The sequence below is a fragment of the Terrapene carolina genome, unplaced genomic scaffold, assembly GCF_002925995.2.
Source record: "Terrapene carolina triunguis isolate 2854851 unplaced genomic scaffold, T_m_triunguis-2.0 Scaffold69, whole genome shotgun sequence".
NCBI classification, from domain to species: domain Eukaryota; kingdom Metazoa; phylum Chordata; order Testudines; family Emydidae; genus Terrapene; species Terrapene triunguis.
This window is the reverse complement of record NW_020664420.1, coordinates 34,354,827-34,499,005: the sequence shown is the minus strand read 5'-3', so window position 1 is coordinate 34,499,005 and position 144,179 is coordinate 34,354,827. Positions and strand designations below refer to the sequence as shown.

The following is a 144,179-nucleotide window of genomic DNA, read 5'->3' as shown; positions in this document are numbered from 1 at the left end:
AGCAGAGGGCTTTACTTGGAAAGATTAACTTTTTATGTTTGCAGATTTAGTGAAAAGCAGAGACATTCATGCCATTGAAATGGTTGACATATAACAACTGAGCATTACTATTGTATGGATACAACCAATCCATGCAAACATGCAGCTACTCCAGGCCATGGAGTCTGTCATCCTAGCTGGCCCTACTGCTATAATGTCAAACACTGAAGATTTTAGAATATTTGACAGAGAAAGACAGTTCTTCTGCATCTACTGACAAGTGATTGATATCTCATATCACAGTGCTCAAAACAGTCTAATTTAGATAAACTATTTTCAACACAGTTGTTGAAGCAACTGACATGCTGCTGTTATTAATGTTACTGTCACATCTCTAAGCCTCCATAATGGACCAGGACCCTATTGTGCTAGACACTGTACAAACACAGAACAAAAAGATTGTCCCTTTCCCAAAATGCTTTTGCTGTAGGTAGAAGATGAGACAACAGATGGGGAGTGCAAGGAATCAACATGAAAGGCAGTTGTCTCAGCACCTCAGCAGCTTAACCATTGCCCATTTATTTTTGGTAGGCATTGTAGCGAAGGAGAATTTTGAGGAGGATAATGTGGTAGCTGTAGGCATGTTTACAGGGAGCTCTACCCAGCCACAAGAAGCATTATGGGAGAAAGCACAAAAGGGCTTGTTTGAAAATAAGTGACCAATGGAGACTGACATCAAGGGTCAATCTGAGGCAGGAGTCAACACCTTGATAGTGAATGACACATAATAGGTAGGGTGGGCATTGACTGTGAAGGGCCTTGAAAATTAAGACAATTAGCTTATGTTTGGTTCCCCCTTCTCTGTTGCCTCAATGGAGAGATGTGACATGGTCAAAACGCCAAGCTAGGAAAATGATCTTTGCAGCAGAATTCTGAATGGGTGTGAATGGGGGTAAAATTATATTTGTCAGGGCCAGAGAGAAGGATGTTGCAGTAATCGAGGTGCAATATGATGATGCAATAGGGAAGGGGGAGCCAGTGGATGAAAGTTTTAGCTGTGTGGATAGATAGGAATATCATAGAGATGTTATGCAAGATTTCGATGTAGCCTGGATGCAAGGCCCTAGAGAGAGGTCCAAGTTGAAGAGGACACCCAGGTTACAGGCCTGAGTGACCACCAGGATTGTGGAGTTGTCCACAGTGATTGAGAAAGGAAGTAGCAGAGAGGGTTTTGGGGCGGGAGATTAAAAGCTCTGCTGAAGCCATGTTGAGCTTGAACTGACTGCTAGACAGCCATATGGAGTTGTCTGAGACACAGACCAAGATTTTAGTTTGGACAGAAGGAGACAGAACTGGAGTAGAGAGGTAGTTTAGTGAGCTGTCTGCATAGCATTGGCAGTTGAATTTGGATTTGTGGATGAGATTACCCACAGATAAGATGTAGAGTGAGAGGAGAAGGGGGATGAGGGACCGAGCCCTGTTGAACCCCCACAGACTGGGTCTGAGCTTTGCTAGGAAGGGGTCACTGAAGACTTTGGCAAGAGAGGTTTCAGTGAACTGCAAGGGATGGAAGCCAAATTGGAGAGAGTCTAGGTTGGAACTATGAAAACATTGCTGAAATATCTTGCTGACTAATAAAAAGAGTTGTCAAAGTGAAAAAAACTAGGCCATTTCCCCCTTTGTCTTTTCAAAAGAGATTAGATTTCTGGTGGGAGGAGATACAGTGGAGTGAAAGTAGAAGTCATTGGATGAAACTGTGCAAAGGAAAATTTAAGCTCAATAAGGAAACACTTGATAATGGGGAGCTTTATTTGACTGTAGAATGAAGTGGTGGGAACATCGTTGTTTGAATAACTGAAAACTGGCCTAATCAAGGTACTGGAGAATGTAATGTACAAACAGACCTGCATTAGCGGGGAGAGGGATCAGCTGAGCTAATAGCCCTTGTCCATCTCTAATTCCTATGATTCCAAGTTGCTCATTATAGTGTAATCACCTGCAAACTGAAGGCATTTTTGTAAAGCCACCAGTACTAAGACTCAGATGATCTCCTCCACAAGCATAGGGAGCTCTTCAACACTATGGCCACCTCTTCCCTGACCCCACAAAAGCCCCATATGCATCCAGGGAATTTTGACTGGTGGGGTAAGGAGAAAGAGTTACTCTCTGCCCTTGCAAAGGTAACAGGTATCTGCACTTAAATTAATGCAGCATTAATTTAGACTCCACAGAAGCCCTTCTTTTGGGTAGGAGTGCAGGGGCATTTATGCAGGTGCAGTGTGCTTGACCATTGGCAGAGGAACAGATGCCAGCAAATAGCATGGAGGGGCTGGCTGTAGGACTGAAGCTTCCTTTACCTGTGAAGCTTTAGGGCCACAGGAATTAAAGGCTGCACTCCGTCTCCACTTTGTGGCCCTAAAACTCCTTCTAACTGAAGGAACAGATTCCTGGGAACATCAGAAAGTCAAATTCTTGGAGTTTTCTGGCTCCCTGCTCCTTCCCATATCTTCTGCAGTGAAGACCATGCAAAGAATTCATTTAGCTTCTCCACAAAGGCCTTGTCTTCATTCAGTGCTCATTTATCAGCTCCATTGTCCAGTGGCCCCACTGATTATTTGGCAGGCTTTCTGCTTCTGATATACTTAAACTTTTTGCTGTTAGTTTTTGTGTATTTAGCTAGTTCTTTACATTCTTTCTTGTTCTACCTTACTATACTTTTACACTTGCCAGAGCGTATGCTCCTTTCTCTCTTCCTCAATGGAATTGATTTCCAATTTTTAAAAGATGCTTTTTTTGCTTCTAACCACCTCTTTTACTCTGCTGTTTATCCATGATGGTATTTTTGGTCCTCTTACTGCTTTTTTAATTTGGGATATTCATTTAGTTTGAGCCTCTTATGGTGTTTTTAAATAGTCTCCATGCAGTTTGTAGACATTTTGCCCTCATAACTAGTTCTTTTAATTTCTATTTAACTAGCTTCCTTTGTAAACTTCCCTTTTTTAAGTTCAATGCTACTATGATGGGTGTCTTTGGCATTTTTCCCCCCACAAGGATGTTAAATATAATTACATTATGGTTGCTATTACCAAGCAGTTCAGCTAGATTCACTTCTTGGACCAGATCCTGGTTTTCACTTAGGACTAAATCAAGAATTGTCTCTCCCCTGGTGGGTTCCAGGACTAATTGCTCCAAGAAGCAGTCATTTAATGGGTCTAGAAACTTTATCTCTGCATCCCAATCAATGAGGATAATTGAAATCTCCCATTATCATTGCCTTGTCTGCCTTTGTAGTAGGGCAGTCAAATGATAAAAAAATTATCAGAATTAATCATGAGATTAAAAAAATAGTCACAATTAATCACAGTTTTAATCACACTATTGACTATAAATATTTTTGGATTTTTTTCTACATTTTAAAATATATTGATTTCAATTACAACACAGAATTCAAACTGTACAGTGCTCACTTTATATTATTATTGGTTAAATATTTGCACTGTAAAAAAGTAAAAGAAAGCATTTTTCAATTCATCTCAAGCAAGTCCACTCAGTCCTGCTTCTTGTTCAGCCAATCACTAAAACAAACAAGTTTGTTTACATTTACGGGAGATAATGCTGCCCGCTTATTTACAATGTCACCTGGAAGTGAGAACAGGCATTCACATGGCACTGTTGTATCCAGCATTGCAAGGTATTTACATACCAGATATGCTAAACATTCATATGCCCCTTCATGTTTTGACTTGTAAGTTCTAAAGTTTTACATTGTTTTGTTTTTTGAGTACAGTTATGTTAAAAAAGTCTACATTTGTAAATCTTTCATGATATGGATTGCACTACAGTACTTGTATTAGGTGAATTGAAAAATACTATTTATTTTGTTTATCTTTTTTACAGTACAAATATGTGTAATAAAAATATAAAGTGAGCACTGTACACTTTGTACTGTGTTTTAATTGAAATCAATATATTTGAAAAAGTAGAAAAAACATCCAAAAATATTTATAGTAAATTTAAATTGGTATTCTATTATTGTTTAACAGTGCGATTAAAACTGCAATTAATCATGACTATTTTTTTAATCTAGTTAATTTGTTTTGCTTTAATTGCATGCATTGACTGTGATTAATTGACAGCCCTAGTTTGTAGCATCTCTAATTTCCCTGTTCATTTCAGTCACCCTCACCATTCTGGTCAGGTGGTTGGCAGTATATTCCCACTGCTATACTCTTATTGTTCAAGACTTGTTTCTATCCATAGAGATTCTGTGGTACATGGTTTGATTCATTTAAGATTTTTACTTTGACTCAATGCTTCCTTTCACATTTAGTGCCACGCCCCCACCAGCACAACCTATTTTGTCATCCCTATATATTTTGTACCCTGGTATTACTGCGTCCCATTGATTATCCTTATTACGCCAAGTTTCTGTGATACCTATTATATCAATATCGTCATTTAATGCCAGGCTCTCTAGTTCACCCATCTTACTATTTAGTCTTCTAGCATGTGTGTATAATATATAACACCAACAGATCCCGGTCGTCAGCGGGTGGGATCGAACCTGGGACCTCTAGTGCATGAGCCTCTACTATATGAGCTAAAAAGCCATCTGGCTCTTAGATAAGGCTGTAGAACAGACTCATTAATCTCTCTCTCAGAGGTCTCTCGGTCCACTAGATGGGACAGAAAACCATGCCCAGGAGGTCAGTAGCGTAGCTGGGGGAGGGCGGGGGGGAGGGGCCGCTCCCACACCGAGCACAAGTGGCGCCTTTTTAATTTTACTCACCTGGGAGCGAAAAAAAAAAAAAGGCGTCCCCCACGGCAGTGCTTTTACTGACGGGGCAGCGCTCTGGGTCTTCGGCGGCACTTCGGCAGCGGGACCTTCACTCGCTTTGGGTGTCTTCGGCGGCACTGAAGCTTCATCACTGAAATGCCGCCGAAGACCTGCAGAGCGAGTGAAGTTGCCTCTGCCGAGGTGCCGCCGAAGACCTGCAGAGCGAGTGAAGGTCCCTCTGCCGAGGCGCCGCCGAAGACCTGCAGAGCGAGTGAAGGTCCCTCTGCCGAGGTGCCGCCGAAGACCTGCAAAGCGAGTGAAGGTCCCTCTGCCGAGGCGCCGCCGAAGACCCGGAGCGCTGCCCGGTCAGTAAAAGCGCCGCAGCAGGTGGCGCCTTTTTTTCCCCGCTCCTCCTCTTCCCTCCACCTGGCTACGCCTCTCCAGGAGGTGTGTGGGTTACATACTTCTCCTAACTGAGGAAGCGCGTCCCAAGCTTCAGAGACTTCCCAGTTGAAATCCCAGATGAGCCCGCACTTGTAACACTGACACACCCTGGTCATTGGTGGGATTGAACCTGGGACCTCTGAAGCTTAGTGCATGAGCTAAAAGCCATATGGCTCTTAGCTAAAGCTGTAGAACAGACTCATTTTCTCTCTCTCTAAGTGATCTCGGTGCCACTAGATGGGACAGAACAGCTCACCCAGAAGGTGTGTGGGTTACATATATAAGCACTTGTACATTGTCAGTATTCAGTTGCTTACCTTCATGTGTTCTATTTAAGTAGGACTTTTACATTTCACTGTTCCTCAGTAGCTCCTACCTGTACTTTACCAACTTCTCTCCTATCCTCTTTACTAGGATATAGAGTTCCCCTTTTAATAAAAATTCATCCCTAAGGGATGTCTCTGCCTGAACCATGTTCTCATCTGTACCTGTTGGCTTTCTCCCACCCCTTAGTTTAAAAAATCCTGTATAACCTTTTAAATTTTACATGCCAGCAATCTGGTTCTGTTTTGGTTTAGGAAGAGCCCATCCTTCCTATAGGCTCCTCTTTTCTCCAAAGCCTCCCCAGTTTCTAATAAACCTAAATCCCTTCTCCCTACGCCATCATCTCATCCATGCATTGAGACCCTGCAGTTCTGCTGGTCTTCCTGGCCCTGTGCTTGGAACTGGAAGCATTTCAGAGAATGCTACCATGGGAGTCCTGGACTTTACTCTTACCTAGCAGCTTAAATTTGGCCTCCAGGCCCTCTCTCCTACCTTTCCCTATGTCATTGGTAAATATGACCGTGGGCTCCTCCCCAGCATGACACAAAAGTCTATCTCATGAGATCCACAACCTTCACACCCGGCAGGCAAGTCACCATGCAGTTCTCCCAGTCATCACAAACCCAGCTATCTATATTTCTATTAAGTAAATCCCCCACTCTGCTACCTGGCTCTTCCTAGTAACTGGGTCCTGTCCTTCAGTGGGTAGCCTCAGTATGAGGGGATATCATGACATCATCTAGAAGGTGGTCCCAGCTATGGAATCATTTCCCTCTGCTCCAGCTTTGTTTCCTTCCCTGAGACCTTCATCCTCCTCAGCAGTACAGACACTGTCAGACTGGGGGTGGGACCGTTCTATTGTGTGTCTGAAAGTCTCATCTACGTACCAGTCTGTCTCCCTTAGCTCTTCCAGTTCAGCCACTCTGGTCTCAAGAGCCCGTACTCAGTCTCTGAGGGCCATGAGTTGCTTGCACTGAAAATACACATGTCACCTGCCCACAAGGCAGGTAATTGTACATGCTGCATTCAGTGCAATAAACTGGTTAGTTCTGACTTCTGCCGGTATTATTTTTGCTCTTGCAGGGTTTGTTTGTGACCTAAGTTTAGAGAATGTTAGGTGTAGAAGATTGTTTTTGTTTGGTTTTTCTCCTCCTTTCTGTGTTTCTTTTCTCAAGGGTTTTCTGGAGTAGTTAGGTTAAAACCCCTCAGCCTCCTCTTCCTGCCACTGAACTGTCTCTGCTGCCAAACTCTCCTTGGTAGCTCACTCTGTCCCAGGGCCCTCTCTGCTTGAGAGCTGGACCTAGAAGGAATGCCTCTCTGAACTCCCTCACATAACTCCCCTGTTTGCTGCTGGTGGTCACTTAGGAGCTGGCTTTTTAAACCCCTGTTCTCATTGAGATACGATACCTTGACAAGGGCATGGGGCCAGGGCCGTAGCAACAAAGAATGTGGCACCCTCCTAACGTGGCCCCCTCCGAACATATGTCCGGGCGGGGCCCCTTACAATGCAGAAACTGGAATGCGGTATTTATTTTGCCACTTTTAGGGGCCGCCTTCCTTGTGGGGCCCCCTCCGGTCGGAGGGCGCTCGCTACGCCTCTGCATGGGGCTAACGGGCTTAGGGATCAAAGAATAGCACACTAGAGCCTCATTAGTAAGCTCTCAGCCTAGCCTAGCTGGCCGCTTGGCTCAGCACACAGCCCCCACAACAGATCACACCATGCTCTAAAATGTACCTAGTTTGTGTTGATGTAGTTAATTTCAAACAAGTTTATATTAACCTGAACTAGGTACATTTTAGTATATACCAGCAGGGTCTAGATGGGCAGTTAGAGCACAGCACACTTGTGTGCTTTACAAATCACACCCCTCTGCTGCTCTTTGTATAGACAAGCCCTGAAGTGGTTGGGTTTTAAGTAATTCCTGATTGTAGTCCTAATTGCATAGATGTCTGTTTTGCCCAAACACTATCATTTTGACAGGAAATCCCACTGGTTAATTAAGAAGTTGTATCCCAGTTCAGACTTGTTGCCTTTTTATTTTAAGAGTTGCCTTCCTCTTGTTAATGGGGTATTATAAATAGATGTCCAAGATAGGCCTTCACTATATAGTGTGATTGCTTATTTAGTTTGCTTTCATTTTGCAGATTGGCCTGGCGAACTGACTTGCTACACAGAGAGAAAAATAAGTCTATTTTGCTCCTGGTTGCCTGTCCCCTGTGCTCCAAAAACTACTACTTATACAATAATTTTAAAGTGGTAAGTTTGAAAGACATTTCAGAAAGTCTGTCGTTGCTTGGTGTGATTCTTTCTGGCCTGACTTAAGTTCTCTCTCCTATATTAGACAAGCAATCAGATTCAGGACAGTTAAACACTGAAGGTCAAAGTCTTCCCTCAGATTTTGTACTCACATGTAATACCCACTGATTTCACGGGGAACTGCATTTTAGAAACAGATGGGAGAAATTGGTGTGGAGGATGAAAAAGATTCAAGGCAGGTGGGCTAGTAAGCAGTGCAGAAACATACAGGACCTCTGCATAGATGGCTCTGGCCTCCACCAGTTTATGTATCTCAACATTTCCTATAGAGTCCACCACACTAGTATCTAATTTCAGTAAGTAAAGGGATTAACTGCTCTGCTAGTTCCATAGGGGAAGGTGCGGGTGACAATCTCTTCCTTGTTGGGGACAAATCAATGGAAATGCCATGAATATGATCTCACAGGTTTCCCGTCCCTTGCAAAGGTTCTTCCTCCTTTGGGGACAACCTGCCCATGTATTTTTTTTAAAGTAGTAGTAGAAAGCAGCAGTACAAGTTGGTAGTTGTACTGGGGAGGAGGGGGAAGTAGTGGTCTGAACGGTGATGTGATTTTTCACCATACCAGGGGGGTGACACGTACACCATTTGCTTATTTACATTTACAAGAGCCTTGGTTAGGAGCACATCCTAATGCTGTGTAAATGGCTGTGCATTGAGGAATTCCCCTGGTCCCACTCGGGCCAGCGAGCAAGAGAATAATCTCTTATAGGCCGGTCTGGCAGTGGAGGTGCTTGGCAGCTGCAGTGCTCCCCACTGACTCCTGCACTCTCCCATTCTGTGAAGAATGGCTGGTGGATCCACCCTGTGGAGGATGCACTAACTCCACTCCAACTCCTTCCCTGCCCGGCTCAGTCTCCAAAGCGCCTCTATTCCCTGGAGTGCTGGGAACCCTTTTGGAGCACAGACTTGTGTTGAGAACCCATTGCACTTGCCTTGACCCAGCAGAAGCACCAAATCTGTTGCACTCTGTAGCCATGCAGAGCAGGCAAGTCTTGCCTATCATTTGCCTCACTCCTTGCTGAATGTGTGTTTCTATATGTAGTGGATGTGAGTATTCCAATGGCTCCAGAAGACCCCAGCCATCATCAGGCCCCATTATGCTAGGTGCTGTATATACACATAGCAAGAGAGAGATCCTGCCCTGAAGAACTCACATTCAGAACAGAGAAAGGAGATGAAGGGTAGGAAGAAGAGATACAGCATACAAGCAGAAGACTGAGAACCAAGACACAAAGAGATTGTGACTTTTCCAAAGTCACACAGAGAGACTGTGGCAGAGATAGGATTTGATCCAAGGTCTCCCAAATTCTAGTCCAGAGCTCTTAACAAGAAAATATTCTTCCTTTTTATTGGGTTTTAAAAAAGCATTTGCTTAAGCCAAGCTGAGGACATTATTGCTTTCTGCAATTAACATCAGTTGGAAATTGGAAGAGTACTGTATTTGATTTAGCTGTCATGAAGGAAGAGATTAAAGAAAAACCTCACACAGATGCTCTAGCTGTGCACTCAAAAAATCATGCTTTGAAACATTAACCACTGATCTACAGCTAAGCTGACTTAGAAGATGCAGGAGAAAACCTTTAAACGTTGTTCATGTATTAAATATTGCATTGTGATCACATATTGAATTCTAAAAAATCTGGTAGGTAAGTAATATCACTAGCCATAAAATAAATATTCCATTTTAAAAACAGTGTTGAGACTGCACACCTTAGCTGTACAAAGTCTCCTGTCCTCAGTGTGCAGGAAAGGATGTATAACCTTTTAGGGGATATGAGATAGGATGTTCCCACAGTGTCTATCTTTTTATCTCCCATTTTTGCTTACATGCCAGGAAATTCTATTAAAAGCTGTGTTTAAGTATCATTAAGGCTCCATGGTTAAATCACTCAGAGGTCAGGAAATGCCAAAGTAAAGGTTTGTCCATAAAGTTAATCTGCCCCCTTGTGAATATGCATTATAATGCAATTTTTAGTTACATCACATACTATTTCCCAAATAATGCCCTGTACTATTGTGACAGTGCTGCCCGTGGGAGCCTGCTGAGGTCACTCAATTAGGGTGAACTGCAAACAAAACGGGGCAGACAAACCCCAAAAGCTGGTGGATATTCCAATACTTAGATTTCCCAAGCCAGCACAAAACAGTTTGTATAGTACCTCACTGCTTACTCAGAAATCCAAACAACGCAATTCCCTTAAAGTACCCAGCCTCAGGCCTCCGTCCAGACACACCTGTTAGATATGATGATGATTACTGAAAATCTTATCTCATCATATAAAAGAAAAGGTTCTTCCAACCCCAAAGGGTTAGCCACATACCCAGGTTCAATTATAACTTAGATCTTACCCAAAATACACGTTTAAAGCCAATTCTTATTACCTAAGCTAAAATTTATTAAAAAAAGAAGAGAGAGAGAGTGTTGGTTAAAAGATCAATATACATACAGACTTGAATTCAATTCTTGAGGTTCAGATACATAGCAGAGGTGAGCTTGTGGTTGCCAAGAGTCCTTTTAGAAATAGTCCATAGGTTATAGTCCAATGTTCATATTCACGGTGGCTCAAGTCAGTGACTGGGGATCTCAATCCTTATGGCTTAAGGTTTCCCCCTCTTGAAACTCAAAGCAGATCTGAGATGAAGCAGGATTGTGTCCCAGGGTTCTTATACATTTCCAGCAGCCTTTTGGCCTGAGAAAACAATAGGCTTAACTCTCCTTCTCCCAAACATCCTGGCAATTAGCACAGGGTAATTTATCTATCAAACAGTTCAGATACAGGTTACCACAACCTTCAAAGAGACATATAGACAATAATACTATTTCACTCAAGTACCATCATAAATGTTAATATTCCTTTTTTGATCTTTGAATTAAAGCTATAGCAATAGACAAGACTTGTTTGCTTACATCACAAGACCTGAGCAAACACCTACCCTTCTATCTCTAACAATGCAGACTTGCATTTCAAAGCTCTATTCATTTACATATCTTCCTAACCAGTCTCTAAAGTTCAGCCATGGGTCAGGTCAGTCTGCGAGGTAATTAACTCTTTTCTGCCCAGTCACCTTTCAATGAGATATTATATTACACTCATAACGTCACAACTATAATATACAATTATTTTCTACAGCCATTGATACACATGTAACATTTGCAGAACTTTGTCCTACACTGCGACTGTCAGACAAAAAGGGCCAAATCCTCAACTGTGCTGGGGCCACTCCACCTGCTTTCATTTCCCCAGCATAGGAGAAATATTGGATTGTTTAGAGACACCACAATGGCTCCTGCACCAATCTCCCTTCCTGGTCCCACCAATGGAGTCATGGCTACAGTAACAGGATTTGGTGGAGGCAGTTCCTGGGTGCCTCAATGGCCCATAGGAGCTACTGACAGCAAGCACAGTTTAGGGCAGTCTTCAGGCTGTTTTAATTTATGCCAGGGAACTAGCCTGACACTTAGCTGGCACATGATACCTTTCCATTCCTCCTCCTGAAAAGCATTGAGACCATAATGTATTAAAATCATTCCTATACCAGGTATGTGAAAGAGTTTGACCCTGAGGACAGTGGCAGTTGAGAACCCTCTGGATCTTGCAGGTTTGATCTGTAACTAAATAAAGGTTCCTGTGAAGCCCTGCCTCTGCACCTGACAAGATTCACCTTACAAGGTTGTGGGAAAAGTGATATATCTGAGAAACCATGTGATTCAGATATGTGTGGGGGCAGAGTTAACCTTTGACTGTAAAGCCTCAAGTGTTTGTAAAGTTCATGTAGGGAATCTCAAAGTAAGGCTAGCATTATTTTATTTGCATTCATATTCAACAAAAATTACATGTCAAATTTGTAAAGACACTTAAATCTGGACATAAATAGAATTGCTTGGTTACCAGTGTTACATTCATTGGTCTGGTTCAACTGGATTGGACTGTAGTGATAACTGGGGCCTTCTGAGCCTAACTGAGGGAAAGTGGATAAAAGTTTATAAAGTATCACAATAAATTAACAATAAATGTGGATGGAAAAAGGTTCAAAAGGGAATCAGATTAAATTAATCTAAACAAAAAGGCCTACTGATATAATTCAAGAACTATGTTAAGATCATATCTGGTAATCAAGAAAAGTGTGGGACCAGAAATTAATGAACCAAAATTGGTGTGTTGGAAGTGAGGCCTAACAGAATAATGAGGGGGTGGACTATTCTGCCCATTACTACTTTTGGGATTCCTCAAAAAGATTTTTTTGGGAAAGCTAGAAATGAGTGAAAGATGAAAAACATAGGAAGAAGCAAGCTTCTCCATCATTTCTGACCACCCATGGTCTCCTGGGACTATGAGATCCACTGTGGCATAATTGGGTCTTTTTCATCCTAATCTTGAGAGATGTCCTGACCAGAGAGAGAGACCCAGATGACACTCCCACCAGTTCTGGCTAAATTCCAAACAGCATCTGGGGTGTGAAACTTTGTCACTTCCTCCCATATATCCTTTTTCCTTCCCTACTATATTTTTGACTCTTTCCTAGCCTTCTTCCTTTGCATTCTGTTTAATAAGAGTTAGGGTTGCCAACTTTTTAATCACACAAAACCAAACACCCTGGCTCCGCCCCTTCCTTGAGGCCATGCCCCGGCCCCACCCCTACTCCGAGGCCCTGCCCCCCCCCAGGCACTACATTCCCCCTCCCTCGGTGGCTCGCTTTCCCCCACCCTCACTCACTGTCATTGGCTGTGGTGTGGGAAGGGGTGAGAGCTCTGTCTGGGGGTGCAGACTCTAGGGTGGGGCTAGGGATGAGGGGTTCAGGGTGCGGGGGGGCTGTGGGTTGAGGCAGGGGTTTGGGGTGCAGGAGGGGGCTCCTGGCTGGGGGGTGAGGCAGAGGGGTTCAGGGTCTGTGAGGGGGCTCTGGTCTGGGGCAAGGGGTTGGGGTGCAGGGGAGGTGAGGGTTCTATCTGGGGGTGCAGGCTCTGGGGATGAGGGGGTTGGGATGCAGGAGGAGGCTCTGGGTTGGGGGGGGCTCAGGGCTGGGGTAGGAGCTCGGTGTTGGGGCTTGGGCTTACCTCAGGCAGCTTCCAGTTAGCTGCACAGTGGGGTGGCTAAGGCAGGCTTCGTGCCTGTCCTGACTCCACACTGCACTCCGGAAGCGGCCAGCAGGTCCAACTCCTAGGCAGAGGCATGGCAGGCGGCTCTGCGCAATGCTCTCACCCACAGGCACCGCCCCCATAGCTCCCATTGGCCATGGTTCCCAGCCAGCGGGAGTGCGGAGCTGGTGCTTGGGGCGGAGGCAGTGCATGGAGCCCCGTGGCCTCCCACCTAGGAGCCGGACCTGCTGGCCGCTTCTGGGGTGCAGCACAGAGCCAGGCCAGGTAGGGACTAGCCTGCCTTAACTCCTCAGCACTGCCAACCGGACTTTTAACAGCCCAGTCAGCAGTGCTGACCAGAGTCACAAGGGTCCCTTTTCGACCGGGTGTTCCAAAAACCAGACACCTGGTCACCCTAATAAGAGGCTGGGTTAGCCAGCCTAAACTGCAACAAACCCAAAGAGACAGTTAAAAGCAATGTCCTAAACAGCCCAGCACTGGTACAAGTTTGCCAGGTCTTGGAGTGGGCAAAGTGTGCCTTGCCTGAATTTTTTCCAGCAGTGAGATTACAAGGAAAAGTGAGCACCAAAGACAGAAGCTGCATTTTCTGTCTGCTGTTTTCTTCTTTCCCCGTTTGTATGCGGTTGTCTTGTTTTGTTTTCTAGGAAATGGGATTGGACGTTAACAGCGACAACAGCTGCTCCAGCCCATCTCAACTAAATTTCTCTTTCCCAAAAAAGGACAATTATCACCATCTTTAATACCATCTAAAAGACTGTCAGACAAGCAGTTTTTCTTTATGAAAATGTTCTACAGTTAAAGGGCAAGGGAACAAAGGATATTATTAAAATATAAGCTTTATTACTTTGTTACAAATTCAAATGCTTTAACTTCTTTTTGTATCTTTGGTAACAGGTTTAAAAGATTTTTAAAAATCTCTTTGCCATGGTACTAAGCAGGTTGAGGTGACTGAATTCCAAGCCTGAACTTTGTTTAATATTGGACAATAACAGGGTCATGTTAACACCACTAAGTCTTTGGGCCCATATATTCCACCAAAATTAATACAAGTCTACACCTTTGAGATTGCCTTTTAAAGTTGCTGTGTGTGTTCTAACTGCCCCCCAAATTCACCAGTTGTCATATTGCGGCTTTAATAAGTTATAGTTCAATAATGTTTATTTTAATGCTCTTTGCTTCAAGGGATAAAATCTCAAAACCTTTTGCAAGAACTACAGCATCAACGTCCATCACAATAGAACGAAAATTCCTTTACATGAATCGTGCTGTAATTATTTGGGTATCAGCAAATTACTCCCATGAGAGCTGTGTGAAAACAAAGAACATCTCCATTATACCCAGCAAGGCAGGTACAGTGCCTCTAATATGGTTCATTATTTGTATTACCATAACATCTCAGATGCAATAGTTTGGCTAAAACTACAGTATAATTTTATTAAAGTATGGATTTATTTGCTAAATTGTAACTTAGTATAAACTTCTTACCACCAAATCAAATAGTTAAACCATAATTTGGACCTCTGGGGTGAAATCCCCACTCTAATGATGTTAATGTGGGAAGGATTTCACACCTGGAGTGTTTGCAAGACTGTAAAGGAGCAATATCCAGAAACATATACATCAATACACACACACTACGTAGGCTCTTATTTTGTTTGCTGGCTTTCTGAAAGGGGGGCTGGTTCAGCAGCCTGTGTTTAAGGAAATCTATATAGTTAGAATCTCTGTGTGTTTTCAGTCCTTTTCCAGGTTTTGGTCTGTTTCTTGGGCCACTAAGGGTATGTCTACACTTAAAAAAAAAAAAAAAGGGCCTGGGGCGGAGCGGGGCGGAGGGTGCAAGCCATGGCAGTGAGTCTGAGGTCAGATCTACAGACTCTGGCTCACAGCGCTCACACTACAGTGCTTAAAAATAACAGTGTAGACATTCTCACTCAGGCTTAGAGACCCCCCCTGCTTGCTGGGATTCAGACCCTCAGTGGGAACGTCTATACTGCTATTTGTAATGTAGTGCCTGCATAAGTCTGTAGACCCAAGTTCTGAGTCTCGCTACAGTGGCTTATTTTTTGGGGAGGGGGCAGTGTAGATCTACCCATTGGGTAAGACCAAGTCTGATTCAGGTTTGAGCTCAAGTCCCCCTTCCATCCACACACAAATCAGTCTGACTTGGATCAGCAAACACCCAGGACCTGGGTCCTACGACCCTGCTATAGGGCTCGGTCAGAGTCAGAGTCCTACTGTGACTGTAGTCCAAGCCCTGCCATTTTGCAATGTGGACACAGCTCAAGCCATAGACCCAAGTCAGTCAGTCTGTGTAGTGCAGTATGGCCACATTAGCACAGCTGAGACCTGGGCCCAGCAATTGTAAGCCCAGGTTTACAGTGCAGTGTGCATGCTCGGGTGCAGCCTTGGAAACCAAGCCTGGGTCCCACAGACCTGGGTTTACAATGCAGTGTAGACATACTTAAGTTAGTTACACAATAATTTTATATAAAAGGATACCACCTGGTTACAAATGAGATATCAAGTCCTGTTCTTCTGATTAGGTATTTATAGTGAATTCACCATGGTATTCAAGTATTGCTCTAATCCTCAAGTGCTGCCCAAAGACTGACAGTAACTTTGGTCACGGGCTCTTCTAGGAGACATGGGATTGGAGTTGGAAGGGAGAACAGAGTCCTCACTACTGCAGCACCCTACCAGAACCACTCCACAGCTGCTACTCTAGCCTCTGTTGGGGGCCTTTGGCCACCTTACATGTGTTAGGTTATGTCTACACTGAGCTGGAGGTGTGATTCTCAGCTTGAGGAGACACCCATGCTAGCTCTCAATGAGCTAGCACACTAAAAATAGACTGTAGCCCTGACAGTGAGAGTGGTGGGAGGTGCTGCCTGTCAGAGATGCTAGATATGTAGTCTGGGCAGCTAACCCTTCCCATCACTTGCACTACTGCAACTACATTCTATTTTTAGTGTGCTAGCTAGCTCAGGTACTTCTCCTGGAGCTGGAATCACACCCCCAGCTCCAAGTGTAGCCATAACCTTAGAGAAAAAGAAATTGTACTTGAAATTACACCTCTGACATACCCATAAAATACAGAAGCAATTAGAGTTCAGGATAGTCTTTTTAAACAGCATTATTGCTGGTGCTGTAGATGTTCTGATTTGAGGATTGTGCCACTCATGCTGACTTTGAATGGTGTCTGATACCACAAATTCTCATTGAAATCAACAGGACTACCTGCAGAGAAAGATCTTACTCTCACTGAGTAAATGTGCCAGAACTGGGCCTTTGTCTCATACTGCAAAATTTTACTAATGAATTCTTTCTGGATTTTGAAGATTTAAAATCAACATATTTAGTACTGAACAAACAGAAGGGAGAAAAAACTTGTATTTATCATTGGTTTCCTGCTGTGTGTGTGTGTGTGTTTACGGCTTCTGCATTGTTCATTTTAGAGAAGTGTGCTATACACTCCATAAGTGCTCACCAGTTATCAAACAAATTAATAATTAAGTGGGACGCACCAAAAAAGTCTATGCAATATGAACTGCAATATAAAGAAGCACGTCCAACATCCTCACAGTGGATATTGGTGAGTATATGAAGATAGATATCAATTTAAAAGATTCAGCTGAATATTATTGGTTCTACGATACACAGCACTGTTCTGACAAGACCAAAAAAATACTCCCTGTTAACCACCATTTAAATTCTGTTAAGATGTCCCAGGCTGTGGGACAGATCCTGAGCTACTGTCAATCAGAATAGCTCTGTTGACATTAATGAAGCCATGGTAAATTACATCAGCTGATGCTCTGACTCTACATTGTTAATAGCTAATTTCAGCTTGACAAAAAAGTGCCAAATGTTGCACCCTCTGCTCATGCTTAAACCCCACCTCTTAGACACACATTACATTTTTAAACTGGTGCTCAAGAAATCAGATACACAAGGCATTTTCAGTGCCAGAGCAAAAGCTAGCTTAGCATTTTGAGCATTCACAACTCTTATTAAAAATCAGTCTCAAAAGTTGCACATGTGGCTTGAGGGCTTTGAATGTATTACCTCACCTCTTCCATGTGCCTCAGCTTCAACCCCAAAGAAAGTGGAAAGTCTCTAAATCTTTCCATGATTCTGTATTTTCCCCCAAATCAACTTTATTAATAGAAATATGTTACAAAACAAAATATTGTCTCCTAAAAATGCTTCTGCTCACTGTCGTAGCACTAGAGCAAGAGCTAGCCACCTAATTGCTTTTATTCATAATTATCGCAAATATTTTCATGGCAATAAAAACTATAATGGAGAGTAGTAAGGAGACTTTTAGGCCCAAATTTTCAAAAGTCCATCTCTGCCAACTATGTACATTGCCTATGTGATCACTGTAATTGTACTACTACTAACTGCATACACAAATTAGCATTGAGGCACTAAGTATGTGCATGCAGTTTTGAAAATTTTTGAGCCCAATGTGCATTTCTAATACTTCATTTTACCTCATTTTCTAGCTCTTTTGAACTCCTAAATGAGGCCCCAACTCAGTAAAGCTCCTAAGCTTGTGCTTAAATCCATCCTTGGTCACAAAAGTACTTAAGCTTATGCTTCACTTTCAGTACGTGCTTGAGTCCCACTGAAGTCAATGGGACATAAGCACGAGCTTTACTTTAAACATGTGCTTAAGTACCCTTCTTGAATGAGGATACTTTCCTGAAATGGGACCATAGTACATGCCTTGAGTGTCTAATGGTTCTCAAAGTGCTTAGGTGCGTAAGTCCCAGACTTAAGCGCCACTGCAATCCCCAAAACCCCCACCAAACCCCCTAGGTGTCTACACTCACTCAAGTACCCTAGGTGCCTATGTCTCTGACTCTGAGCATACACAATGCTACCTCACTCGAGGTGTCTGAATGCCTATCTCCTGCCTATGCCCCAGACCGATCCGCAAAGCGGGGGAAGATAGATGCTCCTCCTTAGTCATGCGCAGGGCCCAATCCATTAGGCATGCTCAGATGCTGCCTACTGGATCAGATCCCATTCAATATCTGGCATTCTGTTGGAGCTGGGAAACTGGATCCTGGGACCTCCCAGGTGGATGATCTCACCACTGAACTATACAGTCATTCACTCTCTCTCTCTCTTGCCCAATGATTGTTCCACTGTGAATAAATACTTAAGTAGTCATTGGGCCAGAAAGAGAGAGAATGAATGTTTCTATAATTTAGGGTCCAGTCCCCCTGTTCCAATCACTAGTTAGTTATACACAGTAGAACACTTTCACCAGAAGAAAGTAAGAAACACTATGTCAGAATATCCCATAGCTCAGTGAGTAGAGCATTTTCCTGAAAGGTGGGAGAACCCTGTTCAAATCCTCTGCCCCACTCAGGTAGAGGGAAAAATGGAACCTGAAATGCTCACATCCCAGCTGAGTGATCTAACCATTGGACGCTACCGCCTCCAGCCATTTTGTAAGGAACAAGTCAGGCTTCTAACTCTGTCCCAGAACAAATGACTTAGACACCTAAGCCACCTGATTCCAGGAGAGGCGTTCCCGTTCATGGATTACTGGCAGAGATAGGTGTCCCCCTGCAGCCTCTGAGAGAGAGATGGAGCTTAGGACACTGCCCTCTTAATGGCATCTCCCATTGGCTAGCTTAAGCAGCTCCCTGCCTTGTGTGCTGGCTTTTGTGGCTTGCATTCTAAGGCACTTCTCTTCCCCGTTTGTTATACAGGGAGCCCAGGTGCCTAACTCAGGCTTTTGAGGATCACAGTGTTGTTCTTGTGATTTTCTAAGTGCCTAAAAGTTAGGTGCCATGATGTTTAGCATTGCAATACCTACATCTCTTTGTGCATCTGGGCCTTAGTGACTCCTGTATGTTGGTGAGTACCCTTAACTTCCATGGAAATTAAAGAATTGGGCCCTTAGAAAGGAGAGCAATGATAACAGAGTATAAAATTATTAAAAGGGAACTTTAGTTTAATGATGCCAAATATTGTTTAAAATTTGTTTGTTTGCAGGTGCCCACAGCAAATGATGCTGTCAATGTGACTGTCTCCGATTTAAACAGTACATCTTCATATGTTATTCAACTCAGATGCTTACCCAGTGAGGATCACCACTGCGTTTGTGTTTGGAGTAAAGAGATTTTAGTCCCTCATAGTACGTGGCATTTCATTTGGTTGTTCTGGTGATTGGTATAAATCAGTTGTTGTTGCATTAAGTTATGTAGTATTTATAGATTGGAAAATATTAAAATCAAATTATGAGACTGGGTTTCCCCATCCTTCTCTTCTCTAGAGCTGATTGACAAGCCAACAATTTCAGCAAATGAAACCATAGAAATCTCTCCAGGAAGAATAAATGTTTTTCTTCAGTGGCAGGTAATGTATTTGTTATTATTATGGATATAGCAAAAAAGTTAATCATTTTGGGTGACACAGGGGATTTAGTTCATTATATTGAAATGTCAGCAAATATTCTTATGCAAGCAAAACTATATTTGAGTATTGCGATCTTGTGCACCTTTGCATCAGCAATTCCTAGCACTATATATATAAATTTGTACAGTCATGGTCTTAGAGAAGAGTGAGCAAAACCCCTTTGTAAACTTACAAAATGATTGACGCAGCAACATCTGAACTCTGGACATTGGCTTAAATGAAGCATCTTTCCATTCTACACTAAGTACTTGTAGGAGCTGGATTCTCAAGTCTCTCTCTCACAATCACCCTCACACTTCACCTGAAAGATTCCCTTAGGCAGAGACACCTGAGGCCGTAGAGCTAAAAGACTCTCTTTGTCTCACATATTCATAAGGTGTCATCTTATTCTCAAATGGAACTACAGCTTTTGAAGGAGCCCCACTCTAGGAATTCTGAAAACAACTTCCAAGTTTATTTATTCAAAAATCTAGATACAGCATAGGTTATGAGGCTCTTGCTGACAAAAGAGCGTCTATTCACCGCGCAGAGTGCTGCATATTCACCATAATGCCATTAAAACTTCAGAAGCTGAAATCTGGAAGTGTCCCTTCTTCCATAATGGACATTATGATCATCAATTGACTGACTACTGTACATCAGCCATTTTTGCTGAATTAATGATGTGAAGGTTTCCTGACAAAGTGAGCACATAAAAAGTGTGAGGGAAGTAAATCCGACAACCTTGAGTTCACTGCCAGGGGGCTAGCAGGACATTTTGATGACCAAGGAGCTATTATAGACTTCAAGGCCTGTGGTCTTCATGTAAAGACTCTCTATCTAAAACCCGAGGGAAAAAGAGGGCTTCCAATTCTAAATCAAAGAGGGCTGTCATGAGTGAAGCCAAGAGTCCAAGTCAGAATCAACAAAGACAACCATATCTGTATGTGAAGTGATCTATCAAAAGGGACATTTTGCAGCAATCTGCTGAAAAAAAAGAAACTTCTTAGGATGAAGCTAAACTAGAAATAAAATTATTCCTTTTACAGTAATGTTGTAAATCGTACATACTAATTCCAATATCAAACTGAAGGAAGAAATCATCTTTAGACTGAGAGCTTGAGTTAGAGCTTATGTAATTGTTTCATCTGATCCCATCTTCTATAAAATTGAAGGCCTTTTGTGCACTTTAGTCCCATTCAACTCAACTGGGATGCACTTAAGTGCATGCTTAAGTGCTTTCCTGACTTGGAGCCTAATGACTTTAAAGATGCACAATAGTGTAAGAGTAGCTGGGATGTGCTTCTGAGTCTTTAATAATTATAAAATGTTAAGAAAAAAAATGCAGACTCTCCTGCCACGGCTATTTACACAGCATTGGAGCAGAGACCAGTTTGTAACACAAGACTATAGTATCTAGTACTAGTATCTGGATGCTTAAGATGCATTTGCCTTGGTCAGTGCTCACCTTGTTCTTTTGGAGGATTGCTCTGCTATGTTACCATACTAAACAAACTTAATATCAGTAGGCAAGGACACCTTTCTGCTGTATCAGTTTAATTACCAGTCCCCTCCTCCTCACAAGATAGTTCAAAATGCCCTATCGAATCTAAGGGATTAAGATTTTCAAAGGCATACATGTCAGTTAAGCACCTAACTCTCACTGACTTTCAGGCTTCTAATAATTAGGGGCACATTCTGAGTGCAGCGTACAAAGTGTTTTAGTGGCTTCATCCTCATTAGCGTTTATTGGATTTGCACAGGTAAGAACCCAATTCATCATCATCAGCACCACCACCATCAACACCACCACTCCCATAACCGCATTGGTCACTGGGGCACCATCATTGATGATCAATCAACCTATTATCTCCACCCCTGATGATTGTGTGTCAGTGCTTGAGTCTCTGCGACGTCCATTCCTATCTACTCTTTTATGTTGTCAATCCATCTCTTCTTCTGTCTACCTCTTCTTCGCTTCCCCTCTACTGTCCCTTGGAGGATGATCTTGGCTATAGGCCAGATGATCTTGTTACATGGTTGTACTACTTCAGCTTGCGCTTCTTCATGGTCGTCAGGAGGTCTTCATATGACCCAGCGCATTGGGTGATGATATTGCAGACCTCTTCATTAGTGATGTGGTCAAAGTACAAGATGCCCAGGATTTTATGGAAGTCTCTCATCTCGACTACCTGTATTTTCCATTCAAGTTCTGCTGTAAGGGTCCATGTCTCACACGTATACAGAAAAATGGAGATGACCAGTGCATACAGCAGTTTCAGTTTGGATTCCAGGGAGATGTTCTTATTTTTCCCAAATTGGCTTTAGCTTTCCCACTGCTGCTGCTGCTTGCGCAGTTCTTGTCAGAATTTCTGCCTTTGATCCTTCATCAGTGATGACTGCCCCCAAATACTTGAACTGTTTCACTATCTCCAGCTCTTGTCCACTGACAGTGATATGTGATCCTGTCACATTTGTTTGTCATCAGCTTGGTTTTCTCTGCACTGATTTCCATGATGTATTTTGCGGAACCCAATTAAGCAAAGCATTTAAGCACATGATTATGTGCTATATATTTAAATAATTTTAGTCCCAAGAACATGCTTAAGTGCTTTGTTGAATCATTTCCTAAATCCCCAATCACAGCGCTAAATTTATCTCCTTTTGACAATCAATGTGCAAAGACAGGGAAGATTTGTTTATACATAATTTCATGTGTGTTTTGTGGCTTGCAATTTTTTGTAACTGTTCTAATTTTATTAAGAAGGGGATTGATATCTGATTGTTCAGTACTAATCTTTTTCTATTAGATAACACAAAGCAGGAATGCCATTGGATACTATGTTAATATTGAAAGAATACCCAACAGTTGCAATGATCGACCCGAACGCATCAACGTAACCGAGAGAAGAGTGCATCTGAATCTCTCCATGGCTTATTATCGGTTTAATATTTCTGCCTATAATGAAGCAGGAGAATCTCCACAGATCACTTATGTTGTCCCAGATTTCACCGCAACAGGTACTTTATCACTTATTCCAGATAGGTGAAGAAACATTCTTTTGTGGGCAATGTTGCCTTGTGATAGCAACAGTTTGGGAATGATTGTTCCTCTTTATTTTTTTCTTTAAACCTGCACCAGATTAAGGACTCATATGAAAACTGGCCAAAAAGAGCAGTTTTATGGAGCTCTATCAGAACACGTTATGTCACGTGGTACTATCTATTATGAAGATTAAAGTTACTCGTATCAAATTAATGCCTGTAGGAGGAATTCAAACTGAATTCTGTGTGAGCTGATCCAAACCAAGAAATCTGAAAAATAATCTTGAAACCTGAGAGAACAGCTACATTTATTTCAGCTAGGCCATTGAATTAACTACTAGCAGACTAATTTTATTGTGCATTACAAACACTGTAGTATGAGGTGGTTATAGCTGTATATGACCTGTCAGGTGCATATTTACAATTAAAGGTCATCATGATCTACTGCTACTCCATTCAGTCTTTATCTTATGTCATCTTCTGGCAAGTTGCATGTGCGCACAAATTTCCAACATGAAACTAATACGATGGTAAGAACAAAATTGAGAGGATGGGGAGGTCCTTCCAAAAATTAGAAGGCTTCTAAGAAATCCAGGAAATATAACTGCCACAGTACAATTTCCATGCTTTGCTAGACACTTGCTTGTATATCTCCATTCATAGTTAAAATCAATGTTCCCATGGACTGGCACCTATAGTACATTGTATTATAAATGTAATGGGTATTGTAAAGATCAATGTTTGTCAAGTGCTTTATAGATTAAATATGTCACAAATGCTAATTGTAATTATATATTATCTCATATCATGATGACTGTGACCTCTTTCCCTCTGGCCTCCTCCCATATTGCCACTCTCCAATCCATACAAAATGCAGCTGCCAAGAATCTCTTCCTGCCCTGTTACTCTGACCATGACATCCTTTCTCATTGTCCACCAGATCATATTCAAGATTTTTGTCCTTACCTTCAAGACACTGCACAACTCTACTTCTCCCTGTCTGTATGGGTTGTCTCTTAATCCCCTCCCCACCTTCTCTTCTCCATCAACAATGCAAGATTTGAGCACCCAGTTGCTCATTTCTCCCACAAATATCTCTGCACTGTCTTCTATGCGACCCAAACTCATAGAAGGAACACTCAAAACTTAACCTCAAGACCACTCCTCTCCCCTTCTCTCTCCTAAACATTCTCTCTTTTCTGATGTCTATTAAAAAAACAAAACAACCAGTGGTGATTAGGTTTAGTGACATCTGGTTTATTAAAACTTTCAAATGGTCTAGAACCTTATGTTGTGCAATAATTACCTTATGTAGCCACACCTTTGTTTTCTATTACCCTTCTTGTCCTTTCCTACCCATTCCTCCTTTTGTTTGCCATACTCAATCATTGAATCTTATTCCAAACAAGATTTTAAGCACCTCAGGGAAAGGCCATGTCTTCCTATATTTTGGGGCAATGCTAAGTGTACAGGACCTGCTACAGTGGGACTAGCATTTTTGGACTGATCATATCAAAGTTATAATTAGTATTGTGACAAAGTCAGTCCTGAGAGGTATACCAGAGTGGAGGAGGGCAGATATATCAGCCCTAGAATGGTAGAGGTCTGTTCCCTATGAGCTTAACAAGGGTTACCTCAGGTTACCTAGACACACTTGAGGCCAGTTAAGGGCTCACAGTGACATTTAAAAAAAACCCTCCTGGTGAGAGAGGGGAGGGGAGATAAGATGCTGCTTGGAAAAAGGCTTCTCCTGAGTGGAAGGCTGCGCTCCTTCCTATAGCAACCTTGCTAATGGACTGTTAGGGGAAGGACTGCACCCAGAGGCCAGCATAACAATGGAACACCCCAGAGAGAGGGCATGAAAAGATATTCCCCTTTTTGTGTTATGAACTTGTTTCTTTTAAAACAAACAGAATGAAGTATTTCTTCACATAATGCACAGACAACTTTATCAGAGGATGTTGTGAAGACCAAGACTATAACAGGGTTCAATTCTGAGTAGTTTGCTGTAAGACTTTCTAATTTGAGTGTAGTTATTGTAATATTATTATTGAAATATTAGGACAATGTATTGTTGTAAGGTAGAATTTCCTATAGCCTGATACTGTGTGTGAGTAACAATCAGCATCTGGGTACCTCTATCACTCTCCAGCTGATGTGTCTGCAGTTAATGTTTCATACCTTCTCCTTTCCACCCACCACCAGAATTTTCCAATTAGTCCTGAACACAATTCTTCCCCTTCCTCAAACGTCATTGTCACCTTAGCAAATCTCTCTTCTGGTTTCTCTTATTCTTGACTTATTTAGTTCTCACCGTAATTTTCCTCTACCTTTCCCTGCCACTGAGGAATATAGTATCCACCACTTCAATCTTTTCTGACTAATCCTACTGATAGTCAATGGTTTACCAAGTCTGCCCACTTAAGCGTCATGATTTTCCTCAGACATTTATTTTCAACTCTAGCTGTAGTTTCATCCTTTGTTTTCCCTAATGTGCCTAAGGTCTTGCACATCAATAAAAGCATTACTGTGATGATATAGGCATTCAGTTTGTTTCCTGTGAAGTTTTCTTAGACCTGGTCTACACTATGGGGTTAGGTCAAATTTAGCCACAGTAGGTCGATTTAAAAATGAATGCATCCACACAACCAACCCCGTTCCGTCGACCTAAAGAGCTCTTAAAATCGACTTCTGTACTCCTCCCCGGTGAGGGGAGTAGTGCTAAAATTGACTTTGCTGGGTCGAATTTGGGGTAATGCGGATGCAAATTGACGGTATTGGCCTCCAGGAGCTATCGCAGAGTGCGCCATTGTGACGGCTTTGGACATCACTTTGAACTCTGATGCACTAGCCAGGTACACAGGAAAAGCCCCGGGAACTTTTGAATTTCATTTCCTGCTTGGTCAGCATGGCGAACTCAGCAGCACAAGTGACCATGCAGTCCCCCCAGAATCATAGAGCATAGAATGTTTCTCCCCCTATCATCTCCGTCTGTGAGGTTATCGCAGATTAGAAGGCGGAAAAAAACCGCACTTGCAATGACATGTTTTCCGAGCTCATGCAGTCCTCCTGCACTGATAGGGCACAGCTTAATGCATGGAGGCATTCAGTGGCAGAGGCCAGGAAAGAATTAAGTGAGCGCGAAGAATGGAGGCAGGACGCGATGCTGAGGGTAAGGGGGGAGCAAATGGGCATGATGAAGCATCAGTTGAGGGAGCAAATGGACATGATGAAGCATCTGTTGGAGCTGCAGGAAAGCCAACAAGAGCACAGACCCCTGCTGCATCCACTGTATAACCGCCTGCCCTCCTCCCCATGTTCCATAGCCTCCTCACTCAGACGCCCAAGAATGCGGTGGGGGAGGCTCCGGGCACCCAGCTACTCCACTCCAGAGGATGGCCCAAGCAACAGAAGGCTGTCATTCAAACAGTTTGATTTTTAGTGTGGCTCCAATAAGCAATGTGGCCTTCTTCTTCCCTCCTCCCCTACCCCACCCAAGCTACCTTGTCCATTCTCTCTTTTTTAAAAAAAAATAAATAAATAAAGAATGCATGGTTTCAAAACAATAGTTACTTTATTTCGAAGGGGGGAGGGTGGTTGGCTTACAGGGAATTTAAATCAACAAAGGAGGCAGGTTTGCATCAAGGAGAAACACACACAACTGTCACACCGAAGCCTGGCCAGTCATGAAACTGGTTTTCAAAGCCTCTCTGATGCGCAGTGCGCCTTGCTGTGCTCTTCTAATCACCCTGGTGTCTGGCGTGAAACAATTGTCTGCTGTTGCTTTCACGGAGGGAGGGGCGACTGACGACATGTACCCAAAACTACCCGCAACAATGTTTTTGCCCCATCAGGCAATGGGAGCTCAACCCAGAATTCCAATGGGCGGTGGAGACTGAAGGAATTGTGGGATAGCTACCCACAGTGCACTGCTCCGTAAGTCGATGCTAGCCATGGTAGTGAGGACTCACTCTGCCGACTTAATGCGCTTAGTGTGGACATACGCAATTGACTGTATAAAATCGATTTCTAAAAATCGACTTCTATAAAATTGACCTAATTTCGTAGTGTAGACATACCCTTAGATCAAGTTCTCCTCAGCTAGTTTTGTCACTCTTTAATTCTTCCTTATAGCCACTCTCCTATTGTTTTTCAGATAGAAGATGAAATGGAGTTCTCTATCAACCACAACATTCCCTGATGTATAAGTTGCCCATCTTCCTTCTTAGTGTCAGTCAGTTACTCTTGCCAATTTTGATTATCAATGACTACACTATCTAGTGTTCGTTGGGAATTTTTAGATTAAATGTTTTTTTCAGTCAGAAAATGCTGATTTGTCAAAACCAAGACTTTTAGCAGAAGTGTATCAATTCAAATGAAGCTTTTGTTGGGAAAGTTTCTCAGGCCCTGGATGGAATTTCTAGGAAAAACCAGGGAAAGAGAGACAGACACTCAGGTTCAGATCCCTGCTCTGCCTAATTTGGATCCTTGAACCTGAGGATCCCACATCCCAGGTGAGAGTGTCCTAACCACCAGAACTTTGGGTATTCTGAGGTGGAGGAGCCCAAGTCTTTCCTGTTGGAGTGATTCCAATTTGTATAGATAATTAAATATTAATTGGATATGAGTGAGTGAGAGAGAGAGAGAGAGAGACTGACTCTAGCCTGGTGTTTAGAACACTCATTTGGAATGAGAAGGACTTGGGTTCCAGTCCCTGCCCCTTCTAACTTGGTGCCCTAACAACCAGGCTACAAGTATCAGAGGGGTAGCCGTGTTAGTCTGAATCTGTAAAAAGCAACAGAGGGTCCTGTGGCACCTTTAAGACTAACAGAAGTATTGGGAGCATAAGCTTTCGTGGGTAAGAACCTCACTTCTTCAGATGCAAGTAATGGAAATCTTCAGAGGCAGGTATAAATCAGTATGGAGATAACGAGGTTAGTTCAATCAGGGAGGGTAAGGTGCTCTGCTAGCAGTTGAGGTGAGAACACCAAGGGAGGAGAAACTGCTTCTGTAGTTGGATAGCCATTCACAGTCTTTGTTTAATCCTGATCTGATGGTGTCAAATTTGCAAATGAACTGGAGCGCAGCAGTTTCTCTTTGGAGTCTGGTCAGGCTACAGTCAGTCTCTCTCTGGTTTTTCCACAGAGTTTCAAAACTTTGTCTCTGTTCACACAGACACAAAACTAAATGCTGAAACCCCAGCTTTTCTTCTGAAATGGAATTCTCATTTTCTAGCTAGCCCTACTATTGTCAGACTTTACATAAAGAAGAATACCACAAAAACATCTTATTTTCCTCAGTCTGAAGCCTAACATGACTGTCTCCCCCAGTCAGAAATGTCTCACATAGCAGCACTCCATTCAGTCCTACGTATGACTTTCCTGGGGGGAGGATTCCTGTTAAGTAAGGTGCTCCCCTTCCCAAGGTTTGAATGTTCTCTTCCCCCTTTGTAGGAAAGGCCATGTCCAGAAATCAAATGTGGATCTTCGCTAAGGCAGTGCAAAGCACTAGACTGGCTTGAAACTATTTTATAAACTATATTGTTACTAGTGATTAGAGTTCATTAAGCCTTACTACTTACAGAGTCTCCATGACTTGCCACAGGATGCTGACTTCACAGTGAATTTTTTTTTAAATATTTGCTTTCCTATTTATTGATCTATACAATATTTTGCTTTTCCCTCAGTTTTGCCTGAACAAATCACTGCCATACCACAGGGAAACAACACTGTTGTCACCTGGACTCCAGAATACATTCCAAAGTGTTTTGTGGTTGATTGGGGCACTGGTAAAGAAGATATGCACATGGAAATAATAACTAAGCCCATGGGAAATTTCACACTAGGTAACAATTCAACTTTCTTTCATGGATTGTCCAGTTATTTTGTGGGAAACATGCCTCTTTCTTTCACTTGCAGTTTTAAAAACCACAAGACAGACGAAGATCCTTCCTCACATTTCTACTCTTCTTTGTTCTGTGTATATAGGGGGGGGGGGGAATATTGAAGTACATGGGAGTTTCAGTCCTCCCTGGGAAGCCTACTGGTCATGGTCAGTGAAGAAATGCAGCTATACAAACACAGACTGTTTGTGCTATTCTCCTCCCCCAAATCCAGGATAGAGACTTATATGCTGCAGGCTAACAGCATAACAATGGTGACAACATTTTGCCCTCCTAGGTAAACTTCACTTACATGACAGACAGCTGTGTCACAGGCTGCCCAGTAGATGACATTCCATCCCTTTCCCCATAACTTGTCCTTGTAAAGTCGCAATAACAAAACAAAGCTTGTTATGCAGCATATCTGAGTTATGTGCAAAGTGCTTCTGTTCAGGAACATTTTACAGGACTTGCATTCTGCATATTGACTGAGATCATACAAGTGACTCTGGCAAAGATCAATCAGGATTAATGTCAATGTACATTGGAGACATTTGATCTGAGGGTCACAATTGAAATGTTATCAATAATTCATCCACTGTTTTATGGATCCTCTTAATACATGTGCACCCCAGTTTAAGTTCCCAGACAGAAAAAAAAAATCCATGCTTGAGCCAAGAGGCCTCGAGCTATTTTACTTTCCTGCTTTACACCCTGTAGCTCCATCTGTGCAACAGAAGCAGACTAGAAACCAATTTGGCACACTTTACAAACAAGGTTGTATATTAATATTTGTCATTTTAATTATGAAAAAAATCCAATATACAGGTTGTATGAGGGTGGTCTAGGAAGCCACCTGGAGAATGTGTACATTTGGACTCTTAACATGAAGACCTGGAATTTGTTAGACTATATTTGGGGGGCTATACAGAAAATCTGAAAGTTCTCTCCCCTTATCTGTTCAGCAAATACTGATTCTAACTTGATTGTTTTCCAGACCATTTACAACCATATAAATTGTACAAAATAATGGTGCATGCATCTGACATGTGTGAATGTGAAAGTTTCATGAGACATGAGAGGACATTTGGAGTGACCCACTTCTACTCAGTTCAAGGAGGTATTTCATAGAAAATCTTCATTCCCCCCCTCGCCCCGTTTGTTCCCCTCCACTTTTTCTCCTATTTCTCCACCATCAGTAATAAGGGAGCTCCACCATAACATCTTTGCTGGGATGACCTAACATAACACTACTATCCACTCAGTCATGCCCCTAACTCCAAGCTATGATGTGCTGGCTTTGTGTGTGAGTGAACGTGATATTGTTAAGGCAACAGAGCAGGGGGTTTGTCCCTTCTTGCAGTGTGTGATTTGTGGCCAGATTCTGATACCCTTACCCACATTGACTAGCACCTTCCTAGGTGAGTAGCCATTCATGCCAATGTGACTATGGTGAGTAAGGGTATCCTTAGAAATTGTATCTGTAGCAGATGGATGATATGTCTCCACCTTCTTTGGTATTGTTTTAAGCAGGACTCAGCCTCCCACTGTATGTAATTGTTCTCTTTCCCTTCTCTGCCATTAGTTATCTGTGTGTCAGTCTGCAAATTGGGGAGATGCTTCCCATTCAGCGGTCAATGTCTATGTATGGATTAGCATGCTGCACATTGGATTACAGACAATAATTATCTGTATGATTTGAGTTATTTATTTTTAAATGACCTGATGCTTAAGTTCCTAGGACAGGTCCAGCTATTGTGAAAATTTCAAATATCATGAAGCATTCCGCTATTGTGAAATGGACTGAAGTACCTGCAGAAGACTGTTTGGGCTTCCTCCAGGGATACAGAATCAACTACACAGACACAATGAAGAATCTCTCTCTGGGTAGGTCACTATGTCACATCATCATAAGACAAGACCAACATTTCCCACATAGAGCAGTAGCATCAGACATAACTGTTGCCTACAAATTACAAGTGTTGAGCTACTTAATACCTTTAATCCATACATAGAACTTTATTCACCTTTGATTTCAGTGGCAGTTGAGTCTATCAGCAGATCAACTGCAAGTGAACATTTTAATATTCTAACTGGTTTAGACTATCCAAAGACTTCTAATGATTACAGGGTATGTTCTCAGTTTATTATGAAATGTATCTTTAAAGATTAAGCATCAGCATCACCACAGGAAGCCAAAATTCAGATCAATTTAGGCCATGAAAGAAACACTCAACATATTTTGAATTCAGAAAAGTGTTCAAAGGTTCACAGAATTACCCTCCAGTTCAATACAATTTGTTTTAGTTTACAAGTGATCAAGTTGCTGTTAAAGCTTCAGCCATTTTCATGACACTAGGTTTTAGTGTCATGGCTAAATAAAAGCTTCAAAGATGCTTAAAACTTCTGCTGCTAAAAATATAGTAGCAATTTCTGTTAAATACTGAAAGGAAAGATATGCTATCAGCAGGTTTACCACTTAGCTTAAGTTATTGTGACAATTCACACAATTTCTGTGTTGCATTATGACTCAGCCCATCTTGTTTCTGAAGATCTCTACTGGGGGGTCAAAGATAATGCGTGATTCTTATTTGCTGCTTATTAGACAAAAATTAAATATAGTCTGAACAGTTTCCTGCTCGTATTGAAAGACAGATTAGATAAGTGATCAGTTATTACCAGCTCCAAAGAATATAGTTTTCAGTTGGTTCCTAGAGGCACTATATTAATTACAAAGAAAGATTCATTGAATAGTTGGAAGCTAATGAATGGTGGGCTGATTCCATTTTACATGAGCTCATATCAGAGAAAATTTACAACAGATTCTCTTTTGATTGATATCCTCGCTCTTGTCTGCAGGGGAAAGATTCCAAGCTGCAAGTTACAACACATTGAGGTTTAGAACTTTAACTTTCATAGCTAGTGCAGTCTACATATCAAGAGAGATGACAAATATTTCCTGAAAACAATAGAAGAGCAAAATAGAAGAGCCACTGGTTTCTAGAACTCAAAAATATCAGCCGATGGACGTAATGGATGATCAAAAAATAATCTAAACTTGGTGGATGAAATCCTGGCTTCATTGAAGTCAATGGCAAGAGTTCCATTGACTCAAAGGCAGATTTCACCCCAGGTGCCTGCTTAGAAAGTTTAGTATTTTGAAAAAACAAATCCCAGGGTTGCTTGAACTTTGTGGGCAGAAAGAGTTGAAAAACTGCTGAAGTGTAGTGACAATTCAAGTTGCTGCAACGTGAATTAACCTGACAGATGATTACTGGGTTTTCCAGAAAGGAAGGATGATAAGCTTCATTTCGCAGACTCTTTGCCTCACTCAGCTCTACGGTCACACTTTTTGCTTTCAGGAAATAGGCTATTTTCTTTAACATTAAAACTTCCATATCAAGCGTATCTAAATGCTTGGCAGCATTCTACAACATAAAAGGCATTGTTGTATTGCAAGTGAAGTTATTCTGGTGACAGCAAAATCATCCACTGCACCTTCAGAAAGGAAATAGTTTTGAACTAAACCAAAGCAATACAGCTGTGGATCTGAACATACAGTCCTTTCTCACACAAATACCTACCTGAGTAGTACATCACTGAAGTCAAGTAAGGTGAGTGTTGCTTGATGAATGAGGATTGTTCATGTTAGTAAAAGTTGCGAGATTAGGCCCCATGGTATGTTCCTACTATCACCTGCTTTGACAGTTACCAGGCATCTACAAGCTCTTTTGAGTCATGCATTCTACATTAGGGGTCAAATTCAGGGCCTAGACACTTAATGCAGATGTATAAGCACACTGATTAAGCAATAACATTCAGATAAGTCCTTATTCTGACTGTCACAACAGTAGATACACAGGAAACTCACTTTCAATGTGTTTCCCCCCCTCCCCCGCCTGCACCCGGTCTACAGAGTATACGAGCCTACCACGGCTACCCTTTAAGGATAGCTCAAGTGGTAGAGGCTTATGCTTATGCTTTTAGCTCTTGAGATCTTGGGTAATTACCCAGGCAATTACCTATGCTGGAAGTTTATGGCACACCATCTTCAAATAGCCATACACTGAGATTACTTGTTCCAGGACCCTGATTAATTTCAAGAAGAGAGGATACATAGTGAGTCCTAATCCCAGCATCCGCCATAGAATGCTTTCTCCTTTGGCACCAAGCATCGAAGGTCTGCAGAGTATGGTTTCCTACAGGTTTGGGATGAGGGCATGAAGTTAGGCCTCTTCTCAGCTACAGCTTTATAGGCTTGTTCCTATGTACAGCTTGAATTTGGCTCTAGTGTTCTACTTTTACTGATCCCTCACCCTCTTGTGTTGCAGCTGTTGCTGTCAATTCTTCTACCACCTGCTACCTGTTAACAGGACTTAAAGAAAAAACTACCTATAAAGTACAAATTTCAGGAGTCACCACTGCAGGAGAAGGAGCCCAAAGTCGTTCACAGTTTTTCACTACTCTGAAATATGGTACCGTGAAGTTCTTTGTGTGACTGTGCTGTGCAGCATTGATCCATACCATAAAAATGGGTTGTGGTATTTTATTCCAAAATCTCAGTCCTGGGCAATATTAGCCATGAATAGAACAACCTGTAAAACTGAGAGACAGAGCTAGGGAAAGGGTGACATCCCCCTACAGCTTTTTGCCTCTTTGACCTGAAGGAGGGGTAAACATGATAGACTCCCATGAACTCTCTTCAGCAGACAAGCAATGAGGGAGGCCTATAATTTCATTCCGGTCAGTTTTTGTACAGCGCAAAAAACAAACAAACAAATAAACCCACACACCTAGGGCTTGGAGCAGACAGAAATGGGAAAGGAACTAAAATTCCCCTGCAAACATGAAATGGTTCATCATCAACTTAAACCAACTTTCATATGAGAACACTTGGATATAAATTGGCCATGAATAAATTTTAGGCTGGAAGTTAGAAGAAGGTTTCTATAAACCCTCAGAAGAGTGAGGTTTCAGAACAGCCTCCCGACAGGAATAGTGGGGGGCAAACAACCTAACTAGTTTTAAGAATGAACTAGATACATTTTAGTGGGATTTAATGACTGGGTTGCTTGGGAGGAGGGGTAGGCTGGGCTTGGTGGCCCAAAGGGTTCCTTTCAGGTTAGTTTTGTTCCTAAATCTCATGCAGGACTTTAGCTAGTCAGCTGTAGATGTCAGGAAGGAATTCCTTTCTTCCCACCCATCCCTGGCATAGTCAGAGTTTTTTCCCCTCCCTCTTCTGATGCTTCAGAGATGACTATGCCCAGATGGGACTCTGGAAAAGGAGGGCTAGTGCGCTGAGGCTGTGTAGAGAATTTTCTTTACTGTTCACTTGGCTGGTGGGTCTTCCTCACATGTCACTGATTGCCAGATTTGGGGTCAGGAAGGAATTTCTCCCCCAGGTCATGTTAGCAGGGAACCTGGGGTAGGGGGTTGGTTTGATTTGGGTTTTCGCCTTCCTCTGAAGCATGGGGCACAGGTTCCTTGCTAGAATCGTCTGGATATATCTCACCAAATCTGGATATATCTCACCAAATCAATTCCCTGCCACTGCAGGGGCTTCGGACATTGGTTTGCCTCAGTCCCTTGTACTCTCTACCTGTGGCACATAATAGTTTAGTCTCCTGAGGGCTGTATTACATTAGTTTAATCGCTAGGTTATTAGGTTCAATGTAAGGATAACTGGGTGGGTTTCTGTAGCTTGTAATGTTCAGGAGATCAGAGTACATGATCTGCCGGTCGCTTCTAGCCTTAAAAAACTGTGACATGCTGCTGCTAAGGAATCAAGCTTGGTACAATCAGTGAGTAAAGCAAGGACACACTGTTTGTATCAGATTCTATTTGCACTAACTTTCAAATGAATGTGACCGGTTACTGACATGGCTGGTTAAAAAAAAAAAAAAAAAAAAAATTTTGTAAAGAGAAAAACTCAGCGTTTTTATTTTGAAGTGTTCATTTTTTCAAAGTTGCACAGTTTACTCATTTAAAAATATGAAAAATTATCAAAATGGATGATGTATTGTTTACCAAAATCCTTTTTTTGGAACTGAAAAAATTTACAATACCTATTTAAAAAAAAAGAATTCAGCCAGCTTTATTGCAAGTGTTGTTTGTGTCCACACAAAACTTAGTTAATACTCAGTTCTAATCATGCATTGACCACGTCAACAGCATAGGCTAGCATATGATTATCTTCCAGTAGCTAGGCTAAAATGCTGTTGGTTTTGCTGAGTATACAGGACTCTCTACCTGCCATCTAGGTAACCAAGATGGCATGTACTTCTTTACAGCTCTGTGCTGATGGTGGTCTTTGTGCATCTCCTCTGGGCACTCAGAAAGGGAGACAGAAAGGGGTCTCTAGCAATACTTTCCCAGAAATTGCTGATGCAAATAATGGTAGGCCATGTAGTAGGTGTAGTTGCACAGCCACAGTTGACATGGTTGTGTTGTGAATAAAGCTGCCTTTTTGTTGTAGCCAGGTCAAATTAGCAGGTCATCAGCTGATTACAGAATCAAAGTTATAGTTATAGGGGACAAAAGTTATAGTTATAGGGGATCCTTGGACCAAAATGGCTCCTGGTTTAATTTAGGGCTACTTTAAATTATGCTGGTTGAAGCAATCTCATAATCTGGGGCTACAGATCTGGCCCATAGTTTAGATGGGGCCTTAGAAGACAGAATACTCCCTACCCCATCCACTTTTTGTATAGCTCCTTTCTATGGTCAGTGTGTGGATTTAAAGATTTATCATTCAGTCATGTGTGGAACTTGAAATTAGTTTTATATTGATTTGATTGTAACTAAGCTCACAGGGATCCCATGCTATAACTGTGAGGTTTATGCTTTGTGCAAAGATAATTCCATTTCCTTCCAGTCTCTCAAAACCTGGTCCCATAAGTGATTTTCTTCTCTATTTATCTCCCATCAGATAAAGGGGAATTTGAAGGTATTGTTGCTGCCCTTTGTCTTGGCATCATATCCACCATGTTTTTTCTACCCATCATTTGTTCTTTGATGCTTAGAAGGTAAGAGAGTAATATTAATTGGGCTATTGCACAGCATAAGTACATTTTACTGACCTTGCACATTCTGTAGTGTTGAGTCATGTCTTATTTTTGCACAATTGGTCTTTCTAATTTGAAATTAGAAATGACAAATCCTTATGAGACAGGATGCAAAAAAGCAAGTTATACTGATAATTTACACAATTCTTGTGGTTTTGAAACAGCATTAACAAACCAAGAATGTGCGAGGCTTCTTTACCACAAACTCAGAATGTTTTAGTCTTTGATACAGCTGCCAGTCCAGTTACAATCTCAGACATCAATGGGATAAGTATGTAATACTTCCTACTATCCCAAAAATAGATAAAAGTTCTTATGCAAGGAATAATTGTCAAATTGATTATTATGGCCCATTTTTCCTGATGGACTGGGATCATCCATTTCCTATTACAGTAGGACTGTGGATTGATTGTTCAGTGCCACATACAGATGGATATAATTTAGAAAGCCCAGCTAGCCTAGTAGTGCATCAACTCCCACTAGTGCACATCTGGGACATGATCTCGTACCACCCCCAACATTATGTTAAATGTGTGAAGAGGGTGGAGGTCTAAGAAAATGAAATCACTCAGTCACATGAGCTACGCTGATTTCATAAAAAGTGCATCTAAAGGGAGAGCAGACAGACAGCTTGAACTCCTTCAGTGACTCCAGGAAGCCTCTCAGCTCACGAGAGTAGAGTCAGAAAATGTTTATACAGCCAACAAAATACAATCTAGCTTTGACTTATTGCACTGATAATATTAAAGTGAATAATTTAAAAAAAAAAAAAAACACATACAGAGTGCTATTCTACCAATTTCATATGCAGAGAGAATTGAGGCCAGGAGATTCCCAATAGTGGACAAGTTAAATTAATTCTACTCACACTGACTTCAATAGGAGCAGAGTTAGGCCAACATTAATTGCTTTTGAAATTCCTTCCCTGCTTCCACATTTTGCTCTCCGCCATTTCCACTGGAAAATAATTGCCAGGAGCTCCGTTATTGTTATGGCAGTGCCAAACTAATCAAGATGGAGCCTTGTGTTGCTCAGAGGTAGTCTCAGTCCCTGTTCTGAGAAGCTTACAGTCTAGGATGACCCATATGAAGGTTGGGATGGGAGGGGTGATGACACTCTAGGATGTAATTTTTATATACATATTGTAATAGAGACTTACCCAAACTGGCTCTGGGCTGGTCTCCTGCCTCAGTTTCCCCTTGCCTGGAAATGGCTCTTTCTGCCTTCGCCTTCTGGTCAAGTCAAAAGTCCACCCCTTCCGGAGTATAAGCCAAGTCCAAACACACACAAGTCTTCTATGCCAGACTCGCCTGACACAGTCCTTCTATCAAGGGTTCATCTTCTCTTCCACACCACACGCATTCAGCATTACCCTTCTCCTGGGCTCAGCTGTTGCCTTCCTGGGCTCTAGTCTGTCCTTTCATCCATCCTTCATTCACAGAGTTCACTGCATCACCTCAACAGGTGGCAGTTTAAAAAAAAAAGTCACTCCTGGCTTCCCTTAATAGCAGGGGTCTCTGCAACCCCCTCACAGAGTGACACCATAGGCACACCCAGCCTCCACTACAGATGCCCAGCCTTGGGAACCCAGAACACCTGGGCTGTCTGCCCTGTTATCCCAGGCTACCTGCATTCTTTCCAGAGCCTCTTCCCACATGCTTCCAGCCTCCTATAGCTCCTTCCCAGTTTTTATAGCTCACAGACAGAGGCATAGCGAGTGCCCTCCGTACCCTCCGACCGGAGGGGGCCCCGCAAGGAAGGGGGCCCCTAAAAGTGGCAAAATAAATTCCTGTTTCTGCATTGTAAGGGGCCCCGCCCGGACATATGTTCGGAGGGGGCCACCGTTCGGAGGGGGCCACGTTCTTTGTTGCTACGGCCCTGCTCACAGACCTACTTCCATGGAATCTTCCTGTTCACTTTTCACAGAGCATCCACTTCCAGCCCCTTACTAGTGAAGTCACCCTCATCCACTCTTGACAGGATGCTCTTATACCCACAGCAGGCTTGCTATTGTCACCTAACTTCAGCACGCATTTCCACCACCTGTGAGAGGTGAATATGGTTGCCAATTTTCTAATCACACAAAACCAAACACCCCTGCCCCTCCCCTGAGGCCCCGCCCCTTCTCCAAGTCCCTGTCCCCACTCATTCCATCCCCTCTCCCACCCTCACTTACTTTCACCAGGCTGGGGCAGAGGGTTGTGGTGTGGGGGGGTGAGGGCTCTGGTTGGGGGGTGTGGGCTCTGGGGATGAGGGGTTTGGGATGCAGGAGAGGGCTTCAGGTTGGGGGTTTAGAGTGCGGGGGGATAGGCTCTGGGCTGGGATGAGGGGTTTAGGGGGCAGGAGGGGGCTCTGGGCTGGGGCCGAGGGGTTCGGAGTGTGGGAGGGGGTGCGGGCTCTGGGATGGGGCCAGGGATGAGGGGTTTGGGGTGAAGGAAGGGGCTCCAGACTGGGGCAGGAGTTCAGGGGGGAGTGAGGCCTCCGGCTGGGGGTGTGGGCTCTGGGGTGGGGCTGGGATGAGGGGTTTGGCGTGCAGGAGGGGGCTGGGGTAGAGGTTTGGGGGTGTGCGGGCTCTGGGAGGGAGTTTGGGTGCGGGAGGGGACTCCAGGCTGGGGCAGGGGGTTGGGGTATGGGAGGGTGTTTGGGGTCTTGGCAGCGCTTACCGTGGCTCCTGGAAGCGGCCGCCAGGTCCCTGCAGCCCCCAGATGCATGGGCAGCCAGGGAGGCTCCACGTGCTGCCCACGCACCCGCAGGCGCCATCCCCACAGTTCCTATTGGTTGTGGTTCCTGGCCAATGGAAGCTGTGGAACCTCCCTAGCCACCCATGGATCTAGGGGCTGCAGGGACCTGGCAGCCGCTTCCAGGAGCCACACAGAGCTAGGGCAGGCAGGGAGCCTGCCTTAGCTCTGGGCCCCCGCTGCACCGCCGACTGGACTTTTAATGGCCTAGTCGGTAGTTCTGACCGGAGTCGCCAGGCATTCCAGTTGAAAACCGGATGCCTGGGAACCCTAGTGAGCCAAGAATGCCACAGGTGCATCTGAGCCCCAACCCTCTTAAAGGCCCAGCTCACTCTGTGGCATGTATACTTATTTCCATTTTAGAGTAGTTTTGTATTTATATAAAATAGTATCACTTTTCTGCATCTGCCCCTCGGTTTAACCATCAAATACTGTCTGATTTCTTGTAGGTCTGGAGGCTTAGTTTGAACACATACATGGTAAAGTTAGCCAGAGTTAGAGGTGGATAGCTTAGTAGGGCTTTTGAAAGCTTGTTATTTCTCGGGTCCCACGTTCAGTAAGAGATTATAAACCACTTAGAGATGATATTCATGAAGGCCCTCAGCTGAAACTAATTTGAACAAGGCTCATTAATTTGGTTTTACCTTGGAAAAGCACCACAGTTTTTCTCCCACCACTAATCCTAGTAGGATTTAAGCACAGAGGCAGACATACTATCTGAGCCCTGAAAATGCAGCTAGAATTTGGATTTTATATCAAGTCTGCATGAGGAAGTACCTATTGCTCTACAGCTAGTTCACTGAATACCATGTCTGATCCTTCAGTCAAGATAGGTGGAGCTCCCATTGTGTCTGAGTCCTAAGCAAGGGGTGACATGGGCTAATATGCCAAGATAGCTCTGCTGCACTCTGCCTTCTAGTCCCTAGGCCTCCACAGGTTTGTAGCATCATGGGGGAGGAGCAGATGCTTGCTCTTGGGGGATGGGCAGATTTCTAAATGGAAACCTATCTCTAAGTTGCTACTGGTAAAACAAACCTAACCTGCAAGGGAGGAATGGGGGTTGGAGGAGCCATGAAACAGTGGTGGATTAAAGAAAGAGAAAGCTGATATGTAGTATAGATGGGAAGAAAGTCACATGCTGGTGGCCTTCATAGCTCTTGTTAATTACACTAAATAATTGTGCATCAGAAACTCACTAACTTACTGTGAAAATATGGACTATAGTTTTGGATCTCCAATTTTTGTGTGTCTTGTTAATAGCTGCTATAAGACATCCTGGTCTGATGTGCATGAAAACACTGATAAACTATGTACATGACTTGTGATGAAAACAGAAGTATATGAAGGCTCAGTTATTTAATTGGATCCTCAGTTTAATAAGCATGTCTTTCCAGGTCAAGAAAATTGTGCTGGCCGACTTTACCAAGTCCAAGAGACAGCAGCGCTATCCAAGATGTGGCAAGAATCATTCCACGGGTATGAAAAGTGTTTATGAATGGGCCCTTTCAGTGAATTACAGCAGCACTGATTACTAGGCATCTTCTCTTTTTAATTGTGCCTGGTAAATGTACAGCATTAAAGATCTAGCTGAAGCTCTGATAGTATTAGGAATGTAGTGTCAGGCTTTTACAGGGGATTTTCCTACTCCTTTTTAAAAAGGTTTTATTGATTTTTCCCCCCAAGCATTATGCAATATGCACTAAGGCAAATGTGTGAAAAACAAAGACAAAACCATGAAGTAACTCAAAAGGGGGGGGGGGGGGAGTTACATTTTTTTGACTTAAACAAAGTCCATTATGTAAGAGTCAATAATCACCAGGATTGATGGTTACTTGAGAAATCCAGAGTGTGAAAGTTCATGTGAATCTGGAATTGTTCAAATCCACAATTAATAGAATCCCCAAATATATGAAAGTTGGATCAAAATATTTTGATCCAAATTCACAATTGCATCACAAAGGAGCTGGTTTCTGCTATCTGATTCTGGGACCAGTTCTTCACTGACCTCAGCTTCAGCACACTTTTGAGGGCTTTGGGGTTGCTCTAACTAGTCAGAGAGTAATTGCAGCAAGAGATTGTCTACCAACCAAGTATTGCCAGAACTCAGTAGGGTGCTCAAGTCATGCCCTTTCTCTATCTACACATGCCTGCCATATGCCATCTGCTGGGGCAGGGGCCAGAGGAGCTGGCTACATCGGCTCTGTGTCAGCAAATTGCTAGCTAGAAAGATCCATTCTTCAGGGTTTAAGAAATCTCTAGCTTGTATGCTGTCAGGTTTCTTGCACCTTCCTGTGAAGCATCCAGTGCTGGCCAATGTCTAAGCTAGGATACTGGACTAGAAGCACCATAGGTCTGATCTAGTATGGCAGTGTTTATGATCATATCCTACTGTGTTCCATAGCAGAGTGGATCTGATCCTTTCTTGTTTTGTTTTTTTATTGTTTTTAACACTTCCAGATTTTTACAAAGTATAGGTCGGTAAAGTAGCATGTTCACGGTCAGTTAGAATCATAGAAGATTAGGTTTGGAAGAGACCTCAGGAGGACATCTAGTCCAACCCCCTGCTTAAAGCAGGACCAACCCCAACTAAATCATCCCAGCCAGGGCTTTGTCAAGATGGGCCTTAAAATCCTCTAAGAATGGAGATTGCACCACCTTCCTAGGTAACCCATTCCAGTGCTTCACCACCCTCCTAGTGAAATAGTTTTCCTAATATCCAACCTAGACCTCCCCCACTGCAACTTGAGACCATTGCTTCTTGTTCTGTCATCTGCCACCACTGAGAACACCCTAGCTCCATCCTCTTTGGAGCCCCCCCTTCAGGTAGTTGAAGGCTGCTATCAAATCCCCCGTCACTCTTCTCTTCTGCAGACTAAATAAGACCAGCTCCCTCAGCCTCTCCTTGTAAGTCATGTGCCCAGCCCCCTAATCATTTTTGTTGCCCTCCGCTGTACTCTCTCCAAATTTGTCCACATCCTTTCTGTAGTGGGGGGCCCAAAATTGGAAGCAATACTCCAGATGTGGCCTCACCAGTGCCAAATAAAGGGGAATAATCACTTCCCTCAATCTGCTGGCAGTGCTCCCACTAATGCAGCCCAATATACTGTTAGGCTTCTTGGCAACAAGGACACTCTGGTGACTCATATCCAGCTTCTCATCCACTGTAATCCCCAGGTCCTTTTCTGTAGAACTGCTGCTTAGCCAGTCGGTCCCCAGCCTGTAGCAGCGCATGGGATTTTTCCATCCTAAGTGCAGGACTCTGCACTTGTCCTTGTTGAACCTCATCAGATTTCTTTTGGCCCAATCCTCCAATTTATTTAGGTCCCTCTGTATCCTATCCCTACCCTCCAGTGTATCTACCTCTCCCCCCAGCTTAGTGTCATCCACAAACTTGCTGAGGGTGCAATCCATCCCATCATCCAGATCATTAATGAAGATGTTGAACAAAACCGGCCCCAGGACCGACCCATGGGGCACTCCGCTTGATACCGGCTGCTAACTGGACATCGAGCTGTTGATCACTACCCACTGAGCCCGACAATCTAGCCAGCTTTCTATCCACCTTATAGTCCATTCATCCAATCCATACTTTTTTACCTTGCTGGCAAGAATACTGTGGGAGACCATATCAAAAGCTTTGCTAAAGTCAAGATATATCACGTCCACCACTTTCCCCATATCCACAGAGCCAGTTATCTCATCATAGAAGGCAATCAGGTTGGTCAGGCATAACTTGCCCTTGGTGAATCCATGTTGATTTTTCCTGATCAACTTCCTCTCCTCCAAGTGCTTCAAAATGGATTCCTTGAGGACCCGCTCCATGGTTTTTCCATGGACTGAGGTGAGGCTGGCCACTCTGTAGTTCCCCGGATTCTCCTTCTTCCCTTTTTTAAAGATGGGCACTATATTTGCCTTTTTCCAATTGTCTGGGACCTCCCCTGATCGCCACACGTTTTCAAAGATAATGGCCAATGGCTCTGCAATCACATCAGCCAACTCCCTCTGCACCCTCGGATGCATTAGATCCGGACCCATGGACTTGTGCATGTTCAGCTTTTCTAAATAGTCCTTAACCTGTTCTTTTACCACTGAGGGCTGTTCACCTCCTCCCCATACTGTGATGACCAGTGAAGCAGTCTGAGGGCTGACCTTATCTGTGAAGACTGAGGCAAAAAAAGCATTGAGTACTTCAGCTTTTTCCACATCTGTCACTAGGTTGCCTCCCCCATTCATTAAAGGGTCCCACACTTTCCCTGATAGCTAGTGACATTTAGCAAAAATAAATTAAAATATTTGGATTGTTGAATTTAGAAAGAATGGTTACTTACGCTGAAGAACACCAGGTTCAGTAAGACGTTTTAGCCACATGGACCCACTGTAGGTGCACATAGGCCCCATGAGCACAATATCAGATTATTTTGGCCGCAAGATCTGCTGGGAGCCACACATTCACCCTGGATACCCTTGTGCCCCCCCCCCCCAGGGCATAAAGGGAAGAGAGGGCACAACCATCCCTCAGGATTATGTATTAGTGAAGGCACTTGGGGTATATCTGCACGGCAAAGGAAAACCCATGGCATTGAATCTCAGAGTCCAGGTCACTTGACTTGGGCTTGCAGGACTCGGTCTGAGGGGCTAAAAATAGCAGTATAGATGTTACCACTCGGGCTGGAGCCTGGGCTCCAAAACTCACCCTACCCTTCCTCCTCCCACACTGCCAGGTTTCAAAGCCTTGGATCCAGCCCAAGCAGGAATGTCTATACTGCTATTTTTAGCCCTGCAGCCCAAGCCCCACAAGTCCAAGTCAATTGACCCGGGATTTGAGACTTGATACCACAGGTTTTTCTTTCCAGTGTAGACACAGTTTAAGACTACAGGACTCCACAGTAGCAAAACAGGAGGACCGGTCATGGCAGCCATGTGGACACAACATTTAAGAACCACAGTTACTGTAAGGTAAATAACCGTTCTCGCTTCAAGTATTTGTTCCTGCAGATTCTGCCCTTGGTGACTGGCTAGCAGTTATTCCCCTAGGGAGGTGGGTGCCAGTAGTTCTATCTACATAAAGGCTGTAGGACCACACTGCCAAATTGGGCATCAGATCTAGAACCTGCCACTAAGGAATAAGTAAAAATATGTACTGAGTTCCAAGTTTATGCCATGAAAATCTGATATAGGGACACTCCTAAAACATATGAGGGAAGTTCCTTGAGGTCTAGTAAAGTGTGCTTTAATTTGAGAAGCAGCAGCTAAAGTATGTAATTCATAGGAGACCTTAATGCAATCGGATACCCATTGTGAGAAGCTCTAGGTCAAAATAGCCTGCTCTCAAAATCTGTCCCCAAACTCTATAAATAGCCACTGTGACTCAAAAAGATTTTGCTCTACTGAGGTAGGAGAAAGCTCTCAGAACAAATGTATGGAGCGTTGCTTCCCAGGCAGATGAATAAGGTTTTAGGAAAGAATACTGGTAAGTGTTTGTATTGATTTAGATGAAAGTTTGAGACCACTTTGGATAAGAGTTTTGGGAGAGGTCCAAGAATCACCTGGGTTTTGTATATAAGGTGGTCCTGCCATTAAACACGTGATTGAATTTGGCTCACCCTTTGAGCAGAGATACTAACCACCCAAAATGCTGTCATAATAGAAAGATGACATGATGCCATAGGCTTAAAAAGGGATGTTCCATTATGGCCGGGATACTACATTTAGTTCCCAGGGAGGGAAAATTCTTTAACGGGTAGAAACACATGGATCGGGCCCTTCAGAAACACTCAGGTGAAAAAATACTGTGTGAACCTGAATGATGGGGCAACAGGCCGATATTGTCGAATGACTCCTAAATCGAGTTGGTTGAAAGTCCTGAATGTTTCAAGGACAATAAAATGATCCAGAACATTGACTCTGAGCAACCCAAAGCAAAAAACATTTCCACCTGGCTTTATATGTTAACCTTTCTGCTCTGCTCCAAAATGCCTCGCACCTACGCGAACAACTTCTGGCTGTGGAACTTAACCAGCTAGCCTCTATGCTGTCAGGTAGAGAGATGGTGAACGAGGTTTAGGAGCAGACAGCGATTCTGTGAAATAAGCATCCTGAAGATTTGAAAGAGTGAAGGGCAGTTTAATCAATAGGTGCATCTTCCAGAATACCAAAACTGACACACCCATGATCATACAGGGCACATGTGTGGCTCCGACAGACACATCTGTCCAAAAGAATCAGATCATGTCTGCAAGGCGCATGCATGTGCCTACAGTGGGATCCAGGTGGACAAAAACTCAGTGTAATAATATTTGCCCATATGTAAGAAACCCAAAGTATCCAGCACACAGGTGCAAGATGTTATGATTTCCGTCTGCAAGATGGAAGACTTGTATAGAGAAGTTCAACATCCTAGAATGTCACTCCAAAATAGGTACTTGGAGGGAAAAATACATAGTTGTATGTGGTCATCATGTTACTGTACACACCACAGAGAGAGCTGTGGAAAGAAATCAAGTCAATTACACTGATACTGCAAGAAATATTGCGGTGCTGATAACATGGCAGAAATAGAAATAATGGTTAACAGATGAAGCATAAAAGCTTTTGGGTGAAAACAGGTCTCAGAGTGCCTAGTGGTAACCTGACATTAGCAAAGGCTCATGAAATATGATAGATGCACCCACATACTCCATTGAGCATTGTGAAGTTGTTGAATAGGAGCTGATTCCCTCAGAGAATTTCACTATAGTCAGAGCGCTCACAAAATTGCTTTAAGTCACGATCGAACACTGTCAAGTAAATCAGTAGTAAATTCCTAGAAGAAATAAAGGAGATCAAGCATAGGATTAAAAGTACCTACCGTATATACTTGTTCATAAGCTGAATTTTTTTTAGTAAAAAAGGGAAGCATCAGAGAAGGGGGTCGGCTTATGAATGGGTATAGAGAGGGGGAGAGGTGGGACACAGCTCCCCCTCCCCAACATAGGGGGCAAGGAGTGGCAGCACAGCCAGCAGAGACAGAAGGGAAGAGGCGGGGCCAGAGTCTCTCCACTTCTAGCCACGCTGTTCTCCCCCCAGCCTCCGAAGCAGCTGCAGCTCTGTGGCTGGCAGGCTGCGGCCGTGCCACCCGGCCTGCCGGAGCAGCTCCAGCCAAGCCAGGGACATCCTCCCCTGGCCCTCCTCTGCTAAGGTGGGAAGGGATGGGATAGGGAGAGTGTGGGGGTCCCGGGCTAGGGGTGGGGCAGGGAGAGGTTACACGGGGAGGGGTCATGTGGGGGGTGGTCACAGGGGTTACTCCCTTGACCCCCAGCTTCTCCCCCCAAAAAAATTTCCCCACCAGAATCACTTTAAGGGACAATTATGGAGTAACTTAACCATAGGAAAGTTTTTGTTCCTAACCTCAGACTGCTAGAGGATGCCTTATGCCAGGAAGCAGGCAGATTTAATACCACTTATATTTGTAAGGTTACAAAAATGATATTATATGGGATCAATATAATATATATATTTTTTTATCTTGGAAGACTAACTCAATGTTATCTTGTAGCCATGAGTTCCACAGATAACTATGCATGGTGTAAAAAGAAATAAATTTCCTTTTATCACTTTTAAGTTCGCCTTTCTATTTCACTGGATGTACCTTTGTTCTTGCATAATGAGGGAAGTCTGAAGTCTGTTTTTACTGCTTTTCAGATTCAGTTAAACAGTCTTCATTTTCTCTTCATCTCACTCATATGTGTATTGCCATTGAAGTCAGTAGGTCTATACACTTAAGCAAGATGATCAGGATTTTGCCCTAGTTCATCAACCTGCAAGCGATTATTTATTTTTATTTATATATATATATATATATATTATATATATATATGCGCATGCTACTCCTGCGTGACTGCACACCTGTAGAAAATCCCCCCCCCCCCGCAGAATTTATGTGCTTCCCTGAAGAAAACGGCAGGGAATTAAAAGAAAGCCATGGGGCGGGGGGGAAATGACCATGGGTGCAGTTTGGGGGGGGGATTGTCCCCCCCCCGAGGCAAGGCATGGAGGGGAACATGGGATTAAGTGCCACTGCGCCGCCTCATTTCTGTCCAGCTGAAGGAGGCTACCTCTCAGCTTTGCTGACTCTGCAGCTGAAAGCTGCCTCCTGAGTCCTAGTGCCAGTCATGCTCCATTCCTCTTCTGTGTGCTGGTAGTCTTCCTGTTTTCTCTGCAACAGTGAGTGCCCGCAATAGGGCTGGGTAAGGGAGGGTTGGGGGAAGAGGCAGTGGGGAAGGAAGTGGGGTGGGAATAGGGCAGGGAGAGGGGGCAGAAAAGGGGAATCATGGGGGGAAGCAGGAGCCCGGCATGCGGCATCCCCTCGGCAGCAGCTGGGACTCTCCCATTAAGCAGGCCCATCAAACCCTCACCCTGATAAGCCCTATCCCCCTACACCTGGACCCCGCTGATGAGCCTCCCACCCCACTGATCCCCAACCAGCTGCACCTGGATTTCCACCCCCATCAAGCCCCATTTCCCCAGCACCCAGACCCCCCACTGAGTCCCCCCACACCCAGACCCCCCTTGTTAAGCCCATCTCCCCACAACCCCTTGCTAAGCCCCAACTACCTTCACCTGGATCCCTGAAGAGTCCCATTGCCCCTGCACCTGGAACCTCCCAATGAGCCCCTGTGAATCCAGATCTCCTACTGAGCTGTCCGCACACAGATTGCCCCATACAGAAACCTCCCACCCCACACCTGGATCCCTCCACACTAGGATCCTGCTAGGCTGAGCCAGCCACCCATACCTGGTGCATCTGGCGCAGAGGGGCAGGGCCCCGGGGTGTTTCTGGGACAGACGTGACCCTTGCACTGTGTCAGGGTTGGGTGCAGCCTCACTTGTGAGTCCCTATACCGAGGTAGGTGGGAGCTTCAGGGTGATCTCCCACCTCAATGCAGCCAGTGGTCTGTGCTCCTCACTGCCATGTTGGAGCCACATTTATTTATTGATAAATAAAATTTGCAGAATTTTTAAATATTGTGTGCATAATTTTGAATATTTTGGCACAGAGTAGAGTAAGAATATGCAGCTCATGCTTCTTCCTCATATGTTAATGCATCTTCCAGTTAGGAATTTGTGGAAAGCTTATTCTGGACTCATAAGGTATAGTGGTACAGCTGTTATCCAGTTGTCACCACCGGTGTATGTCAGACTATTCCATAAACCATGGAATATCATCAGTGCCTGAATATGCAATCTCAGTTTTCAGAGATGCAGAAATCTTGTAGATTAGCAGGGTCCAACAAAAATACATACACAATATGCAGGTCTTTATGCAAAATAGGACAGATTCTGAATGTGCTGAGGTACCTGCTGAACCCACTACCAATGCTGGTAAGAAAAACCTTGACATTTTATGTAGGACTGGTGAGATTTCATAGAAAGCTAAGCCCTGGCTGGGTGAATGGCCCAAAGTAGCAGTCATTCTTCCGCTCTTGAATGGGAGTCAGAAAGAATGAATGAAATACAATAAAATCTTGATAATTTCTCAGGTCATCAATGCTGTAATTCACCTGCTCCATTTAAAATAAGTGAAGAGGGAAGCAGTTACTGGTGGGTCAGAGAACATGACATCCAGTCTATAATTTAAGATAGATAATGGAAAAACCAAGGCAGTGTCACCAGAAAGGAAGGATGCTATTTATGGACTCTAAAAAGCCTTTCCATTCTATGTGTTTTGTGATAGTTTCTATGGCTCTAACAGGACACACACATTTCTAAGCAGGTAGTACTTGGCTTTACATCACACACTGCTCTGCAGTTTAGCCAGCCAAAATATACACAATCTTTACCTAGACCAAAGTGATAGTGAAGTGAATAGAAGGCACTACAGATGGACGTTGATATCAAAGGGTAGTTAGGCAGAATTGCACTGTTCAATTCAACCTGTTAAATGTTGATATCAGCATGCGAATCACACATATCGATAGTTATAGGGCCTGCAAGAACATCCTGCAGTATACATTTTATTAGTTATGTGTTACCTACTTCACCTCACGTTAACAATGAAGGGATGGAGAATATGGTCCTCTTGGGCAGAAATATTTATTTCCTTAATTAAGTTCCTCATACTGATGCACATTGTAAATGGAATTTAAAGATTAAATAAAATAGCTTGGCCAGCTTGATTAAACAAGAAAGTAATAGCTGCGGCCATGCTGCCCATTAACTGACTTTGTTTTTCTGTTGCTTAGTATTAGTAAATTATTTATTTCAATATTGTAAGTTTACACTATATGCAGAAACATGCAATTATTTTTTTCTTTCCATTTCATCTTGTTTGTAGGCTAACCAGGGACCCACTTCCAGGCTGTTGCTTCAAACACAAACAGACAATGATACTACGAGCCTTCATGTGATAGAAGAGGATTCAAAGGCTTCTTTGAAGCTGCAGCCCTTTATTGAGGACACAGAAGACAACAGCGAGTGTGATGCAGGCCAGTCTGAAAGTGCTGGTGGTAGCCCAGACATCTGTCCAAGTCTTTTGAAAATCCCTGAAAAAGCAACTGCAACCGAAAAAGAAAGAGTCAGCTCTAGCATGAGGGCACCTCTCCTGAGTGATTACACCAGCATGGAATTCAGTCAGAAAGCCATGCTAAGTCTGGCGCTGAATCTCCCTCCATGGGCTGCCCATCCTCATATGGAGGGGAAACTGAACAACAGGCCAGGAAAAGTGGAGCAACACACACTGTTTATGCCTCAAGACTATGTGAAACAGAGCCAGGTGGTGTTTACGCCAACTGGACCAACACTGATGGAAGAAACCAGTTTGAGCTGAGGTCTCTCAATGCATCCCTGTGACATAGGATCAAGCCCCAAAACCTTTGATGCTTGATCGGAACGGTAACAATATTGTAGGACGGTGATTCCGTGAATGTTGACGCTTCTTTGCTTTAATAAGTTCCACAGCTAAAGTAGTTTGTGTGTATAGTTACATTAGCCATTTCAGGCCCTTGCTCTTACCACAAATCATACTCAACTAACTCTTGGTGTCATGACATGGACAAAGCTCCAGTTTGGGTCCTCAAAAGATTTTCCAGCTGGATATGGCTCCTTGCTACTTTGAGTCTGATTATTTGTCAGTGTTAATGTAGTAAATGCAATGTGGTCTCGTGACTCAACTGCAGCACTGGTAGACAAGAACCCTTGATTCTAGTCCCAGCCTTGTTTTTGGTTTGCTGTAAGCAAGTCAAAATCTCCAAAAGTGGCATCTAATTTTGGGTGAGCCATTTGAGACAACTAAGATCTGCTTTTCAGAGCTGGTTAACAAACCCCATCAATCTGTTGGAAAGGAATCCAACCAACTTGTCTGTCTTTTGCATTTTCGGGCATTGTGGCAACTTTCTCAACGAGGTTCCTGTTCATTCCTTCCAAAAGATGTTCCTGATCATTGTGTGTTGGTCATTGTGAAGGGTACAGAAAATCCTCAATAGCGGGAGAGCAAGCTTTCAGCCATATCACACTAGGCTCTGATAGTCTTGGCTCTCACAAGCCAGGCACGGAATTTGCTCAGTATATGGATGAGACATCTTCAATGAAAACCTAAGTGGTTACTGTAAGTGATGTTAGCGAGTCAGACTCTTTGAGTCAATGATATATCAACCCCCCAGGCAGATGTTTCGCTGGTAGGGGTGGCATCTTTAGGATGAGAAGGAAAAAAAAAAAAAAAAAAAAAAAAGCCCTCATGGCCATTGGAGACCCCATGACACTTTCTGCAAGAGTGGGAGTATTTGCTAGATGACCTAGCCAAACTCAGGAGGAGGAGGAGATGATTCCCCTGAGTTCAGCACTTCACATTGATAAAGCACCTTACATCCTGAAGTAGTGATGCTATTATGGGTGTGTTCCCCCTTTTGACTCAAGCAGCAAATCAAAGTTCAAGGCCCCGTGGGTTGTTTCTACTAGGAAGAGAAAATAATAGAGGCAGGTATTTCTTTGATGCAATCCTGTTTATGTATACAGAATGTACAAAGTCCAGTTTCCATGAACAAAGGAGGAAGCAACAACAGAAGACAGCGTCCTTTCTTTCAGCCCATAGCCCCAACCCAAAACCTCTCTCTAGCTTCTTCCAGGGCCACATCATGCTATGTCTCTCTCTGTCCTGAGTTTGTTCACACACACACCACAGTCCTTCCACCTAGATTGTAAGTTCCTGAGCTGACCTGCCTGTTCCTTTGTTTTGAGATTGTTTAACTGTCTTTTACAGTTCTCTTAAGTGAAGGGTGGCAGTTAAATCTGCAACCAGCGTTATGAATTCCAGCTTTATATAAAATAGTTACTCACCTTCTTGTAACAGTTGTTCTTAGAGATGTGTTGTTCATATCCATTCCAATCAGGTATGCACATGTCGTGTGCACGACAGCTGGAAGATTTTTCCCCTAGCAGTATCCGTAGGGTCAGCCTGGGCACCCTCTGGAGTCGCACCTTCATGGCGCCCAATATAGGGTCCTGCTGACCCGACCCCCCCTCAGTTCCTTCTTGCCGGGTACCCTGACAGAGGGGTAGGAGGATGAATATTGGAATGGACATGAACAACACATCTCAAAGAACAACAGTTATGAGAAGGTGAGTAACCGTTTTTTCTTTTTCAAGTGCTTGTTCATGTCAATTCCAATCAGGTGAATCATAAGCCCAAATTCAGGAGGCGGGGTAGGAGTTGTCCACCAACTGGAGTACCGCTCTACCAAAGGCTGTGTCGTCTCTGGCCTGCTGGGTAATTGCATAAAGTGTATATGGAGAATCATGTCATTGCCCAGCATATTTCCTGGGTAGAAACCTGAGCCAGGAAAGCCACTGAACAGGCCTGCGCCCTGGTGGAGTGCGCAGTGATCAGCCCTCCTGCCAGGCTGTAGCACTCACAGATGCAGGACATGATCCACAACAAAATTCATTGAGAAGAGACTGGAAGACCCTTCATTCTGTCTACCACAGCCACAAATAGTTGAATGGACTTCCGGAATGGTTTTGTTCTTTCGATGTAAAAGGCTAGTGCTCTGCAGACATCCAAAGAGCGAAGCTTGCTCCCTGCCACTTGAGTGCAGCATAGGATAGAACGGGGTTGGCAACCTTTCAGAAGTGGTGTACCGAGTCTTCATTTATTTACTCTAATTTAAGGTTTCGCGTGCCAGTAATACATTTTAACGTTTTTAGAAGGTCTCTCTCTATAAGTCTATAATATATAACTAAACTATTGTATGTAAAGTAAACAAGGTTTTTAAAATGTTTAAGAAGCTTCATTTAAAATTAAATTAAAATGCAGATCTTATCAGTTTAGTCCAGTGATTCTTAACCTGGGGTGCACACACCCCCTGGGGGTGCAGGATGCCCTTTCTGGGGGTGCAAGACATGCGAGATTTTTTTTAGAAGGTAAATCATTGAAAACACAAATTAAGCACAGGCACATAAGTACAACTACTTTGTTTCATCAAACTTATGTATTTATTAACATTATACATGTTTTAACGATTACTGTAATATACAAAAAGTTTAAGTTTTCAAGTTTTTAAGCTAATTGTAATGTAATTTTTGATAAGGGCTGCAGAGTGCTGGGACCAGGCCAGAAGCAGAGCTTTGGGCTGGCTGCCAGTACCCCAGGCCGGCAGGAGGGCTGAGCAGGGCCAGAGGCCCGGACCACAGCTAGCAGGGGGCTGGGCGGCTGGAACCCCAGACCAGCAGCGAGGTGAACGGGGCCAGTGGCTGGTATCCCAGGCTGGCAGCAGGCTGAGCGGGGCCGATGGCCGGGACCCCAGCTGGCAAGGGGCCAGCGGCCGGAACCCCAGACCAGCAGCAGGCTGAGCAGGGCAGGGGGCCGGCAGCCGGAACCCCAGACCAGCAGCGAGGTGAACGGGGCCAGTGGCTGGTATCCCAGGCCGGCAGCAGCTGAGCGGGGCCGATGGCCGGACCCCAGCTGGCAAGGGGCCAGCGGCCAGAACCCCAGACCAGCAGCAGGCTGAGCAGGGCAGGGGGCCGGCAGCCGGAACCCCAGACCATCAGCGGGCTGAGCGGGGCCGGCAGACAGAACCCCAGACGGCGCCGCCGGTTGCCGACCCCGGGATAGAACACTGGGAGGAAGATGTCCTGGTTGATGTGAAACAACCTTTGGTAGGAAAGCTGGATGTGGCCTGAGCTGAACCTTGTCCTTGTAGAACACCATGTAAAGGGGCTCTGATGTTAGGGCCTTGAGCTCAGACACCCTCCTGGCTGAGGTTATTGTCACCAGAAACGCCACCTTGTACGAGAGGTAGGGCAGGGAGCACGTTGCTAGTGGTTCAAAAGGCGGCACCATCAGTGTGGAAAGGACCAGGTTGAGGTCCCAGGCCAGGACCGGCTGCCTGACTTGTAGGTATAGTCTGTCGAGACCTTTGAGGAAACGGCTGACCATAGGGTTAGCAAAGACTGACCGGCCCTTTGAGTCTTGATGGAATGCAGAGATGGCAGCCAAGTGAACCCTTATTGACGACATGGACAACCCCTGCTGCTTGAGATGGAGGAGCTAGTCTAACGTAAGTGGCACAGAGGCAAAGATCTGCCTTAGCCAGCCAAGACTGCATCTTTTGTAATATTACTGTGAACCCTGTGACCAGAAAGCCAGCCAAAAGCCTTAACCTGACATACCAGTGTCAGGTTTGCCAAGTCTCAGAGTGCAAAAGGATGTGCTGACCCATGTGTCTTTAGCAGCAAGGTTGCAAGTAAAAATCAGCACCAGAGATAGAAACTATACTTTTTCTGTATCTTTAATAAAAGGTTAAAAAAAATAATGGTGTGTTTGCAATACAACTAAGCAGGCCAAAGCCTTTGTACTCAAACCCCCAAACCATGTTTAACTGTTTAGTGTTGTACAGTGACAGGGTCATGTTAACACCTTTGACTCTATTGTCCCACTTATTCCATTTAAATTAACACAACAGCATGCTCTGGGAAGAACAGTTGCCAAACTCTCACTCTCTGAAAGGGAGAAGCAAAATATATATGAAGCCAGAAAAGTTAACTGTAATAGTTTCATGGACTAAAATATTATCACTATGCTGATTACTCATCTCTATATCAGGTTTGAATAGGACTGTGTTTTCTCGCTTAACAAGCTGCTTGTAGGGGATAGTGTCCTAGATGGACTCTAGCTAGTGGAGGTGATCTAGAGGCTAACATTTAGAGGAATTGGCAATTAGTGATCACATGCACTTTCAAGTGAGGGCATTTGGCTGCAGATTGTCAAAGTGATTTACAGTCTCAGGTCATTTATGGACTAATCTTTGTCACAAAAACACGTTTTTTTCATCTTAGAGATTGCACACCTTTCCTTCATGCGCAGACCTAGCTACATTTATCCATGCTTTCATTTTACTTTAAGGCCAGTCTACAACAGCTCTCTATCTGGGCTCCCTCAAAGGCCATGTGGCATTCAGTGAGTGAGAAACATGGCTGCTCAGCTTTGGTATATGGTAGATTGGCAAGATGTTAACACACCAAGTTTTTGTACTCTGTGCTGGCTACCAGTTCACATATGGGTCTAATTCAAGATATTAGTTACAGTCTATAAATCCCGGAATGGTCTAGTGTGGGGTCCCATGCGGAGCGGATAAAGCACACGACCAATGTGGTTGCAAGCTGAATCGAATCCTGTTTATTACAAGCTTTCTTTTATAGTCTTTCTCAACATTACATAACACAATTAGGCTATAATCACACATCTATGGATTGGACAAGAAGGAGAATCATGTGTTTATCACATGTATAGCCCCACACCGATTGGTTCAACCGTTCCTTACATAAGGCCATGATTTATTACCTTGTTTACCTCATCTTATATAATCCCTAGACCACCAGGGGGCCTTACATAAGGCCATGATTTATTACCTTGTTTACCTCATCTTATATAATCCCTAGACCACCAGGGGGCGCCTTTGTCTTACAAGGCCATAAGCCATTGCCAGGCAAGTGTCCCATCATGACCCTTACCTTCTCATGGAACTTTCCATTAGGTTGGCGTAAGGATGATACATCCCCACAGTCTAGGCTTTGTTTATCTCAAAGACCACCTCTCGCTCAGCTCTACCATGGCATCTGTACTTGAAAAAACACTTCAGCTGTCTTCATAAAGGAGGCATGGGGACTGGAAGAAAGGTGCACTCTGTATTGGTCCCTCAGCTCTGGTACATGGGCCTATTGGACGTCATTCTGAACCCAAACCAAGTCATAGCTAGAAAGCTCTTTGAAATGCACTTCCTTGTTTAAGCCTTCTACAAGTGGCAGGCATTGATTTCCAAGCTTGTGTTACCCTATTTTATGCAGTTGGTTTGCCTAGCTTGGGCTTAGTGGCATTGACATTGGCATCGGCATCCTACTTTGGGGAACTACATTTCTTTTGTCTAAATTATGTTAACTGTGCTCTAGTACTGTGGTGAATCACAAAACTAAGTGATTTCTCACAAAACTAAGTGATTGGGCAACAAAATGGCAAATGAAATTTAATGTGGATAAATGTAAAGTAATGCACATTGGAAAAAATAACCCCAACTATACATACAATATTATGGGGGTTAATTTAGCTACAACAAGTCAGGAAAAAGAACTTGGAGTCACCGTGGATTAGTTCTCTGAAGGTGTCCATGCAGTGTGCAGAGGCGGTCAAAAAAGCAAACAGGGTGTTAGGAATCATTAAAAAGGGGATAGAGAATAAGACTGAGAATATATTATTGCCCTTATATAAATCGGTGGTATGCCTACATCTCGAATACTGCGTACAGATGTGGTCTCCTCATCTCAAAAAAGATATACTGGCACTAGAAAAGGTTCAGAAAAGGGCAACTAAAATGATTAGGGGTTTGGAACGGGTCCCATATGAGGAGAGATTAAAGAGGCTAGGACTCTTCAGCTTGGAAAAGAGGCATCTAAGGGGGGATATGATAGAGGTATATAAAATCATGAGTGATGTGGAGAAAGTGGATAAGGAAAAGTTATTTACTTATTCCCATAATACAAGAACTAGGGGTCACCAAATGAAGTTAATAGGCAGCAGGTTTAAAACAAATACAAGGAAGTTCTTCTTCACGCAGCGCACAGTCAACTTGTGGAACTCCTTACCTGAGGAGGTTGTGAAGGCTAGGACTATAACAGTGTTTAAAAGAGAACTGGATAAATTCATGGTGGTTAAGTCCATTAATGGCTATTAGCCAGGATGGGTAAGGAATGGTGTGCCTAGCCTCTGTTTGTCAGAGGATGGAGATAGATGGCAGGAGAGAGATCACTTGATCATTGCCTGTTAGGTCCACTCCCTCTGGGGCACCTGGCATTGGCCACTGTCGGTAGACAGGATACTGGGCTAGATGGACCTTTGGTCTGACCCGGTACAGACGTTCTTATGTTCTTATTAGGAAGGCATGTAACAACTATATGTTCATGTTCATGGCATGGTTTCAGAATACAGTTCGTTTTAGGAAGCCTTCCCCTGAAGCAAGTCATATTATTCATACCAAGAGACCAGTCTTGTATCTGGGGAGCTATATCAATCATACCCATCCCCATTTCTATAACCAAGTGCAGGTCTAAGGAATAATATATGTTGGGGGTGCGAGACAGGGAAGGGGGAAACTCTGGGTTCATTAAATGGAGCCCAAGTCACATACATGAAAGACCCCTGCTTGCCCCCAACTATGCGTGAACTCCTGGTTCCCTACAATATCTTTGGGGAGGCAGGAATTAAACCCAGAAATAAATATTGCACTCAGCTATAAAACACTTTTAGCAGGGCAGAAACAATGACTCAATTAGACACCTCCCCCCAAGCACTAACACAACGTACTGCGTCCCCACTGCCTCAATATACTGACGAATGTTCTCTAAGCCAATTAAAGTCCAAACAATCCCCCAACACCAGTCTTCTTGTTCCCAACAGTTTGAACCAGTCTATACAAGCCTCCTGAGGAGATGGTATCTCCCTGTGGGGTTTAAGACCTGAGTGATTCACCTTAATCACCCTGCACTGCTCTTAGTCCCCCCACCCCGCAACTGGAGTTGTATACAGTCCCTGGCTCAGTAATGCATAAACCATGTATAAACTTGGTTACAATATGGTTCCCAAAGACATTGCATGCAGTTGCAATAGTTGTGACAGATATAGGTAACTCTAATTTAGTATTATTTGCTAAACAACAACATGCTTAACTCTGCATAAGACACAAAAATCCAGCCAATTATCCCAATGAACTGAAAAAAATGAACAAGATCGTTTAAGTTAGCATAGAGAAATATAGGTTGAAAAGTTGAACAGATTGCGTTTTCATAGCGGTCAGTTCCCACACAACCTGGACAAGTGCATTGTGCGGTTGTTCACTTAATTCATTTGCCAGTGCAGTTCCCTGCCATAATTTTGTGGTACATTTGCCTAGTTTTTATTTTAAATGGTGGTTCCTGCTGCCTCAAAATGGAGGCTTTTCATTGAGTAGCTTTTAATGAAAGCACCCCTTTTTGGCAGGTCTACCGAATCTTATACTACATACCTTTCCACCTGCACTAATGACCCAAACTTCTGCAAAAGACCTGGTATTGGATGTACACGTGCAGATACTGACAAGAAAGGAAAGTTTTCCGAAGTGCCAGTCGAGCTGTATGAAATGCAGCTGCCAGCAACTACAATATTAACCAAAGATATGAGCATCCCAAACTTGCCCTTTGGGAAAGTTTGGAGCTGAATTTTGCAGCTCGGGCCCTGCTTTATTATGAATATAATTCCATAATTAAGAGGACAAGTTTAAATGATCAAGGTTGAAAATGTGAGCTCAGGCAAAATTCCTCTGTGAACTTTAACCAACATTCCTCTATGAGCAAAAGTTTTTAAAATAGCTACAGCAGCTGTAACTAAAGGGAAACTGAACATTCTGAGTAATCATCATTAGGAATATAAAATCATCTTGTGGAAAATTACCTGCAGGCTATAAAGGTTATGGGCAAAGTTGTTATTGCCATTATGTTGTAATGTATTTAACTTTCAGCTCCCTTTCAGAGCATTTCAATTTCATGTGTTTAATCCAGTCTTTAGTTAGAATTTATTCTGCTATAAAGTCCCCAAAGTAATCGCTATTCCTATGAAGCTTCCACACTTGTTTGAGCCTTGTAAATTTCCTCTTAATTCAAACACTACGAAACACTTATTAGATGTTAAATAAACCTCTGAAGGCTTCACAGCCTTAATTTATATCAGCTTGATAATTACTTCACTTTTTGGCCCTGCCATGCGTCTAAATTTGCATAGCTGTAATAGCGAGACAACGGCATAATGTTTTGTTGAAAATGGCAAATGCAAAACTAATTTTGAAAGCTTCCCCCCCCCCACGCTCTTTTGTTGCGTTATGTTGAAAATGCTTGGAAAGATCACTTCTTAAGATTAGTGCCAACTTGGCCCTAGTATTCCACAATAAGAATACTACCTAACTCTTATACAGTGCTTTTCATATATAAATTTTCAATAAAGAATTGTAAGTCTTCTTCATGCTAGGTTAGAAAGTGTAAAACTGACATTGATGTAGGGCTTTGGGTGTTCAGCATGGAAAAGAAAATGCCTTAGTTTAAAATGTGTATGAAGTTCAACTTGCCAGAGATGCGGCCTAGACTAGACAATCTGCTCCACTCTGGCAGTTGCTATGTTACTAACTGTGTGTGGTGGTCTTTTTAACAAGGTCATGCATCTTTAGTAGAGGTAACTAAAGCTACACAAGTGATATCGATGAACAAAAATCATTCTGCCAGGGGACAGGCAAGGGAATAAAAGTGAACAATCTAGATACTGAGGGCTTATAATCAGCCCCCAGTACCTCTGAACACATTTTACAAATACTTTGTTACAGAAGGTGGCTCTTCAAAGCCAGAGGGTGGTTTCCATTTAATGTTTAACTTCTGTTAGTGCAAAATGGCAATTCTAAGGAATGGACTGCATATTGCTGGTGTGATGTGAGGAAGATAGCAGTGTTAGTGGTTCTCCTCTTCCTGTTCTGAGTAACTAAAGGACTGTGGTTTCCACAGCTGTCATTCCTGTGAATTTCACACTCATCTGACATATATGAAAATGAGTAAATTCCAGCATTAAATTATCCCGATTCTCTCCACCAAAACCAGATTTGAAATAAAACATTTGTAAAGTTCATGTAACTCCAGTCGTCAACTTCACATCCCCTCATAATAGGCCAAAATAACCCTTTCTATATAACCTCTTCTCTCTCTCTTTTTGGCTTTTTCTTCCTCCACTCTCTTTTTGGCCACATTGTTGTCTTGAGCCAGTTACTACCATGCCCACATATTCACAACACAGAGCCTCACTCACCTCAAAATAGAGCCTGACATCAATTGTAAATACCACACAGTCTAAAACAGAACCTGGTTGAGAGTGAAACTGACAGTTTTATTAGCCTGTCAGATGTGCTCCTTCTTAACTGGAAAATGGAAATCCTGCCTTGCTCTTTTGAGAAACTTGGAGCAGCAAAGAGGAAAGGAATTTAACAGTTTTTCAAACATAGGTTGGAAACCTTAGGAAAAAACCAAAACAAATGCTAAGTCTGACTTATTGTTGGCCAGGCTGTTCTGTGGTCATGGATGAGTAGACACTGTTGGGGGATTCAAGACAATTACACACATACAGCAGTCAGGTTTTTCTTTTTGACTCAGCAAACCATCTAATTACTTTTTCCCCCTCTCATGAAAACTTGGTTCCAAGCCATTTGCAATTGAGGCCATTGGTGCTGGAACTAGGGGTGCTGCTGCACCTCTGGCTTGAAGTGGTTTCCATCATATACAAGGTTTGCAGTTTGGTCCAATGGCTTTAAGCACCCCCACTATACAGATTGTTCCAGCAACCCTGACTGAGGTGGAGAGTAGGCTGAAAAGAAATGTTAGAGGGATTTTTTTTTTAATTATTAAATAAAATTAATAATAATAGGTACCTTACCAGGACACACAGGACACACAGAAATGGATATGCAAAATGAAAAGGCTAAAAGGATCACCCTGCCACCAACTGGCAGTACTGAAGCTACTGCAAACAAACAATCAAGCAACATATTCCTAGTATTCTAAGCTTGCCATTTTCTATAATCATATATCGTAGAAACATATTAAAATGACAGCAAACTACAGCAGATAATTTCAATAGCCCCTTACTACATTTAGCCTGGTGTGTAAACAGTCTATTGCAATGTTAGCAAAACCATAGCAACAGGCCACCAGGTCAGTGATATATATGTAAATTATAGTGTGTTATTAACATACTGTTCCAAACCTCCGTTTTTGCTATGAGGTGTTGAACAAAGTGTGCCTGGCAGTACCCATAAAACATACAGAGTTGAATTATTTACCCTTGCACAGTATTCACTGTAGTCATAAAAGTGTGTGTAACGAAGTACCTTGTTGCTAAATGCAGAAGCAGGTATTTAATTACAAGGTCCATCTTGTCAGGTCCAGTTGCACTGGGTCTCACACACTCTCCAATTGTAACATTGAGATTGCCTCAAGATTATGTTGAAATTGATGTGACACATGATGCGTGTATTGGATGAAAACTAATAAGATTTAGCAACAAGTCCATTGTTTGTAGAAAAATAACTATTTTCACCAATCATGCATAAACTGTTTAGATGCTGAGAAGAAGAGTGAGGTCAGGAAATAGCTCAAAATCTGAGTTGGCTATTTGTGCTTCTATCAGTCTAATTTTTTTAAAATTGTGCTTATAGCCATATTAACTGAGCACCTTTTGGTCATTTTACATTTGGTTGCTTTCCCCGCACCCGCCCCATATTCTTTTTTATGTCTCCTCAAAGGCCTAGTGTTGTTGTGACCTTCGCTCTGACCATAGCGCGCTCTATAGTCCACCAGAAGTTTTACTAGCCACTACCATTGTTTATTTTGTATGTAGCAGTATAGGGGACACGTTGTGACTAGTTTAATTTGGACCAAAATATGAACTGGAATCCTGGTATATAGGGATGGGGGTGAGTGGGGGAAAAAAAAACCATGCAAAAGGTAGGGAATGTTGCTTTGGTGGGGTAGCATTTATTTCTATAGAAAGTGAATTGTATAGGCCTCAGATCGTGATAATTAAAGTTTTATTTTTTATTTTTTTTAATATTGGTAGGTATCATTAGAAGGTTTCAAAGAACAAGTGTATCTGAAGGCAGGATTTGAAAGACGAGAAAGCATTGACTGGCGCACAGGCAGTGGAAGGCTGCTCCAACCACTCCAATCATAAGGAGAAGCATGGAAGACAAACACAAAGCTCTCTTTTCCATCTGTCCTCTGGCTTAAGTATGCTGCCTTTGCAATGCACCCAACATCTGGCAGCTTTGGAACTAGTTCTGATGCCTGCGTGCCAGAGCATTGCTTATTATCACAGAGTACACAGTATGGCACAATGTCTAGTGTTGCTCAGGTGGAATAAAATCCTACAGTCCTTATTTAATCCTTGCTCAGGAAAAACTCCCATTGCACTCAAGGACTGAGTAAGGCCTACACGATTTACATGAGTACATACTTTATTATTATTATTTTTAATGTAGAACAACAAAAAGCATCTACCTATACCCAGGTTCTGAGTGTACTAGCAGCCAGTTAAAAACAAAGCCGCAGTTCAATCAATCAACCATGTGTTCTATCAAGCAGCAGCTCATAATCAAATATTAATCCTTGTGTGACTGGGTGCTCCACTCACCACTAGTTTGATGCCTCCTCCTACCTGCTCTGCAGATTAGCTCATCAGGTCGACACCCCATCTTGCGGTTACATGCCATGACTCCATCTCTCTCTCCTTGTTCCGCAGTCCCTCTCTCACTCCAGAAACCACATCATCCTCTTCATGACTCAGCCCAGGTCACTCAACGTTCCCTCTTTCCAAGGTATATCAGTCTTTCCTTCAGCAGCCCTAGGCAGTCTTCCCATTCACCCCCTCAGGTGCCATTCCTTCAGTGGCTGGTAGGGAAACTTGGGCCCACCTGCTACACAGGTTCCAGCCCAGGGACCCCTACCAACACACAGCCAAGGTCTGTTCAGTCCCCAACCTTGCTGCTTACTCCCTGGCCTGCTTCCTATTCTTCTGGTTCCTCCTCCTCCCCCACTTTCTCTGGCTGTACCAGCGCCAAATCCTCTTCCCTCTCCTCAGGGGGTAACTACAGGCTACGTCCCCGAAGCCTCCTTCCTCTCTCAGTTCCCTGGCTTTATAGAAGCCCTGCCTGTCCCTGCACAGGTGAGCTTCCCCTAATTAGGGCTTTTCTCTCAGCCTTCAGTCTAATAGGCCTATCTAGCCTCCATTAACCCCTTCAGGACAAGTGTGTGGTGGACACCATATCATACTCTGCCACAGCCAATGCCTCAATCCCCTACCAATCCTAAAGGCCCAGTGAAACAAACGGACCTTACAGAATGTCCTGAAAATCAAAAGGCTATTTCAGATCAACCTGGGAGGGCACTGTAGAGACCTATAGCCCTTGTGGAAAATGCCTCCTGTTTTATAGTGGGGGGGGGGGGGATCTACCATCAGTGCCTTTACTGGGCACAGCTGTGATAGTCTATAAAGGGGAGAGAGGCAGTCTTTCTAGAAGGCTAGTCACAGGCTATTTAGAGCTTTATCAGTTTAAATATTAAAGTGTTTCTAATGCTACTTTCATAATTACCTAAGTGTAAGATTTCACACTATCACAAGCCAGCAATATGTTGGCCACTAACCCTGTCCATCTTAGATTGGTGCATGCACCTGGGAGTCAGAAAAATCTGAATTCTAATTGCATCACTGACACTGGCTCGCTGTATGGCCTTGGGCAAGTCAATTACAGACCCCTCTGTACCTCACTTTCTCCACCTGTAAAACAGATCTAATGATACTTACCCACCTTTGTAAGCACTGAGATCTACAGCTGAAAATTGCTATTTAAGTGCAAAATTATTTAAAAAAACATAGTGAATGCAGTAACCAGCAAATAAACTAGTTGAAGAACAGTGTGCTAGTCTTGCCAGGATGCTGCTGGGAGCATGCTGTTGCAATTCTTTGCAGAGAGCTACACTATTTGAGGAAGATGGACAAGAAAGGTCCTGAAACAAACAAGTAGGATTTCCAACATTTATCCATGAACCACTCAGTTTAATTAATTCCCTAGCTACAATTAAAATGTATACCATATAAGAACAATCAAGGGGGAATCTTGAGTCAGCACGAATTTGAACCTCTGCAACATTTGACTGCAATATTTTATTCCAAGCGTAATAGGTAGGCACAGGTGTCTGCTTCTAATATTTTATATGCATTTCACAGACTTGCTATAGCACCTTCCATCTAAACATCTCAAAGCAATTTTCAAACATTAATAAATTAAGCCTTGCATCACCCCTATGTAAAAAGGTAAGTATTGTATCCCTGTTATGCAGATGAGAAAAATGAGGCACTGAGCATTTAAATGACTTACTGAAGGTCACACAGCAAGTCTGTGAGAAATGAAAGTACACCCAGTCTCCTGCAACCCTTAAGTATATGGCCATCCTATGATTCCTGAGCATGTTTAAGTTATTGTCTTAAGCAGTCAAATGACCACAGCGTATCTTCAGGAGTGGGGTCACTTTCTGATCATAAGAGCCTCAAGGCTGAGGTGAAATGAAATTTGGCTAAACGGAATAGTAGTCTAATACATATCAAGCCCTTAGGCTTTTAGTGGGGTTAACCAAAAGGAAGGGATACTCCATCTTCCTTGTCACCCTAACAGACCAGTTTAAAAAAAAAAAAACTTTCCCAAGACAAACTTAATCAATGGGATCTAGACTGAGCAGCTTAAAACACTAACAACGAAAGTGGCTCTGGGCTTCACATCTGTTCCTGCTCATACAAAGCACATCTTACCTAACCTCTCTTCTCAATGTTATTCCTTGTGATGAGTTCTAGTGATATACAAGGCAGCTAATTTAATCTCAGACCTCGCAGTTCAGCTGGATGTATTTTAACAGCGTGATTTATGGAGATGCTTATTGCTGAACTGCTTTAGCTGTGGGAGTATGATGCTCCATAGCTAAACACAACTAGGAAAAAAAATGTTAACATAGCAGAAAGGCAAGTTTCCTGGATTTTACAAGAGCAAAAAACTTTTAAAGGCATCTTGGTAAAATAATGAATGTTCCCCTTTAAAAAAAAAATCTATGAAAAATTGCTAGTCTAGACAGCTAGTGCAGTAAAATAGAAGTGTAATGAAAGTATAAGATTAAACACTTCAGTGGGCATGTTCTACATGGAATACTAGATTCAATCTGAATTTCTGACCATGACGCTAATAAAAACAGCAGGAAAGTGCAAGTATCAAGGAGTCTGGACCAACCCTTTAAAATATTGATCCAATTTGATTTAAACCTAAAATCTTTTCTTCCAGACTCTCTCTCAAACAATGAAATACTTCTATCATTTATACTTGACTGGTCTTATAAACTCAAAGTTAACTACAAGAGGCATATCTTATTCTTAAAACACTCCCTGTCCACTTGCCATTCCCCTACTTGAATATAAATATTTGTCCTTGATTTAAAAATATCTTTGCTTAAATTAACCTATTTAATGAAGCCACAAGGCACATTGTTCAAACAAGCAGGACATGATCTGGGCCCAATGCTGAGGCATCACTTTATTTCTCACATGAAGAAGATTTTTTCCCCCTTCACAGGAGAGCAATGCAGTCTCCTCACAATGAAGCACAAGCACCCAGAGTAGAAGACTGTGGTCAGCTGGAACGGGAAGAGTTGGAGTCAAACCAGCCAGAAAATGTACCATAAATAGGGTAACTTTCAAAACCAATATGGCAAGATTCTTACTGACACAGGGCAGGATTTTCAAGAGTGCCTAAGTGACATAGGAAAACAAATTGGATTTGTGCTCCAAAGCCACTCAGAGCCAGATTTCCAAAGATATTTAGCCCCTGGAAGATGCAGATAGGTGCCTGATAGGATTTACAAAGTGCCTACACAAGTGAAGTGCCTAACTCCCATAGACTCTTGATACTTTTGAAAAAAATCACACTCTCAATGAATTGATATTATTTATTGTTAGCACTAAAGAACTTGGGTGAAATTCTGACCCTATTTAAGTAAATGTGAGTACTGCCATTGACTTTAATGGAACCAAGTTTTCACCTCTTTTGTTTAAAAGGAAACGCATCCTTGGTGGAACTGGGCTTAGAGACAAGTAACCTCCCAACCAGCCTCTCGGGATCGCTTAGCACTCTGAGGCCTTGTCTACACTAGAGAAAGTTGGTGTGCTAAACACTGTTTAAGCCTCCCACCCCCATTCCTGTACACTCTCCGGTTCTAGCCCTCAAGTTCAGTTACCAGCCATTCAATTCTCTGGTGTAGATGCAGCCTGAAGGCACAAAAAGGAGAGCTTCAGAAAGCTGAGCAATCTGTCATGCTAGCCAGCCAGCAAGAAGGTAACATTTTTTTCACTAAAATCAGACTGGGTTAGGCGAGAGAGTTTCCAAGACACACATAAATCAAAAAAACCTTAGGACTTATTTATTTACAAAAATAGCAACATAATAGTAGCAGCATTTGACAGTTCTTTACTCATACTATTTAATAATTACTTTATTAACACACAAGTATACATAACCCACACAGAACAATTTTACTTTTTTATCAGAAACATCTAGTATTAGGGGAAGGGAAATTATTAGTAACAATTTTTATTACAGTAGTGCCGAGTCCCCAGTCAGATCAGGGAGCTTTTTGTGCTAGATATTGTGCAAAAAGTAAAACATGGGCTCTGCACCTTAGAGATCTAGAGAAGTGGCAAAGGATCCGCTAATGATTAATGAAATGAACTGTGCATAACTACCTAGCTACCTACCTATCTCCAGTGCTCCACCACCAGGTTGTTTTGTTTAAATAATAGTGGAGTTATGAATTTATTAACTGGCAATTTTTCAGCAGTTCATGAAAAATAGTTGTTTGGATTACAGAATTGATGTAGATGTATGAACCTTTTACCTTAACTCACCAGTTCAAAGCCAAATTCATTAGTCACTGACTGAAAGCCCAGTGACCTGAGAGTTATGTCCCAAATCTAGTTTGTAGTGGACAGTTCTCCATATCCTGGAAACCACTCTCAATTGGCACCATTGAGCTGGAAGTCTCATTAGTGACTCTAAGGGCTGAATGGATGGTAAGACTAAGCTACGCTCTTACTGCTGCCAATGGCAGTCCTTTCAGGTCAGATGTGAGGCACATCAACCAATCTGTGTGAGAAAGCTTGTACTACTACTGCCAGAGTGACAAGGGCGGCTCTATGTTTTTTGCCGCCCCAAGCACGGCAGTCAGGTGGCTTTCGGCGGCACGCCTGCGGGTGGTCCGCTGGTCATGCTGATTCGGCGGCATGCCTGCGGGAGGTCCGCCAGAGCTGCGCCTTCAGCGTCCCTGCTGCCGAATTTGCTGGACCGGCGGACCTCCCGCAGGCATGCCGCCGAAGGCAGCCTAACTGCCACCCCCACGGCGACTGGCAGGCCGCCCTCCATGGCTTGCCGCCCCATTCACGCGCTTGCTGCGCTGGTGCCTGGAGCCGCCCCTGCAGGGTGATACTTATTTTGTGATCAAAAGACTTCAGTATCCATGTCTGTCAAAACGTGGCACTAAACTGACTCTTTAAAACAATATACAATCAAAACAGGCCAAATATTCTCAAAAATAATCATAGGATAAAGATTTCTAAAGCAGAAAACAAGCAAACAGCTAGAGTCCATTTTTACAAGGCACTATCATCCTGCAGTAGGCCCAATAGTCACAAAATAGTCAAACTTTACTGGGACAAAGCTCTTTTTCATCTTCTTAGATTGCAGAATTGATCATTTCAAAACAGTCTGTGAGAAATAGTTTTTAACATTTCTGAATTGTAGAATACCATTACAAATACAACTGATAAAGTATAAAGGGGTAAAATGGTTTCCCTCTCAGACCAGACCAGGCCAGTGTCTTACTGGGTCGTGCTTTATACCGAATGTAAAAGATACACTGGGGGAAAGGTAGCCGACACATCTCAAGACCAGCTTATTCAATTGTTGAATATGGAATGCAGTAAAGGGAAAAAACATACATTGATGTGCTCAGATACTTAGATGGCTCTCATCTGCAGGGTATGATAGATAGATGCCTAGAGCAGCACGAGCTATGCAGAAAACGTGATGACAAGCCTCCTTGTTGTTGGATTTGAAATAGGATATAAATACTGTATGCAAAGGAGCTCTTGATAAGTTTGGAATGAAATGTTTGTGGCTGAGGCGATGCCTATCTCACACAAAACTACATTTAAATGCTTTACTTTTCATTTTCAATATATAATAAACATTAGATGGAGGTTGACTCAGCTTTTTTCATGATTACACAATAATCAAATAATCGCCATCTGAAGATAAGTTGACTGTAAGACTAAGGCCTGGTCTACACTAGATATTAAGTTGGCATAACTAAATTGCTCAGGGGTGTGAAAAACCATACCGCTGAATGGCATAGGTAAGCTGACCTAAGTCTCCATCTCACAGTGCTAAGTCTACGGAAGATTTCTTCCATCAACCTAGCTACTGCCTCTCAGGGAGGTGGATGCCGATGGGAGAATTCCTCCCATCAGTGTAAGTAGTTTCTACACTGAAGAGTTAAGTGTAGACAAGCCTTTAATGTAAAACAAACGACATACATCTATGAATTTCACCTATCCATTCTCCATATTTTGGGGAGGAACACTACATCTTTCTCAAATAAGCACCTGCTGATTTTAATGGGAGTTTTACCGGAGTGAAGATTGGAGGATCAGACCCACTAGGTCCAATTCATCACTGTTACTTTTGTGTCACTCCCATTTTAACCTGGTTGAAAACGCAATGAAATCAATAGTCACACTAAAGTAAAGCTGGAGGAGCAACATGTGGTGAATCAGGTCCATCATATCCCCAGACTTGCTTGTAATAGTGCAGATATTTAAAAATGGTTCATAGTTTATACTGCTGAAACCCAATTTTCAGGCTAACAGCTACAAGAGACACATACGATTTCATCATCTTTTTTAAAGAAAGTCTAGCAAAATAAGAATGGGTTAGCTATAATCCTATTTCATTATAAGATGAACAAACAAAAACAAACCAGATATTTCAGTTCTAAAACCCAAGTAGAAGATAGCTTCTTGAAGAGGCAACAACTACTTGCGTTTAATTATTATTTAGATGAATGGAAAAAATGAAGGCATTCTGAAGAGAACATATATGTGAGCAATTTTTTTTACCATCCAAAATTGCCTTTGCTTATTATTTTCTGCTTAGGTAAAAAGTACTGAAATTCAAACCTTTAAGTTCTACAATGGATAAACACAACACATTTTTGCACAAAGGATGAAATTTTGAATTTATGAGTTCTACCCTGAAAAGTGACTATAACCATGGAATTGTGGGATCTAGGATCTTCTTTCCCCTTCCCCAATAAAGGTTTTGCAGGGAAAATTATTTCCTTTGTAACATCTGCGTAATCCTATTTACCTCAATTGATTTACACAGAGTTAAATGCGTAGCCCTGTAATTGGAACTTGAAAAAAACAACAACAAAAAAACAACAACCTTGAAACAGAATCCAGCTCACTTTTTCTTAGCTGTGTCATCCCTACAAGAATAAGTTGCAAAAATAATGTTAGTCACTACTATTCGCAGATAATTCTGAACAAACATTCAGATTTGTTGGATAAAAGATGCCATTTTTACAGTCTCTTTTCAGAGTGGAAAAATCCCAAAAGTTAAACTATGATTTGCCAACACTTTCAGCTACGGCAAATGTTGATTCAGATGAAACCATATTTAAAATAATTTATCTATTATTAAATACGTTGTTCTTGAAAATATATACTTCACTCACTTTCAGCTAGTTTACCTAGACTGATGATAAAAAATGCAATGTGACATGGCAGCACAGCATGCAACCCTGCTATGAAGGAGACACTGGTTATCTAGTGGAGGCTGTGCATTTTGAATAGTTGATGCACACGATCCTTGGGGAGCAGGGTATGAACTGTATTACTAGGCAGCAGCCTTATAAATACAATCTACCTACTGCAGAGGCACTATTCTTGGATGAGGATAATTCCCTGGTGGTGGGCTTTTGGGGAAGGGAAAATGGAGTAATAAAATAAAAATTATTTTAAAGAAAAACTGAAAATAGAAATGAAAAATATTTACAAAGCAAACGGAAAACTAGGGCTTGTAAGAAAACAGCAATTTCTATTTTTTTTCAGAGAAAGAAAACTATCATGCTTTCTAGGAAAAATCCCGCAGTACAAGAGAATATGCTAAATTATGGAACACATACTCCAACTAGCTAGTAAAACTGCTAGTCTGCTGTTGCAAATTTTCAATTTTTCAAAGATATTGTTCTTAGACAACCATAGGTAATCTTTTATGAATTTCTACCATATTATAGAGCTGTGCAATTTCAGAATACTAGAAAGAAAAACAACCAATAGGAATCAAAATAAATGTTGACATCTGAAATATGAAGCCATGTGTGAAAGACATTTGACTTCTCACAAGGAAAGATATCATATAAAAGCTAATTTTTTAAATGCTATGTATATTACTGGCATGCACTTTCCAAATCAAAGCAACCCCCTGAGAAAAAGTAGATGAATAATAAACTAAGAATGTTCCTTTCAAATATATATATATATATATATATATATATATATAAATAAAAGCAAAAACTTCCCTCTAAAATACTTAATTTTATTAGTGAAATGGTACCAAAGATAACAAGTATACAAACAATCTTTGCTCTATGCTACTTACACATAAATAAGACAGCTGTTGTTGCAAGACCTGATCCTTCACAGTCTTTCTATAAGCATACAGATTTGTCATTCTTTTATTGGAATAAGCTGTTCACCAGCCAACTGCATGTGGCTTAAACATCACAAAAATGACCATTTATACTTTACACGGTAAAGCATTTTCTATAGTTTTAATGGTACACAATGGCGAGATACTTCAAATCCTAACAAAAATAAAGAGTGATTAAGCAGCTGCACAAACTGGGTTTCATTACCTTATAAAGTGGGCAACTTTTCATTCCCCATAAAACACTTAGGCTTCTGTAAGTATTAACTTTAAAAAGGAAAATCAAATTGAAAGTAACTAACTAATATGCTACTTAGCTTTTAAAATTGATAGAAATAACTCTTCCCATGAGGTAAGGCAATTAAGTCTTTTGATTGTATTACACTGTATTAAAAATAAGTCTACTTGATTTTAGTATTAAACAAGTTTTAAAGGTCTGACTTTTAAGAAATCTTACAATGATGAGATTACTTCAGAGCACAAGTCACATTTTTACTTGACAAAATATTTGCAGTGTGTCATTCTCTCAAGTTACATGCTTTCTCCCCAAAGAATGGATCCAAGAAGGACATAGAATCTCTATCATATAACTCTAATGTAAATTCAACTACTATTCTTTTCAAACAAACTTTGCACACAATTCCTTTCACATCACACAACCAACATTAGAGAAGATGATTGAGAGGTAATGATTAAGGCCATTCAATGTACAGAAAAGGTTTAAAGAGCTCCCTTTGATTTTGATGAAATTAGAGCATGCTCTGTATTCAGTTACCATACTTCATAGTACGATGGTCTCCAAACTGCACTTTTGCATTCATTTATAAATCTCTTCTTAAAAATGGAGCTTCAATCTTGTACCAAGTGAACCCAGCACAGCTTTTCTGACAAACCACTCACATTCTTGTCTACTGGTGTGGTGTTGGTAGAACAGCCATCGAGATTATGTAAGATGTAATTGAAAATTAATAGCATATATAAAGTTCCAGAAAATATACCATATTTTAAGAAGGCACTAAAGCTTTAGCTTGTGCTCCCATATACTATTTTGAAAACAGGGGTATTGATTTTCATGACACCTGAACCATATGCAGCTGAACAGACCCACTGCAATATGGCTCAAAACAAAACCAGAAGTTCTGATACCACTATACAGATGTGCTCACTTTTGAGGGTAGGAGAGGGGGAAGAAACCCAGTAAGCTAAACTATTATATACAATATGGTGGTTGTTCCTTCTATAAATAGGACAGTAGCATGCCTTGTTCAACTACTATTAAAAGAAATATTCATTTTAGGGATAGTAATAAGAAAATGACTTTAAATAAGAAAAAATGAATCCAAGCAGTGAGCAAATGAAAACTTAATAGTCAGTGGGCGTTTAACGCAATAACAGCAAAACTATGTACTAAAGTAAAAACCCTTTTTTCCATAGCTGTCATGTAGAAGGGAAAGTGTGTATTTTTGCACCATTTCCAAGCACATTATCAGAACAGTACACATTGAAATTAAAAAAAAAAAAACACAAGGAAAAACAATACAAAATTCATTAACTAGCAATATTTTAACAACTTCCAATGCATACCGCCAGCTTATACAGGTCTACATCTTTCAACTTCCACTTATTTGAAACAGTTCTTGGCAAAAGTTAACATAAATCATTTTACAAATAAGTACAGCCATCATGGAAATGCATGGATTCTCACAGATGAATAGTTCTGATGGCATTTGCCTTTATCATGGCATATATTACTGGTCCATGGTCTTTCTTGCTTTCCAGCAAGAAGACAACAAAGCTATCACAAGGATTGGAAGAGCTACTAGTACATATCAACCTGCTCAGTAGATTGCTTTGATGTTTTCTTCCTCTTTCAGGGAAATAAAAAGCTTTGGATTCACCCCACAGTTGAGTCAGAGGTCCATTCATTACTTTATACCTCTTCCATTTTAACTGAGAGGTTTTCTTCATTTGGTTGACAGTTCCCATTCTGTTGTAGTTTGACTTCCTCTGTCCTTTGTGTATCATTGTTGTCTACTGCCTTGTTAATTTCTGAATTTGGATCCTCTTTAGTGTGATCTTTGTCCTACCAAGAATGTTAAAAAGTTATATTTTCATAACAACAATATTCCTTATTATGCCAAGATTTCCAGAAGTAACTGGTGATTTTGAATGTTTACATTTCTGGATACCCAACGTGAGACAGCTTAAAGAGGTCCAGTTTTAAGAGTGTGGGTGCTCAACAGCCTCTGAAAATCTGTCCCATTTAAGGGTGTCTGAAGTTGGGCACCCAAAAAACACCAATTACTTCTGGAAATATTTGCCTTAAAGAATTATATTTTGCTATATACCATTATTCAAAAGTGAAATAAAACAGAACAACAATACTAGGGAGATATCACTAACAACTCCATAGTTAAGACTTTGCGGAGTTTCCATTTAAACGAGGACTAGATCTCTCTATTTCTAGTTTTAATGGTTAAATATTTTACCAAAATTTCTGTTCAGATGTCCACTACATTTTTATGATAGCTCTTGGATAAAATAATTATTGAAGTCTGTAGAGAAAGCAATTAAAAGTCAGTCACTTTTTAAATTGGACACTTGCAGTCTCACTTTTTCACTTCTATAGTTAAATAGCCACAATTACAATTCTCTCAAGGATAGGCTACTTTTGAAATGTTAAAATCAAAAGATCACAAGGTAATCAGTCTGAACACTTGATTTTTGCTAATAATATCCGTATACCTCTATTCCCTGACCCACCTACTGAGCCTGCTCCTCCAGCTTTGCTCCTTGTAGAGTTCTCTAGCCAGCCTTTAACCCTGGGGAACCAGGAGGCAGCACTGTGGAAGGGAAGTACAAGGTAGACACATAGTTCTGAAACTGAACTGCCTTTTTTGGATGGCTACAGGCAGCCAACCCACTCCTTACCCTATGCTTCTTTATTCCATCCCACTCATTTCTCCCTACCTACCCACTCAAGCACCTGAAGAGCTGGGAAGGTTCAAGTAGGGAGACCTAATCTAATGGATCTGTCAAAGTCACTTTCTTTTGGAGCACCTGTCTCTTGCTCGTAGGAACTATACTTAACTGTCCAAACTAGCAAAGAATGAAGACGAAAATGACAGATTTTGCCAAGAATCAATCAAACTCTACTGCTTAGTCACTTTCCTGTTCAACACTTGTTCACAAGTGCTTACCTTCAGTGTAGTAGTGGTTTTGTCAGACTTCTCCTTCCCATCTTTTTCTTTGCTACTTTTTTTCTTGGATGTGGATTGCTCTCTCTCTTTTCTTTCATTATTTGAATCCTTTTCTTTCTCTCTCTTTTTGTCCTTCTTATTTCTGCTTAAGAAAGTTTTTAGACATTCAGTAATCGAGTAAACCAACTGAATACTAAGAAGTTATCTTTAGAAAGCTGTAATCCTTAGAATCAACCCTTCATTTTCAGTGCTGAACTGTAACACTAATGTGTTTCAACCGGAGGCTCCTATGTAAGAGACTGTATAATTCCGCAGCTTATTTTTAAAAATATATTTTCTGAATCATCCAGGTAGCATACTTCTAAGAGACCCTGAAGATGTACAGGTGGCAGAATTTACTGAAAGGACAAATCTCTTCATGCCAAATAATAGTGATCAGAAGTATTTCTAACTGAATACATATATGACTTAGCTAACAATGCTAAAAAAAATCCGAAGTCCATATGTGCAAACACGCAAAACTTATTAAGTACAGTAACTCCTCGCTTAACGTTGTAGTTATATTCCTGAAAAATGCTACTTTAAGCGAAACAATGTTAAGCGAATCCAATTTCCCCATAAGAATTAATGTAAATGGGGGTGAGGGGGTTCAGTTCCAGGAAATTTTTTTTCGCCAGACAAAAGACTATACACACACACACAGTATAAGTTTTAAACAATGTAATACTGTACACAGCAATGATGCTTGTGAAGCTTGGTTGAGGTGGTGGAGTCAAGAGGGTGGAACGCCTTACTGCTAAATGATGAACTAGCACTCGGCTGAGCCCTCAAGGGTTAACACAATTGATATCCTGCTCGGCAGCTGCTGCACAGAGAACTTAGGGGAGCTGATAGCGGGGCTGCCGGTCCATCCTGGTTCCAAGCCCTCACCAGCTAGCTCCAACGGCTGCTTTTCCTGCAAGCAGTAGACAAAGCGGGTGGCTGCCAAACAACGTTATAAGGGAGAATTGTGCAACTTTAAACGAGCATGTTCTCTAATTGATCAGCAACAAAACAACGTTAACCAGGACGTTAAATGAGAAGTTACTGTGCTGTATTGTATACTTATATCCATTAAAAAAAAAAAGAAAAAAAAAAGGGTAATTTATCTTACACTCCCAAGTCACTCACATTGATCTAGAAATAACTGCTCACACATATAAGGTTTTTCATCATTTGCTCTTTTGTTTAATAGCTATCAGACTTTGGGACAGTAAATTCACAATCTTTTTCTTATGAACAACTGACTGAAGCAGTTCAATGGTTTGCAGATCAGTAACTGCAGTTTGATTCCTTTAATCTCCAATTAGATTTAGAATTACTATCAAAACATTAAATTGCAAACCAGACCCGCATCTGTGAGACTTTCCAAAACAATGGGTAAAAGAGAGAAGAAATTAAATATTTGTAAAAATGCAAAACACTGTCAATTTTCTTACTCAAAAGAGCTAAAGAATTTAATTTTCAAAAATATACAAAGAGGGGAGCAAATTGATAAAGGACAGCTGTACAGAGCAATAAGGATCTTTGATTGGTTTGTAGGTAAAGAATATAAAGGGCTCCAAAATAATAAATCAATGCAAGATTGAACTGAGACTTGAATCACTTTGACCAATTGAAATTATCTGCAGTGACGGAAGTGTAATAAAAGAGACTCAGGCAGGGGTGATAAACTGATGAGAACAGTGTTTCCAAACAAGTTTTTTTCATATTCCCAGATTCTCCATCTAAGATTCTGTTTTGGAGAAAGAGGGCTGATCTTGTCATTGTCATTTACATACAAGACAGGTAGAAAACTTCTTACATGTACTGAAAAACAAAACAAAACCCAAAAAACAAAAACTGCCCAGAAGAAATCCAAATCTCCTCAACAATTTTTTTTGCATGATATTGGTACTGATACTGGGAAGCTGATGAAATTTCAGTATGGGAGAAAGATCATTAAAGATTTTCCTTTTTAGCTGTCCATTTTAGTTCTAATATGTATATAAATCCCACCTCCTTGGTGATGGAGACCGAGAGGACTTTCTCTTTGATGTTCTGGATGTTTTTGGAGACTTGGAAGGACTTCTACTCTTCCTCTTACGCCTTTCTCTGTTAAGACCAAGAAGTTCAAAATTAGGCAATGAAGATGCACAATAAATTAGACAATGGCATAAGAAAACAGATGGTTCTTAACATTATTCTTTGGCATGACAACTGGTTGACACTGTTAATGTCCTGCAACATGTTGGCCACTGCTAAGTGTATGCCTCACTGACTGTACATACATTACACAAGTCAAGAAATTTAAAGCTTTGTGTAAGTGAGTTTTGTGGGAGGAGGAATGGCAGAGGGAAGTAGCAGAGGGAGATTATGCTTCTTCAGATTTCTGCTATATCACATTTTGGAAGGGAATAAATTTACCTTCTCAGCCCAAACACCTCTATCAGGTGATAATGGGAACCTGATAAGAGTTAAATTTATTATTACCTATTGTCATTACAGTAAAGCCAAGGATGAGGACCTCATTGTACTAGAAGCTATTGACCTCAGCGAGGCCAGGGTCACCTATGGTCCCTACTCTGAAGAGTTTGCAATATAAGAAATGTTCCTCCTTCAACATAAGAGCCAAGAATTATCATTATTAAACATGAATCTTTAAATTATCAGCTGAGTTGATGAGTAATGAAAGATAAACTATTACTAGAACACATACCTTAAGAATTACAAATACATAAATTTCCTCTACAGGAGCTGATGAAACCACTACAATTTACCTTGTATGGAGCTGCATGCCTTACAGTGATCTGAAGCTCAATTGTAAAATATGATTCCTGTGGCCCTGATCAAAGAAAGCACTTAGGTATGTGCACAGATTTTAAGCATGTGAGTAGTCCCGCTTCAATAGACTAATGTATTTAAACTTGAGTACGAGCTGAAATGCTTTGTGGGATCAGAACCAGAGGACCCAGTTCCACACAGTATCAGTCCCAGAGGTGTTTGTTGTAAATCATGACAGGGAACATTTTAATATGGATTAAAACATTTCTATTATTATTATTTCTCAAAGGATGACATGCTATCGTTAACAAACAATGCTGTGTAAAAAAAAAATAGGACACAATAGTTGTATGGGAAGGTTGAAGCCCAACAAAATCCAACAAACACAGGAAATTCAGATTAAGTCAGATTCTTAACATTTTATTTAAATAGGAGTTTGGTAGGGTTTTTTTTACTAGTTAGCAAAATTTGCTATTCTAGGATCTAATCCAGAGTGTTGCTGAGTTCTCTAACTCCCTCTGACTGCACGTACAATGAACCAGGCATAAAACAAAAATAAGTTAACTAGATCTAAAGACAGTTTAATATTAAACTAGAGTAGAAGTGATATCAAAATGGATGCCCCCTTCCTGTTGGCATTTTTCAGAACAGAAAATTGTGTCATGGTTTATTTCAGAAATTTGACCAAGCAGGACAAAAAGAGTTCAGGAGAGCTGGGAGTTTCTCAAAGAAACAATATTAAAAGCACAACAGAAAACTATCCTTATACAAAGGAAAGATTGAAAGAATAGTAAGAAGCCAATATAGCTCCATCAGGCGCTCTTTAATGACCTGAAAATCAAAAAGGAAGCCTACAAAAAGAGGAAACAAGGACAAACTGCTAAGAAAGAGTACAAAAGAATACCACAAGACTGTAGGACAAAATCAATAAGGCTAAGGCTTTGTCTACACTGCCAATTGAACGACAAAACTTTTGTCATTCACAGGTGCTTAAAAAAGCCCCCAAAAGACAAAAGTTTTGCCACGGCAAGTGGCAGTGTAAATGGCTCATTGTCAGCAGGAGCGCTCTCGTTTCGACAACGCGAACTCCGCGTGTACGGGGTGCAAGTATTTTGTCAGCAGAAGTGCTGACAAAACAGGTTTACACTGCCCGACTTTTAGCGACACGGCTGAAGGGTTAAAATCCATGTGCATTTTATATAACAACCTGGTATATGGATTGTGCCAGCTCTTTTCCAGACCCAAAGTCCAGAGTTTGGTCTGGAGACCAGAGGCCTTGCAAATAGTGATTAGCTAAGAGAAAGGCAGAATAAACAAGACAACATTGCCTTTGCTAAGATATGCTTGATCAGTAGAAATGCCAGATGTTGAAGCATAACTGAATAATTACACTGGTCTACAAGTTTTGAGAAGTCGTCTGCTTCAGAGATAAAATGTGCTATTTATTATGTATTTTGATGTGCTGAATTCAAATATGACAATTAAAACAACTGATTGGCTACTGTTTCTAAGATATTTAAGTTTTTACATTTTATGTCTATGTATATTGTGTAGATAGTAGAGTTTTAATCATAAATTGTAAACCTAGGTCTTTTCATGTGTTTATGGTTGCTTTACATGATAATATTTCACCTGTCCTGTTTATGTAACACTTTAAAAATCAGCAAAAGGGTTATATAAATAAAATTTATTATGAAACAAAAGGCAAAAAACTATTATGTACGTAGTTTAGTCCTATTCAGTGTCTACTCGGCGCTTCTTGGCTTGTCTCTTGTATTCATTAAATGGAGCATCTCTTGTCACTGTCCAGCAATAGTCTGCAAGCATTGATGGGCTCCATTTGCCCTGATAGCGTTTCTCCATTGTTGCAATGTCCTGGTGAAATTGCTCACCGTGCTCGTCGCTCACTGCTCCGCAGTTCGGTGGAAAAAAATCTAGATGAGAGTGCAAAAAATGTATCTTTAGTGACATGTTGCAACCAAGGCTTTTGTATGCCTTGAGGAGGTTTTCCACCAACAACCTGTATTTGTCTGCCTTGTTGTTTCCGAGAAAATTTATTGCCACTAACTGGAAGGCTTTCCATGCCGTCTTTTCCTTGCCACGCAGTGCATGGTCAAATGCATCATCTTGAAGAAGTTCACGAATCTGAGGACCAACAAAGACACCTTCCTTTATCTTAGCTTCACTTAACCTTGGAAATTTTTCACAGAGGTACTTGAAAGCTGCTTGTGTTTTGTCAATGGCCTTGACAAAGTTCTTCATCAGACCCAGCTTGATGTGTAAGGGTGGTAACAAAATCTTCCGTGATTCAACAAGTGGTGGATGCTGAACACTTTTCCTCCCCAGGCTCCAATGACTGTCGGAGTGGCCAATCTTTCTTGATGTAGTGGGAATCTCTTGCACCACTATCCCATTCACAGAGAAAACAGCAGTACTTTGTGTATCCAGTCTGCAGACCAAGCAAGAGAGCAACAACCTTCAAATCGCCACAAAGCTGCCACTGATGTTGGTCATAGTTTATGCACCTCAAAAGTTGTTTCATGTTGTCCTAGGTTTCCTTCATATGGACTGCATGACCAACTGGAATTGATGGCAAAACATGGCCATTATGCAGTAAAACAGCTTTAAGACTCGTCTTCGATGAATCAATGAACAGTCTCCACTCATCTGGATCGTGAACAATGTTGAGGGCTGCCATCACACCATCGATGTTGTTGCAGGCTACAAGATCACCTTCCATGAAGAAGAATGGGACAAGATCCTTTTGACGGTCACGGAACATGGAAACTGTAACATCACCTGCCAGGAGATTCCACTGCTGTAGTCTGGAGCCCAACAGCTCTGCCTTACTCTTGGGTAGTTCCAAATCCCTGACAAGGTCATTCAGTTCACCTTGTGTTATGAGGTGTGGTTCAGAGGAGGAGGATGAGAGAAAATGTGGGTCCTGTGACATTGATGGTTCAGGACCAGAAGTTTCATCCTCTTCCTCTTCCTCGTCTGACTCAAGTGAGAATGATTCTGGTGCATCAGGAACCGGCAGTCCTTCTCCGTGGGGTACTGGGTGTATAGCTGATGGAATGTTTGGATAATGCACAGTCCACTTTTTCTTCTTTGACACACCTTTCCCAACTGGAGGCACCATGCAGAAGTAACAATTGCTGGTATGATCTGTTGGCTCTCTCCAAATCATTGGCACTGCAAAAGGCATAGATTTCCTTTTCCTGTTCAACCACTGGCGAAGATTTGTTGCACAAGTGTTGCAGCATATGTGTGTGGGCCACCTCTTGTCCTGATCTCCAATTTTGCAGCCAAAATAAAGGTGATAGGCTTTCTTAACCATAGTGGTTATACTGCGCTTTTCTGATGCAAAAGTCACTTCACCACAAACATAGCAGAAGTTATCTGCACTGTTCACACAAGTACGAGGCATCTCTGCTCACTTTGGCTAAACAGAAATGTGTCTCTTTGCAAAATCAAACACTGACAAATAAGAGAGCACGACACTGTATGATTTCCAGAGCTGATATACGGCAATTTGTTCAGCAGAGTGATGTAAGCTTCCTTATGATTGCATCATCCATGACTTCGAGGAATAACATGATGCAATTCATATCATGTATGACGCAATACCAGCTTCAGATTGCATCATTCATTGTTTTGCCTAAAAAGCAAATACTGTCCAAACCCAGTCATAGATTTATTCATAGATCCAGTCAAAGATGTATTTTAGTCATTTCTGGTTTAAATTGAGATCCCTTCCCTTTATAACTCACTTATCCTCTGCCATTCACAAGTCAAGGGTCGTATATACTGACCCAATAGCATATCTTGAAAACTAGAGCCAATCAACAATTTTAAGCATCATTTTCGTTCTCAGTGACCCAGAATTAGTAAAGTTTGACTACATTTATTTCAGAAGCATTTTGGCTGTAGAGCAGTGTTATGTTTCATCCAATGTTTCAAATTGAACAAAGGATCCCTGTTCCTATTGTGTTTCTCCTGAAGGGCAAACAGTCTTCCCACAGATCCAACCTTGAGTTTATGAAAAATTGGCACATGTCACTATAATGATATGACATCCTTCCACCTCCCTTCCCAGGGACCAATGCCCTGCCTTAAGACATAAAGGAGACAATCTCTATTGCCATATGCTTTCACTGTTTCTTTGCTTTAACCCCTAGGAATGTACCTGTTGGACAATCAAAGGAGTTGCTCCATTCCTATGGACCGCAAATCAGAATTCAACATATATATTTTATACTAATAACATTTTATCAAAGTATTAATTAAATGTTAACTTGCTAACTTGAGACCATGGGCGGAGACATTATGTAACCTTTTTAACCATTGGCTACTGTGCTAACTTGTCTTGCTGCAAAACCTATCCCGGGGTGTGGAACTGCCTACCCCGTCACTTTCCCCCGCCCATGGAAAATCTATATATTCCATTGTAATCAATTGATTGACAGTGTCTCTGAGCCTAATAAGCCAGGTGACACTCCGCCAGCGCTGTGTGTAATAAACTCCTATGCTTGACCTCTACATGGTGTGGATTTATGTTCTTCAACGGCCGTGTTGCTAAAAGCTGTGTAGTGTAGACAAACCCTAAGATACAAAATGCATTACACCTAGCAAGGGACATAAGAGGTTCTATAAATACATTAGGCACAATAGCAAGACAAAGGAAAGTGTAGGTCTACTACTTAGGGAAAGAGAGCACATGGATGACATCAAGAAGGCTGATGTGTTAAATGCCTATTTTGCTTTAGTCTTCACTAAAAAAGTTAACTGTAATAAAATACTTAACACAATTAATGTTAACAACAAAGGGGAAGGAACCCACAGCAAAATACAGAAAGAATAGATTAAATAATATTTAGATAATTAGATGTATTAAAATTGGCAGGGTATGATGAAATTCACTCTATGGTACTTTTAAGGAACTAGCACTCTCAAAACCATTAGCAACTATTTTTGAGACTCATGGAAATGAGGTCCCAGAGGGCAGGAAAAGGGCAAACATAGTACCTATTTTTTAAAAGAGGAACAAAGAGGACCTGGGGAATTATAGACCAGTCAGCCTAACTTCCATAGCTAGAAAGATACAGGAACAAATTATTAAACAATCAATTGGTAAGCACCTAGGGCTGGGGTGGGCAAACTTTTTGGCCCGAGGGCCACATCTGGGAATAGAATTGTATGGCGGGGCCATGAATGGTCACAAAATTGGGGCTGGGATGCAGGAGGGGGTGAGGGCTTTTGTTGGGGGTGCGGGCTCCAGGGTGGAGGGCTGGGGATGAGAAGTTTGGGGTGCAGGAGGGTGCTCCAGGCTGGGACTGAGGGGTTCGGAGGGTGGGAGGGGGATCAGGGCTGGGGCAGGGGTGCAGGCTCTGGGGTGGGGCTGAGGATGAGGGGTTTGGGGTGCAGGAGGGTGCTCTGGGCTGGGATCCAGGGGTTTGGAGGGGGTTGGGGCGTGGGGAGAGGCTCAGGGGTGCATGCTTACCTCAAGTGGCTCCCGGAAGCAGCGTCATGTCCCTTCTCCGGCTTCTATGTGGAGGTGTGGCCAGGAGGCTCTGAACACTGCGCCGTCCACAGGCACAGCCCCTGCAGCGCCCACTGGCTGCAGTTCCTGGCCAATGGGAGCTGCGGGGGCGGCACTTGGGCGGGAGCAGCATGCAGAGCGGAGCCCCCTGGCTGCGCCTATGCATAGGAGCCAGAGGGGGGCCATGCTGCTGCTTCCAGGAGCCGCGTGGAGTGGCCCCCGACCCTGCTCCCCGGCTGGAGCATCGGAGCAGGGCAAGCCCCAGACCCCCCTCCCTAGTGGGAGCTCGAGGGCCGGATTAAAATGGCTGGTGGGCCGGATCTGGCCTGCAGGCCATAGTTTGCCCACCCCTGACCTAGGGGATAATACAGCGATAAGGAAGAGCCAACATAGATTTGTCAAGAAAAAATCATGCCAAACCAATATAATTAATTACATTCTTTAGGGTTACTGACTTACTGGATAGAGGGGAAGCTGTATACATGATAAATCTTGATTTTAGTAAGGCTTTTGGCACAGTCCTGCATGGCATTGTCATAGGCCAACTACAGAATGCAGTCTAGATGAAATTACTATAAGGTGCATGCATAATTGGTTGAAAGCCCATACTCATGAAAGTTATCAATGACATGCTGTCAAAGTGGGAATATGTATCTAGTGGGGTCTCACAGGGGTCTGTCCTAGATCCAGTGCTACTCAATATTTTCATTAGTGACTTAGATAATGGAATAAACAGTATACATGTAAAATATGTGGATGACATCAAGCTGGAAAGGCTTGCAAACACTTTGGAGGACAGGGTTAGAATTCAAAATGATGATTTTAGATCAGTTCTCCAATTTAACAAGATGAAACTCAATAAAGACAAGTATTACACTTAGGAAGGAAAAAATCAAGTGTACAAATACAACATTGGAATAACTGGCTAAGCAGTAGCACTACAGAAAAGGATTGGGGGGGTATCATGGATCACAAACTGAACATGAGCCAAAAATGTGATGCAACTGCAAAAGAGGCTAATATCATTCTGGGGAGTATTGACAGGATGATACATAACACACGAGAGGTAATTTTCCTGCTTTATTCAGCACTGGTGAGGGCTCAGCTAGAATGGCGTGTCCAGGTTTGGGCACCAAACTTCAAGGAAGATGCAGAAAATATGAGAGATCCAGAAGTCAGCAACAAAAATGATAAAAGGTTTAGAAAACATGACCTATGAAGAAAGATTAAAAACATGGAAATGTTTATCTTGGGGAAGAAAAATGACTGAGGGGAGGACCTGATAATCTTCAAGTACATTAAGGGCTGTTATAAAAAGGACGGTGTTTGATTACATCTTGCCCTACCCTCAGTGGACATAAAGAACAATTGGCTTTAATCGCCAGCAAGGGAGATTTAGGTTAGATATTAGGAAAAACTTTCTAACTATAATGCTAGTTAAGCCCTGAAATAGGCTTCCAAGCAAGTTTGTAGAATCCCCATCATTGAAAGTTTTAAAGAACAGATTAGACAAACAACTGTCAGGGATAGTCGAGGCGTATGTATTCATGCCACAGCACAGTTACTGGATAAAATAATCTCTCAAGGTCCCTTCCAGCCCTACATTTCTATGATTCTACACAAAGGCTTGGTCGGTCTACACTTGAAAGTTATAGAATCATAACTACATCGGTAAGGGGGATCAAAGTAGATATGCCAACATAACCCTCAGTGCAGATGCAGCTAGGCTGACAGAATAACACTTCAGTTGACGTAGCTAATGCCATTCCTCTGCTGACAGAAAAACTCCTTATGTTGGGGTAGGCTGCATCTTCACTACAGAGCTATGCCAACACTACGGAAACTAACACTATATTCCCTCTTTCTGAAAACGGAAGGGTGATAAAACCTTTATCCAAACTTTTCATTAAGCACCACAAAACACAAATAAATAGACCTATAAAAGATAGGGTAGCCTGCCTAAACCTTCAGTCTTGTATCAGGGATTTATTCTGACTTTTTAGGACTAATTCTTTGACATTCTTGGATTCTAAGGATTTGTTGGGTCTTTATTTGATCTCATTTCTGATACCCTGAATACAAAACTGTCTTTATTTCCTGTTTACACAGGCTCTTATCTCCTTACTCTCAGCTCCTTAGTGGCCATCCTGAATAGTAGGTCTTAACACGACAGTGCAAAGAACAAGAAGATTAGGTGATAGTCTGAAACGGATCCTTCACTGAGTGAAAAGGGTCAAGTGAAGCCCAGTCTGGATCCTGATGCAGTAGTCTACACCATTATTCCCACAGCCAAATTTGACAGAAACAAGGGAGCAAGTGGGACATCCTCATGGAAATGAGAACTCCCACAATGATCCTCAGTCTCCCTCTGAGATGGCAGTCCACAGAACTATTCTAAAGAGGAATTTCTGCACATTCATAATTGGTTCCCTGCTTATTTGAATAGGAGTATGGGGAAGGCTCTGAGATTTGCCTCAAACCAGCAGCATCCTCAGCATCACCAGAACCTTTCAAGTACTGAGACAGAGGAGGATGCGTTTCGGTTTTTTTTCCGCACACAGAAATATCTCAATACTGATGGCTTCTTTCAGTGCGTCCAATTTACAGAATTCAGAAGAAGAGTGACATTTCTTTCCCTTTTTGACTCTTCTTAGTCCCTGAACTGACTGGTCTCTTTTTGCACTTTGGAATCCATATTCAACTTGGCCTTCCATCAAAAAAAGAAGGGCCTGCTTCTGATGTGGATGGAGAGTCCTTCTGAGCTAGCCTATCAGAAATTACCAGAAATGGGACTATCAATCCCTCTGAGCTCTTCAGGTGAAAGTGGCACTAGAGAGAACCTCACAGATAGGCAAGTTTCACTAAAGTATAGGAGGCAGTGTGTCAGTGAGTCTGCCATGTACACCTTGACTTTACGCAAAGGGCACCATTGAAGCCAGATGTATCGGTCCTCAGTTCCAAAAGAAGATCCCCTTGGCACAAATACAAAAAAACCAAACCAGGATTAAACTGCACAATGCAAATTCACACTAACTTTACTAAACTACAATAAAAGCTAAGTAGAACAAGATAAATAGCTAATATTCCTCTGCCGTCTCTTGGCTGTTTTTAGCATGTAGGGAACAATGCAATGAGGCTCTAGTGGCTAGAAGTAACTGAGGAACTATATAACCTGCAGCCCAAATGGTTGGTGAGACAAGGGAGCGTGCACGCTGCCTCACAGACAAAGCTTTCTAAAGTAACCCAGTGTACAATATAGGTGCATCTCAAGAGTGTGTCTCGAAGCAGGCAACCACCTCAAAAAAGAGCTAACTATCACGCTGAGAGAGGATACTGCACAATTATCTGAAGGACCAGAGTTGGAGGCGAAATCTGAAACCAACTTTTGTCAGTCCTGTTCTATGTTAATCTCATATGTGACATAAAAAAACCAAACTTCCTGCTGATTATTTATGTCATAAAGCTAAATGCAATAAATGTTGCTTTCCCTGGAGTTGAAATAAAACATGTAATAATTTCTGAACAGAAACAAAGCTTCAAGGTTTCCTCCCCAGAATCAATTTAGAGAGAACAATATCACAGAAAATTAAATTCTATCTTATTAATAAATGACATTGCAATACTGATGCATAATATTCAGGTTTTGTGTTATCTCATTGTACTGACAGGTTAAGAAATAGCATAGCAAAATTATCAAACAGAATCAAACCTGCTGGAACTACGAGATCTTCTTAGAGAACTGTAGCTTCTAGGAGGTGTTCTGGATCTCTTCTCTTTCTTCTTTTTATCATCGCTCTCTTTGGACCGCTCTTTTTCTCTTTCCCGTTCCTTCTCTTTGTCCCCTTCCTTGTCTTTGTCCTTCTCCTTGTCACCCTCCTTCTTCTCTCTGTCTTTCTCCCTGTCCTTCTCCTTAACCTTCTCCCTTTCCCCCTCTTTCTCCCGATCCTTTTCCTTGTCCCTGTCCCCCCCTTTCTCCAGGTCCGTTTCCTTCTTGTCCCGGACTACCTCCTTCTCCTTGTCCCTGTCCTTCTCCCTATCCTTCTCTTTGTCCCTGTCCTTCTCCCTATCCTTGACCCTCTCCCGGTCTTTGTTCCTCTCCTTTTCTTTGTCTCTGTCCCTCTCTCGGTCCTTGTCCCGATCTTTTTCTTTATCTCTCTCCCTATCCTTGTCCCTGTTTCTCTCTTTGTCTCTGTCCCGCTCCCTCTCTTTTTCTTTATCTCGGTCTCTCTCCTTCTCCCTGTCTCGGTCCTTGTCCTTCCCTTTGACCTTTTCTTTTTCCTTGACCTTTTCTTTGTTTTCTTTGTCTTTTTTCTTGTCCCTATGAAAAAGAAACATTCATTCATCATTGAAAGGACCCTAATAAAAAGCTGAATTCACTCCTTTACCCTACTAATAAACGCTCAACAAAACTCATAATTCTCACCTTCAAAAATAATCACAACTATGCAAAATGTAAATTTCCCACCCACCTCATTCCTAACAATCTAGCTTTTTTCCCCCCCTGCAGCAGCTGAAGGCAGAGGTATAAAAAAGAAAGAAAAAACAATTAATCTTTAGACTGATGACATTATAGCATAGGAACAGACTATGAATAAGTGCAGTATACAGCCATTTGTAGGAACCTGATTGCTGAAGTAGACTTTCCAGCATTTTGTGGGAAATCAGATTTTTTTAAACTTGGCTTTTAAATATTTCTTCTCATAACAATGAGGAGTCCAGTGGCATCTTAAAGACTAGCAGATTTATTTGGGCATAAGCCATGCATCTGAAGAAGTGGGGTTTTTTACCCATGAAAGCTTATGCCCAAATAAATCTGTTAGTCTTTAAGGTGCCACCGGACTCCTCGCTGTTTTTGTGGATACAGACTAACATGGCTACCCCTCCGATACTTCTCATAACAGGGAATCCATCACCCTAAAATGGACTATAGGACAGTGTTTCTATTTGTGGTTAGGTCCAGTAAAGAATAGAGACAACTGTACATTATTTTTATTGAGTCTGCAAAAAAGAAACCCTACACAAATAAAGTACAATGATTTGGATGTATATATGTGCATATTTAATTTTTTCCCCTCAAGTTAATTAAGTATTTAGAAAAAATTGTAAGGGCTACCAGCAGCAAGAGTTGGTGGCTACACTCTGAGGTCACCAAAAATTTTGTTGTGAGAACCTCTGCTATAGGATAATCACAGCCTCAGGAACTCACAAAAGAAGCTCAAATTATAAGTTTTAGTCCTAAACTGCTCCACCACACATACATACATATATACATATACATACATATATATCCTGAACTGTGCCACAAATCCAGGATAATTGTTATTGGACTTTAAACAAGGGAAGTTAACGTACATATTAACAAAGGAGGGAAAAAATATACAGACCGATGGATTCCCTGTTATAAAAAGGCAAATTTACAGGCAAAGGCAACATTGTCTTATTCTCATATAGAGGCAATTCATCAGTCTGGATTAAGCTATTAGGAGTTGGCAAGCTACCCAAAACACAGAAAGGGAGGAAGAAAACAGAAACATATGGCTCACGGAAGGATGGCAGACTGTAGAACCTGATGACTAAATGCTGTACCTGAGGAAAATGGGATATCCACATTGCAATATTTTGTGAGAGAGTGGTCAGATGCCCAGGGTGCTGCTTTGCACATTTCTTTGTAACAAACAATTTCAATATGCATGAGAAGTGGATACAGATTTTGTGGAATTGCATCTTATAATAGATGGAAGGATTTTACCATCTTTTGTATAAGACATCTATTACTTGTAGCCACCAGCAGATGGTTTCTTTTGCAGCTGGAGATGGTTACTTTTGGAGCTATGAGGCCTTTGGTTTTGCCAAAACGATCTTTTTCCTGAACAAGTTTGTTCTGTCCAACTAATATTTAATGGATTGACAGACATTTAACTTCCCTAGAAGAAGAAGAAGAAGAATTGGGACAGAACCAAGATAGAAAGAAAAGAAAATGAGGAAGCACCCACTGGTTCCAAGGGCAGCTCTTTTAGTTCAACCAAAAAAAATTCAGCTTCCAGCTGGCCACAAAAGCTTTGATTGGAGAATGAAATTTTGCTACTGCCTTGGTGAACCTAAAATATGAAAGTCTGAACACAAACTCTCCTTTCCCAGCTGAGAGGGCTCATAATGCAGCCATATGGATATATAAGGGGCTGAGGTTCAGACCTTTACTTAATCTATCAAAGAAGAAGACTCATTTTGACAGTTATTGAATAAGAGCCAAGGCTGTTGAAGACAAGTCAGACACATTAGTAGGCCTGACACATACAATTCTTCCTGGATTGGAGGAATACATCCAGTATTTGCTTGGAGTACCCACGTTCCCACAGATTCATCCTCTCAAGTTCTTCTACAAGCTAGAACTTGTCGATGTCTTGACAACAAAATGATCTCTGAATCAGAAGGTCTCTGGTGAGGAGTAGTCATCTGAGAGCAGAGGTTGCTGAAGAGGCATCAGAATCACTTTTCAGAAAATGTTCCAATCTTTTAGCCACTGAGCTTTTGGAAGCAATTGTTCCATCTTGCAGGATTGGTTGGTTTTGTTTTGGTGATTTTTGTTTACGAGTCAGATGAAATCTGAAGGTTTCTCTTGGCTGTGGGGCTCATTTGGGATGATCCCTCCAAAAAGAGACCCAGTGAAAAGCTTATGTGATTGCATAAATATCTCAAAACAAATACACTGAAATTTCGGGAGAAGTAAGAACTCTGTGACGATAAATGCCAGAAGAGATCACAATAAGAGGAGCCAGTAATAGGTTTGCAAAGCCCAGGATAGCTAGACTGGTTGAGAAAGATTAAGCTGCTTTGGCCACCAGTATGGGACTTACTCTAGGAGGCTCATAAGTGTAGCTAGGGCTCCCTTCAGACAAAGTCCAGCCATGTCCCCACGATCTCTACCTTTCTCCACTAGAACCAGTGTTTGGTCAAAGTTCTTTCCACATAGGCCTTCAGATGATCAAGATCCAGTGGCCAAAGGCTCTTGTGGGGACACCTTTTAAGAGGAGCCTGTGAAGACCACTGCTCCCACCAATGGGACATACCATCCAGAAAGGCTGAACAGGTCAGGAGCAGGGGAGTGCTAATACCCAGTGGCCAGAAGGAGCTAGTCATTGATGGATCAGGCCCAACCAATTCCACCATTGAAGTGCGTTGCTCTCTGACATGCTGGAGGAGGAGTGTGTGTCATGGGGAGAGAAGAGGCCAAATTACCTACAAAAGCAAGTCTGAAGCCCCCCTAAGGTAGAGCAGTGGTTCTCAAACTTCATTGCATCGTGACCCTCCTTCTGACGACAAAAATTACTACACAACCCCAGGGGGGGGACCGAAGACTGAGCCCACCCAAGCCCCACCGCCCCAGGTGGGGGGGGAGGGGGTAAGGGGGGAAGCTGAAGCCCAAGGGCTTCTGCCCTGGGCGGGGGGGGGGCGGGTAACCTTAGCCCCCGGGGCTGGGACTTGGGTCCTGGGCATTGGGGCTTGGGCTTCAGACTTGCTGGGGCCCAAGGCCAACACCAGCCTTGGCGACCCCATTAAAATGGGGTCTTGACCCACTTTGGGGTCCCAACCCACAGTTTGGGAACCCCTGAGATAGAGTATATAGAGATGCTTCTGCCAGATGGAGGCAGGACACTAAAGACCATTTTGGCGCCAAAACTTCTATCCAGTAAGCTGCATTAATGAGTACCTGTTGATGTGGATATTCAATAGTCCATCCCAGAGTGATGGATTGCCTGTGTATGAGAATTATGCTATTGTTCAATAAGATGAAGAATTAGCTTAATGGAATCCTGTAGTTGGCCAAGCCTGATAGTCAAGGGGACTGATCATGAATAACTGGATTTGGATTAGGCTGGTAACAAGTAAATATTTCATAACACAAAGATGAATAGTTTTATTTATAGGAGGGAAAAAAACCACCCCGAAATAACTAGAAAATTGGCAGAGCTAACACACACACACACACACACGGTGGATGTCTGTTTTGTGAATACTTGCTGATTTGCGCCCAAATTCAACCCTAGTCTAAGCCAGTGCAACAACTTTGGAGTGATAGTTTGTGCCCACTTACATCACAGTTGAATTTGTCATGTAGAGTAAAATTTCCAAACTTGGTTGCCTAAGGTCTGGCATTTAACTAAAAACTATCTTTTTTTTCCAATGATGCTGGACAACTGTAGTGACCACTGACTTCAGTGGAAGTTGAGGAAGCTCAGTACCTAAAGTTTAGGGACCCCAGTTTGAAAATTTTAACCATAGTATTTATTTTGCATAGTTTTCTTCTTGGGGAAATAAACATTATTTCAAACACCATGGAAATCTTCACATTTCTACAGCCATGAAACTGATATCACAAAGGTAGGTATAAAATAGAAATAATTTGAAAATTCAAGACAGAATAGCTTAGAAATGAACTTAGAGATTTCATTTTTCACCTGCAGTCTAAATTTTTTAAGGTTTTTCCAGAAGCTATGAACTAGAGAATAACACCAACTGTTAGCAAAGAAAGCTCACCGGGAACGAGAACGACTTCTTGACTTCCGCCTTTCCTTAGACTTGGAACGTTTTTTGGGAGGACTTTTGGATCTACGCCTATCCTTCTGACTAGAGAGTGATCTATTGTGTGATCTACTCCTGCAGCAAACAACATCAGAGAATAAATACTACATTTAACCTTGAGACTTCAGAAAAGAAACAACTGAAAAAATACATAAACCATGGAAATTAAATACATGGTATTTCATCTAATTATTATGCCTAGCCCACAGTGAACTTTTTCACAGTTCTCCAAATTTAAAATTTGATCAGGCTGTCCCACCTCTTTCAAAACAATATACCATTTAAAAAACTCTGTTACTGCAATGTCATAGCAAAGAATTAACACAGAGAAATGTCAGGAAAAGCAGAGTTATGAATCATACAGCAATCGAACCTCCTTGAATATACTGTACAATATTAATGCTTCATATTATCATCCCAACGAGGGTGTGAAGTTTAATACAAAATTAAATTTGCACTAATCAGTCCATGTTGCTGGCATGCAATATAGAAACTACGCCTGCTCAGTTAACATATTTTTACCACAGGAGTAATTACGTATGATTGTGCTATTTGAATTTTACTGTAAGATAAACAATTTAATTTTACAATATACTGCTGTTAAATCTATACCTTTGTATGTATACACAATATGGCTTAGTTACAATATTTTGGATCACCCTATTCCTGTGTGTTTAAATTATTAAATGTAACATTGTATTAATGTTTTCTCTTGCATTTCTTCAATCATTCAATGTGTGGACAGGCAATCTTAATTTTTGCATTTTCTACACCCAGAAAGAATCAACCTCCTATGTAACACAGGCCACAAAATTTCATCTAGCAATTCTTGCATCAAAGTTCCTAACTTCTGGTTCAGTTAGGGCATATCTTTTAGAAAAAATATCCAATCTTGATTTAAAACACATCAAGCAATCGAGAATCCACTATATCCTTAAGTAAGTAGTTCCAATTAAAGGTACCATGATCAATCACCTTGTAACCTTCTCTTGAATAAGCGAACTAGATTGAGCTTTTAAAGTCTCCCAACGTAATGCAGGTTTTCCAGACCTCAAACCATTTTTCTAGCTCTTTTCCAAAGCCTTTCCAATTTGTCAATTTTTTTTTTTAAATAGAGAGATCAGAACATAGTTTTCCAGTACTGGTCTCAGTCTGCATAGGTATAATCATAGAAAAAAAATGGGGTGCAGAAATACAATAGGAAGAATGTTATTCAACATAAAGATCAGTAGAGAGAAGAGACAACCAGGTAGGATTGATTCTAGGTGAATTTCTATCCCCACCCATTTCACACTCCCATCCCTTTTAACACAACTGTATCATTTTGCATGAACAGTATCTATTAGGTAGAATTTTTTCTCCCTTGCATTTGTTCTTTTCTTTTTTAACTTCCTTAACTTTATTTTTCCCTTTCTACCACCATGATTCTTATCTTTTGTCTTTTTCAATATGACTTTTCTATGTTGGGTAAATATTTATCTTTTTTCCGCTCCATTCTCTGTCTTTCTTTTCCTATGTTATTTTGTCTTCTTCCTTCCCTCCTCTTCTTCTATCATTCTTTTCTTCTCTTGTGTTCAACGTTCCCAACCTTTGTATACTTTCTCCACCTTCACCATATTCTGGGACTACTGAACACTTCAAATCTCAGAGTGGGTTCCCCCTCTCCCTTTTTCTTTTTTAAATCTGCACCCTTTCCTTTCCCTCCAAAGTTATCCCAGTATGAGATACAGGATAGGCAATATTCACTCTGGACCAATAACAAATTCAAGGTTCTACATCTGGCACCATCAGGGCTAGAAAAAAGTGCAGTATACACATCCTGATGGACATAGCACTTAATTTTTACAATCCTCTAAAAATTAATTACATTTTCCCCTCCCTCCAAGTCCTGTTCAGTTGGCTCATGGTAATTAAAGCAATTTGGCTTTACAGGTTTAATCTAGCTTGGCTTTCCAGCCTTAGTACTAACATACTTTTAAAAACTCTCTGAAACCTCTCAAGTGGTTTTTCTGTAAAAGATGGCAGATCCAAAACATATGATGGTGTGATATAAAGTTTTAATAGTCCTCATTTTGGATTATCTGCCCAATCTATCTGTGGCTTTGCACTTGGGTATAACATGGCCATCTCAAATCCATGCTAATAAATCCTTTATACCATATCATCATATATTCTCTCTTAGTCTGTATATATGACATTCCAATATAGTGTATGCATTTATTGAATGCCAAATCATAGAAATAAATGCAAATAGATTTATTCCAAAGTGCAGACATTTAAGTAGAAACATGCTTGACTTATTTCTGTATAAACATACTCAGTATTCACTCAGATTGGTGTAGAAAATGACATGCTGTGATATTCTCCACATTATTTTCAATAAATTATAATTTACTGATTTGAACCTTTTTTCTTTTAACTCTGAAAAAAAGTACACCCCGCTCAGAAAACTTTGTACTAGAGCTGGGCAGGAAATGTTTGTTTGTTTTTGTCCCACAAGAATTTTCAAGATTTTGAAAGTTTCCTGTCCCAAATCAGGATGAAAATCTTGAAAATGTTCACAAACCAAAAATCTGGGAGGTTACGGGAGAAGGATTGGTTCAGACAAATTCATTTAATGAATTTTAAAATGCTTTGTTTCAATTTCAAACTTTCGCTTTTCCTTTTTTTTAAACCTATAAATTAACTTCAATTTAAAAATTAAATGTTGTGTCAACCCCAAAAAAGGAACTTTTGTTTAGAAAATGTCAAAATTTCAAGCCTTTCTTTCAAAAAAATTTCAAAACAAAAAATTCATCAACACCTTTCCCATGAACAGTTTAGGATTTGACAAATCAGCATTATCTGACAAAAAAGAAGTTTCATCAAAAAATTCCAGATCAGTTCTACTGAGTTTGATATTTTAGGGACCAATTTTAAGTTGCCTTGCCCCATCTAAACTTACCAAGGAAAGTGGAGGTTGACAGGAAGCACTCATGTTTATTACTGTCTAAATCCTGAGGAACAAAAAGATGCACAAAATGCCAGCACTCCCTGTGTTCTGCAATTCAAGATGCATACTCAAAAGAGGGTATACCGGGGAAAGGTTAGGGTTGTTTTGCCTACAGCTGTGCTTCACATATTAATGTGGAATAGACTGTCAACTAATTCCAGCTCACTTAGAATAAGGCCTCTGTGATTGATGAATTTGAGATGAAAGTAACTCGGGGATGACAAGCCACCAGGAAACAGGGTATGACTGAGGGAGGTTTATTCTGAAAATGCTGTTGACTCTCTGCCAGGATCAGAATGATCTTTTGTTCAATAAGTCCCCAGAACTGACGTCAAAATAAATCCATCATGCTACTATGCAAAGCATTGGATTCAGACATTTATTTACCTGTATCTAATTTTGAAATAGGCAAGTGAGAATTTGGCTCTTAAAGCATAGTCAGTTCTGAGTTATCCATAGACAAAAGAATCTGAAAATTGTAGTGTGTGACATGTAAAGCTTTCCTAAAGAGAAAAAGCTGTCTAGTTATGTGCTGACTGTCCCAAATAGGCATTCAGCAAGTAACTGATTGTAAAAAAATAATTCTTCCATCTTCTAATATCATAGAACACAATCTCTGGTTACACCTACTGGAACAAGCCATAAAACTAAAGCCAACCCTTCAGCGGTTGACAAATCGCTTCTCTTTGGTAGTATATGGATGTGGTGAGTCCCTATGGGTCACCTCATTGCCCACCATGGAGTTCTGGTAGTTGCCACGTGACAGGACAATGCATTAAGGGGCATAACACAACTGCAGATGCAATACTGAGGAAACAACTTAAAAAAAAAAAAAAGTTACTTTACATTCACTTCTATGCTAAATTTCTCTCACTCTTTTGCTATCTGAGGTAGTGGGTACGTAACTTTGATTATCCAAATGGCTATGGGGATATTTCTAAGTTTCAGAGAACAGGAATTCTGATTTCAGGAGACATTTCCAAAATTGAGATAACAAGAGTTTACCCTTGTCTCATTTATGGGTAAAAAAAAGTTTGCAGGTAATTTTTTAAGATTATACAGACAAGTTTTCTTCCACTTTTAGATAACTTGGAATTTAGAACCTAGCCAAATTTTAAACATTGAAAATCAAAACAAATTCTCAGACCAAAATAGTGGGGATTAAGTATGAAAAAATTTAGCCAGAATTGGTGCGGGGGTTTTGTGTCAGAAGCATTTTCAGACTGAGTCCGTTAAGTAACATTTATAATTTTGGGATGCTACGAGTATCATATCAGTAAAAGCTACCAAACCATCGAACAATCCAGGCCATCAACAGGAAAAAAAAAAAAAATCTGACTACATTGTCCACCAGCAAAGCAATTAATTGTATCACATTCTGAAATCCAGACCTTTCAAAATTTAACAAAAAAATCAAAGTACTAAAATGTGAGCATTTTATCTTCGTCTGCTCTAAATCAGTCCTGTATCTTTTCAACACTGTCCAAAAATAGCTTTTCCATGATGATTATCTGGTTTTGGGGAATGAAAATCTGCCCAAACACAGAACGATCTTTTTTTGGTTCAGTCAACAGTATCAGGTAGTTCAATAAATCTCTCCCAGCAGAATTCAAAGACAATCTCAAAAGCTACTGCCATCAAGAAACACAGTGTAATCTCTTAGTGTAAAATGGAAAGTATTCTCACCTGCGTTTTGAGTGTGATCTTTTCCTTCTAGATCGGGATTTTGAACTAGATCTGGACTCTGAACGAGAATGGGAACGAGATCGACCGCCTTTTCTTTCACTGCTCTTTCCAGACTCTGAGAGGAAAAAACCACTTTGCAGTGTAAGCTCAGAACATTTAAAGATCCCAGTTAACAATCTGGCACAAGTGGAATGTACCACATATAGTGCAATGGGCCTACTCTCTGCACATCTTCCTTCTTTGCAAAAATCCTTCAGAAACATCCAAGAAAGTCATTGCATATACTCGTTGAGTGCAGCCATCCTGCAGCAGTACACATAAACCAGATAATTATAAACAGCTAGCTGAGTAAGGAATGGGATTTATGTTGCTGCCACAATGCACAAGATTACAACATGTTCTCTTCTTGGCTTATTCAATTATATAAATTACTTTTTCTGAAAAAAATTAACTTCTGAGAATAGACAAAACTCAGAGAGTAGTAATTTTGAAAACGTGCACAAAAAGTTAAATGACACTCAGCACTTAAAGCACTGTATAAATATTAACTACTTAATCCTCACAACCCTCTGGAGAAGTAAGTAACGGTATGATCCAAAAACCCTGTAGTAAATGGAAAGTTTTCCATTGACTTTGATGGGCAGTGAATCAGGTCCCATCTGATGATACTATGAGTAGTATTAAAGCATTAAAGAAATAACTAGGAAATTTTAGAGTGTTGTGTCTTCCAGTTTTGTACAAGGCAGATAATTATGCAGCATCTAGGTTTGTTAATGATAATGAAACATCTCAAAGGTCTATGAAAAATCTTCATTGTTATCTTAATTACAAGTTTTTTTAAAAAGATAAACCAATTCATATTCTTTAATGACAAGCAGAGGACAACAAAGAATTGATAGAGTGAAAAATGTAATGTCTGTAAAGCACTTTGAATATAAAAAAGCACTAGCATTAAGCATTATTAGGTATTATAATAGTATTGACTTCACAGTTTTAAGCTATTGACAGCATTCATTGAACAATTCTTTGAAAACAAAATATGTCAAAACAAATTTGACAAGAAACCTGGAATCCACTGGCTTGTCACATAAGAAAATAATTTTGATTATTCAACTTTTACCAAAGACAAATACTGCTCATCTTGGGGGAGTCCTTTTCTCTGTCTGAAAATGCTCTATAAATGCATGTCAAGATACACTGTTTGAGATATACTTGTTTCCTCCTAACTAGCGAACATAATGGATTTACCTGGCTCAATAGCTGCCGATATGAAAGACTGGGCTTCCCTTACTCTCTTCATCACTTCTTCCAGCTCCTTGGCAGCAGCTTGTGGAGTCATTTCAGGAGGTTTCACTATTGCATTATTGGAGTGATTTATTCTAAAGTAAGGAACAAACCTAGCTTTAAATTTATGCTCGTGCACACTTTGTTTTAAACTTGATTAAAAAAAAAAAAAAAAATCAAGACAAATATACACTGCACCCTATCCAAAATTAGCGTGTCTATAGATTTTTTCCTTATTATCACCAATACAATCCAAGTATTTACACGTAGTACCTGGTTTTTATTGCCTAAAACCTTTTTTACCTTGAATAAATGCATTAATACACATGGTGATGCCCATATTTGTGTGGCATACAAGCATACTTTCAAACAATACAAGACTAAGAAATTTAACTTTTTTTTTTTTTTAATTATTAAAGGTGAAATTTATATCCTGAAACCTATTCACCACATAAGCACCATATTTAGGGCTTAATTAGAGCTTAGCGCGGGTTATCTACACGGTGATGGATTTCACCCTCAGAGATTAAATATTAATATAGGCTGCTCTGTTCTTCACTATACCTGTATCCAGGGGAAGTCACATTTCACTCTTGAAAGTGTAAAACAACAGGTGTCAAAGGCTACAGAAAGCAGTACCCTGCTAATACAGGCCTTGAAAACTGCTTTGTATGGCAGACCTCCACAGATGAGAGGCATAATTACAGACACATTTATAAAGATACTGAGAAATCTTTCGTTCAGAATTCATTTGGATATTTTCTGTTTAATTTCTTACTTCAGTGGCCTGTCTCCAAACATAACTCCATTAAAGGCAAGAGCACGAGGTACAGAATTTTGGTCTGCAAATTCCACAAAAGCAAACCGTGTTGGTTGTGTCTCATCACCTGCCATTCGCACAAACTTCACTTCTCCAACTTGTTTAAAAAATTCAAGCAGCTGATCTGCTGTTGTAGTCTAGAAAAAGTCAAAAAGCTCAGGTGAAGTAAAATATGTAATGAAAAACACTTATCCAACATACCAGGTAACCTAAGAACTTCAGAGATTAGAAAAAAGATTTCATTAGTCAAAGGCAACGTGAACCAAAACTTTTACATTTCTTTCCTTCCTCCATACAAGTTATTTGGAAACTAGCCAATTTAGAAAAGGGAGGATCACATTTTTTTTCTCCACACATCTAAAAAGTCTGCTTCTATTTAAAATGGTGCCACTAATACAAAGATATTTTGAAAGGGTGATGTTTGGAAATTATACATTATTGAAAAAAAAAAAAGAAAAATGTTTCTGGATCAACCATTTTAACAGAGGTATGTTAATCCAACAAATTAAAATAATCAAGGAAAGGAAAGGTGAAAATGCTTATCCTCCCCCTCCAACTGCCTGTAGAAATGAAGGAAAGGATCATTGCAAGCCCTGAACTCATCATACCTGTGAATAATTAACGTATTTCCATACAGATCTGCTTTTTTCAGGGTAGTTCATTTGAAATAATCAATTAAAAAGCAATTTATTTATATTTCAAATTGAATAATTTCATTTGCGTTACATATACTGATTGAAAGTGCATCAAAATAATATTTTTAATTTTTTTTTAAAATGTTGTTTCTATCTATTCACTCGTCCAGGGTTTTAGAATGGAACTCACCACAGTAGTGACTTTCTACTTAGGTATATTGTTAGGCAAACAAAACAAAAGCCACATTTACTCTTGACTGAGTGGCATTTTCATATTTAAATAACCCTCTGATAAATAATTGGCCATTTAAGGAAGAGGACTTCATTTCCCTGTTATGGATACAGAGGACTTTTCATACTAGATTATACAAGTCCACCAAGACGAGCCTCCTGTGATGGCCAATTATTCATACTTGAGAAAAAGGTAAATTCCTTCCCCACAGTGCACCTACCCTACAGAGCAATGCTGCACATGGATGGGGGGATGACACTAATTCCGTCATAATCCCTGAAGTGATCAGTTTATTTATTCTGATGCAGATCATCATTATTTCAGAATACACAGTGATAAAACCATTAAAATCTGTAGTATTTGTTTCTTTGCAGCAGTGAATTCTACAGGTTCTCTTCTCCCTCTCACCCCACGCCATTTCACAAGCAGCATTCACAACACAACTAATAACCACAAAAGCATCTTCTTTTATTTGTCTGAATTATCTTCTATTATCTTCTATTTTTACCATGTGGAACAAACTCATTATGCACATATGGGTCTTTTTCAAAACTGTTTAAGATTATAAATCACAATGACGTGGGCTAAAAACTACATTTAACATTTCAAATTTGACAAAAAGGACAATACCTGAGAATTCAGATTTCCAACGTAGACTGTTCTCCTAATTTCATCAATTTTGGAAGGATCCACATTTCCCATAATTGGTGGCTGTGGTATTTCTCCAAGTGCTGTAATATTAGGGTCCAGTGCTGCTGCTGGTATAGCTCCCAACGTGCCAAGTGAAACACTAAGCTAAAAAAACAGAACATGATTTATAAACAAATGGGAGATTGTGTGTCCCAGCAAGGCTTTTATCCCAAGTACATCTGAGTAATAAACAAAATACAAATTAGGTACAGAGACAATATTTTTACAGTTAAACCCTCACCTTACAAAAATTCTATCCCCCAAATCGAACCTCTCATATATTAAATGTTCCAAAATTCGGCCACAGTCACCATCTTATTTGAGCTTTTTGGCTAGTGATGCTATAGCATAATCAAACAGAAAGATAATGGCAGAATTCCCCTGCAGAAAATAAAACATGAACATTTATGCCCATGATATTAATAAACATAGAATTAGCATCTAGGGAAAAGGCAACTTTCTACTTTGTGTCTATTGCACCTTCCTAGCATGAGACAATAAACAAGAATTTCATAGCTATGCTGTCAAGAATGACATAATTCCCTCCCAAGTCTTAAATTGTAGAGAAAGAGACCAGATTACATTTTCTTTTGTGAAACACGTGCTTAGATTTGAGTTTTTTCCCTAGATTAATATAAAAATTGACAAATTGGAGGAGGAAAGACTAATATTGCTCAACAACGGAGTTTCTTGTGATTAATGCTTTGGCTGCAATGTTTACAGGGGCCATGGAGAGCCCAATGGGAATAATTAGACACACAGTTCTCCTTAATTTTAAAGGAAAATGAGCATCCAAATCCCCTACATGGCTTTGAAATCTCAGCCTAAAGCTTTTCTAGCTTCGACCCACTGCTAACGTGAAAGCTCAGAGGAGGACCTAAACTGGCTGAGGTCTAAATATTTCTTATTCAGTCCTGGTCCAGAACTACAGAAGCAGCATTAGTCTTGGGGATCAGTGATAGATCTTGTGCAACATCAGAGAGGTAAATGAACACCGTGTACCAGTGGAAAATAGAATTCCATAGATAGTATATAGCAGTTGTTTCTATCCCTAGTAGATTGAGAGAGATTAGGTTTTAAAAATCCAACAATTCAATTAACTATCACGCTTTTCGTTACGTACATACACACAATTGAATTCCAAAGTGATTTTAACAAGTATCTTGACAATTGCTAGATTTTCATATTCCTTATGTTGGTGGAAAACCTGGAATTCTAGCATTCAAACAGCATTATGCAGCAATTCTGTGGACTGTAAAGCACTAGCTGGTAGGCAACAGAGAGGTGGTAAGTAACATGGTACCATTTCCTTCTTATTTCCAATTGCTTCTACATGAGTTCAGGTGTCTAAAAACAAAGACGTGCCAGTCTAGCTACATCCACCAGGGGTTACTGCAACATAAGAAAAAGAGGAGGAGGAAAGTAAAGAGTAATTGATCTCAGGGAATGGAACTGCCATGCACTAGCACGAGAGGTGCAGGGAGCCAGGTGAAAAATGTTCAGGGAACAAAGAAAACAGGCAGGTGGGGAGGAGGACCACCAGGCAGCGTACCTCTGGAAATGGAGGACAAGCCTGCAGGGGAGCAGAGAAATGAACCAAAATGCCCGTAACAAAGAGGAACAGGCAGCAACAAAGCACACGTAGGGAGAGATGATGATCAAGCAAAAGAGAAATACATGTAGCTGACTGGGGGAAAGAGTGGGAAACAGGACAGATGACAGAAAGAAATGAAACAAAGAGCAGGAGATACTTATTTTTTCCAAAACAGACAAAACACTAATTGCTTTAAAAAAAAAAAAAAAAATTAAAGTACCTAAGACTTTCTTAATACTAGCATTCCATGTAAGCATGCTGCACAATTGTATATAGGATTATGACTGGAGAGATGGGAGGAGTTGGTCTACCAGGCACACTCTCCATTAAGATGTAATGTATGCCATGAAAAAGTTGAGAATTTCCTATTATAAAGTATTTAGTCTTATTTCTAGCAGCTCTTCAAGATATCAGCTGCAAAAATCATGCCACAACTCCTGAAGAGGAATAAGTGAGATAGTAATCAGAATAATGTGACTTTTAAAATCTTTTGTATTCTGAGCTGCCAGAACTAAATATCTATTGTTGGAGTACAAAGAATGTTCTTATGATTTCTCAACTACTGCTCCTGAACCAGAGATAAGAAAAAATTTATGTCAATCTCTGGTTCAGACTTCTAGAATTATTTCCAAATCTTTATACGGTATAAACTTCTGTGTTTCTTTTTAAGTAACACAGAAATACTAGTTGATAACTGAAGTTACAAACACAAGTAGTTAAGATCTGCTCCTTTTTCAAAATGCAGGGATGAGGTATTTTCTAAGATCATGTATAAATCACTATTTTCCTAATTCCAGAATGGAAAGTATGAGCGTTAGTTTAAATTTAATGATTCTCCAGTTTTAGGTCACTGGCACCAAATTTCACCCTCTTTCCTCTTCTGCCAGAATGTATTCATTGGCGAACAGCAGCTCACTTTGGCTTGTATTCACTCCTTTTACCTTCTGGAGAATCCATAAAGAATACAGAACTAGGATTTTTCTAAACAAACATCAAATATTGTCAAATGCTTTACACAAGCACAACTGTCAGTCCTTTATCTGGCATTTAAAAGGTCACTATTTTGTGGTTGCAAGGAGCTCAGATTACGTGTAAGTAGTCTCTCGGCCTATTAAAGGCTATTATCAAGTGTCTCGATGTGTTTGGTCTTTTGGCCCCGAGATGAAAGCCTGTTCTGTGTCTCTTGAACTGTGAAGTACAAACATTATCTTTTGATCTAATCTGAACATGCAATGGAAAAATAAATACACTTTTGGGGACTGGAAACCCTTTTCATTTTAGTCTGTAAACTACCAGAGATAAAAATGCTAAGAGTAATGGTCTTCCCTTGTACATGCGTCTGAAAATACCTGAGCGCTATTTACAGCAAATCTGGTTTCCCAAACATGCATTGACAGTATTAAAAACAAATCTTTAAAACTGAAATAACACAACCACCACATTGGTGTTGATGAGAAATTTTCTTAAAATATGTTAAAACATCCACATTTACATCCATCCACCTATAGGGGAATTAAAGTGGATCCAAACCTATTACCGTAATTAATATGCCAGATGGCTCTAAGGCAGGGGTAGCCAAATCCAGACTGCCAGATGCTTTTGAACACACTCCAAAATCTTTTTATTTACTTATTTTTATCATTATTGTTATTATTTTTCTCTGGAGTCTGGACCTTGACTATACCTTGACCAAGAAATTTGGACCCTGACAAAAAACAATTGACTACCCCTGCTCTAAGTGCCTGATCCTGCAAAGTGCTGATCACCCTCAACTCCAATTGGTTCTGGAGGGAAGCCAAGAGCCCCTGCACCAGAAGAGGGCACTCATCATACTACAAAAACGTGACCTAGTGCAACACATTACATCCTTGTCACCAGGAACTCACTATGTACTGGAGAAGGCTATTTCCCAGTGACAGAAACATTAGATGTCTTTGAAGAGAGTTGCAATCCACCACGAAATGCGATACCTCATTTTTTCACTTTATGTCCCTTATTAACATGCAACAGAATGACTGAAACAAAGATTTCACAGATGGTTGTCTACTTGGCCTTTATAAGAATTTGTAAACTGGGGGGAAAAAAATCTCTGACTGAGAAATATTTGCCTTACTTAGACTGAATGACAAGGGAAGATGCTGAATCAAGTTGGAATCCGCAAAGCCTGAAGCAAGGGGTTAGAAGTTTCCTGGTTTTGATAGGTGTGATTATTTTCCTAATCTGCATGTTTTCTAAACAAACTACATCCATCTACCCAAAAGAAAGGTTAGATAAGCTTTTAATTGAATAAGAGAAGTGGAAAAGGCATACAACAGGTTATGCAAGCCAATATCCTCTGGACAAAATTTCTTTACCATCTCACTATCTTCAACTATAAATTAAATTATAAATTATTTTCCTTACAAAAAATAGTCAGTCATTTTCTGCAGCAGCAAAGTGGAATAATGCCTTCACTTTCCAAAATATGGAAGTGATCTCTCATGACAGATGCCATAACATTATGTGGTTAGTAAAATCAGTTGACCAGTTGAGTCCAAGTCTAAGCATTATCTTCTTCACAAAGAACAAAGCAAGTTCCTTGTTATTGAAGAAGTATTTATAACAAATGTCATAACTCCTGATCAGTCTAAGCACCAGGCCTATCATTCTCAGTGCTATAAAAATTAGTATCTGAATTTATTTTAGGCTGCAACAGAGTACTGCTCAATGCGTCTTTTAAATTCTTCCTGAATTACACCTCTACCCAGATATAAAGCGACCCGATATAACACAAATTCGAATATAAGGCGGTAAAGCAGTGCTCCGGGGGGGGGCGGGGGGCTGCGGACTCCGGCAGATCAAAGCAAGTTCGATATAACGCGGTTTCACCTATAACGCTGGAAGAGTTTTTGGCTCCCGAGGACAGCGTTATATCGGGGTAGAGGTGTACTTTAATAACAGAAAATTCTGAGAGTAGAATTGGGCAGAGATTCTAAAAAAATATTTAAAATGCTGAAGGTTGAATATTTTCTCTTGGCTAAAGTCCTAGAGCGCAGATAAACTGAGTAGTTAACTTCTGGAAGATGACTTATAATAAACAGGGGTAATTTCTGCTAGGTGATTAGATTAATCTGGTTCAAAATCCAAACGGTGGATTATTTATGGCTGGAGCAGGGGCATTTATGGGCACAAGGCATTAAAGTGTCAGTAACAACATTTTTGACTAATGAATTTCCCTGGCATGTAAACGAGGATGGGTACTGTTTACAGGAAATTACAAAAGGATTGAACTATTGATCATTTTGCAGGAATTTTGTCTTTTCATTTTAGAAGGAAAATTTTTAAAATACTACAGTGTCCCTTATACAACTACTAGGGTGAGCTGGTGTCATTCTGTGCATATTAGTTTGCAGAAGGTCAGTAGGAATCTATCATGTGTGTCTAACTAGTGGCTTGATGACTACTGCTTCTTTATGAATATTTACATTGTCTACAAGGACTAATAGGGCAGAAATCATCATATTCTAAAAAGGAATAATGCTTACCAGAAGGAAGAAAAGAGTCCTTTCCAATGTTTCTGAAACTATTGCCTGAGCCCTTAGCCAAGCCTGCTTTTCTTATGCCATTTTGTATATGAGGAAGAGACCTTAGAATGTTCATTTCTTCTAGAGGTTTGATCAATATCAAACCAAGAAGTTGAAGGTGTTGTTAATGATGCCAGTAACAGAGTTTGGTGAGGAGCCATTCAAGGGCACACTGTTGTTGCCAGTGTCTGTAGTGGTGCTGTCAAAGGCACAATGCAGAAATCTAGGATGGTACCAATAACGGTTCTGGTGAATGCAGAGCTGCAGCAAGGTCAGTAGCTCAAGGCCCCATTTCCTCAAATAACGTGGGGCTGATGACAGGGGAACAGAGGGAAGACTCATTAAGCGCAGTTTTGTTGAAGGAAGGTCTGCTTATTCCTCCATTCCTGGTGGAGAGGGAAGGGGGATGGTAGCCTGTTGCTGCCAGAAAGGGTTAGCAGAAACAGAAGGGAAGTTGAATATGCAATAAGTAGAAGCTACAGAATATAAAAGCCTCTGTTCTTTTTGCAGTGATAGCATTTTGAGGCAAACATGCAACAGCCCCAGTCACTGGAGGGAGTGTGCTTGAGCATCCTAATGTGGCATTCTAGCCTTCCAAAGGACTGAATGTGTTTAATTCTAGTATTTTAAACTTTATTATTATTTGGGGAAGGGGAATGGTTGGTAGTATACGCATTAGGTCAGATTTTGCTCCTGTCTATACCCATTCAACTAAGATGGATGTAATCAAAGACAGAATCTAGTCCAGTACTTTGCAGAATAGGAATTTGGAAATAAAGAAAAACAGAGTGAATGTGCTGGCCATACTCTAGCCTGACCTCTTGAGAAAAATCAAGACAGAGGGATTTAGTGTCTTCACTGACTTACTAAGTAGGGTGTGATGTCATGGGACTGGGCTATTCCAACTTAGTAGGTAGGATGTGATGTCATGGAACCGGGCTATTCCTTTTCTCTCAACCCAGAAGGGGAGAATTCTTGGTTGGGCTGAAGGAGGGAGCTAGAAGAAACAGAACAATTTATTAACTCCAAGTCAAAGAGATTAATTTTACTTACAGTAGTCAGAGGAGTTGGTGTGGGTATAGGAAGCAACCCTGCACCAGGCATCAGGCTTGTCATAGTAGGAGCAGGAGCCAATAAAGAGAGGGCTTTGGCTTCATCTGGGATTTTACCTGGAGAAGCAAATGGAAGTGTTAGAGAGAGTTTGAACACCAAACTAATGTTATTCTTTTTATGATTTTACTATTTACCCTTGCACTTAAAAACAATAGTAAAGAAAAATGAATTTATCTACCAGATCCTTACAAAAAACAAATAAGAACTTAAGTTTTTCCTTTTACCCTGCTCTACTAGGAAAAACAAAAGTGAGCAAAACTTCAAAGACTAGCAATCTCATTAATGGATTATTATTTTAAAAACTGAATAATGTAGACAATTATTTAACACTTTGAGCTATGGGTCACCTGTACTGGAAACTTAATGTTCATGAACCAAACGATATCAAGCATGGACGCTTTCCCAGGGCGGTGTTTTCGCGGTGATCGAAAGTTGTGTTACACATGACAACCGTTCGTGTAGGCTGCATCACTAATAGCACACAGAACATCAGATACAGAAAAGAAGAACATTTTTTAAAGTTTAATCCCCAGAAATGGCAAATAACCAAATTAGTTAAAAAAAAAAAAAAAAGTATGTGCTAATTGAAATCTGTCCCTTTTCTTTTACGGCTGCTACCTGCTTTTGATAAATAAATATAAAAATTACCAATGACCCCATACAAACTCTGTACTGCAGGTAGAGTCAATAGGAGAAAAAAAAGACCTGCACTGTTTCTCTTTCTAGGTTGTCTCAATGTAACTGGGACTACAAGACTTAAGTTTCTTGTCGTCTAATTGTAAATTTACTGAGATAGTTGCTAAATTACGTTTCCCTTCTAAATGCACTACACTTTCATATATATTGCAACTGTGACTAACAAACTCCCCCTGTTGTCATGCCAATAGTTTATTAAAATAATTTCTCATCTGAATGAATGATGGTTATATGTATAGTTATAACAAAAATGCTGGGCTAAGAAATCTTCAGAATATTAAACTCTATAATATTTAAACAATTTGCTAAATGCAAATACTGATTTCCAATTTAAGGGAATTAAATCACCACAAAATCTAAACAGTGAACTGAAAAACTGTCAGAGAATTCCTAATCACACTAAATAATTAAGGACTTCATAATCTGCACCAAATTGCCAAAGTAACCATAAAACAGCCCTCATACATTACCCCATGCAATTTAGAGGTGTTAATGGCTTTCTACAATAATGAACTTTATAAGTACTATAACAGTACTCTTCTGGTAGTACTTCAATTTGCACATACATTTTCATTACAGATCTCTAACTTCAGGAGTTTATAATGAATACATACAAAAGGACTCCTGATTTAAAAGTAAAATATGGGGTAAATTTTCAAAGCACTATGAAAAGTTTTGGCAGTGCAATTCCCATTAAAGCCCACGGAGTTATTTGACTAAAAGAATGTTTTGAAAATATGCACCACAATTTGCAGCTCTAGAATGTATTTGAGTTGCTCTGTCCAAAAGAAAATAAATGTAAATAAACTCAATTTTAATGTGAATAGATGTTGAATGAAAGAAATAAAAAACACAATTTCATCTAAAATTTATGTTGCACTCCTGTTAATCAAACACACAGCTATTTAACTTTAAGATACATTCTGTGAAACTTTGGTCCATAATGTACAACAGACCAACCCACATTGCTATCTTAAAGAGAAAAATAAAATCAAATTATCAGTGTCTGAAAATTACCTTCAAAGTAACTTCTTCCGTAACTTTTTAAAAACATATCTGATCTAAAGCCAAAATTGTATTTAGCATGAATATAGCGCTTTACAAGCCTTGTTTTAAAATTAGACATGCGATAGCATGTGAAGTTATAATGCCTGATTTGCATGACTGCTCATGAAAAAGCAGGTATTTGCTTGCACAAATTGTCAGTTATGCAGCTGAACAGATATTTACCTACATAACCACAGTAACTGTGCATGCAAATTAGGCATACATTTACACAGCTGATTTTAGGGAAAACATAATTTATGTTTTTAAATTGCTGTTGCAACATGAACTAGCCATGAAGGTCGATATTACAGAGCAATGAGGCCCTAATCCTGCAGAGATATCCTCCCGTCTTTACACTTGGCACCTATACAAAATCCCACAAAGTCAATGGGACTTTACATGGGTGGATCCACCTACAGGAAGCTAGTAGTAATGCTGCATTCTAACGTAGTCCCCATAATGCACTTAAGCACATGCCTAATTTAAGCATGCACTTAAATCTATCCCTATTCTGCAAGCACTTAAACATATGCTTAACTTTAAGTAGATGCTTAACATGCTTAAGTGCTTTGTTGAATAGGGATTGAATTTAGAACATGCATAAATATTTAGTTGAATGAGGGTCATCAGTTCAGAAAGGTACTTAAGCATGTGCCTAGACTTCAAGCATAAGAACAATGCCACTGAAGTCAATGGGACTATTTATACATTTACAATTAGGTACATGCTAAAGTAACTTGCTGACTCATGACCGCATAAGGTAAACTATTATAGCAGTCTGCCAGGTGGATAACATGCATTTTAAATTGAAATTTTTATTGAAATTTCCCTAATACTTTTGATTTCTCACCTATGTTAAAAAAATTAAGTAGATCTGGTCAAAGTTTTTCCATAGTTTTACTTAAAAAAAAAAAAAAGAAAAGAAAAGAAAAAAGAAAAAAGTGGCTTTTTCTCAAAGAAGATCTTTTCATGAAAAATTATCAACATCTGGGTTCTGCAGATGTTTCTTCAATATTTTCAATATTGATTTTTTAAAATCAAACTCATGCTCAAAAATATTAAACAAAAATTTCACACACTAAAACCCTGTGGAAACTGTCCCAAAAAATGAATCAATTTAGAACCCTGAAAAATGGAAACAGTTTAGAAATTTCAGAAATTTTCCACCAAAAAAAAAAAAAACCACAACAACCTGTTCCCCCCCAATGGAACTCTAGTAAAAAGCTGATCAGATTATTTAGCATTAAAAATCAATTTAAGAGCTCCAAAGGAACCGGTTATGTTCTTGAGTAAATATATATTTTATTACATCCCTTAATCTTTTTTATAAAAAAGGAATACAAACCCAGAAAAAATATAAACAACATTTAGGCTACTGCACAATCTGACATCTGTTAAGACATTTAAATTTAAGGCTCGCATGTTTTTCTTAATGCATATTGCTATGGGATGGGTGAAGTCAAGCCTTAAAAGTTGAACTGAAATGCTTTCCCCAAATATATGTATTTATTTAAAAAGTATATCATTTCAACTTCATAGATCAATTTCTTGACTTATTTCAATTTATGCCGGTGCCTTAAAATAGTTTTAATGACCTTTGGGTGTTCAGTGATAAATGACAGATCTGATTCTCATTTGCAAAAAGGCCCCTTTACACTGTTCTAGCATTACAGAGGGACCTCTTAAGTGGGGCGTAAATTACTTTTACATCCATTTTAAGACACTTCAGTGGATCAGCGGCTTGATCTACATTTCAAATTTATACTGGCATAGCTATATGGGTCAGAAGTGTGAAAAATCCACATCACCTAGCGACATAGCTATGCTGTCAAAAGCCCCAGTGTAGATACAACTATGCTGACAGAAAAATGCTTTCGTTAGAATGTTGTTCAGGGAGGTGGTGCTCTTGCACATGGAGAAAACTCCTTCTATCAGTGTGCACTGCAAGTTCATTGAAGAGCTATGCCAGCATAGCTATGATAGCATTGGCTCTGTAGGGTAGACATGGCTTGCCAGAGCAATATAAAGTGGCCTTAGTGTAAATGACAATTAGGCCCGAGATCAGTAAAATTATAATGTATAATCACAAGATTCCATTCTCATGCAAGTGTTCAGAAGGGATCAGTTTCCTTGTATTTTGTACTATAAACTGATGGATTATAAAAACAAAAACAAACAAACAAACAGCTTCAGTGATGAACAAGTATCTTCAATCAAAGACACTTTATGCTCATATCTAATCTGGAGATTAGAAGAATAAATTATTTTCCTAATATGTTTAATCACTGGGAAATACAAATTTATGGATGAAACCATTTCTTAGAAAATCCCTTTCTGCTGCATCTAAATGAAAATGCCATTCTAATGTGTAAAGGTTAAAAAACAAACAAACAACGCTTCCCCCCCCCCCCCCCCCCCCGCAAAAAAACAAACAAACCAAAAAGTTGTTTCCATCTTCCCACAAATAGCAATGTTAAAAGACAACATATCTGACAAAATATTCTCCCATCAAAGCCTCAGAATCCATTTACACTAATGTGTGGTAAAGGTTTTTCTTAAACAAAAGTAATACATGAAATCCCAAGCCCACTGAAGTCAACGGCTAAACCTCTGTTAACGTCAATGGAGTCAGAATTTCACCCACAGTGAATAAAAATTCTAGAATGTTCAGAATTTTCTCAAGAGTCATTCCAAAATAGATATCTTAACTTCTTCATATTAAAAATTAATACAGAAACCTTATGCTGTGCTGGTTATACAGCTTAAAATAAAACTGTGCTTCTGATCATGGGAAAGAGACTGATTAAGATCCACGACTTTGTTTGGAAAAACTAGATTCTTAAGAAAGAAGTAATAAGAAAAAGTTTCAGCTGGCTTTTTCAGAGATATACTTTTGAAAATATGGTCCAAGGAGGAACACACACATGTGAGAGCTGATATATCTTTATCACTATTTTAGTCTTCAGACATCAAATACTGATCTGCCTGTCATAGTTGAATTAAGATGCTTAAACATATCTCTAAGGCAGTGTTTATCCCTAGTTTACAACAGAGAATTTAGCTGACCTAATTCAACACTTGGTGTATATACCATCCACCACCCTCATAAACAGCTTCAGAAAGTCAACTTTAAAATGAAACATCATGACCCCTTTATGAAACACCATTTTTACAGAACTGAAGAACCAGTTCACAAGTAGAAGTGAAAGAGATTCAGCAAAAACAAAAAACAAAACAAAAAAAGGGACAAAATAAAAAAAAAAAAAAAAAAGAAAGGAAAGCAAAATAAAAAATAAAAACAGAGACAGGGCGTCCATCTTCAGCGGGCCAGACTTCGATCTCATTTCCCCCATGAAGGTTTCACTTGACGGCAGGTTTAGTGGCATGGCAAACAATGCCTAACTCAGGCAAGTGTAACAGGTCTGCCTTGGCCAGTCTAGTCATCTAATAATGCACAAATATCACACAGAGAAAACATACAAAACCAAATTAATAGTCAAAATCCATCTACCAGAAAATGTGGACATAAAGTTTAGAATGATGATTAGGGCAACATCTTTGTTACGTTTCAACCTTTGCTTTCTAAAGGTATAACATTTAAAAAACAAACAAAACAAAACCAAAACCCAGAAAACCTGTGATGCACAAACAAAGAAAATGGTAACATTTTGACAGTGCAATGAAATTTTACTTCATTTAAATATCATTTTTGGTTAATAAAGTAGCAATGGTGAAGTACATATATGAATGTTAAAAATGAACATTATTTTCAATGCTTAGGGGTTCCCTCTTCACACACTACTGAGGTTGCACTGTTGAAAGGCATTCTAAATTTGTTTATTCTTTTTAAACCAAGCTTTCTGTATCCTTTTCTCTTTTCTATCCATCCCATCAAGCTTCGTTTCTGTACACCAAGCCTTTCAGAAATGGCACTTTGGGCCAACGGCAGAATTTAAACTTTGCAGTAGAACACAGCTGTTACTGCTTCAGCAGCCCATAGTATCAATCACGTTTACAGCTATATCACCAAATATTGCACTGTGCTCTCCAGAGCCATATATATCAGCACACATCTCCTTGGAAAGTTAAACTATCGTCAATACAGATAGTATTTACAAACTAACATGAATGGTTCTGTAATAAAGTTGCATGGAAACAGCATATTTATGGTGTGAAATTTTCAAGTGGGTTTGTCCCACAACCCAATCATGTTCAGTTAGTTGTACACAAGCTCTGTATTATTCTGTAGAGTCCACAGTGACTTGTAAACAAACTGCTATACAATAATAGTCCTGCTTTCAGATTGCCTCTGTCAGCTATGAAATGGCTTGAACATGATTGGGGAGGTAAAAAATATGTTCTCATAACTTCTGTTGTATTCTTCCTCTATTATTATCTATCACCAAGAGACAGAAAAATTCACCTTTACCTGCCTGCTGCCATGCCACCTCAGACTGAGACCCCATCACAAGGAAAACCCAAGAGTGGTGTTGATTCATTAGGAAGCAATCTTCCCTCTCTGGCAGTACTGAACCAGTGTTTGAGTTTTCTAGATGAGACATAAAAACTAAAATTGTTCCCGATCATCCTCATGAATGATCATGTGGGACCTTTTCAAGTGTATCAATGCTCATCAGATATCTTCTGCCTACCTGGATTCCTTTTGCAGTTTCAATTGGATACAGTATTATTCTTTTCTCCCTGACTTATAGATTCATAGACTCTAGGACTGGAAGGGACCTCGAGAGGTCATCGAGTCCAGTCCCCTGCCCTCATGGCAGGACCAAATACTGTCTAGACCATCCCTGTATTGAAGGTAAATGTAAAAAATCAAAACCTATACTCCGTGAAGCTCAGAAATATGTGCTGTATGCGCAAATTAACATGGTTGTGGGTGTAGTAGCACATAAATAAGATTTAAATAACCTTTAAAAAAAATACTTTCAAGGATCCATGAAAGCCTGCTTGCTCTGCTGAGTTTGCTACAGACATCCCAGTACGGATCATTCTGTAGGCTAGAGATGGGCAAATTACGGCCCGCGGGCCACATCGGCCTGTGTGACCATCCTGCCTGGCCCTTGAGCTCCCGGCTGGGGAGGCTAGCCCCCAGCCCCTCCCCTGCTGTTCCCCCCTTCCCCACAGCCTCAGCTCGCAGTGCCACCAGCGCTCTGGGCGGTGGGGCTGCAAGCTCCTGCTGGGCAGGGCGGTGGCTGGCTCTGGCCGGGTGGCACAGCTGCCAGTCCTGGTACTCTGAGCAGCATGATAAGGGAGCGGGGAGGTTGGATAAGGGGCAGAGGGTCCCGGGGGGCAGTCAGGAGACAGGGGGCAGTTGGATAGGCGTGGGAGTCCCCGGGGGACCTGTCAGGGGGCAGGGGTGTGGATAGGGGTTGGGGCAGTCAGGGAGCAGGGGGGGTTGATAGGGGGTGGGGTCCCAGGGGGGCAGTTAGGGGCGAGGGGTCCCGGGGGGCGGGAAATGGTGGCAGTCAGGGGACAAGGAGCGGGGGGGGGGTTAGATGGGTCGGGGTCCTGACAGGGGCAGTCAGGGGCAGGAAGTGGGAAGGGGCGGGGCCAGGCTGTTTGGGAAGGCACAGCCTTCCCTACCCAGTCCTCCATACAGTTTTGGAGCCCTGATGTGGCCCTCAGGCCAAAAAGTTTGCCCACCCCTGCTGTAGGCATAGAACTCAAACAACAACTCTTGGTATGTTTGCTGTGCCAAAATAAGGCTTTCTGGGGGGTACTGCTAACAAACCCAAAGAAGCCAAAAATAGACTTTGTGGAACCAAACAGTATTTTTTTTTAAAGATCAATTAAGACTTATTAACTAACTGATTATTTGGTTAGTGGTGGCATTCAACAGATGTATTAGCTTTGCAGATTACCATTAGCTCACTCTGATTTCCTGTGCAAGGTAAGACAGCTGGTATGTACACCTAAAGATGGCTGAATTCCACTGGTTTAAGAAAGTGATTTCTATGGACTTATGGCCCAGATCCTACAATCTGATTTATGTAGACAGACACTTAGGGCTTGCCTATACTACAGTCACTAAAGCAGCATAGCTATGGCACTATACCTACGCTGCTGTAGTGCCATAATGTAGACACTTCCTACAGCGATGGAATGGGTTTTACCTGTCACTGTAGGTAATCCACCTCCCTGAGTAGCAGTCGCTAGATTGATGGAACCTAACTGCATCATCAGAGTGGGTTAGGTCAGCGTAGCTATGGTGGTTAGGAGTGTGGATTTTTCAAACCTCTGAGCAATGTAGCTATGTTGATCTAAATTTTAAATGTAGACCTGGCCTAAATGTCACATGGCATCCCAATGAAGTCAATGGGGCTCTGCATATGTGCAGGGATCTGTCTATGTGCATCAGATTGCAGTATCAAGACCACAATTTGCAAAGCGCTTAACTAGTAACTCAAACATTTTATATTCAAGTAGTAAATGGAACCATAAACATTGAAAATATTTCTATTGGAGAAACCCAAATTGACAAAATACTTAGTCATGTCTGTACTTAACATTAGAACTGGAATTCCTGACAACAGTCCAGTTCTGAAGTTTTATTTAAAGATTTGATTAAATAATTTATCTAAAAATTAGCTTAAGACTCAGATTTAAAAATGCATATAGGCATTGCTGCACTCAGCACTACAATGTCTAACTCATTTAGAAGTCTCAGTCTAATTTTCTGAAGGATTTAGGCTCCATAGTGCCTAAATCTCACTAGAAAAGGAGACTGATTTCTAAACTAGTTAGGTATTGCAATGCTGAGTGCAGCAATTCCTACCTTTACAAATCCGGTCCCAAATGAAGTTGCAGCTTAATTGATGTTATAATTTAAGAGGTATACTAAAAGGATTACTAAACTTTTTTAAAACAACAATAAACCGAAGCACAGTTAGGCCCTGAACTGCAATCTGATCTGTGCAGGGAGACTCCCTCACCTTTGCAGGAGCACACTGATGTGAATGAAGACTCTGGATAGGCATAAGGGTCTGCTCATGTGGATCAGACTGGAGGATAGCAGTCTTATTTCATAAAGTTTTTTCAAGTATTTCCATATACAAGTATGGAAAACCAGAAAAAAACTACTAATTTAAATTAATTTATTAATTTTGCTTATGCATAGTTACAGCTAAATGTATACAAAAGATGTTTAAAAGTGTAGCCAACATATTTTACTTCTTCTTCTAACAGTTTATTCTTTTTACCTTTTTCGAATCTAAAATTTTGCTTACAAAAAGATGGGGGGGGGAAATAAAAAGAAGAGCATCAGTTACTTGCCAGTTTCTGGGAAAGCTAAAGGCAATTAACATACAGGACAAAGACCAACATTACAGAAGAATGTCTGAAATACCAACCTTCTGCACAGGGTACGACTATCAGAGCTCTATCAATAAAAACGGTGTTAGTTAGATGCTGGGCCACACCAACACTCGATGCTTCACGAAACTTAATATAACATACTTTGGAGGAAAAAGCAAGAGGAGCGTTGCTGCAAAATAAAAAGGAAAAATCAATTAGTGTCATGAAAACACAGATTTTAGTTTTCCTCAAAAGTCTTTTTTAGTTTACTTATATACATTCACAGGAAGACACCTATAGCAAAAATTAACTGAATCACTCATTTCTCATCCACACACACAAAAATGGTACTATCTTCCTCTTAGAAAGGATTTAGTAGTGGCAGAGTGTAGCTATGAGTTCTATTAATAAGGCACTAGTGCCTTTAGAAAACCTGCTATAGAACATTTATCAGTATAATCCAAAAATCATACTGTAAATTGAAATATAGCACACTTGTCAATAAATGGAGAACATTTAATCTTTCTTTTCCCAAATAGCCTTTGTTCACTTACTGTAGAGCACAAAATTGAGTCATTTGTAGTGGGTCCTCCAGACATCAGCACATATTAATTGACTTTCGTGTCTATGCCCTTAATTAGACCCTGTTCATTCTTATTAATAAAAAAATGTTCTCCAATAGCAGGAAAATTGGTCTTAGCTTACTGGTGGAAAGAAGGGCTCTATCTGCTACTTTAGCATGGTGCATTAAAGTATGTAATAACGTTGTCATGAAAAAACTCACAGATCAGATTAAGGTGAAACACAGTAAGACAAAAAACAAGAAATATCTGTCAGCACATTCATTAGACACCCTATTAATCAAGGTTTTAGCCTTATTTCTTCTAAATGCCATGGTCTTGACCAGTCCAGTTCATATCGGTGTACCATATACTCTGCATAGGCTTGGCAGAAGTTAATGTTTTTAAAAAACAATTTTGAGGGATAATATTCATGTTAATTTTTAAGCTTTTTTTATTTTAATCTATTAAAATTTTTGCAATTGGGGGAAATTATAGGGTGGTTGGACAATACTTATTTAATTTTAGTAGATGCTAATATTCAAAAAGATAAAACTTTATAGTAATAAAAAACCAAACTGTATATTTTAACATGTGATATTGACGAAGTAAATATTCTTAAGTTAAACTCTAGTAAACTCTCAAGCAGCATTTTTCTAACTTTGCTTATCTGTAAATTTTTATTGTTATTGAGGAAAATATTTGCATGCCTAGGGTGAAATCAACATTTGCTGACATGTACTGATAAAAATATATAATCCTTTAAGCCTAACTATGCACAATGAAATCAGTTAAAATAATTTTAAAATAAATCTTTCAGAAGTGTTCTCTAAACAGGTTTTGTATCCATTGTACAAGTATTTACTTTATATTCCTCATGTCAAAAGCAGATTAGTGGTATGTTGGAGGTCTTAAAAGACTAAGAACAGACACAAAATGGGATATTATTGGGATTTGCGAATTGCTTTCAACAAGACCCAGAAGAAGCTCATATGATAATGTCTTTTAATAAAGCAGCCAACAATGAAAAATTTGCTATTTGATTATTTCCTTTCTGAGACTGGCCTCTACCCCTGTCAGATATATTTAAACAGTGGCTCTCTTCCTGCAAATACTGGAAACAGTTCAGACCTTCCATGAGGCACTTGAGGTTGCTTACACCCTTTAAGTCCTTACTCCAGTTGAGTACTTCCAGAACTGTGTGCAATTACTAAATCCTAATTAACAGAACATAAACTTCTCAACAGAAATGCCTTATTTCACCATATTAACTATGTAAATGAACCTGAAATATCATTGCATAGCAACCCAAGGGCACTTAAATATTAGAGCATGAGTAGATTGGAGTGGAGGGGGTCATTTCCAGAAAGATAATCATTAGGTAAAAAGTTTGCCACTCTGGATCTGACCTCTCCCCCAGTCATTTGGGACACAGCAAGAGGGAAGAAAAAAATAAAGAGGTGAGTGAGAGATTAGGAGAACAGAAAAAAGCGTGTTTCCCCTTCTTCCCTAAAATTAGCAGCATTACGCTACTTTGGAACCACTTCTTGGATTCACCTTCCCACAAAAGAATGCTCCTGCGGAGCAATTTAGGCCTGGTCTACACTAGATAATTAGGCCAGCATAACTATGCTGCTCAGAGTGTGAAAAATGCACACCCCTAAGCAGAATGGTATACCAGAATGGTATACACAGAGAAACATGTGGAGTGGGCTCTGAGCTCTATTGGAACTGGTTTATCTGCAGCTGAGTAAGCTTCTGCGACACAATATGTATCCACCTGGCTATGGAGGATTTGGGTGGCCCGGGCATTTAAGGAAGGAATGAAATTGATAAGAAATCAATTTATTCTTGGCTCACATTTAAAAGGCTAACTTTGAACCCCTAAGGACTAGAGATTTACTGGGTTTTTGGGGTGTTTGGGTCCCCACCCCAAAATGCTTTAGATTCAGTAGACTCTGACAGGTTTCAGAGTAGCAGCCGTGTTAGTCTGTATCCGCAAAAAGAACAGGAGTACTTGTGGCACCTTAGAGACTAACAAATTTATTTGAGCATAAGCTTTTGATGAAGTGGGCTGTAGCCCACGAAAGCTTATGCTCAAATAAATTTGTTAGTCTCTATGGCGCCACAAGTACTCCTGTTCTTTTTTTAGTAGACTGAATATGCCATGTTGCTAAATAAATAAATCAAGCAGTCAGATCTGGCCTGTAGGCCAGATGTTTGACATTTTTGCTATGAAAAAATCCAGATGACCTTGAACTCCTTTGTTTTCAAAGACTGATCTTTCTATCTTGACACCAGTTGCAGAATTCTGTCTAAACACTTGCATAGCTTAAGAGAGAGTGGAAACCTTGAATGAAGCTAAGGCCTGGTCTACACTAACCCCCCCAAGTCAAACTAAGGTACGCAACTTCAGCTACGTGAATAACGTAGCTGAAGTCGACATACCTTAGTTCGAACTTACCGCGGTTCAGACGCGGTCCACACGCAGCAGGCAGGCTCCCCGTCGACTCCGCGGTACTCCTCTCGCCGAGCTGGAGTACCGCAGTCGACGGCGAGCACTTCCTGGTTCGACTTATCGCGTCCAGACCAGACGCGATAAGTCGAACCCAGAACTTTGATCCCCAGCCGCCGAACTAGCGGCGGGGTGTAGACCAGCCCTAAGAGAGTCTTTACTACTCTAGAGGACTCTCTTATTTTGTTTAGGGTTTGCTACTAACACCAAGCTGTTAGGTTCATGTAGTTTTGACTGGAATGCATAAGCAGGCCTCCAGGAAAGATGATGTCCCAGAAATCTCCATGCAATCTTCCACTAGGTCGGAGTACAATGGACCCATGACCACTGCCACCTCCTTTTTTATCTTCTGAATCACTCTTATTAGAAGAGTAGTGGAAAGCTGATAGAGAAGCCAATTCAGTCATTTAGACATTTTAAAGTCTTGCATACAAGAGATTTAAAAGAGCAGGCTGAGGAGCTTGCTGAGGAGCATTCAATAAGCCTTGGAACACTGGAAAAGTTCCAAAAGATCAGAAGAAAGGTAACATTATGCTGATTTTTAAAAAGGGTAAAAGGATGACCCAGGTAATTACAGAACTGTCAGCCTGACATCGATCCTGAACAAGACAATGGAGCGACTGATATGGAACCTGATTAATAAAGAACTAAAGGAAGACAGTGTAATTAATGCAAATCAACATGGGTTTATGGAAAATACTCCTGAGAGAATTCTGTGCCAAAAAATTAGAAGTTCTGCACACAATATTTTAAATTTCTGCAAATTTTATTTGTCAATAAATAAATGTGGTTCCAGCATGGCAGTGGGGAGCACAGGCCACTGACTGCATTGAGGTGGGAGATCTCCCTGAAGCCCTCACCTACCCCAGTGCAGGGACTCGGCAGTGAGGATGCACCTGACCCAGACACACTGCAGGCTAGGCCTGCCCCTCTGCGCCAGGTGCATGAGGTGTGGGTGGGCAAGCTCAGCCCAGCAGGATCCAAGTGTGGAGGGGCTGTGTGTGGGGGGATCCAGGTGTGGGTTGAGAGGCTTCTGTGTGGGGCAATCTGGGTGCATGTGGTTCAGTGGGAGATCTGGATGCACAAGGGCTTGTTGGGGCGGTTCCAGGTGCAGGGGCAATGGGACTCTGCAGGGGATCCAGGTGAAGGTGATTGGGGCTCAGCAGGGGGTGAGGGGAGCTCCGTGGGGGGGTCCAGGTGCTGGGGGAGTGGAGCTTGATGGGGTGGGGGTCCAGGTGCAGCTGCTTGGGAATGAGTGGGGTGGGGGTCTGGGTCTGGGGGACTCAGAGGAGTCCAAATGTAGAGGGTTCAATGGGCCTGCTTAACAGGTGAGCCCCAGTTGCTGCCGAGGGGATGCTGCATGATGGGCTCCCGCTTTCCTCCCGCAATTCCCCTATCCTTTTCTTCATCCCCCTCCCCCGCCATTCCACTCCCCTTCCTTCTGCACTGCTTCTTCTCCCCACCCTCTCTTCCCTCTTTCCCCCCCCCCACCCCTTACCCAGCCCCTCCATGGACACTCATTGTTGCACAGAAAACAGGAAGGGTCCCAGCACACGGAAGGAGACTGCGACTGGCACTAGAACCCAGGAGGCGGCGTTCAGCTGCCGAGGTGGCATAGAGCTGCAGAGTCAGCGGAGTTCTCAACTCCTTCAGATGGGCAGCTCTGTGCTTGCAGAAATTGGGGGTGGGGGGGCCAGTGGCACATAAACCTGTGTGCCTCCCCATGCCTTGCCTTTGTTTGGGGGGACAACCCCCCCAAAAAACTGCACCCATGGTCATCCCCTCCCCCTGGTGCGGCTTCCCTTTGCTTCCCTGTTGTTTTCAGCAGGGAAGCACAGGAATTCTGCGGGGTGGAGTGGGGGGAGCATGTGAAAGCTGAAGCTAGAAAAATTCGGACTGGAAATAAGGCATACATTTTTAACGGTGAGAGTAATTTACCAAGATTCTCCATCCAACAATTTTTAAAACAACAGTGGATATTCTTCTAAAAGATATGCTCTAGGAAGTACTTTGGGAAGTTCTATGGCCTGTGTTATACAGGAAGTCAGAATAGATGATCACAATAGTCTCTTCTGGCCTTATGATATATGAATTTATTAATTGTATTTGTCATGGTTCTGAGGGTTGAAACTGTTTAAGATATCCCACCTGAAAATTGTGGATCTGACACGGTTGCCAGTGAGGCTTTAAGAGTTAATGAAGAAGTTTCAAAATTCTTTCTAAGGGTTTCTTCTATCACCCAGTCTGTTGAAGAGCGGTTAGGAAGAAATTCCCCTTAGCAGGAGTTACCACAATCTTTGCCAAGGACGTCACTGCTGCATCAACTTTAAGGAAGATCAAGAAGTTGAAGAATTGAAGAACTTTTTGACTGAGCCTTCTCCTTTGTCAGGAGTTTCCCAAACGACTTCTTAAATGGAGGAAAGAAGGAAAAAGGTGAATTCTGATTTAATTGTATGTATTTGCTTTAGCCTGCACATGCACATTTCCTCTATGGGGCTGAGAGAAAGAGAGACGTCTGCTTCTCTGGTTCAGAGTTATTGCGATCCAAAACTAATTCTTTAGGAGAAGAGTTAGAATTGAAGGAAGGAGATGAGATTTTTGGCTTTTAGGGTTTACTTTTGTCTTTTGTGGGGGTGTAGTCACACTCATAAGGAAGATGTTCTTGTATTACCTTAGAGGACCTAGCTTGCTGTCAGAGGGAACTTCAGCTAAGCAGGCTAATCATCATCTAAAATGTAGGTGGAAAGAAAGAACAAGGAAACATCCCTAAGAGCCCAGATCTTTCTCTTGGGGAAAAAGGATATTCAATTTTTTGCCAAGTGACTCATTTACCTACTTAAGAGATTAGGATGGGACCAGACGCCTTTCAGGGGTGGACTGGAGCAAGTGATCAGGTAGCTTTTCAGATTTACCCCAAAGAGTCTTGATTGGTGTGAATGGTCTGGTTTGGTGAGACTCAAGAGCTAAAGAGGACTGAACAGATTTTGCAGTGGTCTCTCCAGAGGAATCTCGGCTGCTGCAAGGGAACGGAGAGGTTACTAAAAGCCATACAAAACACTGAGCCTTAGCAAAGCAACAGTGGGTTGGGACCAAGTCTGGCAGAGCTTCTCCTCTGTATTTTCTGGGAGTCTCCTCACATAGGGACCTCTTAACCTTTGGCTTGCTCTGCCATGATAACGCAGGAGGAAACAAACAGAGCGAAGGAAGGTAGTGGATGGTCCTGTTTGGGAAGTAAAGCCCCTGAAGCCATTTGGTCCCCTAAGGCAGACAATGGAATGAGGTAAAAAGATTCTGCTCACTACTACCAATGCTTAAAAGCAGGGAGTTCAATGGGTGAGGGAGGAGTGCTGACAGCCAGTCTGCGGTGTGTGAGCAAGCCTTTGGGTCTTGTGAACAGCTGTAAACTGTCTCCAGTACTGGCATTAAAAAAGAAGAGTCACAGTCTTGGACTGAAGGAGATGGTAGGACCCATAGGCCTGGTCTACACTACGACTTTAATTTGGATTTAGCAGCGTTAATTCGAATTAACCCTTCACCCGTCCACACAACGGAGCCATTTAGTTAGAAATAAAGGGCGCTTAAAATCGATTTCTGTACTCCACCCCGACGAGCGGAGTAGCGCCAAAATCGATTTTGTCAATTCGAATTAGGGGTAGTGTGGCCGCAATTCGATGGTATTGGCCTCCGGGAGCTATCCCACAGTGCACCACTGACCGCTCTGGACAGCAATCTGACCTCGGATGCACTGGCCAGGTAGACAGGAAAAGCCCCGCGAACATTTGAATTTCATTTCCTGTTTGCCCAGCGTGGAGAGCACAGGTGACCACAGATAGCTCATCAGCACAGGTAACCATGCAGGCTGATAATCGAAAAAGAGCACCAGCATGGACTGTTCGGGAGGTACTGGATCTGATTGCTATATGGGGAGAGGATTCAGTGCTAGCAGAACTTCGTTCAAAGAGACGAAATGCCAAAACTTTTGAAAAAATCTCCAAGGGCATGATGGAGAGAGGCCACAATAGGGACTCAGATCAGTGCCGCGTGAAAGTGAAGGAGCTCAGACAAGCCTATCAAAAAACAAAGGAGGCAAACGGTCGCTCCGGGTCAGAGCCGCGGACATGCCGCTTCTACGCCGAGCTAAATGCAATTCTAGGGGGGGCCGCCACGACTACCCCATCTGTGGTCGTGGAATCTGAGGCGGGGGTAATCTCAGCTACACCTGAGGATTCTGCGGACGGGGAGGAGGAGAAGGAAGAGCTTGCGGAGAGCACCCAGCACTCCGTTCTCCCCCACAGCCAGGAGCTTTTTCTCAGCCTGAGTGAAGTACCCTCCGAACCCTCCCAAGCCAGTATCCAAGACCACGACCCCATGGAAGGGACCTCAGGTGAGTTTACCTTTTAAAATATAAAACTTGTTTTAAAAGCAAGGTTTTTTAATGATTATTTTGCCCTGAGGACTTGGGATGCATTCGCAGCCAGTACAGCTACTGGAAAAGTCTGTTAATGCGTCTGGGGATGGAGCGGAAATCCTCCAGGGACATTTCCATGAAGCTCTCCTGGAGGTACTCCAAAAGCCTTGCCACAAGGTTTCTGGGCAGTGCAGCCTTATTCCGTCCTCCATGGTAGGACACTTGACTGCGCCATGCTTGCAGCAAGTAATCTGGTATCATTGCCTGACAAAGCCTGGCAGCGTATGGTCCCGGTGTTTGCTGGCATTCAAGCAACATCCGTTCTTTATCTTGCTGTGTAATCCTCAGGAGAGTGATATCGCTCATGGTAACCTGGTTGAAATACGTGAATTTAATTAAGGGGACAGAGGTGGCCGTTCCTACTGGGCTGTTTGCCTGTGGCTGAAAAGAAATCCTTCCCTGCAGTTAGGCGAGCGCGGGGGGGAGGGGGGATTGGCCCAGAGCTTTTCGCGTTTGGCTAGCAGGGATCTTCCCTGATACCAGCCACGCGGTGGGGGGAGGGATAAAGCGATCACCCCAGAGAATTCATGGGGGGGGGGGGTTTAGTTTGTTTTCTGCTGCTGAAGGTTAACAGGAAAACCGCAGCACTCAACGGGCTTTGCTTGGTATGTGGGAAAGGAGGGCGCAGAAGCCGAAAGACAATGGCTTACCATGACTGCATGCAAGCCGAATTCTGTTGCCCGGACCTGCGTCTGTGATCTCTAGCAGCAAAGCCACAGGCACTCACATGTGCTATGTAATGTGAATAGTGTTGGTCACCGTGAAAGAGTATAAGCATTGTTCTGCAAAATGTATCTTTTTAAAAAATTCTCTCATTTTTTCCCTCCCTCCTGCAGCTGCAAATTCTTCAAGCCTCCCTCCTCCATCCCGAAGGCTAGCACAGATAAGGCGTCGGAAGAAGAAGACGCGAGACGAGATGTTTGCAGAAATCATGCAATCCACCCGCAGTGACAGAGCTAATCTGAATGAGTGGAAGGACACGGTTTCAAAGTATAGGAAAGAAGCCAGTGAACGTGAGGACAGGAGGGACCAACGTGAGGACACGAGGGACCAACGTGAGGACACGAGGGACGCTCGAGATGAGAGGTGGCGGCAGGAAGATCAGAGGAGTCGGGAAGCAACGCTGGGGCTACTGCGAGAGCAAACAGACATGCTCCGGCGTCTGGTGGAGCTTCAGGAACGGCAGCAGGATTACAGAGTGCCGCTACAGCCCCTGTATAACCCCCCTCCCCCCTCACCATGTTCCATATCCTCCTCACCCAGACGTGTAAGAACGCAGGGGGGGGAGGCTCCGTACACCTTCCCATTCCACTCCAGTGGACAGCCCAAGCAAAAGGCTGTCATTTTTTTAACCATTTCTTAATGGCCTTTTCCTTCCCTCCTCTCAAACCCCACCGGGGATCCCTCCCTCTTTCTATAATCTATGAATAAAGAATAAATGATTTTTAAACGATAGTGACTTTATTTGGTTTGAAAGCAAGCTGGGGGAAGGGGGAGGGTGGGTTACTTACAGAGAATGAGTCAATAAAGGGGGCGGGTTTTCATGAAGGAGAAACAAACAGAAATTTCACACTGTAGCTTGGCCAGTCATGAAACTGGTTTTCAAAGCTTCTCTGATGCACACTGCTTCCTGGTGTGCTCTTCTAATCGCCCTGGTGTCTGGCTGCGCGTAATCAGCAGCCAGGCGATTTGCCTCAGCCTCCCACCCTGCCATAAAGGTCTCCCCCTTACTTTCACAGAGATTGTGGAGCACACAGCAAGCAGAAATAACAATGGGGAGATTTCTTTGGCTGAGGTCAGAGCGAGTCAGTAGCGATCGCCAGCGACCTTTTAAACGGCCAAATGCACATTCTACCACCATTCTGCACTTGCTCAGCCTGTAGTTAAACAGCTCCTGACTCCTGTCCAGGCTGCCTGTGTATGGCTTCATGAGCCATGGCATTAAGGGGTAGGCTGGGTCCCCAAGAATAACTATTGGCATTTCAACATCCCCAACGGTTATTTTCTGGTCCGGGAAGTAAGTCCCTTGCTGCAGCCCTTTAAACAGAATAGTGTTCCTGAAGATGCGAGCATCATGAACCCTTCCCGGCCAGCCCGCGTTGATGTTGGTGAAACGTCCCTTGTGATCCACCAGTGCTTGCAGCACCATTGAAAAGTACCCCTTGCGGTTTACGTACTGGCTGCCCTGGTGCTCCGGTGCCAAGATAGGGATATGGGTTCCATCTATCGCCCCACCACAGTTAGGGAATCCCATTGCAGCAAAGCCATCCACTATGACCTGCACATTTCCCAGAGTCACTACCTTTCGTAGCAGCACCTCAATGATTGCTTTGGCTACTTGCATCACAGCAGCCCCCACAGTAGATTTGCCCACTCCAAATTGATTCCCGACTGACCGGTAGCTGTCTGGCGTTGCAAGCTTCCACAGGGCTATCGCCACTCGCTTCTCAACTGTGAGGGCTGCTCTCATCTTGGTATTCTGGCGTTTCAGGGCAGGGGACAGCAAGTCACAAAGTTCCATGAAAGTGCCCTTACGCATGCGAAAGTTCCGCAGCCACTGGGAATCATCCCACACCTGCAACACTATGCGGTCCCACCAGTCTGTGCTTGTTTCCCTTGCCCAGAATCGGCGTTCCATGGATAGAATCTGCCCCATCAACAACATGATCTCCAAAGCACCGGGGCCCGTGGTTTGAGAGAATTCTGTGTCTGTGTCCATGTCCTCATCACGCTGGTCGCTACGCTCCCGCCGCCGCCGCCTCCTCGCCTCGTTTTTCTGGTCCTGGCTCAGCATAAACTCCACGAGAACGCGCGAGGTGTTTACAATGTTCATGACTGCTGTCTGGAGCTGAGCGGGCTCCATGCTTGCCGTGGTATGGAGTCTGCAGTGTTCACCCAGGAAAAATGGCGCGAAATGGTTGTCTGCCGTCCGTTGCTTTCATGCAGGGAGGGAGGGAGGGGTGAGGCTGTACCCAGAACCACCTGCGACAATGTTTTGGTCCCATCAGGCACTGGGATCTCAACCCAGAATTCCAATGGGCAGGGGAGACTGCGGGAACTATGGGATAGCTACCCACAGTGCAAAGCTCCAGAAATCGACGCTAGCCCCGGTACATGGACGCACACCGCTGAATTAATGTGGGTAAAAACCGAATTAATGTGCTTAGTGTGGCCGCATACAATCGAATTTATACAATCTGTTTCCCAAATTCGAATGATCTAAATTCGGATTAATCCCGTAGTGCAGACGTACCCATAGTCTATTAGCACAAGAAGTCCTGGTACGTGGAATATACATACAAAAAATATTGTCCACGGATGATGTTAAAAGGAAAATTATATATATATTTACTCTCAGAGGCTCAGTGCTGGCACACACAGGGGGCAGAGAGTGCCCGCTGGGGAGCAGACTCCCAGATCCCAGCTCACGAGGGGTAGAGAGAGGGGTTCAGACCACCCAGATCCTGGTACATATACAGAAGGGGAAAATGTGAGGTCAACAGTCACCTATACCTGTTTTCCCCCAGCCCTTCTGCCACTCACCCCCATGTGGACCTCCCCAAAGCCCCCAACCACTCTCACATCCCGTACTACCCATCCCCATTTATCCACCTCTTCTTGCACTTCCAAACCTTCATCTTACCCTTATTCCCCCCATTCCTCTACTCCCCTGCCAGCAAGCATTCGCATATTTATTTTTTAAACAAAAATACTTTGATTATATTCCCCCAAAATAAAATTTGAAAAAGCCTCACTCAGAGATTTCAGCAATATGCCACCCAATCTTTTCCATATTGCTACACAAGATGTGACTTGAACCAAGGTTATGTCTACACTATAAACACTACAGTGGCGGAGCTGCAACTATGCTGCTGTAGTACAGACACTTGCTACAGCAATGGAAGTGGTTTTTTTGTTTGTTGCTATAGTAAATACACACCCTTGAGAGGTGGTAGCGAGGTTGACTAGCTGCATCTATAGTGGGGGTTAAGTCGACCTAACTGCATCTCACAGGGTGTGAAATTTTTCACAGGCCTGAGAGATAAAGCTAGGTTGACCTAAGTTTTAGGTGTAGACCAGGCCTGATGCTGGCAGAATGGGTCATGTTCAAAGGACTACTGGTTATACTACTGGTGTGAAACTTTAAAGACTAACAATCCTGTTTATTCCTCTGTCCACACATGCTCAATATAATCCATTAGGTGTATAAATAAGCTCATGAGCCTTTGGCATGACTAACAGGAGAAGCAAAATTTCTTTCAAATGTTGTTTTAATTTGATTTCCCGCTAAGGGCTGGTGGGTGCCATGCACTCTGTTGGAGTAATCCTCAAGCATTTGAGACCCTTATGCAATGATCTAAGACCTGGTTTGATTTGTACCTGTGAGCGAAAACAGGTTGCCAAAATCTGTCCACTTTAAGAGAAGCCTCCTCTGATCCCAGAGGCTGTATCTCAGGAAGCTGTTGATCAAATGGTCCCAACTTTGGATCACTAGTCATATCCCATGCTGTACACCAAATTTCAAGGCAACTAACCTGTAGATTTCAGAGCACTCAGAACAGTCAAGCTTTAAACAGAAAGCTGGTCTTAAGCTTAACTACAGCAGAGCTGTGACACTGCTACAATGACCAGAATGCCAGCTGGACAGTGCCAGATATTCCAACCAAACCCTTGTCCTCCCTATACAGGGAAGTTGGGAGTAGGGTGGTCTGTAGCCAGTTATGCTAGGTTCTACGCCACCAATTCTCCTACAACAGGGGCATCCTTCTTCTACCCATCACAGCACTGCAAAGGGGCTATACTGTTGGAAAGAATCTGAAACTATTATATAATGATCATTCCCTGCAAGAATGGAAAAAATTAAAGACTTCTGTCAAGCAGTGAGGAGTGCTCCCCTACAAACTTTTCATTGTGCTTCCTGGTGGAAAATGGGTTAAAACTTAATTCTTTCCATTCAGTTCATAGCAATATTATGGGATAATAGTTATAGACCCATTTTTCTCTTCCTTTTTTTTTTTTTTTAACCACAGCCCATATTTTTCTGTAAGTTAAAAACAATCAAAAGATAATCAAAATTGGTATCACACAAGAATAGCATTGTAACTTTGAGAGATTTAAATATTTATATGTAACACATTTTAATTTAACGATTGGACTAAAGATTTGATAGCTTGTACTGTGCAAAGAGAAAATATAAGGATGACATAAGAACATAAGAGTGGCCGTACTGGGTCAGACCAAATGTCCATCTAGCCCAGTATCCTCTCTTCTGACAGTGGCCAATGCCAAGTGCCCCAGAGGGAATGATCAGAACAAGTCATCATCCAGTGATCCATCCCGTCACCCATTCCCAGTTTCTGGCGAACAGAGGCTAGGGACACCATCCCTGCCCATCTTGGCTAATAACCATTGATGGACCTATCCTTCATGAACTTATCTAGTTCTTTTTTGAACTATGTTATAGTCTTGCCCTTCACAACATCCTCTGGCAAAGAGATCCACAGGTTGACTGAGTGTTGTGTGAAAAAATACTTCCTTTTGTTTGTTTTAAACCTGCTGCCTACTTATTTCATTTCGTGACCCCTAGTTCTTGTGTTATCAGAAGGAGTGAATAACACTTCCTTATTTACTTTCTCCACACCAGTCATGATTTTATAGACCTCAATTATATCCCCCTTAATCGTCTCTTTTCCAAACTGAAATGTCCCAGTCTTATTAATCTCTCCTCATACAGAAGCTGTTCCATACTCTTAATCACTTTTTGTTGCCCTTCTCTGTACCTTTTCCAGATGTAATATATATTTTTTTAGATGGGGCGACCACATCTGCATGCAGTATTCAAGGTGTGCGCGTACCATGGATTTATATAGAGGCAATATGATAGTTTCTGTCTTATTATATATCCCTTTCTTAATGATTCCCAACATTCTGTTAGCTTTTTTGACTGCCACTGCACTTTGAGTGGATGTTTTCAGATAATTATCCACAGTGACTCCAAGATCTCTTTCTTGAGTGTTAACAGCTAATTTAGACCCCATCTTTTTATATGTATAGTTCGGATTATGTTTTCTAATGTGCATTACTTCACATTTATCAACATTGAATTTCATCTTCCATTATGTTGCCCAGTCACTCAGTTTTGAAAGATCCTTTTGTCGCTCTTCGCAGTCTGCTTGGGACTTAACTATCTTGAGTAGTTTTGTATCATCTGCAAATTTTGCCACCTCACTGTTTACCCCCTTTTCCAGATCATTTATGAATATGTTGAATAGGACTGGTCCCAGTACAGACCCCTCTTTCCATTTTGAAAACTGACCATTTATTCCTATCCTTTGTTTCCTATCTTTTAACCAGTTACCAATCCATGAGAGGACTTTCCCTCTTATCCCATGACAGCTTACTTTGCTGAAGAGCCTTTGCTGAGGTTCTTAAGTCAAAGGCTTTCTGAAAATCTAAGTATATTATATCCACTGGATCCCCCTTGCCCACATGCTTGTTGACCGCCTCAAAGAATTCTAATAGATTGGTGAGGCATGATTTCCCTCTACAAAAAACATTTCCCCTACAGATTATATTCATCTATGTGTCTGACAATTTTGTTCTTTACAACAGTTTCAAACAGCGTGCCCAGTATCGAAGTCAGGCTTACTGTAATTGCCGGGATCACCTCTGGAACCCTTTTTAAAAATTGGCGTCACATAGCTACCCTCGAGTCATTAGGTACAGAAACTGATTTAAATGATAGGTTACAGATGACAGTTAGTAGTCCTGCAATTTCGCATTTGAGTTCCTTCAGAACCCTTGGGTGAATACCATCTGGCCTTATTGTCCTCGAGTGCTCCTTTAGCATCTCCATCATCCAGTAGCCCCACACTGGTTGTTTAACAGGCTTCCTGCTTCTGATGTACTTAACTTTTTGCTATTACTTTTTGAGTCTTTGGCTAGCTGTTCTTCAAATTCTTTTTTGGCCTTCCTAATTATATTTTTACACTTCATTTGCCAGAGTTTACGTGCCTTTCTATTTTCCTCACTATGATTTAACGTCCACTTTTTAAAGGATACCTTTTTGCCTCTCACTGCTTCTTTTACTTTGTTGTTTAGCCACAGTGGCACATTTTTTGTTCTTTTACTATGTTTTTTAATTTGAGGTACACATTTAAATTGAGCCTCTATGATCAAAAATGATTGAATTTTGGGGGGGGGGGGGTGTTACTTTATAATTTTATTTAATAATAAACATTTAATCATCTGGAAGAGGCCATAATATTTTGATTCCTGATTAGAAAATTGGGGTTTTGCTATACTTAATGTTATTTATGTATTTTTATATGGCACCCATTGCTGAGACACCTGGGTGCCTGACAACCATTAAAATGCAGTTCTACCCTGTACTTTCGTATTCAACTGATCTGCTCCTGATTCATGTTAGGAATCCTAGCTATTTACTTTGAGCTCCAATCATGTAACTTCTTGCATGCTCTCTCCAGATACGAAGACTGCTGCCCCCTACACGCCCCCACCCCCCAACAACAATCTTGCACAATTGAGGCTCTAGAGATCACAACCTCAATCCTGTAATCTGATCTTCACAGGCAGACTGTTGTGTCTGCACGGATCCAACTGCAAGACTGCGGTTTAAAATGAACTTGTATTGAATTTTACTACTATTAGCACTGTATAGCTTCCACAGCAGAGAGTGAGAGAGATGGATTATAGCAATTCTTGTGAATCACCAGTAGAACTGGAACAGAAGTTAAAATCAATTACATATGTGCAAACTCGTTAAAGGCAAGGGATTACAGAAGCACCTCTTTAGCCATAATTTATCCTACAGAAACTATTACTGGAGAGGATGCATACATGGGAAAAAACCCACGCTGACTCTCGGAGTTGAGATTTAGTTTGCAAAACTGGCCATTAACATATTTTTTATTTGTGAAATAAACATTCAATATGGTTTCAATGACAGAAAATGAATATTACTGAGAAATCTTGAGCACATTACTTAATATCTCTCTCTGCCTCATTTCTCCATCCGGAAAATGGGGATAATAATTCTCCCTTACTCATACCCCTTTTCTGTTGTTCAGTTAGGCTGTGAGCTCTTCGGAACAGGGACTGTCATTTACTATGCGTTTGTACAGTGCCTAGCACAACAGGGTCCTGATCTCAAGTGGGGCCTCTAGGCGCTACCATAATAAAAATAATAATAGAAGCCCCCAGAACCATTTTTAAACTGTCACTTTTAAGCATGAAACAGCACTTCAAAAAATGTATCTAAATATTTGTCACTTAAGAGTTGCTATTCATGGCAGAACCTGAGGTTCACTTATTCTATGCACTGAATCATGCCATTCACTTGGAGATCTAACTGAAAAAAGAGTTGTTTCCTTAAGGTCATCAAATCTGGGCTCTGGCATGTCAGAGACAGTTTATTCCAAAAGTGAGCCCCTTAACTGAGAATGCCCCATCACCATTGTTGGACATAGCACAATTCCAGGAACTACCAACAAGAGTGATCCTGAAGATCTTAATTGCCACATAGTGGACAGGTGATCTCTAAGATAACCGATATTGTGAATTCCATCTGAAAGTATGGGAGTTCAAATGGACACTGTCAAGTTAAAACAATGAAACTTTTTTTTTTAAAAGAGTAATTTTTTTTTATCTATGCACCAATAGCTCAGATAACTGAAACCAGATAAAATTTTAAAATCTAACTTTATCATCATTTCTGTTTGATTTATTTTACTTGGAAACTGAAGTAATAGTCAGTTTCACTTTTTTTAGTCAATTTCACTTCTTCTCAGGTGCAGTACCATGCTGCCACACTGCAGTTGAAATTGCTACACCTAAATTTGTAAATCCAAATAAAAGTTAACATCACTTGAATTTTTAAAAAATATTAAAATATTCTTCTATTTTGGACCCAAACTGCTTAACAGTGACCCTTTACTATTCATAATGTGTACTTTTTTGTTCTTAAAGCTTTGAGGAAGATTCTTGGAAATGTACTTCCATTCTAAAATCTAAACCCAATAAATATGTAACAAAAAGAAAGCAGAAAAGTATTCTCAACATTCTGTACTGAATTCCTGTCTGATATTCGTTGCTGTCACTTTGTTAACTCAAAGGACTTTTTCCTAAATATGCTTTTGTTACTAATGCATATATATTTATTTTATTCCCTGTGCTCGTCTTAATGTTTAAAAAAGTGCTTTTCAAATGACTGCTGTGTTTAGAAAGCCTACTTTTAATTTATTTTAATTTTAATTGTCAACAACAAGTATGTTATTGTTGGTTCACAAAAGAAATTAGTTAAAATCCTCAGTTTTATCTAAAATATTAATTGCAAACCATGTCAAGTATTGGAACTCCAGTACCATTTGGCACTAGATTATGTATTTCTTTTTATTTTAAAAGAGATTTAAATAAAATAAAATCTAAAATAAAATTACAGAAAAATGGGAATATATCCTCTATCCCACAAAATTTCTGAACATAGAATGGATCCACCATAGCTGAGGTTTAAATCCTTTTAACATGCACATGTAAATTAAGATTTGCTGTGGTATTGGATTTCAGTTTAATTTAAGTTTTAAATATATACTATATATTGCATAAACAGATTTCTCTATGGTGTGAAAGGAGCATCCACTTTATTTAAATCTTACAATATAAAACAATAATAAATGAGATCAACAGCTACATCCAACCATACATTTGGAAGAAAACTCATGTTAATTAGCAAATATCTGTAGAGCACTTTTAAAATAAAATATAGCATATAAGTGCTATGTTAAGGCTATTTTAAGTCTCTCCCTGTGGGTATAGTAGATTGTATTGTATGTCAGTCAATAAGATCTTAAATCTCATTTTGGATTTTTTTTAAAAACATTCCTCATTTAGAAATTTCCTAGTCCAATATATTTTGATAGAAGTATCCTTATTTCCCCCTACCTCCCATCCCTATTTATAGCTTTCAAACGTTCAGTAATACATATACTTTCAGTTTCAAAGGACACATATGTCATCTGGAAAAAGTGCCTTCTCCCTTTTCCTATTTGCTGCTGTGAAGTCCTACCCATAAGCCCAGCAAATATTTAAAAGGAACACATTCAATTTAAACCATCAAAAAAAATCATGCTAATGTCTGAAAATGTTTTACGTACTGTGGTTACGCATTCACACAGAACTCAATCTCTTAGTTATTTTTCTCTTTTTTCAAGCTTGTTTACTGTAATCATTTCAGAACACTTAGTGTAAGGCCAGTTTCATTATTTAAAGTGATAATCACTTTCCCCTTTGTGTATGCCTCTTACAGAGCAACACTTACTGTAAAACAAACAAAAAAAAATGGTAGGTGGGCTTAGGGACAGATATAGTAGTACCTGTTAACCTGGAACTACTTCTGAGTTTATATTCTTTATAAACAGATGAGATTCCACCACCAGAGTGAGGTTTAGGGCCAGATGGTAGAGAGGAGACTCCCCCATTGGGGTGGACTTTAGTTTAGTCCGAGAGAGGGGGGAAGAAACGAGGCCCCCCTCATCGGGCAGGGACGGGGGGAGGGGGAACAGTTCCACACATTGGGGAGGGGTTTAGGGCAAGGGTGAGAGTGGGAGGAGGCTCCCATCATTGGGGGTAGGTTCAGAGGAGAGTCCCCTCACGGGGGGCGGAGGGAGGATTCAGGACTGAGACCAGAGTGGGCGAAGGTTCAGGGCAAGGGCCAGAGTGGCGGTGTAAGGAGAAGGAAACTCCCCACACTGGGGGGCTCAGGGAAGTCTCGGGACAGCAGGCGGGGGACGACTCGGGTTCACTTTTCTACAGTCGCTGAGCCCAAGGCACTTGACGCGTCGAGAGCCCGCAGCCCTGATTCCGGTTACTAGGCTACAGAGGCCGCTCTGGGTCGGAGCGGAGACAAGAGACCCCGCGGCTCCCTCCCTGTGGCTGGGGGAGGGGCAGGTTCCCAGGCAGCGGACGGCGGCCGCCATCTTAGCTTCGGGCAACATTCCTTCCCATAGAGCGGCAAAGCGCAAATAAATGGGGTCACGTGACCCCATCGCCGTGGAGATGGGCCGGCCGCCCATAACCAAGATGGCCTCCGCAGCATCCCACAAGCCTCTCTGGGCCCCTCTCTATGGCCCGGGCAAGGCCTCACTTACTCTGGGGGATAAAGGCGCAGCTCCTCGATGTCTCCCAGGAAGCCGAAGAGCGTCCGCATCTGCTCGCTGGTTACCGCCGAGGAGAGGTTGGTGACTTGGATGACGGAGGTAGGACCCAAGGGGAAGCCGAGCGGCACCCCGATTCCACCGCTGTTCATCATGGCGGCACCTACACAACCGCTTCGTGCTGTGCACTCGCAGCCAAGGGCTCAGGAGGCGGGCCCAACAACCATAGAGAAGAGCGTGCGGTGCTTGTTAGAGTGTCCCGACGTGGGGACGCTCTAGCCTCGACATCGGCTGCTCAGTGGCAGTGGCGGTTTTTCTCTTTCCAGCCTCCCCTAACCCCGTGGGGGAGGTGTCGAGCTGGGCCTGCTGGAAGATCACAGAGCTGCTGAGTGCCGACCCCTCCCAGTCGCTTCGCGGGGGACTGCTGCGCCGCCGCGGCCGTGCGTGCCTCCTGGGTCCGGCCTGTTCCGCGGGTCACCCACCGGGCACGTGCTGTGCGCCACCCACGGCGGCCAAAGCGGCTTGGGCGGGCGCTGCGCTAGCGCGGAGCCGGGAACCTGCTGGTGGCTCGGCCGGCGTTAGGGGAGCGGCATCCAGCCCAGTTCCATTTGTGCCCTTCCCGCTTGGACAGCGGGTGTAGCTGAAGGAGTTGCCAGGCGGGCGCCGCCGGCCCCGGAGCACGCGCCTACACCGGGTGAAGAACTTTGTCCGTTGGCTTTTTGAGTAACAGGGCCCTTCAGCTCCCCCCATTGGCAGGGGTCTCCTGGCTAAGGCAGAGCTGGGCCCCCAATGGAGTTTTGGTTCCTTGCCCAGGTGAGCTGTTCTCAGTGTCTGTCAAGGCAAACCCACAATGATTTTTTTAAAACTTTTTTTTGGCAAAATGAAACGTTGAAAATACTGTGTCAGTGTCAGATTGAAACAAGGGTTCGTTCCACCCAGATCCGGTCTTTTGGGTTTGGCCATGTTGAGAAAAGCAGCCTCCGTTGTAGCCTTTAGCCAAGTGGTTAGGGAACCCTCCCAGGCAGGTTCAACAATCTGAATTTGGACCTCCTACATTGCTGGAGTGTGCTCCCTAGGCAATGGGATATTCTGGTAGTGGGCTCTTTCCATTTCTCTTCAGAAGCGGTGCCACTTTCCATAGGCATTGGAGCAGTCACTTGAACTTGGATGCCCCCTATCCTATCTGAGCCCTGCTGTACACCTGAAAACTAGATTGATATAGGCCACAGGTTGAGAACCACTGAGCTATGTGACATCTTCAGGGCCATACAGGTAGATATGGCCCACACTGGTAAATAGTACGGCTGTCAAGCAATTAAAAAAATCACAATTAACCACACTATTAATAAAATACCATTTATTTAAATATTTTGGATGTTCTTTACATTTTCAAATATATTGATTTCAATTAGAACACCGAATACAAAGTGTACAGTGCTCATTTTATATTTATTTTTTATTACAACCTAATACAAGTACTGTAGTGCAATCTCTTTATAATGAAAGTTGAACTTACAAATGTAGAATTATGTACAAAATATAACTGCATTCAAAAATAAAATAATGTACAACTTTAGAATTTACAAGTCCACTCAGTCCTCCTTCAGCCAATTGCTCAGACAAAAAAGTTTGGTTACAATTTGCAGGAGATAATGCTGCCCACCTCTTGTTTACAATGTCACCTGAAAGTGAGAACAGGCTTCCACATGGCACTGTTGTAGCCGGCATCGCAAGATATTTACATGCCAGATGTGCAAAAGATTCATATGTCCTTTCATGCTTTAGCCACCATTCAAGAAGACGTGTGTCTATTCTGAAGACGGGTTCTGCTTGATTAATGATCCAAAGCCAAGCGGCCCGACACATGTTCATATTCATCATCTGAGTCAGATGCCACCTGTAGAAGGTTGATTTTCTTTTTTGGTGGTTCGGGTTCTGTAGTTTCCGTATCGGAGTGTTGCTCTTTTAAGACATCTGAAAGCATTCCCCACACCTCATTTTGCTCAGATTTTGGAAGGCACTTCAGATTCTTAAACCTTGGGACGAGTGCTGTATCTGTCCATAGAAATCTCACATTGGTACCTTCTTTGTGTTTTTTGTCAAATCTGCTGTGAAAGTGTTATTAAAATGAACATGTGTTGAGTCATCATCTGAGACTGCTCTGACATGAAATATATGGCAGAATGTGGGTAAAACAGAACAGGAGACCTGCAATTCTCCCCCAAGGAGTTCAGTCACAAATTTAATTAAAGCATTTTTTTTTAATGAGCATCATCAGCATGTAAGCATGTCCTCCCGAATGGTGGCTGAAGCACGAAGGGGCACATGAATGTTTAGCATATCTGGCACGTAAATACCTTGCAACGCCAGCTACAAAAGTGCCATGCGAACGCCTGTTCTCACTTTCAAGTGACATTGTAAATAAGCAGTCAGCAGTATCTCCCGTAAATGTAAAACTTGTTTGTCTTAGCAATTGGCTGAACAAGAAGTAGGACTGAGTGAACTTGTCGGCTCTAAAGCAGGGGTTCTCAAAGTGGGGGTCGGGACCCCTCAGGGGGTCATGAGGTTATGTGGGGGGTCGTGAGCTGTCAGCCTCCACCCTAACCCCGCTTTGCCTCCAGCATTTATAATGGTGTTAAATATATTTTTTTAAAGTTTTTAATTTATAAAGGGGGATCGCACTCAGAGGCTTGCTATGTGAAAGGGGTCATCAGTACAAAAGTTTGAGAATCACTGCTCTAAAGTTTTACACGATTTTGTTTTTTGAGTGCAGTTACATCTCTCTTCTCTGGCTGGGATCTAGTATCAACAGCTAAGCTGGTACGGAAGCACTGAAATAGTAAACCTCATGGAAAAACTTATTTGAGGAGATGTCTGAGATGCCCTCCCTGGAGCCATTTTGATCATGATTATGATAAAAAATAACCGCAGCTTGCAACCTAGACCCGCCTCCCCCCAACAAAAAAATGCTATGTTTAACAGCCCAAACTACAGGGCACAAAATTACCCATTTAAAAATAGTAAAAATTAAATTTTGTTCCCAAAAGAGTATTAAATTATTGTCACAGTGGACATAGAGACCAAAAGAAACAAACTTTGGGTCTTGCTCTGGCCAAACTCTTCAAAGTTTTATATTTTTTTTCAAAAAAAAAAATCAATAGAAATTGTATTGTCAAAGTGAAGGTAATTATTCTTGAATCTAATATGGGAGAAACAGAAAATAATCAACTCCATGAGAAACAACAGAAACTGGAAGAAAAAAATTCAAAGATGGAAACAAAAGCTGTAAATTACATCAAGAAAAAAACAGATGACTTGGAAACCCATTCCAACAATATTTGATCAACAAGACGGCTTAAAAATATACACATCAAGAAGAATTCTTAGAAAATATGCTGAAATCATTATTACGGACAAAAGACTAATATCGCTATAACAAATGTGAGAGTCCACAGAGGATCTGAGGGCAGGGAATGTTAGTGTGCCAAGGCCTACATTTGGCAGACTTCTTGCTCTGGACCCGAATATTCTTTTTTACACAAGCTAGAAAAAATGGACATCACATCATAATTCTTCTCATAATTTTTTCTAAATTTTAGCACCAAAATACAAAATAACAGACAAACCTTTGAAGTGAAAATAAAGTTACATGGAAAATATTGTTAAAGGAAATTCCCAGACTAGCTTTGCTGAAGGAACAGTGGTCAAATTTGGCTTACAATTGAGGTTTTGATAAACATACTCATGAATAATCATGCTCTTTGGATCCTGGGAATTGTCCATTTTAGCTCCTCTCCATGCAGTGATTGTAAAACAGACAAGTAAAACATTTACATACTTAGGTTAACTATAAAATATTAGAGTAGGGATTCAATTAGATTGTAAGTATAAGACTTAGAATGCCTTGTTTTAGGGCCAGTTTCCATAACACACCATAGGATGACCAAGTGATTCTGATTCTAAACTCAAAAGTCTCTGCCAAAGTAGGCAATAATTAGCCTGAAAAAAAAAAAAAACCCATACAAACAAGCTTAGAATGATAACAGAAAGTAGTAACTGCTACTGTTCACATGTAATCCTTGCAGAGTCTGTGGGACGTACAGCAAGTTTGAGGATTTTCAGTTTATTTGCCTTTATCTACAGCAAAGTTTTCTTTGTATCACTGTTAAATTTGTTTCCTGCATTTGTGGAAAAAGAATCTCCCTACAAGCAGCCTATTTCATTATTTCCCCTTGTGTCTCAAGTGTTGCGTGCACACTGGTGCTGTATCCTAAAAGAGATCACAGGAAATTGATTCCATGTTGTTTGCTTGCAGAAGACAAATTATTTGTGTTTTCTTCAAAGGGCATGTTTTCCTGATCTTTGGATGAAGTTCAAAATGGTATTATCAGAAAACGTTACCTTTGTAAGTGATGATGACCCTCTTAGCAATAATGGAATTACAGATTTGTAATTCAGAGACAGGTTATGGTGGAACCTATTTTAAGTGACCAGCAAAGATTGCTTTCCTTCTAGAAGTGACCTTTAAAACAGGCTGGGGGTTGCCCCTTATAGGTGGTTGTTAGCACAGTTTTTGCTGTACTTACAGAGGGAAAAGGAAAGTAAATACAGATAAAAGTAGCAGAACAACACTAAAAATGGTATTTAACCTATTTTAAACACGAATGTTTATTTGCACCCAGGAATATCCTCTGCAAAGAATTTATGGAGTTGTTGGGGACCCCCCCTAGGCATAGCTACCAGGTAACTCGGGAGAGTGGAAGACCAAAGTGTCGATGAAGCTCTTTTGCTCTGGGCCTAGCGGAACCCCCAGACTCCATCTTGTGAACTCTCACTTACTTCTGTGTGTAATGCTTACAGGCTACAGCAAAAATGTATTGGTCAGCGTTTTTAGCAGATGGCTTCAGTTTCACTCACACTAGCAGAAATAATAGAGATAAGAAAGAGGAATAGTTAGTTTTGCAGATGTCTAACTCAAGGCCGCAGAGACTGGGAAAGTTTTCTCACAGGCGTATGGGAACTTTTCTAATTGTAACGGCTAGAGAAGGAAGGGGTGGGAGGAATACTAGGGAGTTAACAGACAGAGGCTTACATAGAAACTGCTTGAAGTATAAAAAAGTAAAAGCTGTGTGTATTTGTTGCACTGGATTTGAGACATGCTGGTCTCCTAGTGTCATTTCAGAGCTCTGGAATAAACTTGGCTTGCTTTCTCCCCTCGGTGTCTTTATTGGTGCTAAGCACACCGGGCCAACGGACCCTTTGAAGTCCGCCTCGAGCCCCTCAGGCGGTGACAGAGTTGATATGTAAAGTCAAAGAGTTCTTAATCTTAAGACATTTGCATTGGGCACACTCAACTTTAGATTTAATGGTCCCACATAAGGCTTTGGACCACATAGGCTTTACAGTACAACCACCACGTTTTGTGACCAGTATAAAGCTCACCATCTTCCACAATACAGCCATTTTTTTCTGGGAAAATCTGGGCAGCTTTCTCAGAGTACCTCAGCAGGGAGAGATACACAGATGACACTTACAGAGAAGTGCCACCCCCATTTGGAATAATGTATTCTGAGATAGCTTTCTTTACAGTGGACTAAGAGGAAAAGCTGACCAGACAGATCAGTTATACAGACACAGAGGGTCCTGTCTATACTGCAAAATATGCTGTGCTGAATCAGTTATATGAGGACTACTCTGTGGCTGCCTAAGCCTCTGGGCGGTGATAGAACATTTTTAGTTGCCATGGTTACTAAACAAGTAAACGCGTGCATATGGACACAGCTATGTTTTGAATCAACCTTGTCACTAATTTGGATACAAATCATTAAAAACTAATGTAGACAGGGACTTTGGGTCAACAGAAGGTATCAGCATAGCACTGAATCCTGATGCCTGTGCAAATGAGTGAAGTGACCATTATTCTGAGGTTCACAATACGGCTGTAATGCTATGATTATTGACATTTAGTGCTGCTCTGTTGCTCACTGCTAGCCTGATGTGTGAGAGAAAGATGAAGAGATACAAAGAAGTGAAGAGGGAAGGAAGATAGACTATACAGGAGAAACCGTGATAAAATGGTTTGTATCCTGCCATTTCTCCACTTTGAGGTATATGTAGCTGGTCAGAGAGATTGTCTGTTTTAGAGTTTATGAAATCCTGGAAGGGAGGGGATAAAAAAAATTGAGAATTGGGCACCAGGGAAGTCAAGAGAATTAAAAGTAAGCAATAAGAAGACATACTGTATACAACAAGAGCTGTTACCAGCCAGGAAAAGTGTACGAGTTTTGGAAAGGGCGTGGATGCACAGACCAGATCTTCACTCTACAAACATATGAGTTTCAGTACTACAGAAAAAAACTTGTCACAAGTGCATGCTCATCTTGACCTTCTGGGCTCCATTCTGTCCTTAGACCCAGACAGCCCTTAGTGAAATCACTGGAAGCTGTGCATGCATGTCTATCTGTGGCCTGCACTGGGCCCTATGACTTTAGTTAGTACCTTGAGTTACTGAACCCACATGTGGTAGATTATTGCCTCTCTCCAGGGTGGATAAAAATCAATTTAAAAAAAATCGATTTTTTTATTTAAATCGGATTTTTAAGGAAAAAACCTTTCTAAAGATAGTTTTATTTAAGATACATTATAGCTCAAAGATATCTCATAATGGAATAGGGATTATAAATTCTAATTCTATAGTATGAGACAATATATTCATGTAATGTTTAAGAAAAGTTTTATAAGTGAGTTCCAATAGTTCATGGATTAGGGATCCAATCTTATGGGGTTCCAGGGGCTTCTGTATAGATTAGTTAGGTTAATCTTTCTATCTACCCAATGGGACTCAGTGCTCAGTCTAGAAGATACCATCAGAGATGCTTAGTTTTGCAGTTCTCAAACTGTGGATTTGTCTCTCCAGAGATAACATGCTTGTTAACCGCAAAAATGTTTTAAAATAAATAATAGAGGTGAGAAATAACAGACCTCCACCCTATTGTCCTTCTGCAAATTTGTGTACACAGAGTCAATCCCTTACCTCTCTATAAAAGTGCAAAGTTTCAAAAAGTTGAATAGAAGATTGTTGGGGGTGGATTAGATCTGGACAAGGAGAAGAAGTCTGGAGATAAATGTGAGAAGGGAGGGACAGGCAGTAGAAACAAAAGTGAAACTGTTTGAGCAGCATATTCCAGAAGTCTTGAAGTCTTTCTGATTGTAGCCTTCACTGATTTGAGATCTACCATACTATTCTCTCACTAGAAAGGAAAACCTATAATGGCAGGAGGCCGTAAAAGAGACCCAGTTTGGGAATATTTTAATGAAGTTCCTCTATCTGTGGGTAAGACAGGCATGTGTGCAAAATGCAAACAGTGCAACAAAGAAATGCAAGGCCTGGTTACCCGAATGAAACAACATCATGAGAAGCGTTCCTTCTCAGGAGGAAACTGCGTGGAAGATGATGAAAAGAACATGTCTGAACATGCAAAAATCTTCAGGTTGGTAAACTTTTATTTCATATTTCTTTCTAAAGAACTGCCTGGTCTTCCTTCTGGACTATTCTTGAATTCTCATGTTTGAGCAAAAAAATATAGTTGTTACTCTATGATACTATCATTTTAGATGCAGTTTTGATAAAAAATAAATAGCTGAAATAGGCAGATCTTCCTTTTACAATTTCACCTTTTAAAGTAGTACTGAGTGTCGGTGAATGCAATGAGTAATACTAAATGAGCAGTATGGTAATAATAATTAAATAACTGCATTGACTTATTTTGTTTAGGAGAATCCATGCTCAACATACAGGATTCTGAAGACAATCCACCTTCAAGATCACCATCATTTTCTATAGTTTCAGAGTTATCTGCCAATGATAGTGTTTCAGTCACATCATGCATGTCAGTCATAGTATATCACCTGTAGCAAAAAAGAAAAAAAATCTCCATCATCCAGAAACAACCATAGATAAGTTTGTGACAAGAACCAGCAGATTACAAAAAGAGGTAATTGATGAAAAAATTGCCCGGTTTGTTTATGCAACAAACTCTCCTTTCCGTATGATTAAGAACCCACACTTCATTAACATGGTTCAGTCATTAAGGATACAGTCCACCCAACAGAGCAGATGTCGCAGGCAAATTGCTGGATAAAGTGTATGAAAGAGAAATTGAGCAGTGTGCAAAAGGTCTAGAGGGTAAAATTGTTAACCTGAGTCTTGATGGGTGGAGCAATGTCCACAGTGATCCTGTGGTATGTGCTTGTGTGACAACAGAAGAAGGGAATATCTTCCTTACAGAAACAATTGATACATCAGGAAATGCACACACAGCAGAATACTTACAAGAAGCAGCAGTAAAAGCTATAACAATCTGAAAAAAAATTCAAATGTCTAGTACGCATCTTGGTGACAGACATTGCTGCAAATGTATCCACGATGAGAAGAAATTTAGAAGAGCGTGAAGAGAGTCCCAAGCTAATAACATACGATTGCAGTGCTCATTTGATGCACCTCCTAGCCAAAGACTTCAGTGTTCCAGAAATAAAGGCTAATGTTGTTGAAATTGCAAAACACTTCCGTAACAACCACTTTGCAGCAGCTGCTCTGAAAAAAGTGGGAAGAACCAAGCTAACTGTCCCACAAGACGTGCGATGGAACTCAGTAGTGGACTGTTTTGAGCACTGTATCAAGAACTGGCCTAATCTGATGACAGTTTGGGAACAAAATCGTGAAAAAATAGATAGCACTGTCACAGCCAAAGTTCTCAACATTGGGTTTAAGAGAAATGTTGAACACATGCTGAGTACCCTGAAGCCTATTTCTGCAACCTTGAACAAAATGCAGGGAAATAGCTGTTTTATTGCTGATGCTGTTGAAATTTGGAAGGAACTGAGTGAGATCTTAAAAAGAAATATGCAATGACAGAGTTAAATTACAAACATTAAAAAAACAAATGGGACAAGCACTATCTCCAGCTCGTTTTCTTGCAAATATTCTCAATACTTGGTACCAGGGTCAAACTTAAACTGCTGAAGAAGGGGAGTTATCTATAGGGTGACCAGATGACAAAGATGAAATATCGGGGGGCAGAGCAAAAAAAAAAACCAACCAGAGCCGCATGCTTGGGGAAGGGGTGGGGATTTGGAGAGGATCCAATGGGGCGCTGGGGGCAGGGCCAGGGCAGGGATTTGGGGAGGGATCTAATGGGTGGGGGCGGGGCGGGGGGGGAGAGCCTGTGCACCAGAGCGGAGGGACGCGGGACAAACAAGCAAATATCAGGACAGTCCCGATAATATCGGGATGTCTGGTCACCCTAGTTATCTATGACATGGACATCCAGCAATCATCCCTCCATAATGCCAACTATAATAAACTTCAGAGCTAAGGGTGAACTATTCAAGAAATATATGTTTGCTGATGATGTTTTACAGAAAGTCACACCAGTGAACTGGTGGAAGTCACTTAAACACTTGGATTCAGAGACTGTTGAAGTGATAATCTCACTTTTAACAGCAGTAGCTTCTTCTGCTGGTGTAGAAAGAATATTTTCTTTTTTTGGACTAATTCATTCCAAGTTGAGAAATCGTTTGGGACCTGAAAAAGCAGGAAGGCTTGTTTTTCTTTTCCAGATTATGAACAAATAGGAAAATGAAGGTGAAGACGACTAAGTTAGCTGCAGAAGCCAATATTTTAAGTTTCTCATGTTGACTTGGCTGACATAGTCTATTTAAATTTTTTTAAAAAAATATTTCATTTAACTTTTTCAGTTAAAAACAATTTTAACAAAAACAAACCTGATTTTTAAAAAACTTTAATGTTTAACTAAATTCAAAAATTCATATGCTTGTTTTGTTAAAATATTATGTTTGCTCTTGAGGAAAAAAATCCAGAATACATAACATTGTTGTTAAATAAAACAATTAAATGTCTGTCTGGTGATTGTTGGGATATATAAGGGTTAAGTAGAGACCTGGGAAACCGCTGGTGTGCTGGTATGGTATTAGGGAGTAGAGTCACAGGCAGGCACCGTTTCTGTGCCTGATAGAATAAGTGTCCATCCCTCGCCCTCCCCTTCAGCTTGCTGGGAATAAATAAGTGTTGCAGCTGCATAAGAATTGTAGTTGTCTAAAGGATACCTTTGTGTAAAGAAGTGTTATCTCCCCCTCCCTTCCTTTCCCAGCTACATAAACGAGCTCAGGTCATGGTCCCTCCCCTGAGAACTGCTGATTAAGGGAACTTGTAGCAACAATTATTGCAAAGAAATGTATGTATAATATGCGTAATGCTGTAATCAGTCAATAGGGGTGGGTATAATCATAGTATGAGAGTTTATCACTTAATAAGGGTTTTTGGGGTGTTGTAGCGAATGTAGGCGTTTACATACTAACTTCAATAAAAGAAGTGTGATGTAACTAATCCAGTGCTCACTTGACAATTCTGTTGAGGGGAACAAGTATTGCAATAAAGAAGCTCGTACTCAAATCCGCCTCTGGGTCAACCTGCTCATTCTTCTCTAACAGTGATGTTCTCCTCCTAATACATCATGGCAAGAAAATCCTCCAAATATTAACGATTAACCAGTTGAATTGGAGATAGTTCACCTCCCAATGAGTTCATAAGTATCTGCTTCAATTACCTTTGGTAAACAAAATAACCAATCATTCATTTTCTGATATAGCTATAAAACTATTCTGAAAAGTTTTCAAAATAAATCACTTAAAAAATGTATAGTGTGTACCTTCTAAAAATGAAACCTACATCTACCTCTGAGTTGTGAAGAACGTGTATTAAGGTTATAACAACCAACAAGAATGTACTTTTATGTAGAAATCCATGATTAAACCCAGTCTTCCTGACTAGTGATTTAGATCAATTTGATTTAAATCAAATTCACCCTACTTCTCCCTGATAATAGCTAGGGAGAGTTGAAGCTCTGGACATCTTGGTTAGTTGATTCTGGACTTTATTTACATATTGCTACCCTTCAGACATCTAGGATGGCTAGGATTTCATTTGAATCATGTAAAGACTTGTAAATGCTACACTATGACGCAAGTGTAGTATTCCCTTCCAATAAAATGGTGCAAAGGAAAACATGTATAGACAATATTTTGTCCATATGCAATTACACTAATTCAGTGTAATACAGAAAACTAAGGCAGAGACTAAAGTTAGAGAAACCACTTAAACCCTTTAAATATATCAGCATCTCTCTTTCTCAGAGACAAAACACAGACATGCTATGGATGGACACACAACGCCCTTGTGCTTCTTTCTCCTCCTTCTCTTTCAAAATGGAGAACTCTTCTGTAGTTAACAAGTTTAAGTGCCCATCCCTGTGTCACGCAAAGGTCAGGCTCTCTCCTCAGTTAAATCCCTCAGTAGATCATTCTTGGTTGATAAGGGATTCAGAAAAACATTTTCCAATAAATAGCCATAAGAAGAGACATTTTCCAATAGTCTAAGGAAGTCTTTGGATGTTTGTGTGATGTTTTCTTGCCCAGATCTTTTATAGTTGGTACATATCTGATTGTAATGTTTATCCTTCTTAGAAACTTTACATATATTGTTAAGAAAACTTATTGACCTCTTTACAGAGACAATCCACTAGTATCCTGCATCATCATCTATCTTCCTCAAAGAGAAAGAAAGATCCTAACAAAGACTTTTATGACTGATGGACAGAACTGCCCACTGTAGCAAACCAGCTATACTTTCTGTTTGATTGAAATGATACTGAACAGTGTTTGAAGGAATGCAACTGTCAGGTGAGACTATTGTTACTCTTAATATTTCTTCTGCTGTCGTAAAACAGATGAAAGACTCTTGACTGCCACTGAGATGTGAGTAAGAACAGATAGGGTTTCTGGGAATCTGTAAGGAAGCTTGGCTGCCAATTGTCTGGTTAATGTAGCGTACAATACTAATAATACTTCAGTAAAACATGGAAAATACCACACTCTTTGCCAATCACAAGATGGTATGTCAACCACATTGTGCTTCAAGCCAAGTACAACTGTCAGGTGTCTGCGCCATGGGGCTGAGTGTGCATGAAGAGCATTGTTTTAGAATAGAACTCAAAATGATCATGATAAATTGGAGAATTTAAAAAGGGAAAATTCTATTTAAAGCAATAAGAGGAATTCTATTAAAGCAAACACAAAATACTACACTTAGGAAGGGAAAATCAAATGTACAAATACAAAATGGGAACAAACTGGCTAGGCTACAGTACTGCAGAAAAGGATCTGGGGTTTACAGTGGATCACAAATGGAATACAAGTCAGTAGTGTGAGGCTGTTGCAAAAAAGATAGATGTCATTTTGGAATATATGGGCATAACGATTGGGGTCCCGCAGGGATCAGTTCTGGGTCCAGTTCTGTTCAATATCTTCATCAGTGATTTAGATAATGGCATAGAGAGTACACTTACAAAGTTTGTGGACAAAGCCAAGCTGGGAGGGGTTGCAAGTGCTTTGGAGGATAGGATTATTATTGAAAATGATCCGGACAAACTGGAGAAATGGTCTGAAGTAAATAGGATGAAATTCAATAAGGACAAATGCAAAGTACTCCAGTTAGGAAGGAACAATCAGTTGCACACATACAAAATGGGAAATGAGTGCCTAGGAAGGAGTACTGTGGAAAGGGATCAGGGGGTTGTAGTGGACCACAAGCTAAATATGAGTCAAAATGTAATACTGTTGCAAAAAAAAGCGAACA

The 144,179-nt window shown here is 41.3% G+C and overlaps 2 protein-coding genes across 5 annotated transcripts in view; one reads left to right on the top strand and one right to left on the bottom strand.

The window, feature by feature from the left end:
* LOC112113172 (interleukin-6 receptor subunit beta-like) overlaps positions 1 to 48,886 on the top strand; it is a 156,100-nt gene extending 107,214 nt beyond the window's left edge. Inside the window, exons 4-16 of the mRNA XM_029910916.1 lie at positions 7,670 to 7,781; positions 14,120 to 14,286; positions 16,393 to 16,529; positions 18,953 to 19,094; positions 19,233 to 19,315; positions 22,165 to 22,375; positions 28,086 to 28,244; positions 29,278 to 29,400; positions 30,015 to 30,167; positions 32,612 to 32,755; positions 35,209 to 35,305; positions 39,477 to 39,558; positions 48,395 to 48,886. Coding sequence (XP_029766776.1) covers positions 7,670 to 7,781; positions 14,120 to 14,286; positions 16,393 to 16,529; positions 18,953 to 19,094; positions 19,233 to 19,315; positions 22,165 to 22,375; positions 28,086 to 28,244; positions 29,278 to 29,400; positions 30,015 to 30,167; positions 32,612 to 32,755; positions 35,209 to 35,305; positions 39,477 to 39,558; positions 48,395 to 48,886 — 2,102 coding nt within the window. The remainder of the gene's footprint in view (positions 1 to 7,669; positions 7,782 to 14,119; positions 14,287 to 16,392; positions 16,530 to 18,952; positions 19,095 to 19,232; positions 19,316 to 22,164; positions 22,376 to 28,085; positions 28,245 to 29,277; positions 29,401 to 30,014; positions 30,168 to 32,611; positions 32,756 to 35,208; positions 35,306 to 39,476; positions 39,559 to 48,394) is intronic.
* Positions 48,887 to 68,841: 19,955 nt separating this feature from the next.
* SREK1 (splicing regulatory glutamic acid and lysine rich protein 1) lies at positions 68,842 to 131,668 on the bottom strand. 4 transcript variants are annotated; one of them, XM_024209372.2, is made up of 12 exons: positions 131,462 to 131,668; positions 112,810 to 112,943; positions 103,640 to 103,755; positions 97,370 to 97,534; positions 95,831 to 96,009; positions 95,017 to 95,147; positions 93,769 to 93,883; positions 89,046 to 89,165; positions 84,220 to 84,828; positions 74,204 to 74,299; positions 72,167 to 72,308; positions 68,842 to 71,049 (listed from the first exon to the last, which is right to left on the bottom strand). In XM_024209372.2, the coding sequence occupies exons 1-12, from the start codon at positions 131,620 to 131,622 to the stop codon at positions 70,897 to 70,899; spliced, it is 2,121 nt and encodes a 706-aa protein (XP_024065140.2). In that variant the 5' UTR covers positions 131,623 to 131,668; the 3' UTR covers positions 68,842 to 70,896. The 4 variants fall into 4 exon arrangements, with proteins under 4 accessions (XP_024065140.2, XP_026504910.1, XP_029766818.1 ...); XM_026649125.2 differs by lacking the exon at positions 131,462 to 131,668 and adding an exon at positions 117,977 to 118,003; XM_029910958.1 differs by lacking the exons at positions 112,810 to 112,943; positions 131,462 to 131,668 and adding an exon at positions 104,047 to 106,348.
* Between the last annotated feature and the right edge of the window lie 12,511 nt (positions 131,669 to 144,179).

Coding starts and splice junctions, on each gene's coding strand:
- SREK1 (XM_024209372.2), bottom strand. CDS start 131,622: ATGATGAACAGCGGTGGAATCGGGGTGCCGCTCGGCTTCCCCTTGGGT. Junction 112,944..131,461: donor CTGCGCCTTTATCCCCCAGA/GTAAGTGAGGCC, acceptor TTTATTTTGCAG/CAACGCTCCTCTTGCTTTTT. Junction 96,010..97,369: donor TTGGAAATCTGAATTCTCAG/GTATTGTCCTTT, acceptor GACTTTTTCTAG/ACTACAACAGCAGATCAGCT.